Source organism: Mytilus californianus, unplaced genomic scaffold, assembly GCF_021869535.1.
Source record: "Mytilus californianus isolate M0D057914Y unplaced genomic scaffold, xbMytCali1.0.p SCAF_8, whole genome shotgun sequence".
NCBI classification, from domain to species: Eukaryota; Metazoa; Mollusca; class Bivalvia; order Mytilida; family Mytilidae; genus Mytilus; species Mytilus californianus.
This window is the reverse complement of record NW_026262734.1, coordinates 23,076,276-23,220,454: the sequence shown is the minus strand read 5'-3', so window position 1 is coordinate 23,220,454 and position 144,179 is coordinate 23,076,276. Positions and strand designations below refer to the sequence as shown.

The following is a 144,179-nucleotide window of genomic DNA, read 5'->3' as shown; positions in this document are numbered from 1 at the left end:
TATTGATATTTAATACATAAATTAAAAATTTTATAGAAAAATAATCACAAATAAACGAGTAATTAAGCATTGTTTAGACACGTGCCTGTTTTTCTTTGATATGCCGAAAATCAGTGAACCGATTGACACGTGCCATATAACATAACAACTGATTAAACAATCATGAGCTTTTTATTCTAAGTAATTAACAATTGTATCGAAAAGATTAATACTTCATATTTTATAATTAAATGTGTTGTTATTATATACAATGAAAATAATTTTGCTTTTGTTTTATTTCTTTTCCGACAAAGTTATTTGCCATAGTAGCACGACTATGATGTGCGCCAACTAATAAGTTAGAGTTTGGTCAGCTTGTTAAATGTTTATGTAAGAGATACCAAGACAAAAGGAATAGATATATTTATAAACTTTTTGTTTTTATTTTAATTCCAACAAAGATGCGTGTAAATACAGATGGTTTCACTAAAAAATATGAGTAAATTCTGAAAAAAAACTATAAAACCCGGTGTTTGCTTTTAAACTTTCTATTACTGCTTCATACCATGGAAGTATTATATTGTCAATATAATACTTCCATGTTCATACTTAGTACGAATTACGATTGAATTGGAAAAAAAAATCATGTGGCGTCCTTGGGGTTTATCAAAACCACTAGTTTTCAACCAGTTTGATAGCTGTTTACAAAGGCTTCATACGGTACATATTTTTTTGTAATTGTTCACCATTTGTTTTTTTTTCTAAAAGTAAAAGAAGTTAAAAATCATTTATCGAACTTTGAAGTGTCATTTTCAAATATATAAAGGAGACAAACGTTTTTCAAAATGTTCCACAGTTATTTACGAAAATTATCCCGTATGTGTTAATTAAGAGCTTATATAAGATATAATTTTGACAGGAGAAGGTTATGCTTCCTACGAATGCCTTGAAAATATGCTTTTACCACATGATGTGAAAATAATGATTTTTGTAATACAAGATAATTTGAAAACTTTATACCTAAATCTACCACGTGTAAAAATGAAAAAAAAACAACAGAAATATTTTCAAATACCATTTCTTTAAATCTATTTTATCTTTAAGAAGAATAAGTATGTCAGAAGGAAATCCGATTTGTATTTTTTAACCAAATTTTCTGTTTAAGATATTGTATGGAATAATTTATGAAATAATGACTATGTGGTATGTGCTTTACTCATTGTTGGGGACCGTAGAGTGACTTATAGTTATTAGTTTCTGTGTCATTTTGTCTCTTGTGAAGAGTTGTCTAATCGCCAATCATACCACATCTTCTTTTTTTTATATTATGTAGTAAAAATTTATTATCATATTGAATTCGTTTTTGTCCAGAAATATATTGCTTAAACGTGTTCTTCATATGATAATAAATTTTGAAAATGAACCAAAGCAAACGCAAAAGATATAAACTCTGTCCAAACTATTCATGTTTTAAATACGCCTGTTTACATGTAGCTTGCATTAAATAAGTTTGGTATCATGTATATAGTAAATACTTTTTATCATATTGAATTCGTTGTTGTCCAGAAATATATTTCTCTGAAGCAATCTACTTCTACAATCTACAGGAACATGGTTTTAAACAATCCAGAGAGCGCTACACGCGACAGCCATCAAATTCGGAACTTAGCTTACAACAACAGAAAACAACAAAAATCAACACGACACATAATAGTATAGTGAGGTGACAAAATGTTGTATTAAGATGTCTTTATAGTATAAAATGTATCTTTATGATATAGCAATATCGCATAATAGTATAGTAAAATGACAGAATAGTATGAAAAGGTAGCTCCATGTTATATCAAATCGTCTTTATAGTATATAAATTAATCTTAGTGATACAGCAAATTGACAGCCGGAGTAGTAGAGTCAAATGTCGTAATGGTATAGAAAATTTGCTACATGTTATATCTCAACCCTTAATGATATGATTACCGTTATCATAAGGCCATATCCACGTCATTTGAACTCTGGATAATAGTTATCTTTGACAATCACACAACATCTCAATATTTTTTTATATATCAATTGTATAGACTGTTGAATAATAAACCTACTAGTAAAATATTATAAAATTCAGAAATGGCGTTTAAACTTGCATATGAATTTTCCCGACCTTGTGAAGAAAATGGATCAAAGATTGTGTTACACTAAAACGATTGTACGAACGGTAGTGAATTGTGTATAAATGATAGTGCATTTGAATGAGAGATAGTTAACACTTTGAAGTCCTTTTACAGTGAAAAGCTATAACCTTCATATTCACCGCAGATTTTATAGACAAACATTTGTGTCATTTTATCCGTATTTTGATGAATATATTTTAATGTGATGGGCGTAATATCAAACTGTTGAATATGAATCAATCCTTGGTATTTTATTGTTTGAATGTCAATATGTACATTCAATCAAAGGCACTGGACAATTACAAAATGTTTAAATAGATAGTTGAATATACATTGCGAAAATAAGAATTTGAGTAAAACATGATGCCTCTTATTCAGAGTGGGGAAACAATCAAACATAAAACAAAATCAACAAAAAAAATTGACAAAATATTTCAACCTATAATAGTATATCAATAAAATATTTCAACCTATAATAGTATATCAATAAACAGCTGCACCATGAGCGCATGATACGCCCGTCGTCTTGTGTGTGAATTTTTATGCAATAAGCATAAATAGTTTCTGACATACGGCGTGACATGCGAAAACCCCCCCTTTTTTTTTTTACAAAAAACTCAATATCTCTAAAATAAAATTTTGAATCAAAACCAAAAAGTATACAGATCTTAAGATTAATATAACTAAGAAGTGTGTAAAATTTTAAGCAATAATCATAAATCGTTTTTGAGATACGGCGCGACATGTGAAAAACCTCCCTTTTAAAAAAAAAATCAATATCTCAAAAATAAAATTTTGAATCAAAACCAAAAAGTATACAGATCTTTAGATTAATATAACTAAGAAGTGTGTAAAATTGTAAGCAATAATCATAAATGGTTTTTGAGATACGGCGCGACATGTGAAAAACCCCTCCCCCTTTTTTTACAAAATACTCAATAACTCAAAAATAAAATTTTGAATCATCACCAAAAAGTATACAGATCTTAAGGTTAATATAACTAAGAAGTGTGTAAAGTTTTAAGCAATAATCATAAACTGTTTTTGAGATACGGCGCGACATGTGAAAAACACCTCCCCCCTTTTTAACAAAATACTCAATATCTCTAAAATAAAATTTTGAATCATCACCAAAAAGTATACAGAGCTTAAGATTAATATAACTAAGAAGTGTGAGAAGTTTTAAGCAATAATCATAATTGTTTTTGAGATACGGCGCGACATGTGAAAAAAAAACACACACCTGTATTAGTTACTAAGTCCCGTAACTCAAAAAGTTTTAATCTTATTTTCTCCAAAAAGTATACAGATCGTTTGACCATCATAAGAAACAACTATGTTAAGTTTCATGAAATTTGGATAAGTCATTCTCAAGTTACGGTGCGACATGTTTACGCCGGACAGACAGACGGACGGACGGACGGACACCGGACATTTGTATACCATAATACGTCCCGTCAAAAATTGACGGGCGTATAAAAATGACATGTGAGAACAAAAAAAAAAACTTAAAACGTCGGAACTTAAACTTGACAGATTGTCAAATCCTTTTTAAAAAAATTCACATAAATTAACGAAAGGTGAGGTCTTGATATAAATGTAGTAAAGATTTTTTTTAAAATCAGATAATGTTCCATATTGTAACTATTTGAATACAAAATGAAATATAAGCAAGAGATTATGCCATTTACACTGCCAGGTCCAAATACCAGGTACTACAATCGCAAAAATATCTCCTTCAGAGATCACGAACAGATAAACCCCTAGAGATTGCAAACAGATATAGCCCTGGAGATCGCAAACAGATATTGCCATAGAGATCGCGAACAGATATAGTCCTAAAGATCGCGATGAGATAAAACCTAGAGATCGCGAACTGATATAGCCCTAGAGATGGCGAGCAGATGTAGCATTAGAGGTCCCGAACATGTATTTCCTCAGAGATCGCTAACAGATAAAGCCATAGAGATCGCGAACAGATCTAGATATTGCCCTAGAGATTGCTAACAGTTATAGTCATTGAGATCGCGAACAGGTATAGCCATAAAGGCCACGAACTTAAACACTGCCAAAAAAAACCCACTTTACAATTTGATGATGTGAATGTAATTGCAACTGAACCAGTAAAAAAAAAACAAATATTCCAGTATAATTTAGTCACTCTTACGCTAGTATGGTACCATGAGAGAAATAAATGTAAGCTACCTAATGCTTGAATTCTTATCATACTTTCATTTAAGCTCTTTTCAAAATTGATTAGATCATAAAATTTGTATATCATTTTGATAAAAAAAAAGTCTCAAACGAGATGATTAAAGGATTTAAGGAGAGTATGATTGGGTGTTTATAAAGCCAGATTGTTTCCTTTTTGAATTGTTCACGGTAAAATAAATATGATTAAAACCTAATGATATTCAATGTATTTTTGAAATATTACCTTTTTTTAACTGATCTTTTGCATTTGAAAGGGGTAAATTGAAAATGACACGATAAAATATCTAGATCCGCAATAAGGCAGATCTCATATACCGGTAATGATTTTTTTTAGATTAGGGAAATATGTAGGTGAGTCAAAAGAGCTTCCGTCTGAAATCTTATTGTCTTATTCAATAATTACTTCAAACTTCATAGTTTATTCTTGTCCATTTATCATATATATTAAATCAAGATGTACATGGGTAACTTAACCCTTTCATTTCACGTTCTGCTACATAAATGATGTCCTTTTGTTTTATAATTTAACCTTTGATTACAGTGCTATTGCACTGGACTTGGAATTAAGGATACCACACACAAAGTTTAAATCTGTGTCACTTACTTACATTTAGAAATCCACAGTGAGGGTCGTTTGAAAAATAGCTTTAAAACGGTAGAGATGACTTCAATATTCCAGTTTTGAACTTAGTATGAATCAATATTAAAACATGTCCAATATTCCAGAGCACGAGTTTCCTATCAGAATTTACTTGAAAGGTGGATGATGCTTACTATAATGCTACATAATCAAGGGAACTATATATAATAGCAAATTTGAATAAATTTCTTCGAAAGTTTTAGAACTCCATGATGACTTGTTTGAACTTTACGGGAAATCTATGTAACAAACAACCACGGATATCCAGTTTCCGTTACCATATTCCGTTCTAGTCTCCTCGTTTAAAACTATCATCGAATGCGATTTATCACTTACGCACGGTAAACTTGTCATGAACAACTCAAAGTGGAGTTGAGCAAATACTACGTATCCTTCTTGACTTCACACTAAGACTTTTAGCAGGGTATGTGTTGCTTTTGTCCTGGTCTTTTATGTTGTATTTGTTATATATTATTGTCATTGAACTGTCCGATTTTCTTCAACTGGTCGTAGTTTTGTCTTTTAATCTTATAACACTTCGTATTTTCTTTTATATTTGGTAAGAGGATAAAAATAACACGTAATAAATTGCATGTGTCCAAAACGCTTTTCTGAATTTACCTTAACCAAGAAGTCTCAACTCTAAACATAAAAGATTAACAAAAATACGGAACTCCAAGGAAAATTCAAAAGGAGAAGTCCATAAAAACGAAACGCTTGACTATATCAACGAACAGAACGAATGGAAAACAACTGTTATATTCCTGACATGATTCAGGCATTTATCGAAGAAAATGGTGGGTTAAACCTAGTTTTATAGCTATCTAATCCTTCTACTTTTATGGCAGTTGTTTAGAAACGATACACATATGAAAATGTTTAATATTAGACAATATAAATATACTAATTAGCTTGTATGAAACCTTATCTTTGACTTTATTACTTATCTGTTCATAACGTAAGTAAAAGTAAAATTACAAAAATACCGAACTTCGAGGAAAATTCTAAACGGAAAGTCCCCCAAGTAAATGGCAAATTCAAAAGCTCAAACACATCAAACGAATGGATAACAACTGTCATATTCCCGACTTGGTACAGACATTTTCTTATGTAGAAAATGGTGGATTAAACTTGGTTTTATAGCTAAACCTCTCACTTGTATGAAAGTCGCATAAAGTTCCATTATATTGACAACGATGTGTGAACAAAACAAACCGACATAATAGGTAAAAATGTCAAAAATTAGGGTACAGCAGTCAACATTGTGTTATAATCTTAATCACTACAAAACAAGCAAATATGTCAACAAAGACAAACAAAAAGGCATATAGACAAAGCACATTAGCAAAAACGAAAGACAAGAATACAAAAATTTACCATAGCACAACAACACAATGACGGGATGTACAAGTACCGAGCCACGTCAAATGAATCACTACAAAATCAAGCAAATATGCCAACAAAGAAAAACAAAAAGGCATATTGACAAAGCACATTGGCAAAAACGAAAGAGAAGAATACACAAATTTACCATAGCACAATAACACAATGACGGGATGTATAAGTACCGAGCCACGTCAAATGGATATTACCAAAACAAGACAAAACAGTAAAAGTAATAATTTACAAAGACAAATAAAAGAATAATATAACACGTTATTCAGATGATAAACAACGTCAGTACCTAGAATCTATACTTCAAGACCATCGTGTAATATTTGTGAAGTTGATTCGGAATATTTATCAACGAGGTCTTGGTATCTTCCGATGAACTTTTGACATACCCCTGGTTCATCAACTTTCTGTTAGACACTGGTGACGTTGAACAAAGTCTGAGTAGCAGCTGCAAACTCTTGAATATCGAATGAGTTTGGAAATGTATATCCGATATGCAGATGAAGTTGGTATATTGCTACTAAGGTGGGGGAAATTAATAATTTCAAAATTAAAATCGTCTCGTTTGTCATAGATTCTTGTACTGAGATGACCGCTTATGTCAAATTCGAGGTATACGTCTAAAAATTAGGCAGAGGAAGCCGTCTCTGTTGTTTCTTTAATTTCTAGTTCTGGAGGATATATAAATGGAACCAATCAGAAAAGTTTGGATTGTTAATGGAAAGAACATCATCAATATATCTGATGTGGCTTCTTTGATTTTCTTGTTTTTGACAAGTGTCTGAAGGAACTCTGACTCATATGAAAATAAAAAGAGGTCGGCAAGGAGAGGCGCGCAGTTCGTTCCCATAGTTACTAAACGGAAGTTCCTATAGTGCTGAAGCAACGACTAACATTTCCAGATGGCTTTGAGTACACTCCCAGACGTTAGTTGGGTTCTAGTAGATCGATCTTAATGTAGTGCTTTGCGGATTGTTGTTTGGCTTTCTGTCCATTAATTTTGTTGTCTTTCATCCGTTGAATTACAATTTTTATTTCCTCGTTGGTATATACTTGCGTGTTTCTTTTATTGTACCTCAGTATGTTTTTGTCCTTACGGAAAAACACTATTTGTGCTATTTCATTCCATAATTTTTTCACATACTTTTACCAGTCGATAGTCGTAAAGACTATTAACCACAAGACAATAGTTTCAATGACTATTCAAAATTAAACGCCAGTAACTAGTTTCAGAGACTATCAACCGTTGATTTTTTTTTGTAACCATATTTCAAGAACTTTTTCATATTTTTTTTCATTGGTCAAAAACGTCATTAAAATATTGGCGTTACTTGAACTTTTTCGCATGATAAAGTAAAACACTAAAATAACTGATAGTTGTCTTTTCTATTTCAATTTTTTGAGATAATAGACAAAAAGTTGAAAATTAGTTTAAAAAAAAAACGTCATTTAAGGGCAATAACTACTATAAGGACTAATCCAATGGTTTAAACATTGAACATTTTTGGTAGACAATGTACTGCTTATAATTTGTGCTGTTTGCAGTTTCTACCTATTATGTTATTCGCGATAAGAGAAAAACACATAAAAATAGTCTACCATCACTGCAGAATTAAAATCGTCTATTTTGCCACATATTTCTATTGATACAGTTATGTCAAAACGTACTATGTTGACTGTTTCCATAAGCTTTATTGAACTGAAGTTCTTTGGGATAATTTTTCAGCTTCTTTGACAACTTAATCTTTTCTTTTTCTTATTATGACTAAGAAGTAAAAAAGAGGTGCACACTTATTACCCAGAAGAATTGCGATAAGTTAACGATATTTTATCTTGCAAAATATAATATTGTCTATCAACAGTAGCATACCGGTAATTGGTTCAAACTAAAAAAAATAAAGCTTCATGGGGTCAATAATTCAGTACAAAATCAACAAAAACAAAGTAAAACATATGATCGTTCTGACGTATCGTGTCTGTCTCTTTGATTCATGTCTCGCATCTCCCTTCACTAGAATTAATATTAAAAAAACATAGATTATGTTAAGAGAATTGTCTTATATAATTTGTATGTTGACAGTTTGAAAAAATAGATTTTCAGACAGACTGTACAGCTGCAGTCTATTTTAACCAAATGCTATTTTTTAGATATAGCATTTGCACTAAGTAGTATTTTTTCAAATTAATTAATTGTGCCAGAAAGTAGAATTTATTTGCGCATGATTACCTGTTTATTCGACTTTAGTTTCCATAATAACGCAAATGTCATTAAGAGGATCAGTGTGATCATTTAAAGAAAAAAATGTATTCGTCTATATTAGGGATAGTCAGTTGATATAACACAATTGACGTGACGATATGTGATGCAGGAGCTAAACTCTTTAAAGATAACTCTTTGGAGTCTGTTTTTGTTGTTGGTAAGTACATACATTCTGAACGTTTTTGTTTGAAGGGAAAATTATTTGAACCTGTAAACATTCAAAATTCTCTGCTATATAGATTTTGATAAATAAAATCATTAAAATTGCATCATAAGAAAAAAAGTATCGCATCAAACTAGTCAATGTCTCTAAAAAAAAAAGAAGAGAAAACAATCAAGAACGAAACTAGTGACGGTTTAGTTACTAAGTATTCGAACGTATTATCGCTACAAGTAAAATATAAAATAACAAAAAATACCGAACTCCAAGGCAAATTCAATACGAAAGTCCCTTATCAAATGGATCAAAAGCTCACACACATCAAACGAATGGAAAATAACTGTCATATTCCTGACTTGGTACAGGCATTTCCTTATGTAGAAAATGGTGGATTAAACCTGATTTTATAGCTAGCTAAATCTCTCACTTGTATGACAGTCGCATATAATTCCATTATATTGACAAAAATGTGTTAACAAAACAAACATACAGTAATATCGACCTTCACTCACATGATATGAACCTGTCTGAATTAATAAACGCCATTCAAAATTCTCTGTTCTGTAATTTTTCATGAAATAATCATTAAAATTGCATCATAAGAATGAATTACTGTATAAGATTCATATATTAGATGTCATGTTGTAAACTACTTAAAAAATAATTGCGCTTCGCATGCATATGTTGCAGAGACATGCATCATGAATCTCAGATAAAAAAACAAATTTAAAAAATAATCCTTAAGCTTTTTTTGAGACAAATTTTTAAACTTTATAAGGTAGTCGTGTGGAATAAAAAAAAATCATAATCCTGGTATCTTTGTGAGTCTTTTTCAATACAACAAGTGTAAATTGCATTTTCTTAAAAGAGCAAAGACCATGGCATAGTGGTAAATTTAATACATTTGAAATTTGTAATAAGATACGCTGATGGAGATTATTAAGCGCACAAAGACATAAAATACTGTTCTGCATAAATTAGTGAGTTCGTTAATAAAAATAAGTATTTGATAGAAACATTTAAACTTGTACAGGATTGACTTTGAAAAATATTTATGGAAAAGTTACAATGTAACGAAATATCTTTTCCTTTTCACATTAAAGTACAATAACTTGCATTCATATATAAACACTGTTAATAAGGAGGCTTTTCTTACAGAATCGTCACTGTTTTAACTGTTTGGTAGTCAAATCTTGTTTGAACAAATGAAGTCCATTTTTATGCTACAATGATTCAGGTTTACTTGGTGAGCTTTTGTACTCTGGTGGTATATTTGTCAGCGTATATTTGTTTCACCTAACAGATGTTCCACTGGAAGCTTTGTTATGAACAATGTCATAATATCTGTCCTGATGGAACAAATATTCTATACCATTTATTCTGTTAGGAACATATACTGTAATATTTATTCCAGTGGAAATAATATTCCAGAATATTTATTCTATTTGGAACTTATATTATGAAGGAAATTCTATTTCGTGACATATTGCACCGCCGTATAATACTCAAAGTAATGCATCTTGTCCTTTTGCTTTTCCAGCTCCTTCAGTTTTTAGTTTGAACAACTCCATCTATGTACAGTAACTTTCTTAACGGAAGTACTTTGCTTTTTTTTCCCGTTTGGCCTGTTTTGCTACCGGATATAAAGTATTTTGTTTATTATTTCCGATTTATTTTGGAAAATGTTTTTATTCTCCGAAATATGTCCCCTAATTTGACGCCGTTTTTTGTACAACTTATTTTTCCTTAATTGATATTTGTTTTTTTCTCAAATCGAGCGATTACCCATTCGACCTCTTTTCTCGAATCGGTGAAATGACACGATTTTTTTGCCAATATTTCTCTTAACTTAAAAAAGAAAGAATTAAGTGTATCTTCTGTGTTTTCTTCCTGGTGAAATTGAATACCAGTAAAGATAGGGTTGGTTTTCAATGAGCGCCACTCTACTAATAGCTCAACAACAACATCTTCAATGTTACTCAATTTATATTCTATGTTTTAACTACGCTCTTTATGGTGCAATACTGCAGAATCCAAACTTGTATTGTTTGAAATGGTTTTTTAACATCAATCGTCCACTTTGTGCATTATATGCCCCATGTTTGCAACGTGGATTGTATAGCAGCAATCTTCTCAGCTTGCTTTTTAAACTTCTCAAATCGATGCTGAAGATCATGAAAAACTTCAAATGAACTGTTTCACAAAAGTACTTACGATTAAAATTGATCTTAAGTGATACTGAAATGTTCATGACTAAAGAGTATATTTTCTCGTAAGATTTTTTGTGACATGTGTCGCAGAATCATAGTAGTTTTTGTGTGAAAAGAGTTTTCAGACATTTTGTCACACAAAGTCTTTCACGTTCAGTTTTAAATCGACAAGTATATTGGTATTACGGCGCTGTTCTAATGCGTCATATTTCAAACAATCTTTGGAACAATAGGATGCTAAACTGGAGACAATGCTACGTCAAATAGAAAGTATCGCTCGGCTTAAAAAAATTTCACGTTTACCGCTGATAAACAAAAATCGACTTTTTAACGAATTATCTTATTACTGGATACTTCTCCAATAATTCAGAATCAGTTCCAAAATTTACCATTATATAATTTTTTCGGAAACTCGAATATCAATGCCTTCCCTTAGCCGTACATACGGAGTCTCCTTATGCCAATTTTCAATTAATATGTCATAATGACTTGACAGAGTGTTTTGTTTCAGTATTTAATGGATGATATGCAATAAGTCTATTTTTTACTAGGTACCCCCATAAGCCTGGAAATGTCATGGCTAGTAAAATATTTGAAAGCAAATGTATGCAATAGTAAAAAAAAGTAAAAATATAAATAATACAATCGGTTTGCTCTGCCATGAGGTGCGTTTGTTAAACTTTAAATAACAATTGAATTGGTACTCACTTAAAACATAACACAAATTATTGTTTTGTTTTTAAAAGATTCTAAAACAATGCCTTTAATCACAATTTACAAAAAGGGCCATACTAGTTTCATTGTTTAGGGAAGCATTGGTTTAAAGTATAATTTCAAAACTGGAAAAGGAGGCATATATAATTATGTATTCTATTATCCATTATATGTATCCGACATTCTTTGATTCAATAAAGATAATGGGAGAAATATAAGAAGTATATTTTACTACATGGTCAGTATTTGCAAACTTTCTATGAAGAAAAAAGAAAACAATATTTGTATTTCCAATGTCTGGAAAATTGGACACAATATTAAAAGGATCACTAAACAAAAGGTTCAATTGTTTTTTCTCATTAATATTTTTGTCTAAAAAAGACTTTTACCGAGGAAGACTATTTAAAGTTTATACATACGATTTCCTTTTTATTCTTTTGATAATTAGATATGTCATAAATTTGGTACCGTATTTCTTTACGAACAAAAGTCACGGAAGTGGCGATTAAAGGATTTAAGTAGTATCATTAGATGTTGATAATATCAGATTGATACCTTCTCATAATTATAAATATATGGTAAAATATCAACTAATATCTAATAACTTATATTAATATACTACGAATTTATTTTAGTACCTTTAATTATTTTATGATTTACGACCTCCATCATAGATAGTACTGGCATTGCCTCCATACAAAGGCGAAATTAAAAATCCCATTATAAAACATCTATTTCAGTTATATGTCAGATCCTTTAATACGATAATACTTTTCCTGTAATGAGTTTGCCAAAATAAGTTCCTTCTAAAATCTTATTGGTCTTAAGAAATAATTAATTTGGATTTTTTAAAAACATATTGAAACTACATTGAAAATATGTGGAGAAAAGGCTACTTTCGAATCCACAATTTCAAAATTCAGTCCAGCTTCCTAATAGGATTTATGTTATCTTACACTGCCAAATTTGCTGGTTTTCTGTTTTATCTCAATTTTTGTATCTCCATCTGTGGTATTCATTCTTTGATAATGTTTAATAAATGACAAAAAATAATAGATTTTGTTCCTTTATTGACAACATCGTATCTATTGTTTCCGATAGTTGACGTATAAAACAAGTCTTATACTATATATGTGCATACTTTATATAAACAAAAGTAAAATAACAGAAATACCGAACTCCGAGCAAAATTCAAAACGAAAAGTCCCTTATCAAATGGCAAAATCAAAAGCTCAAATACATCAAACGAATATAAAAACAAGTGGCATATTCTTGACCTAGTACGCTACAGGCATTTCCTTATGTAGAAAATGGTGGATTAAACCTGGTTGTATAGCTAGTTTTACCTCTTACTTGCACGACAGTTGCATAGAGTTTCATTATATTGACAACAATGTGTAAGCAAAACAATCAGACATAAAAGGTAAAAATGTCAAAATTTAGGGAACAGCAATCAACATTGTGTGATGATCTTAATCACTATAAAAACAAAAAACTTATATATTAAATATATAACTGTATATGAGGTTTAAAGTAAACTTCTTATTCAGTTTAGGTCTGCTTTTGAGCTTTACTTACATCTAGACATGTAGTGAGGGTCGGTTGAATAATTTTACAGGGATGACTTCAATTTTCCCAGTTTGAACAATCTAGTATATATGTATAGCAACATTTAAGTAGTTCGTGCGTATGCATTATTCATCTGCCAGTGAATATAATACTTCACTGCGTCAGTTACCTACATGTATCAGGATTTCTTTGTCAGAGGGTTATTACTAACAACAAAGCTACATAATCAAGAGATCATTATCAGCAAAGTTGAAGCCCTCTCTCCGACTGTTTTATGAGCGCCATCATTACTAGGTAATCTGTGTTACAGATGACAATTGATATCTGTTTGTTGAACTTACAATCTTGTTCTTTTTTTCTCATTTCAGAATTATCTGAATGCTACTATCTCTAAAATAGTCATAAACAACATATGAGGTGTCAAAAGTAACAGTAACTGCTTAATCAGTGATGTACTGAAGCTCATCATTAAGATCGTTAGGTTGGTCATGTCGCTTGCTACATGTAGTCTTGAAAACTTCTTTTTCTTTTCATTTAATACTTTAACATTTGGTCATATCTTAGTTCTATAGAATTTTCCATGATTTCTAAAAGTTCTACAGTATACGTTAAACAGTGCGCTTTAATCCACGTTTACTTATTGAATTTTACCATTTGTTAGACATCGTGTGTCATTAGTGCAGTAGCAACTGCTCTTCTTTTTGGAATACATGAGTTCACTCTCAGTTCTTGGTGGGGTTCTTCTTTATCAATCATGATTATCCTGGTAAATTGTTTGTGGACCGTTGTTTATCTATCGGTCTTTATTTTTTATTTGGGGTATATAACATTGTCTTTCTTCTTTGCCTACTATTTTTTTTTAATCCCGTTTGTATCGTCTTATATTTACAATAGGATAAATTTACGCCAGCATTTCTTAAACTATTATTAATTACTTCACTTTTTCCAACCTGTTCTTTATCTGGAATATTTTATGACCTCGAGATGTCTTTAGGGTTTAGAATCGTTTGGTTGGGGTCATACTGACATTTACCCCATATTTAATTTTGGTCGTAAATATAGAATATTTATTCCAATGCAAAATGACATCAATTTCTAGTGAAACATGTCAGTACGTCACTCTGTCAAGGAATTACATTAGAGTGTTATAAAATCAGTCATTATCGATGGTCAATATGTATATAGTAGACTTGTCCCTGTACTGGTATGAATCACAATTTATGGCCAAACTCAGTATATTTGATAAATTCAACAACACTTATCGTTAACTTGATGATATTTTTTCGTTAAATTATCAAACATATACTGCCAAAATTTACCCAAAGAAATTTGTTTTAAATCAATTAATATTAACAGCAATAGCTGTCCTTTCCTAGGTTGAGATTTTAGTTTTACACGAGAATCTCTTCACAAAAAATTACGACAAAAGGGACGATTTTTCTTTTCCTATTGTTAATTTTCCTTTTTGGACGATGATGTACCTTTGTCACTGTCTTACAGTGTTCACAAGTCTCAACTCGTTAGCTACGCCCGTGTCTGTAATGAAGTTTTGGATTTCATCGAGCGTAATCTATGTATTACTTGTAAATTATTAAGTCAGGGATTTCGTTACCACAAATTATTTAAAACTTTTACTAAATTCTTTTATAGATACAAAGATTTGGTTTGGACGTTTGGCTGTTCATTTGGAAAACTTAATTCAAACACAATAGTGGTGATGTTGTAACCGAGACCGGAAATTTAGTTACGATCCGAGTAAATTTATCAATTCTTTTAAATAAACTTATTCTAAAAGTTTGTCAATTCAACATTATAATTAGATCTTTGAATATTGTTGTTATTGGTATAAATATTGATTTTGGTATCAGTAAGTTAACACCTAGTCTTTGATAGAACCATGCAAAAGGCTTATAAGTGGGTCCACATGACATGTCAACCAAATGTAATGAAATTTTGCACATATGTTATGATAGTCAAGAGAAAAAAAATTCTAGCTTTAAAATTTGTTTGAGGCTTATTTTAGATTTTGCAAAAAGGCTTAATTTCCCAAAATTTCCACAAAAATTTCACAATTTTGTTACTCTGAATATGCTAGATATGGTTATGTTTAGCTGATATTTGAGTTGATTTTTATAACAAACATCATTCGTCCTTCGAAACTTGCCAAATGTTTTTGCTTGAGTATAGCTATATTTTGGGGCTGACCGGTCTAAAAAGGGCATTTTTGAATTTTTTTTAGATACTTCCTAAAAAGGTCAACAAAAAGATAGGAAATCTTGTAAAGTACAATGCATTTTTTAATGTTTTAAATATTTCGATAAAGGTTTACATGTGTGCTACAAGTTTAATGATTGTGCAGCTTGGGTCTCCTACACCGTTACCATGGCAACGGAATAAAAATGAGTAATTTTCACATATTTTTCACAATAATTCGTGTATTTAATCATGAAAACTTATTTATCTTTTGACACTGGCTTATGATATTTTTGGCATGAAGGTGTATTACAATAAGACAGTGTATCTCATAAAAATTAAAACCGTCAAATGACCTTGACCTTTGACCTGAAGGTCAAAATACTTGATTTTTTTTACATTTTCTTATCTGGAGCACACCTTTACCTCTCCCTTGACAAAGTCTTTTCATACTTGACACACAAGTGCAGCACCTCAATATCACGTGTCACGTACCATGGATGATGACCTTGATCTTTGACCTTCAAGGTCAAATAAAAAGTCAAGGTCAAATATAATTTCACCCTAAAACCAAACATATTCTTTCTTGCCATGTCAATATGAAAATGAAGAGATGTGGACTGATTGCTTATGAGACAACTATCCACGTCAGCTAAAATGAAGTGGTAGTAAACAATTCATAGGCCACAGAACGTGCAAGACCTTTTTTAGTGCAGCTTATGGTTTGTCCCTGGGGGTCATGCCCCGTCCCTCATATCTGTTCAGATACCCACCCATAAACTATGCACTCAAATAAATATATCATGACTAGACCAATTAAGTGTAACATATATTGTGTCCCTCATGCCCTCTGTGAATTCAGAACGTAATGTGTGTAATATTATTATTGCATATTCATGGTGACTGTCAAAAATGTGAGATTAATTAAAGCAAATTTAAATTATATTGAATATTGTACAAAAAATGAAATGTAACTTAGGTCATGTCACAGTCTGGGCCTTATAGGGGTAACTACGTGTTGTGGGTTTTCCTGTTTGTTGCAGATCGTGTGGCGATCTCTGGGTGTACATTTTCCGTTAGTTAACTTCTGAGATGAAATATTGTCTCCTTGACATATACCCTATATCTGTTCTTGTTGTCCCCCTCAGCATTACATTGCGACTGGGAATATATGAATGCTGTTCGTTCGTCTGTCCGTCTGAGCATCGGTCCGGATTGTAAACTTTCTAGCATAATTAATCGTTATCTAATTTGGATAAAATTTATGCAGTAGCTTTCTACAGACAACAGGTCAAGTTTGAAAATGAGCCTTGTACAAAAATTTAGTAGACGGATAACATTGAAAATCTGTTGTGTTATTCATATTGCAATAATTTTTAATCAGAAAGTTTCGACATACATTGTACATGTAAACGTCAACTTGTTAGATTTCCCAAGTAAACTAAGAAAACCATGAAGATTTTGATAAATAAAGGCTAGGTTTTGAAAAGGTCCAAGAAAGTTGTAAAATTTCCCCAAAATTGTAACAGAAAATTGAATGTATCAACCAGACTCAAGCTGGCGAACAATAAGATGCATCAAGCTAGCGAACAATAAGAAAACGCGCCAACCTGATCATGCCTGACACGAGGGATGTCAACGATTACTCGAGTACTCGAGTATCGCTCGGTAGTACCGAGTATCGAATACGAAAATGATACTCGACTAATCGGTTTCCTGTTAGAATGTTGTTGCTTTCTTAAAGAAAAAATGTTTTTATTCAGAGCACCTCCCGGTAAATTAAATATTAATCAAAATTAATCAAATTAAAATACGTTTCGAATGTTGCGTTTCATTGTCATTTAAAATTCTCTCGAACAGAGGTAGGCTTAGTCCAAATAATTATGACGTCTTGAAAGGCTATTTTAATTTTTTTCTGTGACGCCTTACTCAGAAAAAAATTAAAATAGTCTTTCAAAACATCATAATTATTTGGACTAAGGTAGGCTATGATCAAGAGCATCTTTCCAAGACAACAAACCCATCTCTAATCAGAGAACACTAAAAAGAGAAATGATTAGCTAAAAGAAATTTTAGATGCTCGGCTTAAAATTAATTAAATACACGAATAACTAATTAACTGTGTCTGTGTTACAATGGAATTGCATTTCGTCTTCCTACTGGAAATGATTGTCATCAGATTTCAAAGGACGTTTCGTGTTATTGCAAGTCTTCGGTTTTTAGGCATGATCAAGTTGGCGCGTTTTCTTATTGCTCGCTGGCTTATTGTTCGCTAGCTTGATGCATCTTACTGTTCGCTGACTAATGGTTCGCTAGCTTGAGTCTGGTAATATATCATGACATGCATCTGTTGCATCACAATTTGGTAGTAAAATGATTTTCTTGAGTGTTTAGTCCTTGGATCCAGCATGAACTGTACATTCAAGTCTGGCAGTTGAATTCTCAAGTTTGACTACATTTTGACAGTCTAAGAATCATGTCTATATAAAAATAAGGAGATGTGGTAAGATATGAAACAATTCAATTGAAAAAACTTACGGCCTAATTTATAACAAAACAGTTTACGAAAAACAAATATGACAGACATCAACCAACGACAACCACTGAACTACAGGTTACTGCCGTGGGACAGGCACACTATTACAGTAGTTGTCGTTTGTTTATGTAGTTCATACGTGTTTCTCGTTTCTCGTTTTAATATAGATTAGACCGTTGGTTTTTCCGTTTGAATGGTTTTACACTAGTAATTTTTTGGAGCCCTTTATAGCCTGCTGTTCGGTGTGAGCCAATGCTCCGTGTTGAAGGACGTACCTTGACCTATAATGGTTTACTTTTATAAATTGTAACTTGGATTAAGGGTTGTCTCATTGGCACTCATACCACATCTTCCTATTTCTACATAAAGAATGTGGCGGCTTTAAACATGTTTGTGAGTGCTCAACCCTCCCCTAATCTGTGACAGTGGGGTAACAGTACAACAGAAGATCAATAAAAACCATATTCAAAGTTTTAATTACAGTGTTGAATAGGTAACCTTTTTGAATAGGTTTATTTAAAGGATTGATAAGTTTACCTTAGTTATTTTTGTAAACATCAGCTTTTTACCTAATGGAACAGATTGCCCGGCTATAAAAATACAGTCTCTGAAATTATTTTTAAAGTACAATTTATGAACAGAGGGCTAGTTCGAGTTTTTCCCATCAATTGGCGTCAGTCGTCCGTTGTGGTCGTCCGTTAAATTTTACAAAAATCTTCTCCTCTGAAAGTATTGGGCTAAATTTAATCAGACTTGGCCACAATCACCATTGGGTATAGTGTTTTAGAAATTTTGTGCAGTGACCACCCTCTTTTTCTAACCAATATGTCCGACAAGGCTAAAAATAGAACTTACGGGGTAAAATGCAAGTTTTTTCTATTATCTTGAAAACTGCTAAAGATAGAGAAAATCTGACAGGGGCAGGCATTTTCAAAATGTTGAGATTTCCCTACCATCTATTTACGTCAAAACTGTCAGACGAGCTTGTGTTGGAGTTTTTGCCCTTAAAACATAATTTTTGCCTATTATTTTAATCTCTGCAATAGATAGATACTTTACAATACAAAATTCATAAGAGGTTCCTCGGAATCTTGTGTCTCGCCCTTGATTACAGCTGTCAGTGTTAAAGTATAATGTTGACCTAAAAAGTCCATTTATCAGTAAATACTAACTTGAAACACATTTTTTAGATGCTATTTCTTGATCTTGAAGATTAGCGTCTGTCCAAGTTTAATAACAATCCATGAAGGTTTACAAATTTATCATGTCAAAAAAATTGAATCCCAGATTGTCTGTAAATGTAAACTGTAAAAAACTAGGTCCATCTTTCAGAAAAATACTGAATTGAAAAAAATTTGCTTCAGACATTATCTCTTAATCATAAAAAGGCTGTCAAAGTTTTATAAATTGTATGAAGGTTTGCCAAAGTAATTGATGTGTAACAAATTTTAACCCAGACTGTAACTACTTGTTAACTGTAAAAAGATCTATATCCATTTATCAGTAAAATACGTAAAATGGAAATAAATATTTAATTAATGAAGATTTTTTACAATTTTTTGCATTTTTGACAAGTATCTAGAAAACTACAATCTATAGATAGAAACTTTAAAAAGCAAGAAAAAATAGATTTACAATTATTTCGTAGAAAGAAACAGTTAAATACATGAGATGAGTTTAATTTTGACGAGTTAACTCTAGTAAAAATATGACAGCACAAGTTATTTTAGAGGCCTGTTTTTATAGTTAGATTTCTTTGTAATATCCCCTTGGATATATAAAAATCAATGTTATGGTGACTATAATTTGTTAGCTATCTACACCTTGTTAGATTATTGCTCTTTAAAAAAAAAAAACCCTTAAAAACAACATGGATATACAGATTGATTTTTTATTTTTTTTCAGAAATTGCAAATTTTGACATTTTCAACAGAATCATAGAAAAAAATCACAATCAGTTTTTTTGGTCTAAACATTCACTTATTACACCTTGGTATGCTTTGTTTTATATTTTACTTTATGAAAACAAAAGAAATATCGAAACACTTATAATGTATCAAGAGCAGAATGCTTAATTTGAAGAAAAAATAGTTATTTTTTAAAGATTTTTTACTGAATTATCTCCTTTTGTACAATAGAAAATCAATATTTATGGCTTCATTTATTGTATTAGTATTATCTTCATTGTTAGTTTAACTTACATTGATAAGTATAATAATGGTTTTCACGGAAGCGTAATAGGGTCTTCCTTTTTATTTTTTTTTTTTCAAATTGTCGACATTAATCTTGGAATTATCAACTTTAATCTTAAAAATGACTGATATATTACTTCTAGTCCATAGTTTATTGTGTTTCTCCGTATACTTATTCTAATTATAATTATTTTCTCAGCTACTTTTTTTGTAAAATGTTACAGAAAAATAGACGTGTATCTAAAGTTTTGTATAGTTTCACGTAGCCTAATATCCATGAAAAAAGGGAGGGGGGTGGCTGTAACTTCCCAATAATGGGTATACGTGGATATGCCCAAAATATTGGCCATAATTTTGCGAGATTTTATATTTATGACGCTACTTTTTAATGACATTCTATATTGATATGCATAGTTCTTTCATAATTTTATATTGATTTGGGGCATGTTCTACATATCTTTTATAAATATGTTATGGAAATTTTATATTAATGGCCAATTGTGGTATTTGAATCAATCAGGGACTTTATATATACATTAAAATATTGTACACAAGTAAAGGTCATTCTTTGTACATATTTTATTACATATATGTGACTAACCATGACATATCCAGACTTATGGAGGTAGAACATCATTGTGAGAAAAACGTGGTTAACTATATGTGACTAGCCACTTCCAGGCTAAAGAGGGTGCATTGTCTGAAATTTGCTTTTTGTTTATTTATCTAGAATATTCGAAACAAAACTCTCTGTCATGTTATTATGACATATTTGTTGTAATAGCAATGAAACGAGTCATTTCGAATACCGGTATGAAAATGACTGTTTTATGACGACTTTTTTTTTTATTTATTGATGGCACTAATTTATAAAATACAAAATCATTGTATTTATTGGCGCTTAGTAATGTTTAATAGCGTATTTGAGTAAAATTCAAAGAATTAAATTCACTACAATACAAACAATTCTTAGCTCTATTATAGAACATGTAATTTAAACTTGTTGAAATGAAGTTAGTTTAAAATTTGTCAAAGTAAGCTTTAAGAATTCCTTTCTTTAAATTTGTCTTTTAATTTAGATTTATTACGCATGTCTCTATACATAGTATGCGACGCGTAACAGTTTATAAGTAGGTGTTCTCTTATATGCATTTGATACGGTGCATTTATTATGGATAAATTTCAGACTCCATCTATGAAAGAAAATCTATAGAGCAGAGATTTTTTTTTTTGTATCAATTTAAAATGTAGATTCAAATATTTTTCACTTCAAACGATAACGTAAAACTTCTTCGAAACTTATATATGATTTATAGTTCGGCGTCCGCAAAAAAGAAGTTAAGGTAAAGTGTTTATCTCTTCTTCACAAATACGTATTCCATTGAATCTCGATATTTATCATGTTTATAATTTTTCTAACAATGTCGTGCTACCTCCATAAGCCTGGAAATGTCATGGCGGGTCACATTTTTTATAATAGATAAAGGTACCAAATATTAGTTAATATTATATGAAAATAGGTATATTATTTTAGGTCCTAAATGCTCTTCAACTTTGTACTTGTTTGGCACAAACTATTTTGATCTGAGCGTCACTGATGAGTCTTATGTAGACGAAACGCGCGTCTGGCGTATTAAATTATAAGCATGGTACCTTTAATGACTATTTAGACAAACATAGCACATCACTACCGAAAAAATTCAACTTTAATCTTGGAATTTCCAACTTTAATCTTGAAATTATCAACTTTAATCTTGGAATTATCAACACTAAAGTTGGAATTTCCAAGTTTAATGTTGATAATTCCAAGATTTAAGTTGATAATTCCGATTAAAGTTGGAAATTTCAAGATTAAAGTTGATAGTTCCAAGATTAAAATTGATAATTCCAAGATTAAAGCTGGAAATTCCAAGATTAAAGTTGATAATTCCAAGATTAAAGTCGACAATTTGAAAAAAAATAATAAAAAAATGACGGCCCTAATACGCTTCCGCAGGTTTTAAAAAGGTAAAATTTATATATTTCCAAAATTATCTACAGATTGATATTTAAAATTCATTGATTCTGTAAGAGAAATTGTAAATTTTGACATTATTAAAGGAAAATTCTAAAAAGTACTAAAACAAGAGTCAACCAATCGTATATGCTAAAATGCGTTCTTAACTCTGTCACTTAAAATATATTTTAATGGACAGAGAGCTGGTAAGTTTACAAAAATGTGATTTTAAGATTTTTAAAAATGCATTTTTACTGGATTATCTCCCTTTGTATCATAGAAATTGACGTATTTTGTTAAATGTTATAGTGCTTTTGAAAAAAAAAGCACTTACATTTCCAAAATTATCTACAGAATACCTTTCTTAAATTCATTGATTTATTGAGAGAAAATGTAAATTTAGGCATATTTAGATTAGAATTTTAGAATGTACTACAATGAGACCCCAGCAAGTTTATGAGCTAAAATGAATTATTAAGTATTCCAATTGATAAAACATAGGGAGTTATCTTTATATTTTTAATGGACCAAAGGCTAGACAATTTTAAAACTACGTACTTTTTATGCTTTTCTGAAAATATTTTTTTATTGGATTATCTCCCTGGGAATAATCCACAATCTGTTTCTCGTGAATTCAAGTACTGATGAGTTAATAAAGCCTCAACACTTTATTTTAACCCCAGACTGTAACTACTTGTTAACTGTAAAAAGATCTATATCCATTTATCAGTAAAATACGTAAAAGGGAAATAAATATTTAATTAATGAAGATTTTTTACAATTTTTTGCATTTTTGACAAGTATCTTGAAAACTACAATCTATAGATAGAAACTTTAAAAAGCAAGAAAAAATAGATTTACAATTATTTCGTAGAAAGAAACAGTTAAATACATGAGATGAGTTTAATTTTGACGAGTTAACTCTAGTAAAATATTGACAGCACAAGTTATTTTAGAGGCCTGTTTTTATAATTAGATTTCTTTGTAATATCCCCTTGGTTATATAAAAATCAATGTTATGGTGACTATAATTTGTTAGCTATCTACACCTTGTTAGATTATTGCTCTTTAAAAAAAAAAACCTTAAAAACAACATGGATATACAGATTGATTTTTTATTTTTTTTTTCAGAAATTGCAAATTTTGACATTTTTCAACAGAATCATAGAAAAAAATCACAATCAGTTTTTTTGGTCTAAACATTCACTTATTACACCTTGGTATGCTTTGTTTTATATTTTACTTTATGAAAACAAAAGAAATATCGAAACACTTATAATGTATCAAGAGCAGAATGCTTAATTTGAAGAAAAAATAGTTATTTTTTAAAGATTTTTTACTGAATTATCTCCTTTTGTACAATAGAAAATCAATATTTATGGCTTCATTTATTGTATTAGTATTATCTTCATTGTTAGTTTAACTTACATTGATAAGTATAATAATGGTTTTCACGGAAGCGTAATAGGGTCTTCCTTTTTATTTATTTTTTTTCAAATTGTCGACATTAATCTTGGAATTATCAACTTTAATCTTAAAAATGACTGATATATTACTTCTAGTCCATAGTTTATTGTGTTTCTCCGTATATTTATTCTAATTATAATTATTTTCTCAGCTACTTTTTTTGTAAAATGTTACAGAAAAATAGACGTGTATCTAAAGTTTTGTATAGTTTCACGTAGCCTAATATCCATGAAAAAAGGGAGGGGGGTGGCTGTAACTTCCCAATAATGGGTATACGTGGATATGCCCAAAATATTGGCCATAATTTTGCGAGATTTTATATTTATGACGCTACTTTTTAATGACATTCTATATTGATATGCATAGTTCTTTCATAATTTTATATTGATTTGGGGCATGTTCTACATATCTTTTATAAATATGTTATGGAAATTTTATATTAATGGCCAATTGTGGTATTTGAATCAATCAGGGACTTTATATATACATTAAAATATTGTACACAAGTAAAGGTCATTCTTTGTACATATTTTATTACATATATGTGACTAGCCATGACATATCCAGACTTATGGAGGTAGAACATCATTGTGAGAAAAACGTGGTTAACTATATGTGACTAGCCACTTCCAGGCTAAAGAGGGTGCATTGTCTGAAATTTGCTTTTTGTTTATTTATCTAGAATATTCGAAACAAAACTCTCTGTCATGTTATTATGACATATTTGTTGTAATAGCAATGAAACGAGTCATTTCGAATACCGGTATGAAAATGACTGTTTTATGACGACTTTTTTTTTTATTTATTGATGGCACTAATTTATAAAATACAAAATCATTGTATTTATTGGCGCTTAGTAATGTTTAATAGCGTATTTGAGTAAAATTCAAAGAATTAAATTCACTACAATACAAACAATTCTTAGCTCTATTATAGAACATGTAATTTAAACTTGTTGAAATGAAGTTAGTTTAAAATTTGTCAAAGTAAGCTTTAAGAATTCCTTTCTTTAAATTTGTCTTTTAATTTAGATTTATTACGCATGTCTCTATACATAGTATGCGACGCGTAACAGTTTATAAGTAGGTGTTCTCTTATATGCATTTGATACGGTGCATTTATTATGGATAAATTTCAGACTCCATCTATGAAAGAAAATCTATAGAGCAGAGATTTTTTTTTTTGTATCAATTTAAAATGTAGATTCAAATATTTTTCACTTCAAACGATAACGTAAAACTTCTTCAAAACTTATATAAGATTTATAGTTCGGCGTCCGCAAAAAAGAAGTTAAGGTAAAGTGTTTATCTCTTCTTCACAAATACGTATTCCATTGAATCTCGATATTTATCATGTTTATAATTTTTCTAACAATGTCGTGCTACCTCAATAAGCCTGGAAATGTCAAGGCGGGTCACAATTTTTATAATAAATAAAGGTACCAAATATTAGTTAATATTATATGAAAATAGGTATATTATTTTAGGTCCTAAATGCTCTTCAACTTTGTACTTGTTTGGCACAAACTATTTTGATCTGAGCGTCACTGATGAGTCTTATGTAGACGAAACGCGCGTCTGGCGTATTAAATTATAAGCATGGTACCTTTAATGACTATTTAGACAAACATAGCACATCACTACCGAAAAAATTCAACTTTAATCTTGGAATTTCCAATTTTAATCTTGAAATTATCAACTTTAATCTTGGAATTATCAACATTAAAGTTGGAATTTCCAAGTTTAATGTTGATAATTCCAAGATTTAAGTTGATAATTCCGATTAAAGTTGGAAATTTCAAGATTAAAGTTGATAGTTCCAAGATTAAAATTGATAATTCCAAGATTAAAGCTGGAAATTCCAAGATTAAAGTTGATAATTCCAAGATTAAAGTCGACAATTTGAAAAAAAATAATAAAAAAATGACGGCCCTAATACGCTTCCGCAGGTTTTAAAAAAGTAAAATTTATATATTTCCAAAATTATCTACAGATTGATATTTAAAATTCATTGATTCTGTAAGAGAAATTGTAAATTTTGACATTATTAAAGGAAAATTCTAAAAAGTACTAAAACAAGAGTCAACCAATCGTATATGCTAAAATGCGTTCTTAACTCTGTCACTTAAAATATATTTTAATGGACAGAGAGCTGGTAAGTTTACAAAAATGTGATTTTAAGATTTTTAAAAATGCATTTTTACTGGATTATCTCCCTTTGTATCATAGAAATTGACGTATTTTGTTAAATGTTATAGTGCTTTTGAAAAGAAAACACTTACATTTCCAAAATTATCTACAGAATACCTTTCTTAAGTTCATTGATTTATTGAGAGAAAATGTAAATTTAGGCATATTTAGATTAGAATTTTAGAATGTACTACAATGAGACCCCAGCAAGTTTATGAGCTAAAATGAATTATTAAGTATTCCAATTGATAAAACATAGGGAGTTATCTTTATATTTTTAATGGACCAAAGGCTAGACAATTTTAAAACTACGTACTTTTTATGCTTTTCTGAAAATATTTTTTTATTGGATTATCTCCCTGGGAATAATCCACAAACTGTTTCTCGTGAATTCAAGTACTGATGAGTTAATAAAGCCTCAACACTTTATTTTAACCCCAGACTGTAACTACTTGTTAACTGTAAAAAGATCTATATCCATTTATCAGTAAAATACGTAAAAGGGAAATAAATATTTAATTAATGAAGATTTTTTACAATTTTTTGCATTTTTGACAAGTATCTTGAAAACTACAATCTATAGATAGAAACTTTAAAAAGCAAGAACAAATAGATTTACAATTATTTCGTAGAAAGAAACAGTTAAATACATGAGATGAGTTTAATTTTGACGAGTTAACTCTAGTAAAAATATGACAGCACAAGTTATTTTAGAGGCCTGTTTTTATAATTAGATTTCTTTGTAATATCCCCTTGGTTATATAAAAATCAATGTTATGGTGACTATAATTTGTTAGCTATCTACACCTTGTTAGATTATTGCTCTTTAAAAAAAACCCTTAAAAACAACATGGATATACAGATTGATTTTTTATTTTTTTTTCAGAAATTGCAAATTTTGACATTTTTCAACAGAATCATAGAAAAAAATCACAATCAGTTTTTTTGGTCTAAACATTCACTTATTACACCTTGGTATGCTTTGTTTTATATTTTACTTTATGAAAACAAAAGAAATATCGAAACACTTATAATGTATCAAGAGCAGAATGCTTAATTTGAAGAAAAAATAGTTATTTTTTAAAGATTTTTTACTGAATTATCTCCTTTTGTACAATAGAAAATCAATATTTATGGCTTCATTTATTGTATTAGTATTATCTTCATTGTTAGTTTAACTTACATTGATAAGTATAATAATGGTTTTCACGGAAGCGTAATAGGGTCTTCCTTTTTATTTTTTTTTTTTCAAATTGTCGACATTAATCTTGGAATTATCAACTTTAATCTTAAAAATGACTGATATATTACTTCTAGTCCATAGTTTATTGTGTTTCTCCGTATACTTATTCTAATTATAATTATTTTCTCAGCTACTTTTTTTGTAAAATGTTACAGAAAAATAGACGTGTATCTAAAGTTTTGTATAGTTTCACGTAGCCTAATATCCATGAAAAAAGGGAGGGGGGTGGCTGTAACTTCCCAATAATGGGTATACGTGGATATGCCCAAAATATTGGCCATAATTTTGCGAGATTTATATTTATGACGCTACTTTTTAATGACATTCTATATTGATATGCATAGTTCTTTCATAATTTTATATTGATTTAGGGCATGTTCTACATATCTTTTATAAATATGTTATGAAATTTTATATTAATGGCCAATTGTGGTATTTGAATCAATCAGGGACTTTATATATACATTAAAATATTGTACACAAGTAAAGGTCATTCTTTGTACATATTTTATTACATATATGTGACTAGCCATGACATATCCAGACTTATGGAGGTAGAACATCATTGTGAGAAAAACGTGGTTAACTATATGTGACTAGCCACTTCCAGGCTAAAGAGGGTGCATTGTCTGAAATTTGCTTTTTGTTTATTTATCTAGAATATTCGAAACAAAACTCTCTGTCATGTTATTATGACATATTTGTTGTAATAGCAATGAAACGAGTCATTTCGAATACCGGTATGAAAATGACTGTTTTATGACGACTTTTATTTATTGATGGCACTAATTTATAAAATACAAAATCATTGTATTTATTGGCGCTTAGTAATGTTTAATAGAGTATTTGAGTAAAATTCAAAGAATTAAATTCACTACAATACAAACAATTCTTAGCTCTATTATAGAACATGTAATTTAAACTTGTTGAAATGAAGTTAGTTTAAAATTTGTCAAAGTAAGCTTTAAGAATTCCTTTCTTTAAATTTGTCTTTTAATTTAGATTTATTACGCATGTCTCTATACATAGTATGCGACGCGTAACAGTTTATAAGTAGGTGTTCTCTTATATGCATTTGATACGGTGCATTTATTATGGATAAATTTCAGACTCCATCTATGAAAGAAAATCTATAGAGCAGAGATTTTTTTTTTGTATCAATTTAAAATGTAGATTCAAATATTTTTCACTTCAAACGATAACGTAAAACTTCTTCGAAACTTATATATGATTTATAGTTCGGCGTCCGCAAAAAAGAAGTTAAGGTAAAGTGTTTATCTCTTCTTCACAAATACGTATTCCATTGAATCTCGATATTTATCATGTTTATAATTTTTCTAACAATGTCGTGCTACCTCCATAAGCCTGGAAATGTCATGGCGGGTCACAATTTTTATAATAAATAAAGGTACCAAATATTAGTTAATATTATATAAAAATAGGTATATTATTTTAGGTCCTAAATGCTCTTCAACTTTGTACTTGTTTGGCACAAACTATTTTGATCTGAGCGTCACTGATGAGTCTTATGTAGACGAAACGCGCGTCTGGCGTATTAAATTATAAGCATGGTACCTTTAATGACTATTTAGACAAACATAGCACATCACTACCGAAAAAATTCAACTTTAATCTTGGAATTTCCAACTTTAATCTTGAAATTATCAACTTTAATCTTGGAATTATCAACATTAAAGTTGGAATTTCCAAGTTTAATGTTGATAATTCCAAGATTTAAGTTGATAATTCCGATTAAAGTTGGAAATTTCAAGATTAAAGTTGATAGTTCCAAGATTAAAATTGATAATTCCAAGATTAAAGCTGGAAATTCCAAGATTAAAGTTGATAATTCCAAGATTAAAGTCGACAATTTGAAAAAAAATAATAAAAAAATGACGGCCCTAATACGCTTCCGCAGGTTTTAAAAAAGTAAAATTTATATATTTCCAAAATTATCTACAGATTGATATTTAAAATTCATTGATTCTGTAAGAGAAATTGTAAATTTTGACATTATTAAAGGAAAATTCTAAAAAGTACTAAAACAAGAGTCAACCAATCGTATATGCTAAAATGCGTTCTTAACTCTGTCACTTAAAATATATTTTAATGGACAGAGAGCTGGTAAGTTTACAAAAATGTGATTTTAAGATTTTTAAAAATGCATTTTTACTGGATTATCTCCCTTTGTATCATAGAAATTGACGTATTTTGCTAAATGTTATAGTGCTTTTGAAAAAAAAACACTTACATTTCCAAAATTATCTACAGAATACCTTTCTTAAATTCATTGATTTATTGAGAGAAAATGTAAATTTAGGCATATTTAGATTAGAATTTTAGAATGTACTACAATGAGACCCCAGCAAGTTTATGAGCTAAAATGAATTATTAAGTATTCCAATTGATAAAACATAGGGAGTTATCTTTATATTTTTAATGGACCAAAGGCTAGACAATTTTAAAACTACGTACTTTTTATGCTTTTCTGAAAATATTTTTTTATTGGATTATCTCCCTGGGAATAATCCACAAACTGTTTCTCGTGAATTCAAGTACTGATGAGTTAATAAAGCCTCAACACTTTATTTTAACCCCAGACTGTAACTACTTGTTAACTGTAAAAAGATCTATATCCATTTATCAGTAAAATACGTAAAAGGGAAATAAATATTTAATTAATGAAGATTTTTTACAATTTTTTGCATTTTTTACAAGTATCTTGAAAACTACAATCTATAGATAGAAACTTTAAAAAGCAAGAAAAAATAGATTTACAATTATTTCGTAGAAAGAAACAGTTAAATACATGAGATGAGTTTAATTTTGACGAGTTAACTCTAGTAAAAATATGACAGCACAAGTTATTTTAGAGGCCTGTTTTTATAATTAGATTTCTTTGTAATATCCCCTTGGTTATATAAAAATCAATGTTATGGTGACTATAATTTGTTAGCTATCTACACCTTGCTAGATTATTGCTCTTTAAAAAAAAACCCTTAAAAACAACATGGATATACAGATTGATTTTTTATTTTTTTTTCAGAAATTGCAAATTTTGACATTTTTAAACAGAATCATAGAAAAAAATCACAATCAGTTTTTTTGGTCTAAACATTCACTTATTACACCTTGGTATGCTTTGTTTTATATTTTACTTTATGAAAACAAAAGAAATATCGAAACACTTATAATGTATCAAGAGCAGAATGCTTAATTTGAAGAAAAAATAGTTATTTTTTAAAGATTTTTTACTGAATTATCCCCTTTTGTACAATAGAAAATCAATATTTATGGCTTCATTTATTGTATTAGTATTATCTTCATTGTTAGTTTAACTTACATTGATAAGTATAATAATGGTTTTCACGGAAGCGTAATAGGGTCTTCCTTTTTATTTTTTTTTTTTCAAATTGTCGACATTAATCTTGGAATTATCAACTTTAATCTTAAAAATGACTGATATATTACTTCTAGTCCATAGTTTATTGTGTTTCTCCGTATACTTATTCTAATTATAATTATTTTCTCAGCTACTTTTTTTGTAAAATGTTACAGAAAAATAGACGTGTATCTAAAGTTTTGTATAGTTTCACGTAGCCTAATATCCATGAAAAAAGGGAGGGGGGTGGCTGTAACTTCCCAATAATGGGTATACGTGGATATGCCCAAAATATTGGCCATAATTTTTCGAGATTTTATATTTATGACGCTACTTTTTAATGACATTCTATATTGATGTGTATAGTTCTTTCATAATTTTATATTGATTTGGGGCATGTTCTACATATCTTTTATAAATATGTTATGGAAATTTTATATTAATGGCCAATTGTGGTATTTGAATCAATCAGGGACTTTATATATACATTAAAATATTGTACACAAGTAAAGGTCATTCTTTGTACATATTTTATTACATATATGTGACTAGCCATGACATATCCAGACTTATGGAGGTAGAACATCATTGTGAGAAAAACGTGGTTAACTATATGTGACTAGCCACTTCCAGGCTAAAGAGGGTGCATTGTCTGAAATTTGCTTTTTGTTTATTTATCTAGAATATTCGAAACAAAACTCTCTGTCATGTTATTATGACATATTTGTTGTAATAGCAATGAAACGAGTCATTTCGAATACCGGTATGAAAATGACTGTTTTATGACGACTTTAATTTATTGATGGCACTAATTTATAAAGTACAAAATCATTGTATTTATTGGCGCTTAGTAATGTTTAATAGAGTATTTGAGTAAAATTCAAAGAATTAAATTCACTACAATACAAACAATTCTTAGCTCTATTATAGAACATGTAATTTAAACTTGTTGAAATGAAGTTAGTTTAAAATTTGTCAAAGTAAGCTTTAAGAATTCCTTTCTTTAAATTTGTCTTTTAATTTAGATTTATTACGCATGTCTCTATACATAGTATGCGACGCGTAACAGTTTATAAGTAGGTGTTCTCTTATATGCATTTGATACGGTGCATTTATTATGGATAAATTTCAGACTCCATCTATGAAAGAAAATCTATAGAGCAGAGATTTTTTTTTTTGTATCAATTTAAAATGTAGATTCAAATATTTTTCACTTCAAACGATAACGTAAAACTTCTTCGAAACTTATATATGATTTATAGTTCGGCGTCCGCAAAAAAGAAGTTAAGGTAAAGTGTTTATCTCTTCTTCACAAATACGTATTCCATTGAATCTCGATATTTATCATGTTTATAATTTTTCTAACAATGTCGTGCTACCTCCATAAGCCTGGAAATGTCATGGCGGGTCACAATTTTTATAATAAATAAAGGTACCAAATATTAGTTAATATTATATAAAAATAGGTATATTATTTTAGGTCCTAAATGTTCTTCAACTTTGTACTTGTTTGGCACAAACTATTTTGATCTGAGCGTCACTGATGAGTCTTATGTAGACGAAACGCGCGTCTGGCGTATTAAATTATAAGCATGGTACCTTTAATGACTATTTAGACAAACATAGCACATCACTACCGAAAAAATTCAACTTTAATCTTGGAATTTCCAACTTTAATCTTGAAATTATCAACTTTAATCTTGGAATTATCAACATTAAAGTTGGAATTTCCAAGTTTAATGTTGATAATTCCAAGATTTAAGTTGATAATTCCGATTAAAGTTGGAAATTTCAAGATTAAAGTTGATAGTTCCAAGATTAAAATTGATAATTCCAAGATTAAAGCTGGAAATTCCAAGATTAAAGTTGATAATTCCAAGATTAAAGTCGACAATTTGAAAAAAAATAATAAAAAAATGACGGCCCTAATACGCTTCCGCAGGTTTTAAAAAAGTAAAATTTATATATTTCCAAAATTATCTACAGATTGATATTTAAAATTCATTGATTCTGTAAGAGAAATTGTAAATTTTGACATTATTAAAGGAAAATTCTAAAAAGTACTAAAACAAGAGTCAACCAATCGTATATGCTAAAATGCGTTCTTAACTCTGTCACTTAAAATATATTTTAATGGACAGAGAGCTGGTAAGTTTACAAAAATGTGATTTTAAGATTTTTAAAAATGTATTTTTACTGGATTATCTCCCTTTGTATCATAGAAATTGACGTATTTTGTTAAATGTTATAGTGCTTTTGAAAAAAAACACTTACATTTCCAAAATTATCTACAGAATACCTTTCTTAAATTCATTGATTTATTGAGAGAAAATGTAAATTTAGGCATATTTAGATTAGAATTTTAGAATGTACTACAATGAGACCCCAGCAAGTTTATGAGCTAAAATGAATTATTAAGTATTCCAATTGATAAAACATAGGGAGTTATCTTTATATTTTTAATGGACCAAAGGCTAGACAATTTTAAAACTACGTACTTTTTATGCTTTTCTGAAAATATTTTTTTATTTGATTATCTCCCTGGGAATAATCCACAAACTGTTTCTCGTGAATTCAAGTACTGATGAGTTAATAAAGCCTCAACACTTCATTATTCAATAAATCATCGTTCTTCATCTCGTTATTTTCTGCATTCATAAGTTTCAGGGTGTTGAAATTGGTCATTTGCATAGAAAAATACTGCCTCCAACTGGGGAAACTGGTTCCCGGTACATTACAGCATCTCCTTACTGAAAGGCATAGGAATCAGCTGAAATATTTGATTTATGGACTTCTTTCATAACGTTGTTGAAGCACACAAATTTTCAATTAAATCTGATGCCCCCCCCCCCCCCCCCCCCCCCCCCCTTGTGGACTGTTTTGCATGGTTTTATGGTAGACTGGGTGTTAAAACCATACTAAATATTATTGTTATATACATATGCATATTCACGGTTCTACAATCTATCGATTATCATATTTTGTTATATGTTTCTCTGCTATGAATCGATCTGGTGAGTTAAGCCCTTTTCAACTGATTTTTATAGTTTGTTCTTATTTTGTACTATTGTACCAGTGTCCGAGGTTAGAGGGAGGGTTGGCGCCTTTAAACATGTTTAACCCCGACACATTCTTTATGCGTTTGTCCCTATGTCAGGAGCCTGGTTGTCGTTGGTTCATGTCTGTCAAATTTGTTTTTCGTAAATTGTTTTGTTATAAATTAGGCCGTTAGTTTTCTAAATTGAATTGTTCCATATTTTTCATGTCGGGGCCTTTTATAGCCGACTTTACGGTATGGGTTTTTCTCATTGTTGAGGCCGTACAGTTGTTTATAGTTGCTAACATCCACTTCATTTGAACTTTGGTAGATAGTTGTCTCATTGTCAATCAAACCACATCTCCATATTTTTAAATATGTACATGAGGCAGAGGCGGATTTAAGGGGAGGGGGCAGGGGGCACGGGCCCCCCTTTTGTGGGACAAATTTGGTTGATTATATAGGGAATCACTGAAGCATGACTGGAGCGGGCCCCCTCTTATGAAAATTTCTGGATCCGCCACTGTGAGGGTTACAAATTCCATCTATTTACTTAGCGGTGAGGGGTTCAAACTGAACACTGATACGACGCACAACAAAACACTCTATTAGATTCAAAAAGGAAAATAACATACAACCTCATATTACTATAGATTGTCACTTTACCTCGTAGTTACACGTTGTATAGACAAACTGTGAAAGAAAAGAACTATCATATGGTTTTAAGAAATTTTATTGCAGAAAATATACCACTAGAAGCAGAAAAGAATAGTCTACTAAAAAGACAAAGTTACTTAAAAATTCAAATCAAAATCAAACGTTCAGATACTGCACCATTTACATATAAAACTGTATTTCTTGGTTCCGTACAGGTATTCAATATTATTGTAATTATACTCTCATCAATGTTGTTTGATAGTTATACTGACTAATGGGATAAGACACAAAACCATTACAAATATCCCCTGCAGGAACTCAATTTTGTTTTTATATAATTTTGATGACTGCTATATTTTACATATTGACTAGTAAGCAGGAGGAAATTTACAGATTAAGACACAGGCCTTTAATCATCTGTAAAAATGAAATTATAGTTTTGTTTGTTATATTTCATTTTTAAAGTATACAAGGAAGCAGGTTAACTATTATGTTTTGTCTCTTCAATAAATAGAAAAAAAACATTATTGAAAATTATAAAATCACATATATTTGCATTTTAAAAAGTATTGCACTAATATTTATTACATCAAATTGCAAGGCTATTAGTATTGATGCGTACTTGAATATTACATGAAACAAAATAATCAATTCTTGATTGTATACACATGATACATATTATAATGAGGATTAAATCTTAAAAGGAATGATTGGGGAGGGATGTATACGTAGGAGACGAAAATCTGATGAAATACATGAAAATAACTAATGGATTAAAGGAATTTGGTTTTAACTTATATTCTTCATTTTGAGAAAGGTTAAAGGTCTTTCACGAGTGACACTATTAAAAATGACAATTTTATGCATTTGTCTGATGACGATTTCATATTTCATTCACTGATGAAAATATGTACTTTTTTACCGCCAAATTCTTCAATGACATTTTAATGCATATACGATGTATTTCACATTGCAATTTAAAATTTTGTAGATAATACATTATATAAAGTTTGCAGATAGTCTGCCGTAACAGTTATTCGAATGAATTTTGGATTTTTATTTATGTATATGTTATATTCTATATAAACTGTTTGTATGTTTTAAAATTTAAGAGTTGAGATTTAAATAAAGTATTGTCTTGTCGTGTTTTGTCTCCACCTTAACGAAAGGTAAATGTCAATATAGTTCTTAAATTAATTTAATGTAATCAAAATAACATGATTTTGAAGCCCTGTTCCATTTGTTTATTGATGAAAGTTGCAATGAATTGATTGCTACTAATGTATATTAAAAGAATAACCATATGCGTAATGCAATTCTAAAATTGGAATGTGAATAAACATGAAATTTTTTAACGCAAGCGTTATTTAAGGTTATAATATAAATATATATATACATATAGATTATACCATCAAATTATTTACGAAATATATCCACTCGAAATAGTTTCAGAATTTGAAAAGTTATTTTGGAGAGTGGCTAAATATCCGAATATCCTTGTCAACAAGGTAAAGTGGTAGAACCTTTTTCTCTAATTATTCAATGGAAAATACCTAAAACTTGTGGATATGGCGGGAAATAGTATTAAAAAAATTTCAAGTCAACGTGCAGTTTATCAAACTGATCAGAACCGGATTAAATGCATACAGAACTAGAAAAACTATTTTTAGACGTATACCTTTAAAGCAGGTATGATAAATACACTATATATTGAAAAATAACACAAATACTACGCTTTAGTACTTTACCTCATTTTGTGGAAACATTATAGTTACACCTCAACAATTAAATCACAAAATTAAAAAATCTATTAAATGTATGCCTATTGCAGAGGATTTCATTAAAGATCTCCAAAGAAAATAATCATATGCTTTTCTTTTGATATTATTTATATTTTGATTGATGAGGGCAGTAGAAGGCTATAGCAGAGGTCTGATTAGGGGCAGTGGTAAGCTATAGCAGATGTCTGATGAGGGCAGTGGTAGGCTATAACAGAGATCAGAGATGATACTTTTAAAGTTTCCAGAAATTAAGTGAACATATATAGTAGATTAAGTTATCAATGAGCAGAACTTGAGCAAACCTTCCCATATATGATTTGCTTTAATTTTAGTCGATGTACAACATGCATAACAAAAAAAAAACGATTTGTATGATATTTCCATTGACTTGAATATCGATAAAATATTTGTAAAAAGTCTTGTGTAAACAGTTAAATTGTAAAAATGGTTCAAATGTACCTCGCAGAGATTTTTTAGAGTAAGTTAACTTGTATTGTCTTCTATCCATTATTTTTCACTTCCAATTTCCCGTACTTTCTTTTTTTCAGTTTATTTGTTATTTCCTTGTCTGCATAATACAGGGCATTTTTTTCTGTAATTTTGCATATCTTCATTTTATCAAATACAATTCAAAGTAAACTTCTAATGCATTATGTCTTATGGAATCATCTGATGATTGCCTCAATGTACAAATGTTTTGAGTAATAAAAGAGGGTCTGGATGGGGCGTGGGGGTCCTTCCTTATTCTTTATTTTTTATGCCATTTTTCTCTATTCATTATACTTTTTGCCCATTATTCTCTATTCTTTATATTGCAGCATCTCATTATTCTCTATTTTTTTTTTTGGTCCATTTTTCTCTATTCTTTATTTTTTAGCCCTTTATTCTGCACATTTTGCCCATTATTCTCTATTCTGTAAACCCCCATCTAGACCCTCATAAAAATACCAATAACAATCAATATACAACAGATAACATGATTAATACTAATGGCAATGTAAAAAAATCAACAACATGTAAAAGTTTTAACAGGAGCAACAAAGTTAATTTTCTGGAATGGTCCACATATCATCTTCAGAGTCTACACTAATCACTTTAGTTCTCACTTTCATTGGAGGTTTAGGATTTCCACGTGGTAAGCGTTTCTCCTGTGAACAAAAAAGATGATCTGTTGTAAACAGTATGTTTAAGAAAAATGTATATTTGGCTGCATATTATTGAACGCTATAAATGTGATATTGCTATAAATTTTGAAATTACTGAATGCAGTAGCAACAATTGTATTAAATTCTCCAAAAATCGTTCAAAAAGCAATATGATATAAAATAATATAATTCATTGCATACAAAGTACATAATGTTTCTTGAAATCTGAAATAATAGACAGCATCGAAATTATTTATCTTACAAATACAATGATCTGAATTGTACAAATATCTTTCTGGTATTCTGTTATTTGCTGCTGATATATGTTTGTTGTAAAGCTATATTCTAAATTCATGTTTAATACCAATGTTATCGAAATATGACAGCAATTGTGAATGGTATAATGAAATTATAATACATTTGAAATAAATATTACACGTGTCATGCTGTATATCAATTAGCGAGTCAGAAACAGGATATTTTCATAGTAACATGTAATATATTATCGACAAAACCTTACCAAAAATTTTTAAGAGTTATATTACCCTAGTTATAAATGATTTTTCAAGTCATTTATTTATAATAAACACGCGACTTCAGGATGGTAAATAGATTTACTCAATCTCACAAACCATATAAAAGAATATAGGAAAATGCATCACAAGCCAATAAATAAAAAACCAAAAAAAAAGATACCAAATGCGTGGACAAAATTAAACGCAATCAAAACAAAATGTAATAATCATTTCAATACTTATTTTATAATTTTTACTATTTGATTTTTATTTTATCAGGGCCGTGTGTTTTTTTATAAATGGACGTAGCACCACTACTAACCGTGTATTAAAACAAACCACGCCTAATAACCCCATATGAAATATACACGTTCTCCACGCGGTCGTTATTAACCGATCATATTCCTAGAAATGCATGCGAGATAAGATAAGAAAAAAATACGCTGCCCCACACTATTAGGGCAATACACTACTTATCTTCTACAACTTTAACAGTGTTCGAAAGTATTGCTGAATTATTTTTCTTTACTGGTAATGAATCGATGGGAAAAAAGTTATTTTTATTGTAAAGTACTTAATGTTATATACGATGAGCATCATGGCAAGACTGGGAAAATTCGTTTTTATTTATGAGAATTCGCATATTCAACATTTCACTTAACAGTAGGCCTTTATAGTGGTGTACATCCTTAAGTATATTGAAGTAAGTAAGTTCGATCATCTCCCTTTTAACACGTTGACCTGAGATCGTTCGCCTTCCTCTACATCATCAGGTAGTATTCTACAACTGTGGAAAAGTGAGGCGAAATATACCTAAGGGATATTCACTTACAACGCGGCGACAAAAAACAAAAAACGACCAAAAGACAAACAACATTATACAAATACAACATCAACATGTGGCACCCGTCGTGTAGCACCTTTCAAACAGATGTTCCATAACGTTCAACCAACTCGTGTTGGTGTCCGTAAAACTTTCGATGGGATTATTTCAACTTCACCACTTGGAAATCTAGGTTCAAAAACTTCCTTGTAAGCAGTAACCCTCTATCAAGGAAATAATGATAGGAAATACAAGCTCTGGAATACCGTATCAACTGGGATATATAGTATTTTACAATTGTGTAAATATTGTGAATATGAGTAAAATGAACCAACACAAATTCAGGGATTAGATATTACGGATTAATGAAAATTTAAAATAGCATTGTATATGCTACATTTATCAAACATCAAAATAAAACCTATTCATCGGTAAAAAGCAGATACTTCAAATCTTTGTTCCGTGTATTATTCCCTCAAGCAAGCAAAGCTATTATCAGCCCAAAATGAAACTTACAAAATAAAAGTAACAGTTTATTTGAAACGATTGTTAAACACAAGAGAAAAGTTATAAACATTTTCTTAAAAAATATGGTATACTAGTATTTCTTCATTCTTAATAAATATTAGGTGATTATAAATAGTAACATGTTAGTAAATATAACTGTTTGTACAAGACTTTTTGTTTTATGCTTAAATCTATTACTTTTTTAGGGCTTAAACTATCTGCATCACACAGAATTTCTTACAAAAATCTTAGCCGACTAATTTTTGCCATTGTGATTTCAAACATAAGGTTTATATTAAAGATTCTGTGCAAAGGATCAAGCATTTAACACAGTAATAATAAAATAAACTGCGTATCAGGTGCAAAACAATTGGTACCGTTAATGTTATTAAAAGAAACCTTTTTGATAACTAAAAACGATATAAAAAATAAATATGCAAAAATACACAACCACTGGAGATTAAAATGTAGTTAATATATGCAAGCAAATGTGCTACAATCCTTTAAACGATGACCATATTTGATATTAAGGGACTAAATTCGATTGTATCTATACCAACTGATAATCATGCATTAATACAACGTAATAAAAACTTCGTATGAAACGTATCGTATAATTAAATGATATTGTGAAGATACATTGGAAACCAACAGAAAAACACTAAGGAAACAATATAATGAGGATGTTCTTTACAACAAAAATATCCATTAAATGAAAGCAAAATAAAATACAGTGCATGCATCTTTACCATTCATGATGTGCAGTTAAGCTACCTTTATTTGAAATAGATAAACCAACATTTATTATTATTGTTAAATTTTAAACACGAAATACAATGTAGTGGGAGGATAGCATGTTGGCAGTCGTTGCTTGGAATTTGATTTACACATTCTATATCAGTCTTTTTATTTTTCTTAAAAGAGATAAAAAAAATTCTATTATCAGTTTAACCATATACTTAATTGGAACTTATTATTAACCTGTTGGTAAGAAGTCATCGGATACGGATCATGTGTTCTTAAAATTTGCTGTTAAAATATTTTGAAAATTATTTTGAATTCAGGAATATATCTCCCTCATGCAAAGATCTGATTCCTTGTCCGGCTTTGGCTCTACCTTTTGTCCTTTTTTTGTTTATAAGAGGAGTTATATTGACAATAAAGCTCAAGGCTGAAACTGATTATGTGGAATATTAATTCAAATTTTTAATTGATAGAGTGATTCATCAGTTAAACACTTCGGTTTGTTAAGTTACATGCGTATAATAGTATTTATCTGAGGTCACATCATTGGTAAAAGAAAGTAATAATTATAGTGACGGTTTGGGAATTTATGATTTAAATAACCTTTTATGACCATGCAGAGGGTTTCTGAAATTAAAATTGTGTATGAAAAAATATCAAGCACTCGTTATTTACCTGTTAACATAAGTTGCATAGAGTTAACAAAAGCTAGACATACAATACAGATCAGTTCTGAAGCGACTCAATCAAGAACCATACATTGAAGAAGTTGCAATGCAAGAAAAATATAGCATTCGATGTTTTGTTCTACATTGATTAGCTAAGGTAGTAAAAAGTCGGCAAATTTGACTGTGATCAGCTAATCAAAGTTGTCGTTTGATTTGAATAAGATACAAAATCTTATCTCTAGATGTTTTTCATTTTTGCTGGCTTGCTGTTCCATTGACTACTAGTATTGTCCACATTTTTTTCTATTTTCTTTTTAGTAATTTGTTTTCCGTACAAAGAGGAACAATTCAAAATATAAAGGTAGAAAAATTTTTCATGGCGAAAATTATATCTTACCGGTGGCGGAATTGGCATAGCGACTTCCTTATTATTGTTAACAGGTTTGGTAGCATTAATATATTTCCATGCACGTTTTGCCTGATCTCTGACTTTGTCTGTGAATTCCTGTTTTGCAGAGACACCAAATATGTCTTCGTGGAATCTGTTTGCCTCCTATCACAAAAGTAATACATTCACTACATAAAATCATAAAAGTATATCTTTGTCAGTTTGATACACAGATAAAATATTCTAAAACGTTTTATCACGTAAAATTAACTTCTGTTGTCATGTACGGAAATAAATTCAAACGTTAACACATAAAATCTGTTTCATTAAATCTACGATTATGACAGACTTTAAGGCTACAGACACGTCTAAAGAATGTTTCAAACGGAAGATGTGTGGCTAAAAACAAAAACAAAAACAATAACAATTAAATATTTGTTAAACAAGTGTTCAGTTTTCCTTAAAAGAGACGTTGCTTTTGCCGTCCTGTTACTTTGACACAAATTACCCGTCTTATTTAAATATAGAAATTGGAAGGATGATCAATTAATAAAAACTGAATGCCAGCAAAACATGCGATGATGATCAACACTTTTGTAATTTTCGAAAAGTTTATTTAAGTCTTTTTTCAGTCTTTCTTCGTTGATAGTAAATAAAAACAAGATGCAATAAATCATCACCCTTTCAGATTGCTTCATATCTAAATCTACTTATTTGGAGGTACGTATTGCAGCATCTTTTGATTTCAATATTGCTTATTGCTCGCTTGTGGGCATATCCTTTTACTCGTTCAGTAGTACTTTCCCTCTTTTTGGACAGCATGAATGCTTGTTTTAGTCCTTAACTCTCAGTAAGATGATTTTTAACAAATAATACAGTTACTTTGGTATATTAGCAATATGTTTTACATGCTTACATGTTAATGGTTAGTTTTATAAAAACCTTGTGTTCCCGAATTTCTCTAAAGTCGTAACAATTGAATTATAGATCTTCATCTTTCAAATAAGCTTCGGATTTTCAAATATTTTTGGCCTCGAGCACGACTGAAGAGACATGTATTGTCGAAATACGCATCTGGTGCAGAGGAAAATCGTACCGTTAAGGTGATTGTTTGTACAATCAATCGAATGAAACATATTAACAATTACCTTTAATTTCAGCATATAAGATTGAGCTTGTTCTTTCGACATTTTGCCTTTGTCTTGAATAATTTTGCATAGCGTTTCAGTAACATCAGATGCCATTTGTACATCACCACAGACATAAAAATGGCCACCATTTTTAACCACAGCATCGAATACTTCTTGACCATTTTTCTTTATCATATCTTGTACATATGTCTATAATGATAGTTTTAATCGTCAATAAAATGACATGTTAATGAGATATGAATATTACATGCATATTAAGGACGGTAACATGATAAAGAGATATTAATATAGCCTGTTTTGTTATAATCCGAATTGCATTAGTTGTAGCTAGACATTGTTTGTCTTTCCGGTGCTTTTTATTTTATCATTGCAGTGTTGTATGAGCTGCGTCGGATAGAAATCGACCTTATGCAAATGAATATCAATACATCCGTTTACTTATTTCGGGTTGAAAAAATCTTTATGATAAGTATGAAACTGTTTGAAACTGGTATTGATATAAGAACTCTACAAAACAGACCGAAATTCATCTTTAATTTCGTATTTGAATGTTCCAAAATCAATCAAAGTCTGATTCATGTACATTTATACGTGCACTTGCATAAGGTCGATTTCTATCCGACGCAGCTCGTATGTAAAATCTTTGATAGCCTTCTTGCAGTTTCCAAACAATTTCATTTTGAGAGTTCAAAATCATTTAAAGTATCCCTCCTACTTAAAACTTAAAGATAACTTAATACCAATAAGCGTCGAAAACATTCGTATTATGAAATTTGGGTAAACATAAATTCAAAGTAGATGTCAAAAAGGAAGACTTCGTTCTTGATTTGGCCTTTTAACTTTTTTTATTCGAGCATCACTGATGAGTCTTTTGTAGTTGAAACGCGTTTATGTCCTTTTATGTCTGTTTGTTTTATTCACGCATCGTTGTCAATATAATGGAATTTGATGCGACTGTCATACAAGTGAGAGGTTTAGCGCTATAAAACCAGGTTCAATCCACCATTTTCTACATACAAAAATGCCTGTACCAAGTCAGGAATCACAATTGTTGTCCATTCGTTTGATGTGTTTGTGCTTTTGATTTTGCCATTTGATAAGGGACTTTCCGTTTTGAATTTTCCTCGGAGTTCAGTCTTTTTGTGATTTAACTTTTAACTGGTACGTACACAATGATAAACCTGGTATCTTTGATGGTTTTGATTGTCGTCAATATAATGGAATTCTATATTACTGTCATACAAGTGAGAGGTTTAGCTAGCTATAAAATCTGGTTTAATCCACCGTTTTTTACATAAGGAAATGCCTGTACCAAGTCAGGAATATGACAGTTGTTTTCCATTCGTTTGATGTGTTTGAGCTTATGTTTTTGCCATTTGATAAAGGACTTTTCGTTTTGATTTTTCCTTGGAGTTCGGTATTTTTGTTATTTACTTTTTATGTTCTTTTTGTTGGTTGTGTTTAACAATTTAGTGGGGAAACTTGAAACGAAGTAAGTTTATGAAATATTACACAACATTTATAGTTCACGTTACCTTTGGTTGTCCTGGCTCACGTGAAAACGCAGTGTAGACTTTTGTTAAAACGTCATCTTGTAAACAGTTGTCTAATTCTTCCTTATATATATAGTCAACGGCCGATTTTCTACATCCAAAGTACAGGTACATTTCTCCCCAACCAGTCTTGTCGCCATCTTAAATAATAGGCAAATAAATAAAAGAAGGTTTGTTACTTCAATCTAAGGCGGCAAAATAGTTCTTGATAAGTACTAAAATTTCATATGAATAATACTACAAATGGCTGACTTGGCTACATATATGCAAACTTTTCTATAGGACAATGTTTAGGTGCATTTTGTTTAAAACTGGTGTTCTTATATACACATATGACATTTGTTTTCCATTCGTTTGATTTGTTTTAGCTTTTGATTTTGCCATTTGATAAAGACTTCCCGTTTTAAATTTTCCTTTGAGTTCGGTGTTTTTGTTATTTTACTTTATACATGTATTACGCATTGCTTATTACGCATTAAGAAAATATCATTACATTAATGCAGTAATATACATCTGAATGGATTAATTTCTTGATTTAAACGATATCGAATGTACTACAGAGAAAATAAAATCTGCAAACATTTTGAGCTGATGTAGTTAATTCCAGTAACACGTGCCATGCCAGCTGAAACTTTGTATTATATAATATAGCAAACACTGAATCAACCGTAAAAAATAAAAAGGTATTTTATTCGGTATAATTTCAACTTTATTGATTGCGCATCACTGTAAATGAATCAGAATAAGTAGATATATAATCACAGCATGATAATTATGTGATTAGACTTATGAAATAGAAAATCGAAGGATATGGGGCATCCATCCATGACACAAAATCAGTACATGCACAGCAAAAAACACACAAAAAAGCAAAGGAATAGCGCTTTTATTGCTGTTCGTTATCTAAAAGTCACAGTGAGGCCTTCAAAACGGAGCAAAAAACTCTCACCTCACTGCAAGTTTAAGACGGCCCCTAGCACCGGCTTGAGCGGAATTCTTTACAAAAATGATTTGAAGTTTATTATGTTTTGGTTTCCTGAAATAGTTGTAAACATAAATGTATACTTCCATTGTGCCAATGAGAATTTTTTTCAAATACAATAGTAACGTTTACTTTTACGTTTAAAATCTTCAAAATGTACATTCTGAATAATTCTGTAATAGCTCAATAATAAGCCACAAACCGTAAAACTTTTAGATAACATTTCCAATAAAACAATTATTAAATAAGTTTTTCTTTAATACGGTTTCATAAGATGACACAAGCTGTAAAACGTATCCATTTGTATCTGTTCTTCACCTAGAATATTGCTTCAACGACAAACTGAAGATCCTATACTTTCCATGTACTATGAGTCCGTCTAAACTATCGATTTGGGCACATCGTAAAAGTAGTTGCAATTTGCTGCTATTTATTTTTGAGTTTTTGTGACAATTGTCGTTACTTCAAATGCTAAATTGTTATCAATATATGATAAATATAGTCTAGATTTGTTTTTGTTTTTTTGTGCTGTTGGCCTGACGTCTCATTGTCGAATACCCCATATCTCTCTTTATTCGTATTAAAAACACGCGCATGGTTGAACTTTCAAATACAACATGCGCCACAATAATTATTTTGTCGTCTCCTCAACGTAAGTTTTATGCTTGAAATTATCCTCGTTGTTTAAAAAAAAAACATTTCAGTACAGGACAACAACATAAGTTTGCAAAGGAACCAGTATTATTGATCAGCTCTTTTACAAACTGGATGGAACATGTCAAAGTTCGAAAAAAAATAAAGATGCTATTAAACTTACGCTTCGGCACGGGTAACATATTTTTGTCTATTTTACGCTGATGCCAGAAACTTCTAAATGGAGCAATTCCAGTTCCAGGTCCTACCATTATAATAGGAAGTGTTGCATCGTCTGGTAAATGGAATAATGGCGCCCTTCAATGTTTTAACAAGAAAGCATTTTAAAGGGTCATTTTAAATTTGGTTGTAGTATTGCGTATACATTTAAGACATATAGTGGCACAACTATTCATATAAAACATATTAATAAAATTTAGTAATTATTTTTCATGGTAAAATGAAGATTATGTCTTTGATTACTTTGGGAAATCATTTTGCTGAAGAATCAGAAGTATTGGTTTACATAAATTCTACCTCGAAATTACAAAGTCTAGTACATTCATTCCAGCTTTTTTACTGGTGAAAGTAAAAAAAATCGTTATAAAAACAACTGAACTTAAGTCTACTATCGAACACAACTTTGTTCCCCTTTGTATTGGCTTCCTGAATTACACAGGAAAACATAGCAGTTTCGTTATAAATATGTATATAATATAAATATTCAGATACGATGTATAATGATAATTAGCTGCCTGCTCATCAAAAGTATAAGTTGTACGACTAAACTGGATGTCCATATTATGTATTAATATAATACATCACAGTATTTATTTTCATCAAAACAAACAAATTGAAAACCAATGATTAGAATATGTTAGGTTCACTAGTATATTAAGTTCACGTACATTCTCATTGCACATGGTATTTCTTCACCAATATCACAGCTGTTCAGCCAATTTGAGCAAACCCCATAATGAAGTGCACCAGCACCATCTGTAAAATAAGATAAAACAATATTTTATAAACTTTTTTATTGACAAAACTCATTTATGTACTAATTATTTTAGTAACCTCAATTCTTTACTTATTTTTACAGCTAATCCTGGAGGATATCATCAGGTAAATCAAGAAAAGGGCTTCAACGGCATACTTATTTAATCTTTTGATATGTCGAACAAGATAACGACCGTATGTCTATTTTGCTGCGTTTCTATTTGATAGGTGAATCGGTTAGAATTAAGAAGTAATCTTACAAGATATTTAAACGACATTAGAAACGTTTATTGTGCAATTTATCATTTTACTATACAAATAGAGGTGTACAGATAACAAGAAGCGAACGGTTACATTCAAAATCATGTTTACGTCACAGTTCAATTTGGATCCTAATCGCGGTCCGTGTTTAGTCACGTCAATTTCATTAAAAAAACAATGTTAATTGTAGGGATAAAGCAATATTTGGATATATTTGGATATTGTAGGAAAATATTAAATTTATTTGTACTTATTACGAATAAGGTAAAAAGTTCGACGAACCTTCCGATATCTGAAAAGTCGTACAATAAATTTTATATATTTCTACACTGTATGAATATGTATCCTTATGCATTGTATCATATAAAATATGTTACCACGACATTCTGCAGGGCATGAGTTCTGCAAGACGCCAGTTTTAAACATCATATCACATACAGGTATTCTTACCCATTGTATTATATTTTAAAACACCTATGGTAGCGTGAACTTCTCCTGGGGATGATTTTTGCGATGAGCTTATACTATAAAATCTTTGCTGTAATAATGGAAGCTGAGATATCAAAAGTGAGGGATTGATTTTTAGGGAAGGAAACTCTTCTAAAACTTCCAACATGTTCGGCATCTTTTCATATCTCCAATCTTCATACTCATGAATGTCCTAGAAAAATAAGATATGAATATAAACATCTAATGTATATACATTTGGCTTTCTCATTTTTGGCAATGAGCGTACCCGATTAATTATATTATACAAATCATGTCTGCATTCGGTTATGGAATGCGTTGTAGTTTGAAATCTATGCAAATGAGTTAAGGTGGTACATAACACTACAGGGAGATAACTCTGTAAAAATCAGACGAACGCTTTAATCACGTTCTATTGTTAGTAAATTATTAAGCTTCTCAATGATCAAAATTAGTCTTCTTCAAACTGCTATACATCAATGAAATTTTTCCGATAAGGTGTCTAATTCAAGTTTTTTGAAATTTTTATATTTTTGTCAAAGGGTCAAAGTAAATATTTTGTCAAAATTTTATGAAAATTAAACGAGCCAAATTAATTTTAGTCAAGGTGTTTGGTACCACCTTAAAAAAAACATATCATTAATATTTAATCATTGAATACTATACATGTAGGTAGGAACCGACTAATAAGCAAATAGCCTCGAATCCTTTGTAAATATTGAATCAATTAGACGTGGACAATGTAAAACACTTAAACACATTCGGTTTTAGTTGTTTTTGTGTTTGGAAAACAACAATAATCACTACTTAAAAAAACCAGAAATAGTACAGAATAGTACAGATTCTCTATTTTTATACATATGAGCATAAAACAATTACTACTAATAAATATATATACTACGTACGTTAGCTAAGTTTTCAATTTTAATTTTGTCATTATCTCGTGTTGCTTGAGATACCAGTTGTTTCAAAAACTCTTGTGATGGGGGTGTTGTAATATCTAGGAATCTTGAGAACATTGTCTTCATGGTGGCTGTAGGGATTTTCTCAAACTGTTTCCACGACTTTTGTGTGCCTGAAACGTAAGATAAATATGCTGTCTTCTAACCAAAATTTGTATCATATCTCACTGTCACTAAATAACGTACAACACATTCTAAAATGACTACTGTGAAATTCATTTATTTTCGTGGATACTTATTTCGTTGATTGAGCAAAAAATTTATTTTCGTGAACACTTGATTTCTAAGTTTTGTGTAATTATGCGTCGTCCAATCCTATAGGATTTATTTTTACTTCGTTGAACATTTAAATTCGTGGTTCTCCATTACCCACGAAATCCACGAATATTGGTACACAACGTATATTAATGAATCAACAGTATGGTCATATATAATTGCTTACATTCAGGAAAATTGGACTCTGGTGGATAGTTGTCTCATGAGCAATCATACCACATCTCTTTATGTTTACTTAAAAATGCTATGTTTAATAAAGATACTCTTTACAGTGTATTTGCTCTACAGACTCGTATTGTAGTGTTTTGTACTTTTTTTTTAAATACAGTGATAATGGACTAGTTGTGAAATAGAACATGAAACTATTAGGTTTAAGCAATGATCAAAATAATAACCATTGTCTTTATTGACATTAAAAAGGCTTTTCGTTTTTTTTGGGGAATTATTCCAATTTTGTCATGCCGGGGCCTTTTATGGCTAGCTCATATATTGTCTCTAATTAGCTGGTACTGTTGTGTTTTGAAGTATATTTTTCCAATTAAATACACAATCAACATATGTATTGCAGTTTCGAACTGTGTATTGATATCAATATGCTTCACTTACCCATTGGTGTTGTAAGTTCCTGAATAACTTCCAATTTTACTAGTTGATCAGGCGGTGGTGCATTGTGTAGACGAGTAATAATACCATCTACTAACTCCGAGGAGTTTAGAGGGAAAATAGCCACGTGGTCACCGGGACTGTAGTTCATATCTGCTGAGTTTCCCTCTAAATCAATATTTGCCAGATAAGTCTGTCGTCTGTGTATAATAGAAAAAAAATGAACTTAGTCTGTTTCGTCATTACAAGAGAATCCACTGTTCAGCGTTAAAAACATGTGGATTACAATATAGCAAGCACGAATATTAAAAAATTCATTTGTACAGGGGGGAGGGGGGGGGTGGTTCATTGCCTTAATGATGCATAAAAAGGTTGTTGCTATAGCCGATATTTAGATACTCTTAAGAAGGATATAATCGTCGTCTTAGCAAAAATAAATATCAACAGGCCCGTCTAACATAGAACATTAAGTGAATATTCGCCCCTGGTTTGTTGAATTTACTTTATGTTGACCATTAAAAAAGTATATGACACATTTGAATAAAAAAGTAAACATTTGTAAATAAAGGAGACAACACAAGTGTAAAAGCCATGTCATCATATTATTTTATCATGTTACCTAGTATACCTGTCTGGTATGATAAATGTTGTGAAGGTCGATCCTATTTAGTTACAATGTAGTGTGTAATATTGTAAAAAAAAACTGCTCCTTTTGGAATACGTGTGATTTCCTCAGTTTCTGTTCATTGATTCATCGGTAAACTACAGTCGCCTTAATTTATTATTTTCCGATATTCAAAATGTCCGATGTTGACAAAACATCCTGAATCAAAATCACAGTAAATGTATAAAGAAATCGTCATAGTGATATCATGATTCAGCTCCTATCTAGCTGTTGCCTGTGCTTAAACTAATAACTACTTACTCTGAATCTGGATCTTGTAGTTGGATACGGTTTGATAAGCTACAGGATAACACATTTTTACTGTGCATTTTGCTTAAAGCTGGAAAAGATTTCAATAGATTATCGTTCAGGTGTATTTGCTATGAGTTGTTTACCTGGTGGAAATTTGGAGCACTGGCAATTATACCACATATTCTTATTTTTTACCTCTCCCAAAAATGTTCGATATGTTTCCCTAAGTTTATATTATATCTATATCATATTGAAGATATGTGTGACTGCATTTAATTTGTATTCATAACCATGAAAAACTAGAGAATAAGAATAAAGAAGTTGAATGCGGCTTAGATGATTTAATATTTGATAACTGGATTTCACTTTAGCTATAACATTCGTTTAGTTTAAACCACCATAGTATCAATAAAATTATTACTTGAAACCAAACATCATTCTATCTGTAATACAGTAACTGATATTCACAAAATCAAGCATCGCACGACTATTATCCAATTTGTTCTTTGCATTGCATGACTCGAAGTTAAATCTGTCTAGATGACTTGGTTTCCGTTAATTTGAGATATTTTATCATCTTTTCTGAATTCATATTATCTTGGCTTGGGGATTGGTATCTAACAATTAGGTGCAGGCGTTTAATGCTGTGCGTTTTACGTCACATTGTTTTATACAAATCAACAATTTTGAATTCAGAAAAAGAAATTGTACTAAAATACGATACCTTCACACAAAGATAATGGCGTTTCGTTTGTTGATGGTGTTAACCTAAACTTTTCTGGTGACCATGTGAAGTCTGTCTTCGACAGCGCACCAGTTGCCTCTTGGATACTATTTTCATCCCCAACACAGAAAGTGTCACAAGCAGCCTGTAAAATCATTAATAAGCTATTTTTATGAATACTGTTTATAATTAATGAATATTACAAACATGACAAATTTACACCGTAATAGAAAGATCCAGAAATTGAAAACAGAGGAACAATACATGGTCAATGGAAATTGAAAACAAGCACGTATATGATACCCACGTTGCTGGCGAAAATAAAACCTACATAATTACAGTTTTTTCTGTTATTATTGCTATCTGTTTTAAAAGCCTTTAGTATGGTTAATTTTGTTCTTAGTTAAAACAACGAAACGGTACTATATTTATCAAAGATTGGAGCATGAATGTCAAATAATTACTACATAAAATGATAACATCCAAGTATCATGTTTCTACAAAATTCCAGCAGTCACAACCTTTGAGCCATTCTCTTCTAAAATGGCAGCTTTGTTCATATTTTCTCGTCATTACATAACTGAATATCGTTCTCTATATAAAAAGACAAATCTTATAATAAGTTACCTTAAAAACGGATTTTGCCCACTGTCGGAAGGTTTCTTCTTGACCACATAGTTCGTCTCCTTCTCCCATTTGATATATTCTCTCGCTGCCAAGTGCATTCATCATGTTATCGATGTAGTGAGCAAAGGCACAGAAATTAGGGTATGCACGAGATCCCAATCCAAAAACAGAGAACCGAACGTTGCTGAGAGGACCCACTTCTTCAAGTATTTTGTCCTCGACTTGTTGATTATCTTCTGATTCACTTTTTGTGCTCATTCTGAAGTACTGAGTTGATAATCCTTCTCCACTGAAATAAAATCAGATGGTCGACCAAATCTTTAAACAATTTCAATCGTCTACGATTGAATTGCCGTAAACTATTAGCTGTAATGACACTGTACTGTAATAGACTTAGTTTTACTTAACTTGCAAATGTTTGTCCTTCCAAGGAAATAAAAAATAAACAGTACAAAACATCTAATGTGTGACATTGACATTAACCTTGAAATGGTTCTTCAATATTCGGGTTCGATTTTTTTCAATCATTAATTAATTACTTACTGTTTTTATAATTAGAACTTTATTATATATTTATATGTTGTATGTCAAGATTCTAACAGAAATACTAACTTTTTTGTACTCTTAACGTCGTTCAAGTCATGAAGGTTCTTAGCAAATGCCTACAAATATAAACGTTTTGTTTAAAGCAGTGATCTTTCAACAGATTGGCTCAACTAAAACAAAATACCTGGACTTCAAATCTAAAAACATACCATTCATTATATTATTACAATCGTGATAGAGCAATTACTTTGGCATACTCTGTATCGGTTGCAGATAAGAAATTGCTTATTATAATACCACTACACATGTTAATTCTTCAAAACTTTGCAGTAAGAAATATTCATTTGTAAACATCATAAGACCAATCATATGGCAAAACATATCTGTTGGTTTGTTGTCTCATTGGCAATCAAATCTCCTTATTTTATATATTAAAGTTATTAATTTGAGAAAATTCCGGGAAAATGTCTTCTTAAATTATATAGGTTACTTGATGTCTATCATATTTGTATGCAGTATGAGAGTTAAAAAAGTATAACAAAAATACCGAACTCCAAGGTAAATACAAAAAGGGGGAAGTCCATAAAAACTGACAAAATCAAACGCTATCAATCAACGTTAAAAAAGTGGAAGTGCACTTTCAAATGAAATCGATAAACGTTGTCATAGTTTTGTTAAAGGTTTATAGTAAGTTTGTGTGCTTTATATAATAACTATGTACCTCTCCGTTTTCAGGTGGATCGCCATTTCCGAATGTGCTAGTAACAAATAGAACTAAAGCTTCGTGTTCTAGATGTATAGCGTCATACTCCGCCATATCAACTACCTAAATAGAAGGTAAGTGAGTTATTATTTTCATACTCTTATTCATCCTAGGTAAGAAATGCAAACACCACAATGGTTTACAGGAGAACAACGAACCAAACATTAAACATTCACCAACTGGCGTGATGTTGTTTTCATTTAAGTGTAAAAACAACGAAATTAGCAATAAATTGTTACATTCTGAAACTGAAAGCACGTTTACTGTATATAGACAAATCCAAGTATAGATACCACAATTATCGCCCTTTAGTTAACAAATATAGTTCCTCTTATTTTGAGTCTTCAATTTTTTTTCTCTTTTATGAATAATTTTCGTTTGTTTTTCTTTTGCATGTACATGACAGAAATTAGCTTATATAACATTTTGATAGAGAGATTACAATGAAAAGCTTCGTTGAAAGATTGAGGCTTCTGGAATTATTCGTTATAGTCTAGCTTGTAAAAAATGAAAACAACAAGTTATAAATTTCATGCGTCCGAGGTGCTTTTTCTGGATTTATCTTCATCAGGAACGCTCAAAGCTGAAAGTTTGAAAGCCAAGGATGTATAAGAACCGAAATAATTGAAAAGATATAAGATCAAAAAGGACCTTGAAAAATAGCCAAACCAATCTAAGGTCAGCCGTGTCTGAGGTAATTGAAATCTTAGTTTCTTTATAATTTCAAAAAAATTATAAACTGGACCAATGTTAGAAAGATTTATTGTAAGTGGTTCTTAAAAGAGCCGTGCCAAGTAATATTTCATGAAATTAAAAATAAGTTAAGATAAAACCCTTATTTAGCACAGATTATGAGATTTAACAATAAGAAACTGTGCACTTCGAAAAGGATGCTATTGTAATATACAGCTAATGTAAAATAAATTGTTTAAAACAAATTTATTTTATTATTATTTACATCTTATGTTTTATCTTATAACTCAGTATCCATTTTGTGACGTCATTGAATGAAAGTTTTACTTACCTTTGCGTCAAATGCATGCTTAAATATTTCACAAAGTGTCTTTGCAAATCTCTCTGATTTCCCTGTCTCTGTTGCATACAAAATTGTGCATTTCACACGATTAGACAGTGCTTTTACCATCAGCTTAGCACTAAACTTTACAGCTCTAAATATGTAGAAGAACAAAAAAGAATAAGATTTCTTAAAGTAACATCTTTCCTTTCGCAAATATATGGTCATGGTACTGATTTCAACGCGCATGTAATACAAAACAAACAAAGTTTGAAAGCCAAAAGTTAAAATTATTTGGAGATTAATTCCAAAAAGGCCAATATAAAATAGTAAAATAAAAATCTTCTTTAGTTGCAAATTTCATTTCAACTAAACCAAGTGATAATTCTTTACATGTAACTTTTCTACCATTGTTATAACTTAAAACATTCAAATCTACATAAACGTTTTTTTTTTTTTTAATTAAAACATACACAATGACTCACAGATTAGACAAACACGCAATAGTACAAAGATGCGAGAAAGTACTGATCGTAAAAACTACAACTCACAAAAGGTAATGATGTCAAAATAACAATCTCTATGTACATGTATATTAATAAATAAAATAAACTTTTTAAAATCATTTGATATATTTCTAAATTTTTACATACCTAGCCAATTCCTTAAATCCGAACTTTCTTCGTCTCTTTTCTACAGTTTTCCCTTTTTCTCTGTCTTTTTTCCATACGTAGGTTCTAAAAACTTCATCCTGATATACAATGTAATGCAAAAAAAAGTTAAAGGCAGTTTAAAATAAGAATGTTATCTTCAGTAAATGGTATAATACAAATCAACGAAAACGAATTAAACTAATAACCTTTAAAGAGGTCCAAACATTTCCAAAAATTTAACGGTAGAAAATAACAAAACTCCGTGTATCCTACTTCAATTTCTTATCAATTTTATAGAAAGTGGATATCTGTCCAATGTGCACATGTTGTACATTGTACTCTTCATAAATATACACATTATCAAAGACTTTTTAACTTCATGTTTTATGGAACTTAAGACAGTTTATTATTATACTGACATATTTTCGTTTTTGTCATCTACTTAAAAACGATAATTAGAAAAAAGGAGATGTGGTATGAATGCCAATGACACAACTCTCCATCCAAGTCACAATGTGTAAAAAGTTAACAATTATAGGTAAAAGTACGGCCTTCAACACGGAGCCTTGGCTCACACCGAACAGCAATTGAGCTATAAAGGGTCCCAAAATGACAAGTGTAAAACAATTCAAACAGGAAAACCAACGGTCTAATCTATATAAAAAACGAGAAACGAGAAACACTTAAGAACCACAGTCAACAAACGCCAACCACTGAACAACAGGTTCACGTATTCTTTTCATGAAATTACCTGATATTCATAAGACGGTTTCAATTTATACAGTAACATTTCTTGATGGAAAACCGGAGTGATGCTGCTACTGAGAGGAGGCACTACCCAAACCCAATCAGCAGGACAACCACCTCTCTGTTTCATTTCATTCTCCATAAACTTCATGAAGGATTCTGAAGCCGCGTGGTGGTCCATTATTGTAGCTCCTGCAGCCTGAAAGTTATTTCAAAGTAAGTGTTGTGTAAGTGACATCAATAAGGCTCAATCGGCTAAACTCGGGTGTATGGAATCGGCCGAGTTTTGACGAATGCGATAAGGCATGAATCAAACGTCGCATAAAATTCAAAAGATATCTAGAGATCTGTTGCTAATTTAAGGCTTGGAATTCAGAGAAAATAAATTCAGTTAAATAGCTCAGTAGCAAATCCTAAAATGTTCTTGTGATCCATTTGTGATCTACCTGAGGAATCCAACAATATATTAATAGAAGACAAAGTCCTCTAAAAAGTCCTCATAACAATAAGGAAATAAATATCAATATCAATATACTAGTGAATCCAAAATTAATTAGGTTAATATGTTTGGAAAAAATCTATTAGTACATCCTGTGGCCAGACACAAAATCATGGAAACTCTTAAATATATAACGAAAAAATATAAAGTTATATAATAATGTTTAAGAATTGTCACGTTCTTTATTTATAGTATCTTTTCTAAAAAAAATTAACAAAAATCACATGTATTTTATGTTCAATTCATAATGGTAAAATAAATATTGTATGTTGTGATACCTGAAAGCTATGAAGGACTGCAATATTTGTTTCCACAGCAACTCTGTCACGCCATAATGAAGAATTCTTCCTCGTGTCAAGTCCTAATTTTTCTGCAATTTTCTGTAAAGTACAGTAATACTATGGTCAATAGTAGGTTGACATTTTGGCAATAGATTGGATCGATCCTGATGTGTACAAGATTTTCAAATTAAATAAATGAATAGGTTTGAGTGGTCATCAATGGGAACGTATTGCAACGGCAAATCAATATAAGGATGTCTTGTGCCTAGAGAAGAATCTTCTCAATAAATATAACATCAAAGTCAGATTTGGAGTTATTGTTTAAGATACAATTCGACACCGTTTGTCGTTGTGGCGTTTAGTTTTATTCACGTACACAGTATGAATTGTTTTATTGCTTGACACATGCTTAAAGAACTAACCACTTCGACGGTAGCTTGTTTGTCAAGATGAATAATAATGCCTTTGCGTCGCTTCCGCACAAATCGTGTTATTCATATAACAAAGCAAAGTTCAAATGCAGATGTGATCCGTTTGGAGTCCACACTGTTCCGCCTTTTGTTTATTTTTAAATGATGTATGTCATTTAAACAACTCAATACCTGGACGATGTTCATGAATTGATATTTGAATAAACGTTATTATTATCATTTACATATGTCTCCGAGAAAATTCTTCTTTGAAACTTCATAAAAATCCATGTTGATTTACCTCTATAAGATTATATCTCTGTGCATCTAGAAAGTCTCTAGAAGCAATTTCAGTCCCCATATACCATCCATTAAAAGGGCAAGCTGTAAATTCCAGTCCACCACAATCAAACAACATAGCAGACACTGCTGGTAAGGCAAACCACTTAAGTCCTAACTCAGCAAAACTTGGAAATCTGAAAATTTCAAAGGTAACTTTTCTCAGGTCTCGAAAGTCAACTTCATTCACAGCTTTGACTGTTTTAATTTAATCAGTTGTGTTAGGGCTATATATAATTTCATGGTACTTTCACGTTGAATATAAGACGGTTACACAATCGTACGTTAATTTGCAACTCAATTTTGGCATAATTCAATATTAGCATTTGATAACCATATATATATAGACGTCTAAACAAGTGACAACTCTACGACAGATCCATCTATTGGATCACCAGTGAAGGTGATACACGGCTGAAAACACATATTATATTCATAATTACTCTAAATATCAGCACAACAATGTTAAATCTGCAAATTTGCGGAAGCAAATTTTTGTTCTTCCCTTGCCGGGATTCGAACTCATGCAATTGGGATATCGAGACATCACTGCCTGCACCGTGTCCAACACTCTAGACCACTCGGCCACCTAGACTGAACTTAAAACTCAGCTTACGGTGGCCTATTGTTACTTTTCCTCGTCAGTAGAATCTAGAGTTGTAACACAGTACATGATATATTAGGCATGAAGATGGAATTGATTGTAGATTAGCTAAATCATCTATCGTAAAGGATCGTGATGTACAGTCACAGAAATAATTATTTGATAAGTACGTCTAAACAAGTGACAACTCTATATGGCATATGTCTGATATAGGATATGATATTGCTGCTCTTCAGAACATTATGATGTCACCAAACTAATATTTTCCCAAGCTATAAAGTGTTTTCTTATATCCTTTTATTTCTTTCAACCCTTTTTATACATTGGACCTTTATAGCTGTTCTTGATTTTGGTTATCTAGTTTCGGTCTCTCTTTTCCCATATCTTTACTGCGGTCAATATATATTGCATTTTACGCATTTTCTCAAGCAAAACTTTTTTTAGTCTTTTGATAGAAATCATTATTATGCGCAGTAAATACGTATATGTATCCATATATAATTCTAACATATAAGAATAAGAAGATGTTGTATAATTACCAGTGAGACAACTATCCATAGAAGATCAAAGACATAATATAAACAAATACAAATCACTCGCTGTACGTTAAGTTACCTTTACTTTTCTCAAAAATCATTTTTTTAAATAACAACTACTTGTACAGAACGAACAAAATGTTATAATTCAAATAATTTACTTTGGATGCTTTATTTGAACTTCAAAAATTAACTCCGCTGGAATCTCAAACATTTCTGGATCCATTCCATTGGCTTGTAGAATAAGCGGCAAGACATCGAACATTCCAAATTTAGGTTTCCAACCCATCTTCACGACAACCTATGGTAAAACATAAGAATAGCATATGAATGATATGAAGTCAATATATTTATTAACAAAAATTGTGTCATATCAGTAAGTTCTTCTTCTAGTAACAACACCGTGCGGAACGTCATGTAACGCTCAATGGTAACAACACCGTGCGGATCGTTATGTAACGCTCACAGGTACAAACACCGTGAGAAATGTAGTGTAACGCTCACTGGTTACAACAATCGTTCGGCTAAACATATATTACGTACTGTACCATTAAAAGCTATCCTGCATCCGTCCGGTTAAATTGCTTAGAATAACGAGCGATGCAGCAGCGCAATAAACGATTACGTTTGTCTATACTTACATTAGTAAAATCGATAGCTGCTGGATCACCAATTACCGATCCGTCCGGCTGTTTGTAGCCAGCATACATAACAAGCTGTTGGTTCCATACCCTGAAGTCATGCTTATTATCAGTTCGAGGAGGGAAAACAGTTATTGCTGATCTGAAAAAAAAATAATTGAAGAGTGACTTGCTAAGTACACGAAGTTTAATTTAAGGAATAAGATTTTAATGCTCAACAGTAATTTGTTTACATTTCAAAAAATTGCATTTACGTTAAAAGTTCGATTGAAGTTGAAGAATAAACGGCGGAGAAGATATAGAAGGGCAGACAAAAGCGAGAGAAGATAACGAGGGGCAGACAAAAACCATCCAGTCAAAGAAACGTAGACAACGCATTAAATCACAACTTGTGTAAACATTTGGATATCGTTGCTTTTTAAGATTTTTCTTTATACCATTGAGGACGACTGAGTGAACTTGACTTATTCTTAAAAATAGCTCTAGTTAGTTTATTATTTTTTTTAAATCGTTTTTGTAAGCAACCTGATATTTTTCCCCTACATAATATTTCGTATTTATCTTAACAGTTAGGCGTGATAAAAGGCAACATATTAATATTCTATAAATTATCATTTCAGTACAACTAGTAACTATCTATTTGACTTTATAAAGGATAACATTAAAAAAAAAAGAATAAAGAAATAAGGTTTCTTTTAACATTTTCTTATTTCTATAGTATATGGTAATGTTTGTAGATAGCTGCACATTAGCTCATCATTAATCATCATCAATCATCAAGTTAATACGTGCTAATGTATTACGACAGTCGTACTAATCAAACATGGGGGCGTGTACACTTTGAAGGGCATGTCGTGATTTAAAAAATAGTTAGTAGGTATATATATGAGTTTTCTTTTTTGATATTGACAAGTTTTCCTGAATATTTTACTCACAGATTGAAACTGAGAAATGCTAGTCCAATTTGAAGTCCGAATAATATAATTTTAAATATTACGTTATCCATCCAATCAAAATGTTTTCAGCTCCGAGAGGGTGGACAGGGGGTCCCTGATTCCCACTTCCCTCCCCTTACTCCTAATTCTTATATCCTACTCCCACTTCCCTCCCCTTACTCCCAGACAAAAATCTGTCAAAATTTTGTTTTCAGCATATCCCTAAGGCTATCTCTACTCCTCCTCTACTCTCGGTTCCCACCCCTGACTCCCGCTTCCACCCCCCTGACTCCCGCTTCCACCCGCTCATCCCAATATTCCCTTACCCCTGTCCAGTCATTAGCTCTAGTGTGTAAAACATCAGTCATAAATTGTATCACACAGTACTAAACCTTTACTCAAAATTAGGTTTTATTTTTCCTCAAAAGTTAAGGGCCAAACGGATCTCTTCGTGATTCCCCTCCTTTTCCCAAAGCATATAAATAAATAAAGCGGTTTAATCTGCATATGAAAGACAATTTATAGCTTTGAATTGAAAAAAAATTCGTTGGGAAATATTTAAGATCTGATGTGCATGCTGTGTCAGGCAAGGAGTCGGATACACAGTTAAATTATGAAGGGAAATCCTGCCAATTCAAGAGTTAACGCCCACTTTAGAAACATGAATCTGCAAATTAATATACAGATAAACTCCCATGCATTGGAATTAATGTCTGAAAGAAAAGATGGACGTAGATACTAAAGGCGGAAATAAAAAAAAATAATAAGTCGATGCAAAACATACACAACATTATGGGCAAAATAAAAACGAAGAAAAAAACTCAAACAACACAAATCTGTACATATACAATTAAAGATTGAGCAACACGAATACCACCGAAAAATCGTGGTGAACTCATCATGTGCTCAGGAAAGGTCAGCTGTTTCAGCTCCACAAATGTCACTCGTCATGATACTCCTGTTAAAATCCGTTGATAAAATATACCGGTGAAAAGACATCACACAATATGCCATGGCAAAAAACCAAAACGATTAAAGGCAAATAATAGTATACTAAACACAACTTAGAAACCCAAAGACTTAGCAACACGTATCCCACTAAAACCAAGGGTGGTCTCAGGTCTTCCGGGAGGGTAATCAGATCCCGCTCCACATGTGGCACCCTTTGTGTTGCTCATGCCAGTACTAACCGGATGATAAGTCTAATTCAGTATCCCACATTCAAGGAAAAGAGGACGTGATTATAGTTACGACAAGTGGATCATATCCATAGAACCTAACCGAATGCGGAATTTAAGATATGGCTTTTTATGAAACGGGATAGACACGCCTACTATTGGTATGAGAAACATGGACATATAAAAAATATTTAGTTCTAAATGCAACACTGCAAACTTATGCAAAACAACATGAACCCCTTAAAACAAAACAAGGATTGAGCTCAGTAGCCCCTGAATTTAAGCAATTTCTGTCTTATCGTGAAACCCGTCGTGTTGCTTGTGTCAAGTAAAAAATCAATGACAAATCGCGTTTAGTGATTTCTAAATCAGCGAAAAGATGACGTGAAAGTGGCTACGACAAGTGGACCATATCAGTGGTCATATTTGACACAATTGTTCCATATAAACAACCAAATCATAATGGCGTCCGTAAAACTTGTAAAACGTCCGATGATTTTATTACTAGAAACCTAGAAACCTTTTGTTCTTTAGCTTCCTTCCCTGTACGCAGCAATCCTCTATGGAAGAAATTATGATAAGAAAAACAGCTCCTAGAGTATCGTATCAACTTGGAGATACATACCCTTTAAACAGGCGCGCTGCTTGAATGTTCATACACAGAAATGGACAAGATTCATATTTGAGATTAATAGAAAAATCAATTATTTCTCAATATTTACCGGGAAACGCTTGCAGTAAGAAAGAGCATAACGAGAGTCATCACTGCAGTGTTGTGCGTTATATTTTTATCTTAAGGGTAATAATTAAAATGTTAACTGGGAATTAATACCTGATATTGCCTTTGTTTGTTGCATACTTTATGTGGTTACATATAGCCTCGAACATTCCTCGTGCAGTCGTTATATGTCTAGCATCAAACACCTGAATTTACATTTGAAATACATTTATACTGATTAAAAACTCGAAACAGCTACAGCCTTTTTATAATCACAAATTAATACAATAAGATACATTGAAATATGAAAATATAGTTAACAAGTTTGACTCTTAGGGTGGTTTATCGACTCCGTTAGAAAACCTTTAGACATTTGTTTCTTTCCTATGCGATCAGCAGTTCTATTGTTGGATTTCTAAATCCCAAAGGATACTTATATTGTACGATCCAATGTTAACCAGAATCGTTTATATTTATGCGTTGGAGTGAAATGCAGTTGAAAAATATAGATCTGTCAACTAGCAGATAATAATGGTCGTAATTTTAATAACAAACTGAATGTAAATCAGACAAGACGGGAGGTTTTTATTATAACAATATGAACTTCTATCCAGAGTTCAAATTCGCTGCAAAAGACTGGGAATTCGATTGTTTTTATTTCATTTATCAATAGAATATATGTAGTTCGTTTGTAAAATAATTGTAAAAAGGTAAAAACAGGGGATAACATTACATTTTTAAATGGATATTAACCGGGTTTTTTTAGGTAATGACATTACATTTTTTAAACGGGTATAAACTGGTTTTTTTCAGGATATGATATTACAATGTTTTAACGGGTATAAACTATTTTTTTTTAGGGAATGACATAACATTTTTTTAAAACGGGAATTAACCTGTTTTTTTCTGGAGATGACATAACAGTTTTCAAACTTTTTTTGTCAGTCTAAACGGGTATAAACAGTTTTTTTCTTTCTTTTGAATATTTCATAATTAAATCATTTTTGCTAATAACAAGTTACGTCAAGCACAATTAGACATTATGAGATTGTTTTAAAATTTAGAAATGCATTAATAATAAACATAAGTTTTTTAATGAGTTGGTTATCTCGCTTGGATAACTGGTTACCTGCAGTTTGGACCACTGTATTCTACCTATACACCTTGTTTACCTGTAGTTTAGACCACTGTATTCTACCTATACACCTTGATTACCTGCAGTTTGGACCACTGTATGCTACCTATACACAGTGTTTACCTGCAGTTTGGACCACTGCATTCTACCTATACACCTTGTTAACCTGAAGTTTAGACCACTGTATTCTGCCTAAACACCTTGCTTACCTGCAGTTTGGACCACTGTATTCTACCTATACATCTTGATTACCTGAAGTTTGGACCACTGTATTCTACCTATACACATTGCTTACCTGCAGTTTGGACCACTGTATTCTACCTATACACCTTGATTACCTGCAGATTGGACTACTATATTCAGCCTATATACCTTGCTTACCTGAAGTTTAGACCACTGTATTCTACCTATACACCTTGCTGCATTTCTCCATGCCAGTTTTGCACCATACGTTAGTTCACTCGTTGTCAGTTCGTATTTTCCAGTCTTCTCAATTGCGCTGTAAACTTCACTCAGCCTCGTTTGATGAGCAGGGGTATTTTGCCTGAAGAAAGCAACATATTGTACTGATCCTGAATACACATGACAATTTTGCCACATATTGTACCGATCCTGAATACACATGACAATTTTGCCACATATTGTACCGAACCTGAATACACATGACAATTTTGCCACATATTGTACCGATCCTGAATACAAATGACAATTTTGACACATATTGTACCGATCCTGAATACACATGACAATTTTGCCACATATTGTACCGATCCTGAATACACATGACAATTTTGACACATATTGTACCGATCCTGAATACACATGACAATTTTGCCACATATTGTAACGATCCTGAATACACATGACAATTTTGCCACATATTGTACCGATCCTGAATACACATGACAATTTTGCCACATATTGTACCGATCCCGAATACAAATGACAATTTTGCCACTGGACGTAAAGCTAATAACAATCAATCAACAAATCTTTCTGAATCATTTTTTGGTCGAGATCCGTACATTTAAATTCTATCTTAAATGAAGAAAGAAAGCGAAGATTTGGTTATCTTCTAACATTTTTTTATATTTTTGTAAGAGAAATTTTACGGCGTTTTTGAAATAATTGTGTTGACCGTAAATCGGCAGCCTCGTTTTTTATTTCTAGTGGGGAAATTTAATTTTTATTTAATCCGTGAAGTTATGATAACTATTATGAAATTTTATTCCCAAAACGGCAAGATACAATCGGTGCATAATTAGAATGCATGAATATACATTTCAATACTTTTATTTGTATCTGTTCATCTGTGTATAACATTACTATTTTATATCAGCAACGGTCATTAGTATGCTATTATAGTGTGTCATACTTTATTATTTATAAACCTTCAATTTGTTTTAAAATCTGCTACACCTAAATAGTTTCGCATTGCGTCTAAAAATTACGAAAGATTGACAAGTACATTCTATTAAATAAAACAATCTTTTCCATTTTGACATTTCCTGCTTCCAAGTTGACATTTTTCAAGGTTCCAAATTGATATTTCTCAGGGTCGAAATAGTTCCAAGTTGACATTTATCAGTTCCAAGTTGACGTTTCCCACTTCCGAGTTGACACACCCGACTTTGGCATTTTTACATCCGACTTGAAATTTCTTATGTCCAACTTAGAAAGCGAAATGAGAAATGTCAACTTGGAAATGAGAAATGAAAAGTTTGAAATGAGAAAATTCAATAGAAGACTTTCCCTACCGGTATTTCTTTAAGAAAAAAATCTGTTTGTACGTGTTTTATGAAAAAAAAGAAGACACAGTTTCAAACTATACTCACAAAGCTGTTGTTACTGGACTACAAATTACTACTTATATACATACCGTTTGATGCTCGTAAAATATTGGTCAAAGAAGTCCTTTGCATGAACCAACATCTCTTCTTTTGGTCTAACTGTTCCTTGGGATCTACCGGGCACGCTTGTACCCATGAGTGACCCCAAACACCTATTGTGAGCACATGGAACATTCTAAAAAGATAAAACATTTGACTAAACGTTTTGCTTGTGAACATTAGGAGATCTCATACCATCACATGTAGTTTTTACTAAAATACGGGAAATATTCACGGTAGATTTAGTAGAACATTTTACCCTAGAATGTGAAAACGTAACATCAAGACAGCGCACGTACGAAACTTTTGAAAAAAATGCTAAGTCATTTAGTCAAGTTTACTGCTTCTAGGTTGAAGACGCAGCAAGGCTAACAGTCTTAAAAGTCAAATCCGGGGCTCTTTTCACAAAAAAATCTTGCGACAAAAATTGATCGCGAGTTATACTGAAATGTTCATGACTTACGAGTATTTTTTCTCGCAAGAGTTTTTGTGAAATGAGTCACCGGATAAAAGACAAACAGAAACAGAGAACGAAAAGCTAAAAAAAAGAAAGAAAAAAATCACAACACAACAGGTTTGCTGGCTATATTTAGTTGTTAGGTATGTAAAAAAAAAACTATATTATTTTTTTTAACTCATTGATCATTGCAATTTTTTTCGAGTTTATAATACGTATCCACATACATGTAATACTTCGTTTTATGGAAAAAAGTTTTGAAATGCGTACACATATCTACCTCATTAAAGTATTAAAAAAATAATATGTTTTTGCTTTTTTTTTTTTACTAATTTGTATATATTGCATACTAGTATAAATTCAAGCAACATTTACTTATATCCGTATTTTAAATCGCCTACGTCAAATAAACCTTTGAAAATCACATTTTGATATATCAATTAACATGTTTCATCATTTTAATGTATCATCTAAATTTATTTTTCGCTAATTATACTTCATGTATTAATTCATGAAGTATGAAGAAGATTAAAAAAACTTTGATCAAGGAAATATAATAAATGACTCATGTACGATTAAATTTACTTACCTCAATAGATTTTGAATGGAGAGTATCTGTAAATACAAGTTTGCTATCAGCAATATTTTTCAGTTTAACATATCGCTTTTGTTGAGCTGGAGAATTATGCGCCATGCCTTCTTTTCTCTGCATCGACGGACTAACTATAATTCCTTTTGAGTCTCGTCTCTCCTCGAGATTCTCTGCTCCATTAACCCTGCCATTCGTTATTACATTTAACTGACTATCAGTAGAATGGTTTTTAACTGTATTATTATCAATGGTGTCAACTTCATTATTTATTTGTGAATTATTTATGGTTTTTAACGAGTTGTTGTTCACTGTCTTCTTTGATTCACGTACAATGACAAGTGGGCCACCATTGGCAGTTACAGAAGTTACATGCTTTGCATTTTCTCCGTCTGTTTGAGATTCTGCATCGTTCTGAACTTTCAAGCTACTACTATGATCTACCGGACATACGAAACAAGTTTGATCCATTTGATCATTATCTATCTTTTCTTTTTCTTGTTTTTGTTTATTCCGTTTTGGACTTATATTGCCGCTGCGACTTTGTCTTAAGGGTGTTCGTCCTGAAGGGGACTGAGATCTTCCGAACGTTCGTCTCAGACGAGAGACAAATGATTCATTATTTGCAACAGGTTTTGTAATTCTTGTTGTGTGTGGAGTGCCGTTTTCTAGAAAAGTAGTGTGTAGGTATGATGTGTATCCTTCAGGTCCCTTTAGTAATAAGGATACGGGTGTTTCTTGTGGTAAAGATTTCAGTAAATCTACACATTTTTCATACACCATATCACTTAAGTCCATATCATTTACACGTACTATGACGTCACCTATACGTATCAAACCACATTTTTCAGCCATTCCTCCAGAAACGATTGCCGAAATAACCACATGTGGTTTTTCGGACCTAGGCTGGATCAAAAACCCAAGACCTGTGTCACTTTTCTTGACGATTTTTACACGAATCATGTTAGAATTGTCAGTTTCCATTCTCGTTTTATCGACTCTTAAACTGAGAAACATATGTATAATGAACAATAAACTCTCTCTCTCCTTCACTATCCTGTCGTTTGAGTTCTAAATTCTGAAAATTAAGATGATAATAAAGCTGTAAATTACTCAGTAATTGAGATACATCCATGATTCGAATCTAGAAAGAAACATCTAGGCATTTCATTGTCAAGATAAATAAAAGAAGATCTTTGGTATTTTCGTGAATTGGACATACAGAATTCAAAATATATAAAACAAACTTAGAGATCACCATCAATACGATCAACTACTATAAACAAATGCCCCCATCAGTATGACAGGCGGCAAAATACATTTACAAATAAAACAACGCAAATTAATACCTTCAAAAGTATCGAACCAATTACTGAAAGCAAGTCCAATGGCCTGTGCAATTATTTTTTAGCGTTATACTTTTAAGTATAAATGGTCTATAATAGCAGAGGGGGATTTTTGTGTGCAAGTTGTTTTAAGCCACCACAGGTTGTGCCGGTACCAAGTCACACCATGTGGACCATATGTTGTACGTTGTTGTTTGTCTTTGTTTGTACGTCGGGGAAGTTGGGTGTTGGTAGTTGGTGTGATCTCTTGTACTGTCAGATACTTTTGATAATTCCTGTTATCCTTCTGGTGTATTATCAAAAAACTAAATCAGCTGATATGCCTGAAGTATTTATAAATGTTATTAACAAAAAGGTCGTTTTGACATATACACAATAATATAGAAATAAAGAGATGTTGTATGATTGCCAATGAGACTACTTTCCACTAGAGTTCCAATGACGAAGATTCAATCAATTAAAGGTCAACATACGGCCTTCAACAATGAGAAAAACTCATACCGTATAGTCAGTTACTGTAATTCTGTCCGTCTTTCCAGATAACATATGAAATTGAACTAAAACTTAATTAGTACCATCATCAAGCAAATATAAACTCAGGCGGTTTTGATGTTCTGTTTCGACCCTTCAGGCTTTTATCTTCTAAAATGTTATAATATTTCGATTTTTTAAACTTTTGGTCATGAACACTGGTATACCTGATGAATTTTGTTCCACGAACATGTGTCTTGTGAATGGAAATCTGTGTTTTATTGTTTTTTGTAACAGGTTTCATGAAAAAATTCATTTTTGAAAATCTGATACTTTACTTTAAATACATGCATGCTATTAGAAACGTTCATTCAATTAGAAGAAGCTATAGCAGATCATCACTATCTTGGAATGGAATTTAACAAGAGTTAAGGAAAAGTTCTCTCGTCTGTAATGAATTTTTCTATATAAAAATTACCGTGAAATGTTCTTATAGTGGGAGATCGTCTCGTCGGTCAGCGTGTCGATCTAGTACAAAGCAGGGTTCCTATTAATATCGCATTAACATGTTGTCGTCCTGAATATATGAATTTCATTTGCCATTTGACGTTAAAAAGCCATCCATTATCATTTTATATCAAGGTCGCGGACAACGATCACTTTATAAACGTTAATCTTGTCAGGGTAAATTTAGGTGGATATCTATCATTAGATTATCAAAAAAAATCTTAATTGTTTAGAGAGAATTTGTCGTCTAAATATATAAGGGTGTTTTATTAAAATATTTCTGCGATAACAGGTGCACAGTTGAAACCTACAGGAAAACCATCACGTGACAGTCTATATCAAATCAATATAGAATAAGAGGATGTGGTATGATAGCCAATGAGGCAACTCTCCACAAGAGACCAAATGATATAGAAGATAACAACTATAGGTCACCATACGGCCTTCAACAATGAGTAAAACCCATACGGCAAAGTCAGCTATATAAGGCCCCGAAATGACAAATGTAAAACAATTCAAACGAGAAAAATAACGGCCTGGTTTATGAACAATACAATGAACGAAAAACAAATATGATATACAGCAACAAACGCCAACCATTGTTTTACAGGCTTCTGACTTGAGATAGGCACATACATAATGTGGCGGGGTTAAACATGTTTGAAGATGCAAAACCCTCACCCTAACCTGGGACAATGGTGAAACGTTACAACACAAGAACAAACTATGCAAAACATTAAACGAAAAACAAATATGAGAAACAGCAAAAAACGACAACCCTTCAATTAAAGGCTCATGACTTGGGACATGCCCATTTAGAATGTTGCGGGGTTAAACTAGTTTGCCGGCGCCAAACCCTCTCCCTAACCTGGGACAGTGGTGTAACAGTACAACATAAGAACCAACTATACAAATCAATTGAAAATGGCTGAACTCATCAGATCGATAGAAAGCAGAAAAACAAATAGCAAAGCATCCCCAACATATGTGAGAACTTCAAAACATTTAGAGACGATCGAACATATGTGAGAACTTCAAAACATTTAGAGACGATCGTACATAACATGAACTTCAAAAGATTTATAAATTATCGTACATTTGAGATACTGACAACATTTAAAGACGGTCGTACTGATATGATTATTATTAAACATTCATAGACGATCGCATATATTTTATGACTTTCAAGACTCAATGGAGGTTGTGTACATGAACAGATAATCGTGAATGCGTCGTCTCATCATATATTAACAGTGTTCTAGTCTAGTGCTAATCTAATTAAATAGATAATATTTTTTTTTGAATAGTTCAGATGTATATGTAACAGTAAATTTGGTCCGGTAGTAAAATTTGTCCGCCAGACATTTTTTCCTAGTTAATCGAGTCCATGACCATTATTTTACTAGGAATGTAAGTCCCAGGACAAATGTTCCTAGGAAAATAAGTCCATAGCTAGTAAAATATGTCTGGCACTTATTTTCCTAGGAAAAATTGACTTAAGACTTGTTTTTCTAGTAATTTTTATTATATTATAAAAATTATTGAAAATAAAAAAAAAGCATATTTTCTTAGTTAAGATTGGAAAGTTTCATTAATTTTTCCCTACTAAAATAAAGGACATGGACGTTATAACCTAGGCATGTTAATGACATGGACATGATCTCCTAGGAAAATTATTCCGGTGACAAAAATTTTATTAAAATATTAATACACAACTCTAAAACAATATTAAAACATAACATTTAAATTTACCTTTTAAAATAAAGCGCATGGACGTTTTTACCTAGGAATATTAATGACATGGACATGATTTCCTAGGAAAATTAGTCTGGGGACATGAGTTTCATTGAAATACTAATGCACAACTCTTTAACACTATTGAAACATAAAAATTGAATTTTCACTGTTTACATGTAAAATAATTTGTTTCATTAAAATTTTCTTTTTAAAAAAAAGGACATGGACTTTTTTAACTAGGATTATAATGACATGGACATGCTTTCCTAGGAAAATTAGTCTGGGGACATAAATTTTATTAAAAAAATTGATACACAACTCTTAAACAATATCAAAACATAACATTTATATTTACCTTTTAAAATAAAGGGCATGGACGTTTTTACCTAGGAATATTAATGACATGGACATGATTTCCTAGGAAAATTAGTCTGGGGACATGAGTTTCATTGAAATACTAATGCACAACTCTTTAACACTATTGAAACATAAAAATTGAATTTTCACTGTTTACATGTAAAATAATTTGTTTCATTAAAATTTTCCTTTTAAAAAAAAGGACATGGACTTTTTTAACTAGGAATAATAATGACATGGACATGATTTCCTAGGAAAATTAGTCTGGGGACATAAATTTTATTAAAAAAATTGATACACAACTCTTAAACAATATCAAAACATAACATTTATATTTACCTTTTAAAATAAAGCGCATGGACATGATTTCCTAGGAATATTAATGACATGGACATGATTTCCTAGGAAAATTAGTCTGGGGACATGAATTTCATTCAAATATTAATTCACAACTCTTTAACAATATTAAAACATAAAAATTGAATTTCCATTGTTTACATGTAAATAATTTGTTTCATTAAAATGTTCCTTTTAAAATAAAGGACATGGACGTTTTTACCTAGGAATATTAATGACACGGACATGATTTCCTAGTAAATTAGTCTGGGGCATACATTTTATTAAAAATATAAATACACAACTCTTAAACAATATTAAAACTTATCATTTAAATTTCCATTGTTTAAATGTGAATGATTTGATTCATTAATATTTTTTCCTATAAAAAAAGGAAATGGACGTTTTTACCTAGGAATATTAATGACATGGACTTGAATTCCTAGGAAAATTAGTCTGGAGACATAAATTACTAACATCGGACAAAAATTACTAGTAAATTCTGTAACCATGGACTTTTTATACTAGTAATATGTGTCCGCCCGGACATATTTTACCAGGACAAATTTATCTCTTACATATATACATGTAATAATTGCTATAGCAAGTGACGTTTGAAAATATTATTCTTTTATGTGTATGATATAATATTAAAACTAAAACATAAAGAAAGTTATCTTAATAGCTTTGCTATCAAAATGCTGTGTAATTAAAGTAATTAAAATGCTATACTTTTGATACTCATAAATACGCCTATTTTTGAAAACAAGCAAGCAAAGCATCAATAACTCTTTGATACTGTATTATTACATATCATTTCACTTTTCCTGAGTCATGTGTGTTGTTAAGTTATTTCTTATCTTTTCAAATCTAATTCGTTTCATGAGAGACCAACTCAACGACACAAAACCAAAAACACTTTGAGAGGTAAACATTTGTTTCACAAAACACTTTGAGAGGTAAACATTTGTTTCACAAAACACTTTGAGAGGTAAACATTTGTTTCACAAAACACTTTGAGAGGTAAACATTTGGTCCTAAAAACACTTTGAGGGGTAAACATTTGGTCCTCAAAACACTGGTGTGTCTACAATATTTTAGGTCCTAAATCGCCAGAGTATAAACTAAATCAAACAGAAACCTACAAAAATCTGCCCAAACATCAAACTCTTCAAATAGTGTCCCTTTTCAAATCATTTTATACGTTATCGTGCCTATTAAGATTAGCATCCTCATGACTGGAACACTAAATACATGCGGCGACGCTTTCACGATTGTCCGACGTGATTAGGTGGGGAAAGTGAGAGGGGCGGGGTCAGAAAGTTTCAGATCTGAAACTAATTATTTGACTGTTTGAAAGTGTACTTTGATAACATTGATAAGATAACTCAGGCCATTTTTACTAGGAAGTCTGAAAGGGATACATTTACACATGAAATTGACATATTCTTTTGGGCACAGTGTGCTAAATTTCGACTCTTTTAAAATTTGCTTATATGTTTATGGTGTATTATTCGATTTTCAGTAGACAAGAATATAGCATTTACTGATGTCAAATATGCAATGACAGTTTTGCAGTGGTGCACGTATTCGTTATTATAGTTGTTACATAAACAAGTATCAAGTGTTTTGAAATAACTTTCAATCCACAATAAAGCTTAACTCTAAACATAATTGGATGAAACAAGCACATCTTTGTATTAATATATAAATAGGGAGTTGTGGTATGATTGCCAATGAGCCAACTATCCTCCAGGGTTCACATGACGTAGAAGTAAGCATTTATATGTCACTATACGGCCTTCAAAATGAGAAAACCAATAAAGCCAGCAAGAAAGAAAAACCACACAGAAATCAGCAATTCAAACGAAAAAAAACTAACGGCTTAATTTAAAACAAAATCAATTTACGAAAACACAAGTAAGCTCATCACTGTCTTATTTGCATAACTAATTTCTAAAGCTTTATGCACAACACTGCAACCAAACTTTACAGAAGGTCGTACTTACATGTTTATTTTAAACAATCAAAGAGGATCGCATATCTTTCAGGACTTTACAGAATTAATTGGGGATTTTGCAGATGAACAAACAATCGTCTCATGTATGGTTTTACTGTTATAGTCAGTTGTGTGCTAATCTAAAATAGGTCACATTTGGTTTCACTGTCATAGTCAGTAGTGTGCTAATCTAAAATAGGTCACATTTGGTTTCACTGTTATAGTCAGTTGTGTGCTAATCTAAAATAGGTCACATTTGGTTTCACTGTCATAGTCAGTAGTGTGCTAATCTAAAATAGGTCACATTTGGTTTCACTGTTAAAGTCACTTGTGTGCTAATTTCTAAAATAGGTTACATTTGGTTTCACTGTTATAGTCAGTAGTGTGCTAATCTAAAATAGGTGGTTTTCACTGTTATAGTCAGTATTGTGCTAATCTAAAATAGGTCACATTTGGTTTGATTTATTATAATATGGAAATCAGAACATACAGACAGTTTTCTAAATATCTTTACTATGTATGCCAATGCTTTTAAACTAATTTGATGAAAAAAAATATATAAATTATGTTACATAGGTGCATTTTTTATATAAGTATTAACATCTGACACCAATATCAATATTTATCTTACCTCCTTTAAATTTCTCGGAATATGATTGGTTAAATGCAACCGCGTGGAGACCGTGTATATTTCATATGGGATTAGTAGGCGTGGTTTATTTTAATACACGGTTAGTGGTGGTGTTACGTCCCTTTGTAAAAACAACACGGTGTTGAGGAAAAATCTGAAAGGTTTCAACAGACGAAGAAATTGATGATAAACGATTGAAATAAATGCAGAAAACACATTAAAAGCTAACAAGTTGTTATTGTTGGCATTTGTTTTTGTATAGACCGATGGAAGTAGGTTCTTAATATTGAAGAATTGATCACTTTGATAGGCCACTAGTCCAAATGCCACATGTAAAGATAGTCGGTAAGATAAATTTGTTACACAATATGCTAGTGACCTAATACGATATATATGGGGTCAGTAAATTCCATATGGGGTTCGAGCTTTGTTCGCTCTCACCCCATATGGAATCTACTGACCCCATATATATCGTATTAAGTCACTAGCACACTATGTAACTTATAATACAAACAAATGAAATCAAATTATTTGTCCTTTTTAACATTTTTTATTCGAGCGTCACTGATGAGTCTTTGGTAGACGAAACAAGCGTCTGGCGTACACGATTTTAGTCCTGGAATCTATGATGAGTTTATTGTACATGAAAATACATGCATATAAAGGAATATTGATGAAAAAAACAAATTAATCTATATATACTCTCAATACTAATAAAAATGCCCAGCAAAACATAAAAGATACATAAATTGATACATTCTTTCGGGCATCTCGTTGGATTTTCAGTAGACAAGAAAATAGCATTTACTGATGTGCAATATGCAATGATATTAATCAGTGGGACACGTGTTCGATACAGCAGTTGTTACATATACATGTATCGTGTGTTTCAAAATAACTTTCAATGATCTTCAATCACCAATAGTTTACATAATTTAAAGTTTAGTATGATCATGGGTGGTATCATATATATTACAAAAAAGTAGCGTAATTAACATGTTAGCTGCCGACTGTATAGAAAATTCAATCTGATACTACAGATTATGTAAATATATCTATGTTTCTCAATGCTTGAAGATTTTCAGATAATATATTTATTACAAAAAAAAAAACTATAAATTACATCTCGATAAATTATTACAGTATATGTTATTTACAAGTTGATATCTTTATAATGTGTTAAAACTACTGCTTACATCATCAGAAACATAATTGGATGAAACAAGCTCATTACTTTCCTATGACTTATTTCTAAAGCTTCATGCACAACACTGCAAACAAATTTTCTAATATAAAACTAAGGAGATGTGGTATGATTGCAAATGAGACAACTATCCACCAAAGTTCAAATGAAGTGGATGTAAGCAATTATAGGCAACCGTATGGCCTTCAACAATGAGAAAAATCCTTACCATATAGACGGCTGTAAAAGGCCCCGACATTGAACATATGAAACAACTAAATTGAGAAAACTAAAGGCCTAATTTATCACAAAACAATTTACGAAAAACAAATATGACAGACATGAACCAACGACAGCCACTGAACTACAAGCTCCTGACTTTGGACAGGCACATACATAATGTGGCGGGGCTAAACATGTTTGAAGGTCATCATAGAATTTTTTTTGGAATTTGTTATAGATTACAAATATAAATAGAACATTACTCAGTTTGGTGTCCTTATTCGTAGCTTTATGTCAAAGAGTACAGTGTTTAATGTGAGCTAGAAGTCTATAGATTTGGTAGTAAAACATCAAACTTGTTACTAGTAATTTAAAGAAATAAACTAGAATCACTTGGTTAAGAAGACAGACACGGTGTAAAAATAAAGATAACAAAATTAAACTTGTACACAACATGTTTATTTTTGTATTTGCACACCTGTTATTTCGATTTTATTTTCAGTAAGCTGAATTCGCGGTCGTTTTATTCTGACATATAGTATAATAACATTAATAAACAGTACAATAGATCTTGGATTCAAGTTATAGGAATTTGAATAAATCCATTTACCTTACGTTGACCTTATGCAGAAAAGTAAAGCTCCTTCTAACTGGTTTAAATCAAATATCATTTAGAAGATAAATTATCAGGTATGTTTCAAAATATTATTGTTTTGTAAGCCCAAATCATCAGACCTGTGCAGCAAACAAACGTCAAAACAACATGTACAACGAAAATGACCAATTATCGGAATTATCGAGTGGCATTTAATGGTATTACTAAATATGTGTTAATTTTACCTGTTTAATTATTAATAAGCTCATTATAATAACCTATTTTAGAATAGTTTTGTAAATGTTTGTTTGTTTTCAAACTAATCCAATGGTCAACTGTGTTTCTGAAAATAATAATGCAAGAAATTGACGTCATATATTAATGGTAAAACTATTTGTTGTCCATATAGATATAAATAACTAACTATAACTGATACGTTTCTGTGAAATAGATAAAGCATCAAATCTCCCTCAGTTATGACAAGAAATTTAAGATTCAATCAAAGATCTACTACCCCTCCCCCCCCCCCCCCCCCAAAAAAATTATTTAAAAAACGAAAGAACACTAAGATATTACTTAAGACAAGAACTGACGAGGTGTCTGACTTTAGACGGGTACGTGACACTGTGGAGAGGTTTAAGTAGTTATGCATTAATCCAAATCATTGAATAATAATAATTGGTGAATAGAAAAACGTTCAATAAAAATCTTTATAAGGTTACATAGGAAGCGGAATAAGATTTAAAAAAAAACAGAGGAGAAAAGGACTGTCCGGTTATTATAAAACTAAGAAGTGTATGATTGCCAATGAAACAACTATTCACTAGAGATAAAATGGCGTGACTGTAAACAACGAGACAGTATTTTATCAGAAGAAATATGGTTTTTATTTTGACCCGGTCAATTTTCTATTTGTTTAACAAAAATGTTACAATTGTGTTATCGTTAGATTTAATTTGTTTTTGTAGTCATTGACCTATTGAGATACCAGAATTTTTTCGGGTCGGAAAGAAAGTTTTAGCAGTACAGCAATACTTTTTTGTTGTCAATTTCTAAAATTTCAAAGAAAATAACAGTAATATGACTTACCGCGAACATATTATCGCTAAACACAAGCTTGTGGTTTTTTTTTTACATCAATTGTACACAGTCGATTTTAATATATTTTACTTGGTGGGCACAGACACGTTTTCAACTGACTAATGCACGTAAATCCGTCAGAGGAGCATGTATAGAAGAGGATACAGTCTTTCTTCAACATATGCAACGTAATAAGCATTTAAGTACAGAAGAAAAAACAAACCAGGACATTTATTAAAACAAATGATCTTAAAATAAGATTAAAGGTTGTTGGTTCTTGTTCATGGACTTTGCAAGAAAGAACTAATATGTCAAGCGCTAATTTAACTATGATCAATGCAATAATATTGTTACTGAAACGTGTTAAGACAAACGTTAACCTGATCTAAACAAGATCGATCCAAAACTTTGATTTAATTGGATATCTATTATTTCGAATTTCCTTTAGATAAATGTTTATTTTTTAAGCAAATGAATACTAATATTAGGACACCGCATTTTCTAACCTTCGTTGCGGAAGAACATTTTATTTATTAAAGCATGTCACGACATGAAACTATTGAAAATTGAAACAATGATGTTTTTGGAAACGCCCAAGATAAAGAATCTTCGTACTGTTGCCATTTTTATTTTTGTGTCAATAACAGTTTCGTTTATTTTAAGATGAAACTTATTGGTTACCTTTTTGAAATTTCCCTTCATCAAATAAAATTGACCTTCAATCTAATCACTCATCGCAACAAACAAGTCTAACTAAGCAGAGTGAAAGATCTGTATTGAACTTAAAACCGGTTTTGGCAGTTTTATTTTAACCTATTTGATGCTTATTGGATTTCATTATGAATAAATGAAATAGGGCATGTGTCAATGAGACAGCAATCCAAAGACAATGCGGTATAGGTTTTACTCATTGTTGAAGGCCGTACGGTGACCTATAGTTGTTAATTTCTGTGTCTTTTGGTCTCTTGTGGAGAGTTGTCTCATTGGCAATCATACCACATCTTCTTATTTTTTATCTATACAAACACAAAATACAAAAGATATCTGGAAGTGATCATAATTCATTAAACTATTCAAGTTAGTGTATCATTTTGGTTTTGTAAGCTTCTACCTTTGAGTAAACATACATCTATTGTGTGTCCCATATTCACAAGAAAGTATTTTTCACGAATAGTTCTGTACTAACAAGAACCATGATCATTAAATTGTACCTAATTCTGAATACATTGCTGTTTCAAACTATCAGCAATCATTTCAAAGCAATACTTTTTGTCTTTTCAACCGTTGCTGCTATGTTTTAAACAAACGGTATATCAGCACAAATGTAGATGACTTCAATATATACACAGCATTTTTTTCGAAATTGTAAAAGTTTGTGCTTATATTTTTTAAATTGTTTTCACAATGTCTATACTTCCTGCAGCTGTTTAAATAAATGTATCTACACTCATTGATTGATAGTTTATTTGTAATTAACACCACTTTCAGAACACTTGGCTATATCAGGGCGGCTAGTTTTAATGTTTGGAAAGCTCGAATGCCCGAAGGGAACCATCAACCTTCGGCAGGAAAACTGGTAGTGAGTCCTAGTCAAATAATATCGGAGTCGAACACACCTTACCACTAGCGGGGTTCGAACTCACAACCTCAGTGTTGATGTCATGGAATAGAAGTTCCTTAATTATACCAGTTCCAAAATGGAAGAAATATTCTGGATTATTATTTCTATTGTAAGAAATATTTTGGAATATTATTTCTACTGTAACAAATACAGTGGCGGATCCAGAGGGGGGCGTAGAGGGCGTACGCCCCCCCCCCCTTTTTTGCTTGCACTTTTGTTTTTGTAAAATGATTAATCAGACTAGACTTCGTGAACTTTGCCATTTCCCGTGTATTTAATTTTTATGCGACAATTCTTTACTTATAAAGATATTGTTCGCTCGTATTTACTGTAATATATTATTGATTATGTCAAAGTCATGTGATTCTCTACGGTGGAGTCAGAGACATATAATACATTATTATATGTCTCTGGTGGAGTTGACCAGTTCGTCGAAAAAAACCTCACTCAGTCATTTTGAAATTCAAATTACAGTAACAAATTGCTTAGGCTGAGGATGACAAGCATGACGCCTTCAAAGCGACAAAGTATTGAGCAAGAACGTATTGACTTCTATTTCACAATTCAACCCAACAGAAAGTAATACTCTATTACACTCTCATGAAAAAAAAAGTTCCACAGCAATATTATTTACCTACGAAAACACGTTTAACCCCACACGCCCCAGCCCATTAATAACATTGCTGAATAGTGATCCCCAGTCAGTAAGCTCTAGATATAGATTTAAAGTCTAAGGTACGGACCATTTGATCTGAGGGGGCAGTCTGAGATATTTTAGAGAAAAAATTCTGACCCTGATTTTTGCCTTAAACAAAAATTCTGGCCGTATCTGGATTTAAAACAATAATCTTGTCCACTTTTTTGCTATTAGAAAAAAATATTTTCAACAAAATTATTTAGCATTAAATGAACATGATGAATAAAAAACGGGCGTAATTTTTTTTTGGGGGGTTGCATGTGAATCCCATATCTGACCGGAATGTCTGTTTCGCCGAACTGATATACTGAATACTTTTTTCAAGGCCCGACTGCAACCTGCCTGCTGGGTGTGGCCTATATGTCTCCATGTGTCGACCGTCATTCACAAATTCATTGTCATTTCCGACTCATTCGTAGCCTTTGGTTTATTTGGAACCCTTCACTTCCCTTGTTGGGTGAAACATTTCAACCAAACATTTGGATGAAAATTGCTTGTTTGTCTTTCTTCGTGTCGGTCGTATTGAAAATTTCATTGAATAGCCGTATATCTTGTTTACAACAAGAAATCTGTGAGGTTATCCTAACTAACCATACAACAAACGAGAATTTTCCATGTCCATTTTTTACTGACAGATCCCACATCAAATATATTAATTAGTACATAGCTTTGGATTCATCCAATCATTTCATAATAGACAATTGATGGAGAGAATACGGCACAAAAAATATCTAACCCTACACTTTAACTATAAAATGCATTTTACACTTATTTTATGTTTTTTAGCCAAAAAAAGGTCCAAAAAAATTTTTATTACTACGCCCCCTCTTTCCAAAATCCTGGATCCGCCCCTGAAATATTCTGGAATATTATTTCTACTGGAAAAAAATATTATAGTATTTGTTTCTAACGAAATAAAAGATAAAGAGTATTTGTTCCGACAGAATCAAATATCATAGCATTATTGATAAAGATAGGTTTCCGAAGAGGAACTCTTCTGTTTAGAGGAACATTTATACATTGACATTGACACCAGATGAACTCAATAGAACACTCGGCCATCAAGGCTCCTGTTCACTTACTGTTCTTTGTGCACATATTTGAAGGACATGTACAGGTATTATGGTTTTATATACATAATTATTTGTAAATAAAGCATCGTTGGACTGAAAAAAATTCTTAATGAATTGAAATTAAGTTCATTTATACCCAGTATAGATCTAAGAGGGATCAGTTCAATTTAATAAAATTGAGAATGGAAATGGGGAATATGTTAAAGAGACAACAACCCGACCAAAGAGCAGAAAACAGCCGAAAGCCACATATGGGTCTTCAACACAGCGAGAAAATCCCGCACCCGGAGGCGGGCCTCTGGTGGCCACTAAATAAAAATGTGTACTAGTTCAGTGAAAATGGACGTCATACTAAACTCCAAAACATATAAATGAACTAAAATAAAAAAAACATACAAGACTAACAAAGGACAGAGGCTCCTGACTTGGGACAGGCGCAAACATGCGGCGGGGTTAAACATGTTTTGTGAGATCTCAACCCTCCCCTATACCTCTAGCAAATGCAGAATAAACAAACACACAGCAAAACGCACAGTAAAACCCAGTGTAAAAGAAGTCCGAGTCCGATGTCAGAATAGGTAACAAAAGAAACTAAGCAAAATGACAATGATACATACATTAACAAAGGACTACTAGCAGTTACTGACATGCCAGTTCCAGACTTCAATTAAACTGATTGAGGGAGTATGTCTTCATCAAATGAACATCAAGCTCAATCCCTCCCGTTAGGGGTTTCGTATCATACCATCATAAAATATATGAGAAGAACATAACCCGTATCATGCCAACAACTGGATTTAGAACAAATGTGTTTATTTCCGATGCAAAGACCCTATGAGTGAATCAATATTAATACCAAAATATGCCATTTTCAATAACCTGACAACAGTATCGTAACTATATCCCTTCTGAATAAGTCTGTTTAAAGGTTTGATTAGCTTTTGAGGTGAATGCCGACATTTTTGTGCTTTGTAAAGAATATTACCATAAAAGATGGGATGTGAAATACCTGAACGTATAAGATGTCTGCATGTTGATTTATATTTACGAATAATGTCCTTGTACCGATGATAAAATTTAGTAAATGTTTTGACTAGTTTGTGATATCGAAAGACTACATAGAGTATCTATTTGGTCTTTCTCTATAACTTAATGGCCTAAACTCAGAACTTCGGTTTTATTCATATTTTCACTACAGACAGTTTCAAGTTATTAAACCAGGTATGTATCAACTTACATAATACTATTATCAATGTAACTACTCAATTAAACAAATTAAAAATAACGTTAAAAATGATCTTTCGAAATTTATAATTTCATATCTTTTAAATTTGCATTTTACAACTGAAGTAATATATCCTAGTATAAGGAAATTAAATATAGATTATAGATGAAAGAAAATTTTTTCTCACGAAATCGAATTAAAACGTCATATGCTTTTAGATAGACATCGAAATTCCATACCATTATACCTCTTGGCAATCAAATTTGTTCATTTTCACATTTCCTAAGCTTTAAATTGTATAAATTGATGCATAACGAAGAGTCTAAACCTAATAATCATTTTATAATGAAATAACACTGAACATTAAACATGTTTTAAAACACAACTTGTAACATAAATATCGGACGTTTTTCATATGTATCTTTTGGCAATACATGTATGTGTGCAATATCCTTTGCCAAGTAATTCCCGACCAAAGGACAGTATTAAATCACTATACTTCAAAGTCACACATAAAGATGTAACACATGATAATTACAAATTTTTACATTAAAATGGTGAATGCTAATTTGCATATATTCAATATAATTCAGCATATATTAATGTATAAGACCAACTGAAAGGTTGAGGTGAAATTTACAGTAAGTAAGTACAGTATGCACTCACAAGGTCAAAATCTAAAAGTTTACAAATCCTACTAAACAACGAATATTACAGAGTCTAAATCCTATTGAAATAATTCTTTATAAATAAGAAGATATGATATGAGTGCCAATGAGACAACTCTCCATCCAAGTCACAATGTATAAAAAGTTAACAGTTATAGGTCAAAGTACGGCCTTCAACGCGGAGCATTGGCTCACACCGAACAGCAAGCTATAAATCCATTCTTTATATACAATTTTACATTTTTTCTATAAAATTCAAATGTTAGTGCTATCGTCTGGTGTTTATAATTTGGTGATCGGTTTAGAAATAAGCCATTATATTGTTAAAGCACATTGACCTGTGATACTATGAATTAAAAAGAAAAAAAATGAAGACTTTTTGAATTTTGCCCTGGTATGTAATGATTCAGGGGGAAATTGTCCATTCCTCTTTGTGTCTTCGAAAAGTGTTCAAATGCCTAACCCCGAACTCTTTTCTTAACCAATATACGTATTGTACTATGTGATGTTTACTTTATTTAATATAATATTTATCGTATTTGATATACCTATAAGCTGTATTGCTTTTGGAATAAATAATATATATTCAACGACTCAATTGTTATCTAAACTGGTCATTTGATAATTGATCTATAATAATTTATATTGTGTTTGCCTCAAATGGTTTCATTGCACACTAACACGAAACTCACTTTATATCTCTGTACTGATTTAATGCATTGGTTGTTTGAAAAGAAAATATGATAATATTAAGAATAAATATAATAATATCAAGAATAATTATAATGAATATTAAGAATAATTATGATAGTATTAAGAATAAATATAATAATTAATATTATCAGCAAATATAAACCGTTGACTCATCAGCAAAGGAGGGACTTCTCAGAAGTGTGAGTTTTTGTATTTGATTGGAAATTATGACTGGCGTAACATACAATTAATTTATGCCTTGTTTATGTACTTCATTGACTAAATTAAAATATGAATACGGTTATAAATTCAAAAATTCTAAACATGTACAAAAAATTACCTGTTAGTTTGTTTCTGTCAATCACCCATTATATGTTATGTACTATATATAGCCAGTTACATTCAGTAGTCAACACATTACATGTCAATATATGTATGTCTAATAAAATGTTCAATATTAATTTGTTATGATTTATAAATCAAGACCCGAGAGAGCATTCCTGATAATTATTATATTATACAGAACTGAACATATTTTTTTTTTACAGCAATAATTTGTTTATAGCTAAAGAACAATTCGGACTGTTAATCATAAAGCGAAACTTCATTGTGTGAAATATTATCGGCTTTGATATGGAATGTGAACGATTTGAGACAAAACAATTGTGAAATGCGTGTAACTGATCCATGACATTACTTAAAAAAACGTAATTTTGTGTTTATAAATCATGTAATTCAAATAGCACTATTGTTACAATTCACTTTGCTATGTTTCGACTGTCCCTTTTAGCCTCTTGGTTTACATGCGCTTAATGTTTATATATTTGACCTCTTGAACTTATGGAGTTGATAGAATTAGATGAAGATGATTCCGGAAATCACTTATCACACTCACTTGAATAGACCTCAAGGGTCAATATTACATCTTACTCACTTGAATAGACCCCAAGGGTCAATATTACATCTTACTCACTTGAATAGACCTCAAAGGTCAATATTACATCTTACTCACTTGAATAGACCACAAGGGTCAATATAACATCTTACTCATTTGAATAGACCTCAAGGGTGTCAATATTACATCTTACTCACTTGAATATACCTCAATGGTACATATTGTATCTTACTTACTCGAATAGACCTCAAGGGTCAATATTAAATCTTACTCACTTGAATAGACCTCAACTTGAATTGACCACAAGGGTCAAATTTACATCTTACTCACTTGAAAAGACCCCAATGATCAACATTACAATTACTCACTTGAATAGACTCCAAGGTTTAATATTATATCTTACTCACTTGAATACACCTCAAGGGTCAATATAACATCTACCTCACTTGAATAGACCCCAAGGGACAATATTACATCTTACTTTTACTCACTTGAATAGATTTCAAGGGTCAATATTACATCTTACTCGCTTGAATAGACCTCCGGGGTCAATATTACATCTAACTCATTTGAATAGACCTCAAGGGTCAATATAACATCTTATTCACTTTAAAAGACCCCAAGGGTCAATATTACATCTTACTCTTACTCACTTAAATAGACCTAAAGGGTCAATAATACATCTTACTCACTTGAATAGACCTCAAGGGTCGTTATTACATCTTACTCACTTGAATAGACCTCAAGGGTCAATATGACATCTTACTCACTTGAATAGACCCCAAGGGTCAATATTACATCTTACTCACTTGAATAGACCTCAAGGGTCAATATAACATTTTACTCACGTAAATAGACCACAAGAGTCAATATTACATCTTACTTACTTGAAAAGACCTCAAGTGTGTCAATATTACATCTTACTCACTTGAAAAGACCTCAAGGGTGTCAATATTACATCTTACTTACTTGAATAGACCTCAAGGGTCAATATTACATCTTACTCACCTGAATAATCCTCAAGGGTCAATATCAAATCTTACTCACTTGAATAGACCTTAACTCGAATTGACCCCAAGGGTCAAATTTACATCTTACTCACTTCAAAAGACCCCAATGGTCAACATTACAATTACTCACTTGAATAGACCCCAAGGGTTAATATTACATCTTACTCACTTGAATAGACCTAAACGGCCAATATTATATCTTACTCACTTGAATAGACATCAAGGGTCAATATTACATCTTACTCACTTGAATAAACCCCAAGAGACAATATTGCATCTTACTCTTACTCACTGGAATATACCTCAAGGGTCAATATTACATCTTACTCACTTGAATAGACCTCAAGGGTCAATGTTACATCTTACTCACTTGAATAGACCTCAAGGGTGTCAATATTACATCTTACTTACTTGAATAGACCTCAAGGGTCAATATTACATCTTACTCACCTGAATAATCCTCAAGGGTCAATATCAAATCTTACTCACTTGAATAGACCTCAACTTGAATTTACCCCAAGTGTCAAATTTACATCTTACTCACTTCAAAAGACACCAATTGTCAACATTACAATTACTCACTTGAATAGACCACAAGGGTTAATATTACATCTTACTCACTTGAATAGACCTAAACGGCCAATATTATATCTTACCTACTTGAATAGACATCAAGGGTCAATATTACATCTTACTCACTTGAATAGACCCCAAGAGACAATATTACATCTTACTCTTACTCACTGGAATATATCTCAAGGGTCAATATTACATCTTACTCACTTGAATAGACCTCAAGGGTCAATATTACATCTTACTCACTTGAATAGGCCTCAAGGGTCAAAATTACATCTTACAAACACTATTATTTATAAAGTACATTTCTATCTATCTATGGTCTATTAGTTCATAATTTTTTAAAGGCTTACTTGATTTCAAGGCGTACTTTGCAAGACCGAATTATTGGTATTTATTATTGTCGTGGAAAATATACTAAATATTACATAAACATATTATTGATATATTTTATAACATCTCGATTTGTATACTTAATTTAATAAGTATACATCAGGGATATGATTACAAATTTCTCTATGTACCCATTATTTTGTTAAGAGGACGACAGTGAGGGATATCCGAACTTTGCAATTCCCAAGATTTCACCACTTTCACATCATAAACCCATTTCGGTAATTAAAAATTCTAATGGTATAATTTGTTATTCAAGGTATACAGTCATGTTTTTACGCAGATTTTTAATTGTCCTCTGTTTATTTACTAAAGCTCCCGGTCGATTTCCATCCTCACGTGTTGTTCATAAATGGTCTTATTATTGAAGACCATGTGTTTTTCTCTGGTACCTATTATTGTTGTGTTGTCGGGTTGCTGTTTCATTAACAATTCCCCTATATATCTTTTCACTCTTATGCAAGGTGTCATATTACTGTTTTCCAAGTACACTGGTTAAAACGTATTATTTCATTGATATTTGTGTTAGAACTGTACAACACTTGGAGCCTCCGTTAAAAGAAACCAAGCGTTAATAGTGAAAGATTTGAACGTGTCGCAATCAGAAGAATTGTTGATTGACTATTAAATAAAAATTATAAATTTCAATGTAAACTAATGACTTAAGAGATATTTGCGTTGAATGTCCGATAGTACAGTCAGTAGAGAAGCGGAACGACCTAGGTACAAATGTATCACGTAAAATCTATATATGGACTCATCCATAAAATAAATGGAGCATTGAACTAATTATTAATAATGATATTTTACGTTTCAAATGGCCAACTATTTATAGTGAAACATTGGACTTTTTAAAATGTATTGCTACAGCTATACCTGAATGCTTGATTGTTTATGTAAACCTAGTCGTTCTTTATATATCATGCGTTAAGTGCACACAGACATGAGAAAGGACTGATGTCACGTGATTAGTAATGATGTATATTACCCACGGTAACTACTAATAGTAATACGGAGAAGTTTAACGACTTTGACTACCCCTTATGGTCTCGCAAAGGTCGGGTTCCGGTTACTGAATGGTGGGTATATAGTCATACTGGTTCCCGTTCGTTTATCCGCACTATGTATCCGCTCCTCCTATACTCGTGACTGGATTTCAGTGGAACGTTCAGAGAATCTTTAGTACTAGTATATAGTGGTATTGTGTATTTCTATTTTGATCTAGATTGTAGCTGTAGTTTCCAAAGTCAATATATGGATTTTTTCATATTTATAAAATTAGTTATTAATCCTGAATGTGGAACTTCTCCTGACCACTGACTGGATTTCATACGAGACTTTCACTGAGACTTTACTACATTATGTCATGTACAACGTGTGTTTTATTCTAATACCTTTGTGTTTTCACTTACATAGACTATATATATTCATATAAGTTATTGTTGTCTGTTTTACTTTTATTTTATAATGTTTATTGCACTCTCTCTCTCTCTCTCTCTCTCTCTCTCTCTCTCTCTCTCTCTCTGTTAGATGATCATACCATTAGTAATCATATCACATCTCTAACATTTTTATGATAATCATTATAATGCTTATCAAATCAAGTCAAACAAAATTAAAAATGTAAATGTCCTTCCATTTCGACTGAGGAATAAAACGTTGAAGACTAATGCGTATATAAATAGACAGTAGTTAATGATAAACAATATTATAAACGATATATAGTGCAATAAAGTAAGCTGATGGACATCTGAATTTGTACATCTCACGTATGTCTTTAATGCAAAGTTATACTGTTGTTTAATTCATTTTCCAGTTCAGATTTACATAGGGTCATAATTGGTCATTTACTTCTATATGTAACACAGTATAAACATACCAAAACATGCTACTTGTGCATAAAGTGACACTAATAACAGTTATGGTAGTCTAGGTGATCGTTGATATATGCACTAGGCCATGCACACAACATAATCATCAAATTCCGCGGACTAATAACAGTTATGGTAGTCTAGATGACCGTTGCTGTGTGCACTAGGCCATGTACACAACAGAATGATCAAATTCCGCGGACGTGTAGTCGTCATATTCATCTACTCGATAACTGCTGTTTGAAATGAACACTTTAAAAATGCGTATGTCTTTGTCACTTTATTTTCTATTTTCACAAAATGACGATGGACATTACTGAAAGTTATGGTTTTCTCTCCAGAACTATTCACATTTCTATATAACGTAGTTATTTGTCAATGCTTTACCCAAAATTTATCAGGTTTTAAGCCCTTCAGTAAGTAGGTAAAGCTAAATTAAATTTAAAAATATAAATTCTGACATCTCACAGAATAATGTCTTCTGATGGTTGTTAGTTTGATAGACTTACAATACTGATTAATTTTCGAATTCAACTTTCTTCTTTATACTGATTTAACGTGTTAAGTTTTATTTCTCTTTTACATGGTGTTGCTCGCCTCAGCGGTATGATATTATATATCAGATTTTAAGAGTTGAAATTGTTTTTTTACACATGTAAAATGCGATTAAGTGAAATACTGTAAATATCTTGATTGTTCCTAAGCAAGATAAACATGATTCTAAAGCCAAAACTCCCAGGGATTGAGTGAGGTATAGAAATATGATCACTCCTTGGTCTATTTCCAACCAGCATTAAATCCATGCCAAAGTGGGAGTCCGATTGGCTATGCGGGATGTATAAATACGCAGCCACGTCCGGTCAAAATGGGGACGTTCAATCCGATGTCTCGTGTAGACAGAGTACTGCACGTTCAGAACACATGCAACAATTGTTTGGTATGTCTTTAGGTGGCCTGCTGCATGGCTGAATTACTAGACGTAAAGCAAACAACAGTCAATCAATCTGAAGACAACGCTACTCGAAATTATGTTTAAAGCAGTCAAAATAACTTTTCCTTATGATGAAATTTGAATTAAAAATTTGAATTAACTAACAAATTGTAGCTATTGCATAAACATTTCACTGATGCTGAGTCTACGCATGTGTAACTGTTTTACATATAAAGATATGAAGATGTTGTATGATTGCCTATGCGACAACTCTTAACCAGAGACCAAAAGAAGTAGACGATAAATAAAAGAAGAACGTGTCTGAGGACACTAATGCCCCCGTTGAAATTTGCTTTTCAAACGAAATGGGACGGACGGAAAGACGGAAGGACGGACGGTCAAGTGTAACACTTAATGTCCCCTTCGCCCTGCGGCGGGGGCATACAAATATAGGTTTCCGTACGGTCTTCAACAATGAGCAAAACCCTCATTTACGTGTTTCTTAATGTACCTTTTTGGTATAAAGCCAATGTTTTAATGCATTGCCATGGTCATCGTACTGGTCAACAGAAATTAATTAACAACACAAATTTCATATTTCCCAAATTAAATTACCGTGTCTTTCTGATTCCACGTTCACAGAGATGATACATATAATATGTAATATGTCAAACTAGTTTGTGAATTAAAAAGCATAACGACATTTCTTTAAGATCTATCGATATCTTCAATTCGGTTGTAAAAAGGGAAGTAATGAATTCATAAAGAGTAATGGATTTTATTATCAAATCGTAAAGATAAGACCTAATCGGTTGCTGTAGCTATTATTACAACGATAAAGTATTTTTTATATTTCTTTTATTATTATAAACAAATAAACAGAACCCCTTCGGGTACCACCTAAATACTCATATTAGATGTTAAATTGAACATTTACAAAAAGGTTGTCATATATACTAAATGTACATGTTGCTGTTAACTAATGATTCATACATTAAACAAGTTGGAATAAATAGTTATATACTACTATATGGCATATCTTAATCTAGTACCAATTGTGTTTACCCTGACATAATTAAAGGAACAAATATAATAATTGCTCATATCAGTTAAGTTATGAAACAAATAGAAATATAGATTAATGTATGAATTATGAAATTAACCTATGAAGAAAGTTGTTTGAATCGCACCTGTTGTCAATACATCTATTTGCTGACCACAAATATTACCAATACCAGTCCGTTGATGAGTTCATTAACACAGGAAGATTTATTGAATTTTATAAAATATTCCTAATTTCTTGACACAGATGAAGCAAGATCTCACAGCAAAATTTAATTCGTGATTAGTATTGATGTGTAGTGTTTGTTTTATTAGATCAACAGGCCCACGAACAAGTTATTGATATTATAAGACGGACCTTCAGAAGACACACATAATGTCTACAGCGCTTTAAGTTATAATGACAACAAAGAACAAGTTCTTGATATTATAAGACGGACCTTCAGAAGACACACATAATGTCTACAGTGCTTTAAATTATAATGACAACAAAGAACAAAGTTATTGATATTATAAGACGGACCTTCAGAAGACACACATAATGTCTACAGCGCTTTAAATTATAATGACAACAAAAAACGTACAAACACAATGTCTACACTACAGCGCTTTAAATAATGACATAGAGTGCATTTCTTTCTAACCTAAATTTTGTAAACGTTGTGTGGCGTTTGTTATCGTTTGCTAAACGCTACAAAAGTAGAAACAAATACATCGTTTAATCCGTGTTTACTGACCCTGTTTTGAACTTCCAATAATGCATGCACATGTTGTTGGTAAACTTATTACGCGGCTATAATTAAATGCGGTTCCTTCAACCAACATAGTAATAAATCTCAAGACTTTACACCGTTTTTTCTATTTCATATGTATGAAAGTTTGTTGCCTATAATTAAGATTATTACTAACAGTGTTTCGGGATTTTTTGCTTAGACTTTTAAAGCATTGGTCCCTTTTCAAAAGTCTCCCAACTATTGCCTTGATTTAGCAAGTTATTCTTTTATATTTTTGTTACGTTTATACTATATAATAGGCACTAGGACGAAGATTTCACTGCATTGTTTGTCTTTTTGCAGATTGTTCCAATGTTTTCTTATAATTTTACTTAAATTCAAGGTTGAAGTTAGAAACAAATGTAGCATTCGTACTAACAAACGATGAACGACAAACTGTAGACGCACTTTTAGCGAGTGCATAGTTTGTCAAAGTTTATGTAAACTTTGCAAACGTATGTTAGAAACAAACGATCAAAACATGTGCGCGCTTAGCCGTTTGCATCGTTTGTGTTAGAAAGAAACCCAATGTCGACAGCGCTTTAAATAATGAAAAAAATATTATGTATTAAACATTGGATTATCAAGAAATAGAATGTATATATTTATATTATCTTCTGGAGAGAAAATTCGGAGTATATTTAAGTTTGAAATAATTATAATACAAACCTTTATTTAAAGTGACATGCTTATATCATATTTTTTAAAATTGACTCACTTCTTATTCCCGTTCATAAACAATCCTATAAAAAGATTCCAATAAAATGCCTTAAATATATCTGTATCGAGTTTTTCTCCGTACTCATCATTTCTGCTTAACACATTGAGAAAGGAAAATGTGGCGGTTGAGTTAGAAAACCTGTACTGCCGACTGCGCCTATCCATACCATTGATTGATTGGTGTTTGCTTTACGCCGCCTCAGTACAATTTAGGAACCAGACTTAAAGCGGTTGCCTTTGCTAAGTGTGTTGTGTCTCCATTGTTATTACTGTTTTGCAATCAAACGATATTTCTTCCCTTGATTTTTGACTTGGTGGGAATTTCTCGAGCTCTCCGTATGATATTACTTTAAGGCCTTGATTTTGACTCGGTGAGAATTTCTCGAGCTCTCCGTGTGCTATTACTTTTACGGTTAGTTGTTTGGGTCAATGGACGCAAAGGCAACTCGATTATGAACCACAAAGCAAAGTTTGAATTGTTCATTTAAACGGATTAATCACAATTCTTCAAATAAATTTTTCTGCAAAGTTCTATTCATAGTAGTACTGCTAATTTTAGTGGTTTTTATGGTCAGTGAATATGTATGCTTAATAATGATGTAGTAATAAAGTTCTGAAGACAATGGATATATCTCAGCAAACCAAACACCTTGGATCAATCTTAGCAATCTATGAGTTTCAGAAATCATTATTAAACTAAAAGTGAAAAAAAACCAGGAAGAGTGTTAATGTTTGACTGCTAATGAAGTAGCAGGGCTACAACAAAGATAATTCATGAAGTTAAAAAAACCAATAATAATTGTAAGTAGGAGAGAGTTTAGTTAACATAATACATTTTTATTAACTGGTAGATTTGCGGAGTACATTTATTTTTCAGTAACTGCCCATAAAAATTCGCTGGTCTTAAACTAGAACTCATTTTACAGATAGTTGCTGTACTTATGAAAAGATTTATAAATAAAAGCTATATAATGGCCATAAGGTTGTGTACACTTAATGTACTAAAAGTCCTTTGATGAACTGCATTTTTTCTCCAACCGGTTTCACAATTTTGTGATACTCATTCATGTATTTTTCTCCAACCGGTTTCACAATTTTGTGATACTCATTCATGTATTTTTTTCCAACCGGTTTCACAACTTTGTGATATGAATGATTACCACAAAGTTGTGAAACCGGTTGGAGAAATATGCACCTAATTTAAGGACTTTTAGTGCATTTAAAACTTTTATTTTTGTATATTTCCACTTGTGTGGATGCAGATTTAATTGTTGATATATATTGGTCTATTTTATAAACTTGTATATTAATTTGCCCAAGGCATATGAATAATAGGGATGCCCAAGGCATATGAATAACAGGAATGCCCAAGGCATATGCATAATAGGTAATATGAGGTATTTAACAATGAGACAGCAACCAAACGACACAAAACCAAACGACATATACAAATCAAGATATGGTCCTGTCAAATTCTAAATCGCCTTCAATCTAGAATAAAAGTGAAATTATTTAACAGAGACTATCAACGATATACCAGCAACATAACTGTCCGTAACACGCTATTTAAAGATATACCAGCTACATGACAGTCCCTAACAAGCTATTCAAAGATATCCCAGCAACATGACAGTCCCCTAACACGCTATTCAAAGATATACCAGCAACATGACAGTCCCTAACACGCTATTCAAAGATATACCAGCAACATGACAGTCCCTAACACGCTATTCAAAGATATACCAGCAACATGACAGTCCCTAACAAGCTATTCAAAGATATCCCAGCAACATGACAGTCCCCTAACAAGCTATTCAAAGATATCCCAGCAACATGACAGTCCCCTAACAAGCTATTCAAAGATATCCCAGCAACATGACAGTCCCCTAACACGCTATTGATTCAAAGATATACCAGCAACATAACTGTCCGTAACACGCTATTTAAAGATATACCAGCAACATGACAGTCCCTAACACGCTATTCAAAGATATACCAGCAACATGACAGTCCCTAACACGCTATTCAAAGATATACCAGCAACCTGACAGTCCCTAACAAGCTATTCAAAGATATCCCAGCAACATGACAGTCCCCTAACATGATATTCTAAGATATACCAGCAACATGACAGTCCCTAACACGCTATTCAAAGATATACCAGCAACATGACAGTTCCTAACACGCTATTCAAAGATATACCAGCAACATGACAGTCCCTAACACGCTATTCAAAGATATACCAGCAACATGACAGTCCCTAACAAGCTATTCAAAGATATCCCAGCAACATGACCGTCCCTAACACGCTATTGATTCAAAGATATACCAGCAACATAACTGTCCGTAACACGCTATTTAAAGATATACCAGCAACATGACTGTCCCTAACACGCTATTGATTCAAAGATATACAAGCAACATAACTGTCCGTAACACGTTATTTAAAGATATACCAGCAACATGACAGTCCCTAACAAGCTATTCAAAGATATCCCAGCAACATGACAGTCCCCTAACACGCTATTCAAAGATATACAAGCAACATGACTGTCCCTAATACGCTATCCAAAGATATACCAGCAACATAACAGTCCCTAACACGCTATTTATTCAAAGGTTTACTATCAATCACGCTATCGGAATTCGGATTGATGTTGGAATGCGTGGATGTTAGGTGTCACTTTTATACAAAATCAACATGACAGTCCCTAACACGCTATTTATTCAAAGATATACCATCAACATGACGGTCCCTAACACGCTATTTATTCAAAAATATACTCTCAACATGACAGTCCCTTACACGCTATATAAAGATATACTAGCAATATGACAGTCCCTAACACGATATTTAAAGATATACTAGCAACATAACAGTCCCTGACACGCTATTCAAAGATATACCAGCAACATGACAGTCCCTAACACGATATTTAAAGATATACTAGCAACATGACAGTCCCTTACACGCTATTCAAAGATATACAAGCAACATGACTGTCCCTAATACGCTATTCAAAGATATACCAGCAACATGACGGTCCCTAACACGCTATTTATTCAAAGGTTTACTATCAATCACGCTATCGGAATTCGGATTGATGTTGGAATGCGTGGATGTTAGGTGTCACTTTTATACAAAATCAACATGACAGTCCCTAACACGCTATTTATTCAAAGATATACCATCAACATGACGGTCCCTAACACGCTATTTATTCAAAAATATACTCTCAACATGACAGTCCCTTACACGCTATATAAAGATATACTAGCAATATGACAGTCCCTAACACGATATTTAAAGATATACTAGCAACATAACAGTCCCTGACACGCTATTCAAAGATATACCAGCAACATGACAGTCCCTAACACGATATTTAAAGATATACCAGCAACATGACAGTCCCTAACACGCTATTCAAAGATATACCAGCAACATGACAGTCCCTAACACGCTATTCAAAGATATACCAGCAACCTGACAGTCCCTAACAAGCTATTCAAAGATATCCCAGCAACATGACAGTCCCCTAACATGATATTCTAAGATATACCAGCAACATGACAGTCCCTAACACGCTATTCAAAGATATACCAGCAACATGACAGTTCCTAACACGCTATTCAAAGATATACCAGCAACATGACAGTCCCTAACACGCTATTCAAAGATATACCAGCAACATGACAGTCCCTAACAAGCTATTCAAAGATATCCCAGCAACATGACCGTCCCTAACACGCTATTGATTCAAAGATATACCAGCAACATAACTGTCCGTAACACGCTATTTAAAGATATACCAGCAACATGACTGTCCCTAACACGCTATTGATTCAAAGATATACAAGCAACATAACTGTCCGTAACACGTTATTTAAAGATATACCAGCAACATGACAGTCCCTAACAAGCTATTCAAAGATATCCCAGCAACATGACAGTCCCCTAACACGCTATTCAAAGATATACAAGCAACATGACTGTCCCTAATACGCTATCCAAAGATATACCAGCAACATAACAGTCCCTAACACGCTATTTATTCAAAGGTTTACTATCAATCACGCTATCGGAATTCGGATTGATGTTGGAATGCGTGGATGTTAGGTGTCACTTTTATACAAAATCAACATGACAGTCCCTAACACGCTATTTATTCAAAGATATACCATCAACATGACGGTCCCTAACACGCTATTTATTCAAAAATATACTCTCAACATGACAGTCCCTTACACGCTATATAAAGATATACTAGCAATATGACAGTCCCTAACACGATATTTAAAGATATACTAGCAACATAACAGTCCCTGACACGCTATTCAAAGATATACCAGCAACATGACAGTCCCTAACACGATATTTAAAGATATACTAGCAACATGACAGTCCCTTACACGCTATTCAAAGATATACAAGCAACATGACTGTCCCTAATACGCTATTCAAAGATATACCAGCAACATGACGGTCCCTAACACGCTATTTATTCAAAGGTTTACTATCAATCACGCTATCGGAATTCGGATTGATGTTGGAATGCGTGGATGTTAGGTGTCACTTTTATACAAAATCAACATGACAGTCCCTAACATGTTATTTATGCAAAGATATACCATCAACATGACAGTCCCTGACACGCTATTCAAAGATATACTCTCAACATGACAGTCCCTAACACGCTATTTAAAGATATACCAGCAACATGACAAACCCTTACATGCTATTCAAAGATATACCAGCAACATGACAGTCCCTGACACGCTATTTAAAGATATACCAGCAACATGACAGTCTCTTACACGCTATTCAAAGATATACCAGCAAAATGACAGTACTTAACACGCTATTCAAAAATATACCATCAACATGACCGTCCCTAACACGCTATTCAAAGATAAACCATCAACATGACAGTCCCTAACACGCTATTCAAAGATATACCATAAACATGAAGTCCTTAACACGCTTTCTATTCAAAAGGTGTCTAGTCCCTTTACAATTAAGAAATGAAAATAAATCTTTATAATGTTCGTGCGTCCGAAGCGATTTTCTTTATTCATCTTCAACAGGAACGCTTAAACCCAAAATAAGAGCTTGAGATATGGTTGAGACAATTGTCTTGCGTTTTAATCTTCCTTTTGCTGTGTGGACGTTAAGCAACAAACAATCAATCAATCAATCTTGTGTTGTGTTTTAAGGTTGCGTTACACTTTTATAGTTTAATATTAAATCTTCTTTCACTTTATATTTCAGAGATTTTAGTTATGCCAGTTTGCTGACAACAGTCAGTTAACCAATATCATTAAACCTGTTGATATTTACTGCACTGTAGCATGTTGAAAAATCCTAAAATTAAAACAATTGTAGTGATTTATTACTTTTGAATTCAATTAAGGTATTAATAAGTCCTCTCGACATTTTCTTTACCAGATTGGCCATGTTAATAGGTTTTCCCTCGCAATAGAATAAAAATGTCATTGTTAAAATTACGGTTCAAACCAGAACTATATTAAGAGCACATCTATAATTCAAAATTTATTTATTTAGTTATAATTATATAATTAAATACTAATACAATAAATAACATGAAATGTCGATTACTTTTGTATAGTCTGCGATGTGTCGCTCTCCAAACGTCTCTCAAATTGAGAAAAAATATATACAAGTCCTATATATTATAATATGTTATATAATTTTTAACTATCCAAATGTTGTAGCAGATATTTCTTGGAAAAAAAAATTAAGCAGGTGTAATTAAATTTTATTAACCCTTTTGTAAAACATTAGAACAAAACTACTTACAAGTATATTTATCAATCGGACAGATTGTCTTTTAAATAGTGTGATTTCTTAGTGGCTACCTGATCAAATCTATGAATTTTAATATGTCAGAATAAGCATCACATGAATTTTATAATAAAGCGAATACTTTGAAAATAAAAATATAAACCCGAAATGCCCTGCCGGCAAAACAACCTTGCGAAACTTTTGATGTACTGTTTTTAAATTTATATTTTTTTTATTTATATCATGTTTACTTAGTGGACATCGCGAGGTTTTTTATTTATATCATGTTTACTTAGTGGACATGGCTAGTTTTTTTTTTTATTTATATCATGTTTACTTAGTGGACATGGCTAGTTTTTTTTTTTATTTATATCATGTTTACTTAATGGACATGGCTAGTTTTTTTTTATTTATATCATGTTTACTTAGTGGACATGGCTAGTTTTTTTTTATTTATATCATGTTTACTTAGTGGACATGGCTAGTTTTTTTTTATTTATATCATGTTTACTTAGTGGACATGGCTAGTTTTTTTTTTATTTATATCATGTTTACTTAGTGGACATGGCTAGTTTTTTTTTTTTATATGATGTTTACTTAGTGGACATGGTTAGTTTTTTTTTATTTATATCATGTTTACTTAGTGGACATGGCTAGTTTTTTTTTTTATTTATATCATGTTTACTTAGTGGACATGGCTAGTTTTTTTTTTATTTATATCATGTTTACTTAGTGGACATGGCTAGTTTTTTTATTTATATCATGTTTACTTAGTGGACATGGCTAGTTTTTTTATTTATATCATGTTTACTTAGTGGACATGGCTAGTTTTTTTTTATTTATATCATGTTTACTTAGTGGACATGGCTAGTTTTTTTATTTATATCATGTTTACTTAGTGGACATGGCTAGTTTTTTTTTTATTTATATCATGTTTACTTAGTGGACATGGCTAGTTTTTTTTTTATTTATATCATGTTTACTTAGTGGACATGGCTAGTTTTTTTATTTATATCATGTTTATTTAGTGGACATGGCTAGTTTTTTTATTTATATCATGTTTACTTAGTGGACATGGCTAGTTTTTTTTATTTATATCATGTTTACTTAGTGGACATGGCTAGTTTTTTTTTATGTATATCATGTTTACTTAGTGGACATGGCTAGTTTTTTTATTTATATCATGTTTACTTAGTGGACATGGCTAGTTTTTTTTTATTTATATCATGTTTACTTAGTGGACATGACGAGTTTTTTTTTATTTATATCATGTTTACTTAGTGGACATGGCTAGTTTTTTTTTTTATTTATATCACGTTTACTTAGTGGACATGGCTAGTTTTTTATTTATATCATGTTTACTTAGTGGACATGGCTAGTTGTTGTTTATTTATATCACGTTTACTTAGTGGACATGGCTAGTTTTTTTTATTTATATCACGTTTACTTAGTGGACATGACGAGTTTTTTTTATTTATATCATGTTTACTTAGTGAACATGGCTTGTTTTTTTTTTATTTATATCACGTTTACTTAGTGGACATGGCTAGTTTTTTATTTATATCATGTTTACTTAGTGGACATGGCTAGTTTTTTTTATTTATATCATGTTTATTTAGTGGACATGGCTAGTTTTTTAAAGTAAAATGCTGCTTCATTTGCCCACGATAAATTATTAGATCACTTAGGAAACCCAATAGATCTCAGAGAAAAAGTGAAACTTTATACACATTATAAGAACCTGACACTTGGTGATGCTAACTATGTGAATACCTTACGAGTAGTTAAACGGGTTGGGACAACACGCCAAATGGTTAATAGATCCCCAAATGAGCAAATATCCCTCAAATCTGTTAAGAAACTATTTTACCTTAATGCAAATTTAATACTTGAAATGTAAAAATAAGATGTGGTATGATTGCCAATGAGACAACTCTTCACCACAACCAAATGACGTAGAAGTTGATCAACAACTGTAGGTCACAGGACGGCCTTCAACAATGAGCAAAACCCATACCGCATAGTAAGCTTTAAAACGCCCCAGAAATGACACATATTCATGAAAATATAGCATATTTCCAAAAGATAAATAGACCTAACCTGATTTACTACGAAGTTAATAGCCAATGAAAACTTGAAGGAATTGACAATTTTCAAAGCAACTGCCTTTTTAAAAACCCCAAATAAAAATATGGTCCTTTGGAGGAAGTTGTTCTATTTTCTACAAATTTGTACCATTTTAAGCAAGAAGACTCGGCTAGGAAATTTTTGTTTTAGCACGATCAAATGATTACTCAATTGGGGATTGTTACTCATTCAGGGAATAATTCCCCATTTGATGGGTTGACCTGACTTATCTCTAACAATAAAGTGTCTACCTAATGGTGGCAGTATTATGTCATCATCTCTTATTCAACTACACGGTTTCTGCATACTTCGTCGATGATGATTCTCCAAATAAATTAGTCAAACATTACCTACTTGATCTTGTTAATATATTATTGCTACATTAATGATACACTTTGCACATACATTTTGTACACAACTTTTTAATTGAATTTAAAGAGTCCGTGACAATCGAGAATAAGGAAAGTTTGTTTTTGTAAAATTAATGCATAATGAAAAAGTTTGTTTAAGTAGCTTGCTACATATAGATGTTTTATTCTGCTTTGTATCGATCTGATGAGTTAAGCCCCTTTTCAACTGATTTTTATAGTTTGTTCTTATGTTGTGATGGAACACCACTGTCCCAGGTTAGGGGAGGGTTGAGCACTCACAAACATTTTAACTCGCCACATTCTTTATGGGCCTGTCCCTAGTCCGGAACCTGTAGTTCGGTGTTTGTCGTTTGTTCATATCCGTCATATTTGTTTTTCGTAAATTGATTTGTTATAAATTAGGCCGTTAGTTTTCTCAATTGAATTGTTTCATATTTTTAATGTCGGGCCTTTTATATCCGTATACGGAATGGGTTTTTCTCATTATTGAAGACCTTACGGTTGCCTATAATTGCTTACATCCACTTCATTTGAACTTTGGTGTATAGTTGTCTCATTGGCAATCATACCACATCTCCTTATTTTTATATTATGCCACTGGTATCTCCAAAAGACAACAGCATAGTTTGGCATGACCTTGGCTATATGAGTAGACAATAGATCTATATCTATGGTGTATAACACAAAATGAGGAGAGAATATCCAACACAACTGTAATTCCATGATATTGGAGTCTAATACATGAAACATATTGTTTCCTCACGTTCTTAACGTTAGACTAGTTGAGCTTTTTAAACTGATATAAGCACCTCTCTGTAACATTTGACATGTGACTTTATTGCTTTTTCAGATAGGATTGACGAAACATGTCACCGAAACTTGTTATAATGTTGTAATTAGTTTTTTAATGGCAAAAGACCTCAAATTCAGACATTCTCTTTCTCTTAATATATTTTAAAGAAAACCAAAAAGTACTAAACAATCGATTGAATGTAATAAATTCTAGCACGAGACTAAATGATATTCCTTAACATTTATCGACAAGATATTATTGTCAAAATATAAATAACAATTAGCATAAGACACCGAACCAATTGTATCAATACAAAAAAAGTTCTCCTTGGGACAGTTCGCGCACGAGGTTAATAAAAAATGACAAGTTAAGGACGAACGAGGTAAGAAGTCACTCGATCTGAAAGCTATTGGTAAAACTTAACCCCTGCAAATATATCATTCGCTCCGGGAAGGTATCTCGTACCGTAATTACTTATTGTTAAAATAGAATGATTTTTTTTTCAGATCTGAGGATTTTATCCACTTAACAATCTTTTTTATATGCTGCAATCAAATATTACTGATTATTTAGAATACGACATCAACCTTTAACACCACTGGAACAGCTTTTTGCACATTCGAGTCACTTCAAATTTCAACAAACCAGAAGTATAGATTTTGTACCACGACAAAATAATGACAAATTTTAATTCATTTGTATGATTATCAAAGTACCAATCATTTAAACCTGTACATTAAAACTCAGAACTTTTACATCCAAACTGCATTCGAAAATAAATTAATAAAAGAAAAATATACTGTTTAATATTCTTTCTTAAGAAGCTAAAAAGGCTTAAAAGAAGTATAGCAAAAAAAGGAACTCACCAGGTGCCAGTCATCTTCTCTCTCTCTGTAAAAAGAAGTACAAAGTTATTACTATTATCGCTTAATATTAATTTATTGATATAATTGCCCGGTTTCATGACGCTTGAAAATGTATTACATATATACAAAACCTAACATGTACGTATTATACGCCCCCAAAGTGGCGACGATATTCCACATTATTATTACTTATTTTTATTTGAATTTAGTGCTTTTTTCATACTTATTTGTTGTCTTTTTCGTTTAGTTTAGTTTTATTATTGCAACATATCGGACGTTTCGAGTCTATATAAGAGCTATCAATTAGTCAAATCGACCAGAGCATTTAAATGAGTCGTTAATTCTTCGGATTCGACATGGATATATTTCGTTATTTCTTTCAAAATGCAATAAAAAATGATGCATAGATAAATTATTTATAAATAAACCAATAAATAAATGATTTTGGGAACATAAAAAGTACGCTTTATAGCGCAAGTGTGAACGATCAATTATAAATCAAAATGAACTGAAAAACTATAATCGTCTTTTTATTTAATTTTTTTTTATTATTAACCCTTTTCACGTTTTCAAAAATATCAAATTAATATCTCGATTTTTTTAGCTCAAAATCCGGGCATTTTGCTTTACATTTTGCGTTGATATGAACAAACGGTTCCGTTATGATCCGATTGAAGTTGGTGCGACAATGACTATATAAATATTCTTTTTATTAAAAAAAATATAATCTCTTGCTCGGCTCATTAAAGGGAAATTAATATTTCTTAATGATTTTTAACACAGGGAATACGGATAGAATGATCATATGATGACTTTGACGGACGAACATCCAACACATCAGCTGGTTTCGTCTTGTTAATGATACCGGATTGCTCTCAGGATATGCATTGTGTCTGACACATAATTTTCGTGAAACTATTGTTTACGAAGACACGTGCAGGAACAACGTTATCATAATCATAAGAATCAGCGATTACTACCCTGTTCTGTTGAGAATCATATAAAACGAAAACAGCGGCATGTAATTTAATTACATAAAGGAATGGAAATCAACATTGAATATTCATATAAACGGTCATAATTGTAAATAAATTAAGGTTTTTTTTTAATATTTTTAAAAATATGACGATAGAATATAAATAAATTGTAAATTAATGCTTTACGCTCTCTCTAGTCAAAGTACTTAAACTCATATTATCTGTCTGCAGTTTGTAAATTAGTTAAGCAAAATTATAGCAAACATTAGAACCCTACAAGATTATAAATCAAGAAAGAGTATTCGATATTTTCTGTTAGAGAAGAAAAGAATTATCTACCACTTACCATGGTTGTTCTGACAAGTTTCCATTAAATTATTTGTCAAATGATAATCTCCTAGATTTCTAACCTTTATAACTTTAATATGGAAATTATTGTACAATTCCGAGTGACAAATTTCATAAGTGTTCACTAGGGTGAAAAAGGCATCTTATCTTCTTTTTCCGGAAAAATGAACATATTGCTCCCAATGCGATCAAAAATTAGAATAGTCAGAAATTAGCAGTGAAATCAATGCCAATTGGTAAGGGAGATTTGATGGTTGTTTTATTGATATATTACCGTTATTAACCTCTCGTAAGCAGTGTACAAGATTAGAAAGGAAACCAATTTGTAATAAATTAATGTATAAATCTTATGATTATTGTTTTGTAGACTTAGTTTGATGATACCCATGTAATACAGTGGTTGGTACATTGTGTATGCTAGATTGTTTACTCAGTTTAGTTTTTTGCACTGGTATATGACTAGAAAAGGAATGATTGTACTTAACATAAACATGACAAAGGTCGAGAAGTCTTTTTTTTTCAAATACAATTTTTAAGACGAGGAACAGCAATGATAACGCCCTTTCTTTGATATATTTGTTTCTTTTTTTTTGTTTGTCATGGGCTTGGTACGTCATGTATGTACACCGCATAACCATTCTTACGCCGGATAAATTATAGTATTAATGTATGAGTTTTTTTAACACATTCTTAAAGGTAGTTTATATTTGGAACATTTTAAAAGTATTTTGATAGTTGAACCAAATTAAGGTACTCCTACACGACAGAAATTATTTGTTATAGTTGAATAAGTCAATACAATTCCTTTGATATTGTACTTTTAAGATAAACACATGCCCACTATAAAAAAATTTTTTTATGTAATTATTATAATAATAGCAATAGGAAATTCATCAACTTTGTGGTGTATTGACGAAAAAAAAAGCAATGGGAAATGTCGTCAAGAAAAAAACCAGTATTCATAAAATTTGAAATACGCTAAAATAAAATTACAAATAAACAAACTGTAAAATTCAGTTAAAAATGGCCTAACTTATCAGGTCGGCACGAAGCAAAACAAAAAAAAGTCCAACTAACATAAAGGCAAAAAAGAACACAGTACTGATCTAAGCGTGTTCACAGTTACTGAAAGCTATACGAATAAGGAGATTTGGTATGATTTCCAATGAGACAACTCCCCACCAGAGACCAAATGACGTAGAAGTTAGCAATTATATGTCACCGTACGGCATTCAGCAATGATCAAAACCCATACCGCATATCCAGCCAAAAAACGCCCCTAAATGACAGATAAAATTAATGGCCTGATTTATGTACAAAACAATAAACGAAAAGAAAATGTAATATACTACAACAAACGACAACCACTGATTTACAGGCTCAAGACTTGGGACAGGCATGTGGTGGGGTTAAACTAGTTCAACTAATGATCAGTACACATCCAACGGATTTAGTGTACAGACACCATAAACAGAGTGAGAAAAGCATGATCTTGTGCAATATCAAAATAAATGTACATTGTATCAACGGGATGTAGGATCATATTTCATAACTTTATCACAAGTTGTTTTATTTTATCAAAAACAAAATCAATGTTAGTACATATATAAACAATATTCAAAGATCTTACTACGAACGTGTTAAGTTGATATACCTTGAGGGTTTATTCAAAGGATTATCAAAGTTATATGAATTATTTCTAAATTTTTGGGTTTTATAAACAAAGTTACCATAAAATTTAAGAAGTGCTATACCGTTTGTTATAAGAATTTTGAAGATACAGTCAAACTTCCAAACATAATCTTTGTATCTATGAAAAAAATGTTAAAAGTTTTCACTTATTTTGGTAACGGAATCCCTGACTCACTAATTGTTTTACCACTTATAAACAGATTACGTTCATTGAAATATTAAACGTCATTAGACGGGCATATGGAAAGAACAGGCTTATTATTGACAAAAATATGGTGGTTGGGCCTCAATGCCAAGTGGTCTTCAAGCTTTGTCCAAAACATCTGAATCTTCAGACTTTCACCACTGAAATAGTGGTTTGAAAATTGTTCCCTTTATTCGAAAACAATGATATGGTGGACCCAATCTGTAAGTTCTTGTATATAATAAAATTGTTGGATACTCGATGAAGGTCGATGATGTACATAGCTAGGGCATACCGATTTCCGCCACAGATAAAACTGAATGCTTGGGTAGATAGTTATTGTTCTAGTACTAGCAGTATAAGACGAAAAACAGTAGTACTAGTAGGGAAAGTAACAGTTAACATGGCGGGATAATAGGAGTAGCGGCAGTAACAGCAGAAATAATAGTAGTAGGGAAAGTAACAGTTAACATGGCGGGGATAATAGTGATGGCAGTAACAGCAGAAATAATAGTAGTAGGGAAAGTAACAGTTAACATGGCGGGATAATAGGAGTAGTGGCAGTAACAGCAGAAATAATAGTAGTAGGGAAAGTAACAGTTAACATGGCGGGATAATAGGAGTAGTGGCAGTAACAGCAGAAATAATAGTAGTAGGGAAAGTAACAGTTAACATGGCGGGATAATATGAGTAGTGGCAGTAACAGCAGAAATAATAGTAGTAGGGAAAGTAACAGTTAACATGGCGGGATAATAGGAGTAGTGGCAGTAACAGCAGAAATAATAGTAGTAGGGAAAGTAACAGTTAACATGGCGGGGATAATAGGAGTAGCGGCAGTAACAGCAGAAATAGTAGTAGTAGGAAAAGTAACAATTAACATGGCGGGATAATAGGAGTAGTGGCAGTAACAGCAGAAATAATAGTAGTAGGGAAAGTAACAGTTAACATGGCGGGATAATAGGAGTAGCGGCAATAACAGCAGAAATAGTAGTAGTAGGGAAAGTAACAGTTAACATGGCGGGATAATAGGAGTAGCGGCAGTAACAGCAGAAATAGTAGTAGTAGGAAAAGTAACAATTAACATGGCGGGGATAATAATAGTAGTGGCAGTAACAGCAGAAATAGTACTAGTAGTAAAGACAGCAATAAAAGTAGAAGTTGTTGTTCGTAATAGTAGTAGATGTTGTTGTCAGTAATAGTAGTAGAAGTTTTTGTTGTTGCTAGTTATAGAAGTATAAGTTGTTGTTGTCAGTAATAGTAGTAGATGCTGTTGTCAGTAATAGTAGTAAAAGTTGTTGTTGTCGTTAGTAATAGTAGTAGAAGTTGTTGTTGTAAGTAAGTCTTAGAAGTTGCTGTTGTTGTTAGTAAAAATAGTAGGAGTTGCTGTTGTCGTTAGTAACAGTAGTAGAAGTTGCTGTTAGTAATAGTAGTAGAAGTTGCTGTTGCTGTTAGTAATAGTAGTAGAAGTTGATGGTGTCGTTAGTAATAGTAGAAGTTGTTGTTGTAAGTAAAAGTGTTAGAAGTTGCTGTTGATGTTAGTAATAGTAGTAGAAGTTGCTGTTGTTGTTGTTAGTAATAGTAGTAGAAGTTGCTCGTGTTGTTACATTTAGTTATAGTAGTAGAAGTTGCTGTTGTTGTTAGTAATAGTAGTAGAAGTTGCTGTTTTCGTTAGTAATAGTAGCCGAAGTTGTGTTTGTTGTCAGAAATAGCAGTCCCAGTTGCTCGTATTGTTAGTAATAGTAGTAGAAGTTGCTGATGTTGTAAGTAAAAGTAATTGTTATTTTTGCTGATGTTGTTGCAGTAGTATTGGTAGACGTAATAGTAATGTTAATGGTAGTAAATATGGTGTTTTGACTGTAATAGTTATAGTTGTAGTAGTAGTGGTAGTATTGGTAATTGTTGTTACAAAAAAGTAGTATTTGAAGAAGTAGCAGTGATAGCGGTAGTAGTATTGAGAACATCTCGTAATGTAGTAGTAGCTGTTTTAATAGTAATAGTAGTTGAAGAAATAGTGGTAGTTGCAGTTTTTATTCCATCTTTTTATTCCATTTTTGCGTTGCGTGAATTGAATGAAGTCTTTTGGTTCTTTTTTTTCAATTAGCTTTGTACGTAAAACTGAGTATGCAAGTTTTAAATTTCTTCTATTCTGATTTGTTTCAATTCAAAACCAAGGCGAATTTATGTAAATTATTGATGTATACTATATTATTTTGCAAAACAATTCATTAATGTATCATATATTTCATTTGTCATTAAAATTTAAATTTTAGTATCAATTATTGTTGTTCATTTTTCCATTATCAATTTGGATATCTTCCGGTTTATCATTAAAAAGGTGCTGAGCAAAACGATATTCAATTGAAGAAGTCGCAATAACACGAGGCGACTCGAAAACTCCAAACGTAACTATCAATAACGGTTTGAAACTTCTATTACCGGTTTGCTAACTCATTTGAGCTGTGTTGGACTTAAGACTGAACACCTTTTCATTTTCAATGGCGTACAATTCTGCATAAAAGCCGTATAAAATCTCAGTATTTTATTACAAGAAATCGATACGTTATTTGCAAAATGATACAGAAACTATGAATTTTTAATGCAAATATATCTGATAGATGTATGCAACATAACAACTTAAGTCAGAATAACACAATCATCATATTAAAGTAAAAATATTTTCCTAATTTTTCACATCTTTTGGTCAGGGATTGTGACTTCTTCCATCATACAGGAGTTGATGCATGGTCTTTAAGCATATACATTCATTTTTCTTAAAACATGATTGATTGATAGTTGTTTTGCTTAACATCCAGTGGCAAATATTTCATTCATGTTCAAGACGAAAACAAATTAATGATTTATACATTAGGTAGGTCTTGTAAAAGGGGTCGACCGGAATGGAGGGTGTGAAATTTGGAATGCCAGTGGAAAATGCAGGTTTATTGGAAGATGGTAGGCATTTGAGATATTTCAAGAAAGCATCATATATAGGATTTGCAAAAAAGAGTGTTGAAAATCATAAAAAATATGATTGAACATCGGTCATTGAAAATATTATTACAAAATTGTAAACTTGAGATGCCAGTTTTTATCTTTGCTGCGGCTGTACAGAACAGATAATGGCCAACTTCATTATGTACCAAGACCACGAGGGTCAGATGGGGTATAGAACTATTGTCATGCCTGGATTTAAACTCTTGTTAAAGCTGGGTGTCCTTTTGGCTTGGGTTTATTTCAACCTACACAAACACAACTTTTAAATTGTTATATTCACGAGAAGACAATATTTCTATATTGAAAGTTCACGTTACAAGAGCAGACCGGCGTACGCGTTCGGAAACTTAGATATGAAAAATCAGTTTATTTTTGGAAAGTGTAACATGCTAAGGACTATGTGGAACATTCCGAAAATTGGTGACTTGAAAGAGCTTTAGATTTTGTATGTACATGATGTTTTCCAAATCGTTTTTATCAACATGCAGCAAAGATTTACGTTTTCTAAATTTTCCAGTTTCACAAGCTTCTATTGAAATCATCTGGATAAATAATGAAAATAAAACATTCATGTATATTTCTAATACCACAGCTTAACAAATACTTTCTTTGAGAAGTACGATTGTTGTTTAGAAATAACCTTTAATCCGTTTCGTCATCAGCATTGGTTTGTTATTGATTTTGTCGACTTTTTCATCAGAAGAGTAACTATACTAATGTTCTAACATTATCTTTAAGCCAGTGTTTGCACTGAATAATATTGAAAAAGAGACGGGTATAAAATAGGGGCAATACAAATTCATAAGTCATTTCGCCAAACCAAGGCAAAAAAACCAAAACAATCAAAAACAAGAAAGAGAGACGAAAGATACCAAAAGGGACATTCAAACCCATAAATCATAAATAAACTGACAACGCCATGGCTAAAAATCAATAGGACAAACAGACAAACAATAGTACACAAAACACAACATAGAAAACTAAAGACTGAGCAACTAGAACCACACCAAAAGCTGGAGGTAATCTCAGGTGCTTCGGAAGGGTGAGCAGATCCTGCTCCACATGTGGCACCCGTCGTGTTGTTCATGTAAGTACAAACCCAGTGATAAGTCTTACTCGGTAGGTCCGTAAAATTTACTAATTCAACATCACCACTTGGAACTCTTGGTTTAAAGAGACAAACACGTCTACAAAACACTAAATAGAAAACTTAAGACTTAGCAACACCGACCTTACAAAAAAATTGCAGGTGATTTCAGATGCTCCAGAAGGATAAGCAGATACTGATCAACAAGTAGCACACTTTGTGATGCTCATAATCATGAACATTCAAACACCAACAGTTCGCCAACTAAAACACGAACCATTACCTGTTTTCAAAGTATTGTTTGTTTGTTTGGAAAAAACTACTATATATCAATACATAGGGTGCAATATATTAAACGATGTCTGAAATAATAGCCGAAAACAAATCGGGGTCATTTTATTGCTTACCCTACAAAATTGGTTTTGCTCAACATTGAAGGCCCAACGATGACCTGTATTTGTGTACATAAACTCACCATAGATACCAGGATTAAAATTGTGTACGCCAGACGCGTACTGTTTCGTCTACAAAATATACATCCTCGTTCTTTCTTTTATTGCGAAGGTTGTCTCGTTTGCAATCATATACCACATTTCCAAAATGAAAATTCATCAAAATATATCTAATCAAAAATAAGTACATTAGAGAATCACTGGGATGATAAAATCTCTAACAAAAAAATGGCGTCAAGTCAAAATAACAACGCTAGATAACCGCGTGTGACGATCATTGAATTACGGAAAATACTACAATAACGATAAAATTGTCTATTTTGGAGAACGAACAATAGTTGGTAGATAATTTCGCACACTTAACTGTAAAGTAATTTAGTCGTCTATATAAAAGTTCTCACTGTGGTGAAAGCAATAGAGAAGTATGCTCAATATAATATCATGATTTACGTTTATCCTTTCCAATTGTATTTTTCTTCGGAAAATGCCTGTACCAAGTCACAAATATGACAGTTATTTTCCATTCGTTCCGTTGGTTGATAGAGTCTAACGTTTAATTTTGTCAGTTTAATTTTGTACACTTGCCCTTTTTGAATTTACCTTGGAGTTCTTTTTTTTTTTATACTTTTTCCATTCCTGTATTCTATTTGCCAATGAATTTGATATGAAGAATATTAAATATTCAACATCACTTCGTTTGCAAAATCAGCACATGTTTCCGAAATTCACAGGTGCGTTATTGGACAATTTAGTTTAAGATGTAGGCGCTAAAAGGTTTGCAACATACATAACTAGGCAGGAAAATGTCATATTTCATTTTTTTTATAATAAAAACAAGGTTTTTCACAGTTTGTTGCAAAATGTTGGGACAAACACCCGTTCAAGTCTCCTCTTAACCTGCCCCTCCCTATATGTATGTCATCAGTATTTATAAATAAATAAATAAAACAGACAATTTACTCACTTTTGGAAATCCAATTATTTTGGTTCTAAGTATTCCAAGTGTACTATAAAAGTATTTCAAGAGTCAAATATGAAACCTGTTAAATGCCAGCTATGCCAGTACGTATACAAACATTATTGACATTTGTCTTATCACCTGATATTTTTAAAAATTTCAATAAAATTAGACAGCCATGCCCTTATGTAATACAGTCCTTCTATTTGTTCAATTATATGTACTTTACATCAAAAGTACCAATCAACTATTAATGGTGCAGTCTGTTTTCAAGAACAATTAAATACTTGTCCCCTTGTTCATTTCACTACAAATAGAATTTAATTAGAAATTATTATATATTGGACAATAAATTTATTGCTCTCTAAATGATTTTACGATTTTGATGTTGATTCAACAGATGGGTATGTTTATCAGGAATTATAAAAATTGAGTGTGTTAGGAACGGTTACGATAATAAACCGGAGTATATATGGTCCAGGGAATGAAAGGGAAGGTCCCATTCATAATGAAATATTCATATCTTTCACTATTTCCTGCAACGATAACTGAATAGGATATTGGTAATCGTATCCTTTTCATTGCAGGAAACCATGCTGCGATCTTCGTTATTGTTTAAAACAATAAAACTATAGAGCCAATTAGAATTAGTTTTGATTGTGATAATCTTGACATTTTCACTAAATTAATCTAAACACTTTCAATTAGCGAGTGCAATCAGCGACGAAGTTATCATTTTCATTATCGCATAATTATTTGATGTATTTGTATATTATGAGATATTTTGTTTCAACAGGTGGCAGCAATACAATAACAAAGGCATCCGCAAAGCAAGTATCATGATATGTCCAATAACAAATAAGGGGAAACAAAACAGAACCACAATCACATGCTGTAGAGGGTAAAACAACACCACGACCAAAAGACAAACAACAATCTACAAAAAAAGCATACAGAAAAATAAATATTGAGCAACATAAACAAAAACAAAAAAAGTTCAAGGTCCATTGTGTGAGGTTAACATCCGGTGCATTGGGTAATAGTCATAAATATGGAAGATGAACAGGAATAATAACGGATCATATTTATGTCATCTGATACAGATTGTCTGTTTCGGTCAACCTAGTCATGATGATATACGTAAATATAAGCAACTTTAGACAAGCGATGTTCAAGTCTTCTTAATCGATTAAAAAGATACAAAATAAGGTAACAAACAAAAACTGAGGGAATAGCATAAGCTCTAAAAGGGGCGAGAGCAGGTGCTACGAAGAACAAAACTTCCGAAGAGATTACTTCACTTATATGCATTACTAGTACACATTTTTGTTTAGGGGCCACCTGAAGCCCGCCTCCGGGTGCGGGATTTTCTCGCTGTGTGGAAGACCAATTGGTGGCCTTGTGTTTTTTTCTGGTTTTGTTGTTTCTTTTACACATTCCTCATTTCCATTCTCAATTTTATTAAGAACCACAATATTCCATTAACACTTTATGTCATGTGTATAATTTTTATTGTAAACTCTGTGATAATGTATAAAAAAAAGTTCTCTAACAATTTCATGAGGACTTAATTTATTTTCCTTATTCATTATTTGAGGGCTTGCCTAATTCTCACAAATCGCTCGTTTCGATGTCTGAGATATTATGCAACACTCAAATTACTGACGACATACTACAATCACTACTGTATTTGCAACCAACTTTAAAAGGGACGTCTTCGACATCCGGTTAGAGTGGGATGAGCAACAGTTCATCCATGGCAGGTTGTAACTTCTGGTCAAAAGAACAATACAATATTTCTAACAATGTTATTTCAGTTTTGTTAGAATAGAGAATGAAAACGAGGAATATGTCAAAGAGATTACTAATTACTGAAATAATTCTTTACTTTACAGAACCTACCTATACTTGTTACTATATTGGTAACTTGATTCTTATTTTTCATTTACAGTCTTCACCCTAATGATGTGCGTATATGTTTTTAAAGTTGAAAAATACAACAAAATTCAATGTTATTTCGGTTTCATGCATTCAAATCGTTTAACTTCCTTTGAAGACTAGGCTACAAAATTGGTGTTAAAACGATTAATGTTCTTTAATATCCACTCCCTTATATAACTCGTTCAATTTCTTTATTCGACCATTCAACATCTAACGTAATTGTCTATATTGTAATATAGCAAGTTATTCTTATAAACATGAGTGTTATAAATGGCTGGACTATAGACATAGGTGTCGTCCAATAATAAAATTGTAACCATCTCTCATCCTCTTGTCATTTATATAAAATATATTGACAAGCGACAATTACCATTGTCTTAGAAAATCCAAAATTGAGCCCAATATTGCGAACAAATAGATTTTAGTGTAATAAACGACACCTCAAACACGGCGCTGTCAGTTGTAATCAATGTATTCGACAGATAGACAGTATGAATATAACGACACTAACACATCAATTATGTCTCCGTCAACATATAGCGGATTTCTCTTGTATTTCTCCCAAAGATATGTATATCATAGAATTGAATTAAAACGTGCGTTAGTGTGCCTGTTTTGAAAAAGTTCTAAAATTAAACCAAAACAAAATTGAAATTTTGACGGCTATTATTGTCCTTAAATCTAGTAATTTTTTTTCTATTATTTAACATTAACTCGTCAAATAATGAGATCAGTTGAAATAACAAGAGACATGGGTTTACATCCATGAGACAGAAACTCAACAACTTCAAATACAACCAATAGTTTCTTTAAATATCATACACTATTGGAACTAAATTAATCAGCACTTTTGTGTTGCCGTGACATATCATTGATCTGGGTTTTTTTTTTCTGTAAATGTACTGTTTATAAAATATTACTCGAAACAGTAAGGTTTTTTTTTACCCCAGGTATAGTTTGCCTAAGCCTTATTTGGCACAACTTTTATTGGAATTTTCGGATTTGTATGCTCTTCAACTTTGTATTTGATATGGCATTTCAACTGGTTTTATTTAGGTTTCACTTTTGGGTCTGATGTAGACGAAACACGAGTCTGGCCTACAAAATTATATTATTATTTCAACAGTGTTTAGTGGCAAATATATATTTATCCTGCAAAGTTAATGCTGAATTTCTGAAAACTGTTCAGATTAGTATTGACTGCAAGGAAAGTATCCGAAGAGTATACTAAAATCTTAACAAGGCTTGAAGTTTAAAACCATGCGATGCTTGACCAGATGGATTTGTGGACAGACATTTTAATGGTTTTTGTTTACCTTTATTTGTATATTTGTGCCAAAATTATGGGTTAGTGAACTATCTCATTTGAACATCGGTCACTGGTGTTGCCCTTAAAATAATAGTAGAAAATTAATTTCCTAGTTTTGTTTTCTTTTTTTGCCTTTTTTCATTTTAGAAGGTGAAGGAGTATGCTATTTTTTGTTCTTTGATTTATAGTTTCTGATTGCCCCCTTGTTATATATCTTCCAACTCTTCATAGACAAAAATGTTTTGCAAATCCAATCGTTTAACACACTAATATTGTATCTCATTATATGAAAAGAAAGAATACTGCACAGAGTTAATCATAGAAACAATACTGATGCAGTTTAATCAATCTACAGAAGTTAATTGGTCTATTATAGATCAGTTCAGAAGTGCCAACTAGATGATTTCGAGAAATGTCGACAGTAAATAGCATCAGTTGATTCCTATATAGACTACATTGTGTACATACATACATTGACGTGACACAGAATTATTCGATCAATACATATATACCCGAACATATGTTACTTAAAATTTGGTACTTATCATAAAAAATAGTATCGTTTTTATTATTTGAACAGAGCAATGTAATATTGTAAAAAGAGAGAAAGTAAAATAAGTGTTTCCTCTGATATCTCATCTTCCATCAACAAAAGCACACAAACAACGAATAAAACTACCAAAAATTAATCGTTTTTTTTTAATATTATGCTACAATTTGCAATAGTTGGTGCCATGTTGGTACGCCTAACAGGTCAGTTCGTTATAAGACACAACTGATTCCACAGAATGTAGTTACAGTTTTGTGTTTTAAAAAAGATGAAATGCTTAAGTCTGTAAATATAAATAAAACTAAATTCTGGGAATTGCAGTTTTATGTTTACCCAATAGTTGATTCAGTTCGAAGTTTAAGATTTATCAAATGTATTTATTCTACGTTGACAGCTAACTAAAAATTGCTAAGAACTCTTATGGAATACATGATATACATTAAGGATAACACGAATGACCAAATATACCGAACATTCAAACCTATCACACCAACAACCTCCACCACTGACACATGTCTATCCAGCTTTAATAAGTGTTTGGTATTACTATAAATGTTCACTTCTTCGAACTATGAACATCAAAATTATTTATTTTGTAGTCCATAATTAATGAAAGTTTAATTAGAAAGAGATGTGACCATACGTAAACAAGTAAAAAGTTGAATAACAAAAATACTGAACTGTAAGGAAAGTTCAAAACGGAAAGACCCTTAACGAATGGAAAACAAATGTTATATTCCTGACTTGGTACATGCATTTCCTTATGTAGAAAATGGTGGATTAAAGCTGGTTTTATAGCTAGCTAAGCAACACTTACACAAAAGGAATTCAAAAATCTACAGGGCAACAAAACGGCTTCAACAATCGACAAATTTATGTAAAAAATACTTCAAGCTAGCTCAACAATCGTATTGAAAATATTAAATTTCTAAAAAATTGAAGAAAGATTTACAAATATCTGCCATCAGCATATAATCCTTAAAAGGACAAAAACAGTGATTAACTTTATATATTTTGAGCATACGGTCGCACCATGTTTATTAAATGTTATCTTTTCGAAAAAATCCCTGTTTAAAGTCAGAAATATGACAGTTGTTTTTCACTTGTTCCATTAATTGATAGCGTTTGATTTTGTCAGTTTTTATGAATGTTTTGAAATTGCCTTGAAGTTCAATATTTTTGTTATACTGTAGTTCAGTATTTTTGTTGTACTTTTTTCATACAACTTTTAAAAGCATTTTAACAATAGGAGTTTTCTATCCCCAGGCATAGATCTACATTGCATTTCAGGCCCAACCTTTTGACATTTTTTATTTCCTAAGCTCTTCAGCTTTGTAATTGACTTTGCATTTCAACTGTATTCATTTAATCACTACTTTTAAGTTCTGAGTGGACGAAACGCGATAAAGTACGTATTAATTATAAACCTAAATTGTCCCGACAAGTTAGGAGAAGATTGAGCGCTCACAAATATGTTTAACCCATCCACATTCTTTATGTGATTGTCGCAAGTCTGGAGCCTGTAATTCAGTGGTTGTTGTTGGTTGTGTCTGTTATATTTGTTTGTCACAAATTGTTTTGTCATAAATTATGCTTCTGTTTATTTTTCGTTTGAATGGTTTCTCATTTGTATTATGTCTGAGCCTTTTATAGCTGACTGTACAGTATGGCCTTTTTTGATTATTGAAAGCCGTATTTTACTCTTTAACTGCTTAAATTCACGTTAGTTTAACTGATATCTTTGGTGAAATTTTAGGACCATTTAATCGATGTCACATCTGATGAACGTTTAGTCCGAGGTGATATAACCATGCAGTCAGGTAGCTAACATGAAATATGATTGACATGGTAATGTTCTATAAATTTTCTGTCCATAAAACTGTAAAATCATTTCAGACTTCAGTTTTTCTGTTGTTCCGTTGTTTTCCTCTTATAGTTGATGTGTTTCACTCGGTTTTAGTTTGTAACCCGGATTTGTTTTCTCTCAATCGATTTATGACTTTTGAACAGCGGTATACAATTGTTGCCTTTATTAAGGTTTTTCTACGCCTATATATATGCATAAATGGTCTATGCCAGATTTGACACAACTCTTTCGAATTTTTAGTTTTTATTGCTTTTCAACTGTGGTATTGACTTGCCTTTCCAAATAGTTTGATTCGATTGACATTAATGGGGTTGAACTAGTATTTTTATATATACGAACCTCCCCTTTTTGTACGAAACTTGCACAATAATACATCCATAGAGAAAGAATGGTAAAACCGGTTCAGTTTCTTATTTTTCTTTGTTTTCCTTTTTTGAATGATAGTTATTGATAAAAGTCATAATTACAATAAATAAGGAATCGTTGCGCATTTTAATTTTCGGAAATTTTACAATTCGAAACGCTGAAAATATTTTTAATTTAAATTTGTAACAAAAGACAAGTAGGATTTATTGCCTGCCAGTCACTGTTTTTTTTATAGTATGCAGATATGTTGGTAAGTTCATTTACTCATAATCCGATGTTATGGTTCGAGTTAATTTTTATTTACAAAATGTACATACAGGCAAACCTCTTCGAAATAAAGCTATTCTATATTCCTCGATTTATAAAGAACATGCACATTAATAGATATATGTCTTTTAAATACGGAAATTAGTTCTTTTTCTCCTTTGCAATATTTGACAAATTACAGCAATTCCTTTTTGACATTTGGACGGAAATTTATTATTATTTGCTTTGATGTTGAGAAAAATAATCATGTGAAATAAAATTAACTATAATCGATCAATTGATTCTTGTTTAAATAACGTCAAAAGTTTAACCGTTTGAACAATACTTTCTCTGTTTTAAAAACCAAGTAATGAGTAGACAATTTGTTTCTACCTAATTTGTGTGATAGACTTTTCATATTGCCAATAAAATCAATTTAAAATTAATTTATTTTTCTTGATTATCAGGTCATTTTCCTATTGCATCCCACTAATATAAACATGTACGTGTATAAAATACATTTAGAAGTATTCGAACGTGTCGATAATGGTGTCTGACCTTAATTCAATCAATAGAATAAATATTTCAGCTAATTAAAGATTCTTAAACTACTCTCATGCTGTCTTCCAAGAGTATTTGAACGTTGTGCATTTAATTAAAATGAATATTGAAAAATACAATGTTCCTTTTGGGTCAATTATATAAATAAAGAATACGTGTTTAATATGCATTAAGAGACATGTATCATGCCAGAGACATTTAATACAAAGTGATTGCTAACTTCTTAAACGGTAATCATAATTACATACGGTTTGTGTTTTAAATTTGGGATAATTCTAAACATGCAAATGTACGTGTTTTTTTCACATTTAATTCAGTCATAGTGTAGTACATTTGATACATGCTGGTCTTTCAGAGATAATCAATGTTTTATAACATTCCCAGTGCATAAAGACTGTAAGATTGCATGAGAATAGAAAAAGCAAAAAATTCCAATTAAGGGAGAATTCATATGCCGAATAATAGATAGTAGCATAAAAGAAAAATCACGAATAAGGACATACAACAGCACTGCCAAACGATCAAAGAAAAGAATACACAAAAAAGACATAAAAAACTCAACATTATAAGCAAAACAAAATCCAATTACAACCTGAAGTCAGGGTACTAAGGAAAAGGACAGGAGATAGAAATTAATGTAGACCAAAACATTTACTATACCCAAGTAACAATACAAATGGCCTGACCATGTGTATGTTTCACTCGAGTAAATTTAATTTTAAATTGTAACTTACTTTCCTGTTAACACACAAAAAATCTCAAAGTGTTAACACATGAATTTGGTAAATTGATAGAATTTTATGACAAGAAGTAATTTCCGAGTAATCGACTTACCCTGAAAGTTACTCAAGTTTCCATAATCTGCTCCTAACGAAACATGGACAGTTACTAACCTTCTTTATAGAACGGTATGCTTAAAACATAGACAACTAAGGAAATACAATAGAACAAGCAAAACTATCATGACCATACATAGCTTATATTAATAATATATATAATATTGTGATAGTACATAAATTAAAGAAAATCCTAAATAGAATAACACTTCAAGAGCATAGACATACCAAAGTGTTTTTGTGGAATAATTGCATCAGAGCGTGGACATAAATAACCGTCTTCGAGCATAGAGATACAAATAGTATATATAGAAAAATCGACTAGGATCGTGGACATGCAAAAGTTGTATATAGAAAAACTGCACTTTAGTATGGACATATAAAGGGTGGTAAAAAGCAATATTTTAGAACATAAACATAACAAGTCTATCTAAAGACCTATAGTCTTTAGGTCTTTAGAGAAAAGACATGGACATATATATACCATTGCTATGCATAGAAGTTTAGCCTTATCACATAAACATACGGATGCTTAAAAGGAATATAAACTCATGAAAGTTATCCCGCATATAACTTTGAAACACCAAACGCGCGTTTCGGCTACATAAAACTCGTCAGTGGCGCTCGAATCAAAACAGTTGAAAGCCAAATCAAATAACAAAGGTAAGATCTTTAATAACCGAACATTCCGAAAAGTTGTATAGGAGCAAGAACATACCAAACATTGTATAGAGAAATCGTCTAAGAGCATACACGTATATCTTGGTTCTATACCTACTACGTGTTATACGTGCTAATAATTCTTTTAAATGATTTTGTGTACAAAAATCAAATCAATCATAATATAGTGTAATGAACTAAAGTTAAAAACCAATAAAAATGACAACTTAATTATAGTAAATTATTTCCATTCAACATGCAATGACAGAAAATAAGGCATAGAAACTTTTACAAATGAATGAAACGATGAATGATTTGGGGTTTTTTTTACAAATAAAAGTTATATGAATCTTTCTAAAACAGTCGTCATTTTTATTATTTGCAAACACTGAGGAAATGGTAAATTGTAAGATTGACGACAAATTATATAGAGGCAAATTAATATCTAATGATGTACTTTAAAATCAAATAAACATTTTACGAAAAAACACAATACTCCATTGATGCGGAGAGTGAATGGATAAGTAGTTATGTTCATTGCAGAAAGTATTGTTACGCAATGAAAAGATTAGAAGCCAACACAAATAGAAACAGAAACAAAAGGAGGCAACAAAAAGACCTGTGATCCCCCCACTCCCCCTCGGTTTTGATGGGTTTCGTTTTCCTAGTTTGTAGTTTTCTATGTAATGTTTTTTTTTTCCGATTGGTGTTTGTCTTATCGTCGTTTTTGTCATGATAATGTCGGTTTTTCATCTACATTGTACATGTACTTATATTTTTTATTGTCCTTTTGATATTTCCTGCTTCTTCTTTCTAAACATAAAGGAATGGCCATTACTAATGAAAGCGAAACTCCACAATGAAATAATTTAAATGATCGTGTAAGGCAAACAAAGCACCTGCACAGATTACATTCAGGTAAAGTCGAACTGATTCCACTGGTGATCAGCTATGTATTTGTTTGGATGTACAACGTCGGAATGGTTATGACGTAACGATAGAAAAGCTTTTAAGATACGACGTATATTTAAAGTTTATAAATCATCCATTTATAGTAGTGAATTATTTGTAAAACGTCAAGCACGTGTTGACCAACATTTCTGTTTTTCTGATAGGATATAACTGTGAAGGGCAGCTGTAAATATATAAGTTTGGAACGCCCTAAATTACTCGTGTGAACTTACAAATAAAGAATTGAGAGAATATAATCATAAAAGTTCAATGATTTGTGTTTATAGAGTATTATTGTTTTACTAACTAACATGCCTTAACTGATACATGATATCACCTTTCGTACAAATGGTACATTAATTATAGTAAGGAGTGTATCTCAATTATAATTGATCAGGAAATACCACACACATGCATCCTATTTAGAAGAACATTGGGTAAAAATCTAAATACTAAGATATTAAAAGTGCTTCTAGTATTGTTGTTTTAAAAACGTTTGATTTTTGTTTTTGTTGAGTGGAAAATTTAAAATACAGGGGCCGGTTTCATGAAGCTATCATAAGACCTGGCATAAGATGTATCTTAGGACATGTCTAATGATCCTCTTATGACTATCTTAGGACATATCTCAGACCTCACCTCGAAGCTGTCTTAGAATGATCTTAGCAAAGATATCCTAAACCTGAACGCAAGTTCTTTAAATTTTCAAATATTGACATGGATTTGTGGAAAAAATCATGTATATGTAGCATGTGTTTCCCAAAGATTACTAAAAGTATTGATTAATATTCCATAATTAAATAATTTGCAAAATTAATATAAAAATAAGTGTAATTTATAAAAATAATCTAAAAATGATAACAATTTGTTTTGTACAAATAAGTTGAATTAAATTTGTCACTGTATCGGTTATAATAAGGTTAAAGGATAAAATCGTGCATTCTTGCTATAAATACATCGAATGTTCATTGTTGATAAATCATTTTGATAATCCGTCAACCTATAAGGATTTAGTTATGAGCAGGAATAGGAGTCCCTATTTCACCGTATCAGAGTTATTTCAGCGTATATTTTGTTGTCGTCTGAGGTGCATTAAAACTACAAAAGCCATATTTGTTTACAACTCATGTTAGGACATCATAACAATGCCTTAACTTATGACTATTCTAAGACCATCATGGGACACCTCTCGTGTAGTCCTAACTTTATGACCAACTTACAGAGATGTTTTTAGTTGCGACCACTGTGTGAAACCCAATTAGGACTAAGGTATGTATCTAAGACCACTCTAAGACATATTGAGCGTCGTATTTTGAAGATGATATGCGACGATTGCCAAATGAGGAAATGAATATTAAGTTTTCAAAATGAAACATCTTGGATAGGAAGTATGAGGGGTTCTTAGTTAAGACTATGATATATATTAATTATTACTTGTGATCTTTTAAGGGAGGAACAAGAGATAGTTAGAACTATCACTTAGGAATGACGTAACAATGGTACCAAAGAAAAGCGATCATGAATGCAAACATTTTGATCCCTTTTTAACATTTATGTAACAATATTTAGATAAATAAATAAAAGGTTTTTAAATACTTTGTAATTTTTCAATGTCAAAAATTAAAAATCTACAAATCTTCTATCCATGTAATATGCCTTATGACAAAACAAAACTATCACTGGATTTCAATATAAGTGCAAATCATTAATTTTCTTCGTAGTGATTTGTAGATTATTGTTAGCTTGTTTTGTTGTTGTCTTTTACCAATGTATATTGATACTTTTGTCCATTTTCATTCAAGATTTCTTTCTTTTGAAGTTACTGAAATACATTCACTTCAACGTTTACACTACGCTTCGTATTTTGAAGATTGTATGCGACGATTAATCATTACCAAATGAATGTGTCAATATTAACGTACATATCTTCAAAGCAACAACAATTTCAGAAAAGAGTTTCAATTGACAAGGCCTTCTAGTTCTATGGGCGCAAGTTTATGACATGGACCATCTATAAATCAGTCCTTGTCTGGTACTTGTACCCTAGCGGTTTCAGATAACATTGGCGGGAAATTTCCCCAGTTTGAAATGAAATTTCAAAATAAGGTAAACAGTAGACTATTTTTTTTTCTTTATTTGTCTCAGAGATAGTCAAGAAGGCCGATAAAACCGTTCAAGTCAATTTCATTTTTTCTTAATTAAAAGTAAATTTGTTGAATTTCGGAAATCATAATTTGTTTATAAAAATTCAAGTATTTCTTTTTTTGTAATTTCTTTTTAATAAATCCGCGCAAACGTAGTGACTTTTCAATAGGTAAATTTCGCGCAAACGTAATGCGTTTTGTCGCGCAAATGTGGATTTTAATCGTGCAAACGTAGGACAAATTCGCGCAAACGTAACGCACCGGTTTATATAAATATAGTTTGTAGTAGTTTAATATTTACTCTGGTCTTTAATTCTCCTTCGTACCAGTACATGCCAAATTTGTGCAAAAATTTATCGGCTCCAAAAATACTGGAATAAAATCCAAGAAAAGTTACAAAGCTTTATCATTCGATATTTACAATTGATACAACTGAAGAAAAATAGAAACTAATTTCATTTGTAAAAGGTTAAGGTTTCGACCCCTACTAAACTGATATTCCAAGTTTCCTTTATGTTAGTAAGAAATCAATTGTTTCAGTCAGTGTAGCAACACAGTCTGTTTTCCTTTGCTTTATTATGTATAGATATAGAATTAAAAACCGACAAAGGAATATTTGAAACTCCAACACATAATTTTCTAGTTTGGTTTTCTGTTTTATACTAACATTATTAACAGCATTGTTACAGTTCAGTCATATTCAATTAAAGTAGTAAAATTTTATCATTTTTACCTGAGACTACTATGGTTAAAGTAATCTCAGTTTGTACTCAAGTTCACGCTTTAACTGACGTTTACTATTTTATTTTACATTTATCGCTGGGCCAAGCATGGTACTGAATTATTTTATGTGTAATAAAATATTTGTCATATTTCCTGTTTTGTAAATTGGACATCTATTATTTACATTTTTTTTCCAATTAACAATAATAAAAATATATAACGTTTTCGAAGCATTCATGCTCTTTATATCTTGAGTTGTGAATCAACCAGTGGTTACATGGTATCTATCAAGAAATACGTGCATCATGTGTGCTCTTAAACACAAGAGGACACACATGAACAAAATAAAACAAATAAAACCACAATAATAGATAGGGTTTTATCGACTTTACAGTTCCACTGTTATTTTCTTTTTTTAAGCATACAATTCAAACTATTTACAGCTAAAATACTAGAATTAACTAACAAAGTAATAAAAGTAATTTAGATACTGACTTCGTTAAGACATATATTTAATTCAATTAAAGCGTAATTTAACACAACTGTCAAGTCATTCCTTCAATTTTTTATGAATTGCCAATCTAATTTAAATTTTTTGTAATGAAAATTTGCCAAAAATTGAAATTAAATCTGTTTATAGAAGAAAACCACATACCTGTAAACTTATCATGCGGTCATCGAGTCATTATTTGGTAATTAAAACCCAAATCATAAATGGTCATAATTCCAGTGCGTTTATTTCTCATATTAATCGTCTTACTTGACGTGTACAGTCTATTTTTCGCTAATTAAAATATTTCAATCACTATTTAACCATAACATCAATATTTTGTTTGTAGAATTGATCTATTGTTTTTTCCGTCATCTTGAAGATTGTTTCATTCCTGTCTACAGTGACAGGAACTTTATAATCACAGCCTAATACATAACGATCAAATATTGAGATTTTCTTCCTAAATTCACTCCATACACTTTTTACAGATTTCAGGAACAGTTATTTGCATGTCAGTCAAGTTTCCTTTCAATGATTATAGTGTTTATTAATAATCACATCTTACGTCAAATTGATGCACAGTATATGAAATTTTGTCTCGGAAGTAGTTCCACAAATAAAACTGTTCCATTATTATTTCTTTTTTACTTTATTTTCAAACGAACTTTATATTTTTTTTATTCCCTATTTATTGTAGATTCAAAAGAAATTATAAATACAAAAATCCATACAGAGACAAATATCTATATTTTTCTTTAATTCTAAACTTTGACTTTATACTAATATGCCATTTCTCGTTTATGAACTGCCAGTGGCAAATCTTTTCGCTTAAAGGCATAGTTTAAATGGAATAGAAATCTTATTTCAAATATTCATAATGTAGATGCACAGGAAACACAGAAAAGTTGAACGATATTTGAGAAGAAAGTTTTCCAAAGGCTATACAACATATTTATCTATCACAGTACATACAATACATGCATCTCATCTTGATAATTGACCTTTAACCTTTGCATGCAGTGTTACCATCGGCTCATTTATTTAAGTAATCCGATCTTTTTAATGACTTTTGCGTGACATTTATTTTTATTTAATAGTATCAATTTTTATTCTTACACACAACAAAAAGATAATACCTGCACATTTGTAAGTCAATATGTATGTGTGTTTTAAAAATGAAAATCTCAACTGATATCAAAAGACTCAAACGTTTGTATATTTGTATTCTAGAAAAAAATCATTGCATGTTTGGGTTGCCTTCTCATTGTTACAGATATTCATTTCTTAAAACAGAAACAAAAAACCAATAGTACATAATCATAAACCAATAAACATGCTTGTTCCTTAAAGTGAGCTATAAAGTTTTAATCGTCACTTCAAAAAAACCCAACATTTTAATAGCGGTACATTCTACAACAGAAGGAGAACAAATAGGCAAGAACAAGTTGTTATGAAAATCTATTTTGTTTTCTTTAAAGTCATAAATTCTCGCAATGAATAAACAGAATAGATAATAAAGTTCGTAATTTATTAAAATTTGAAATTGTAAAGATTTGTAATTATAACCGTACCATACATGCCATAGGAGGATTTTCTATCTATAACGTAAACATGAATTTGGACGGACAAACGATCTGAAAACGTGTTATGCGCGTAAAAACCTACCAGATTAAAGTTCGGCACCGAATACCAAGAATGATGCACCATTACATCTATGTAAAATCCCAAAGTATATAAAGAGAATAACCGGAATCACCAATAATACATGACAGTGCAATACACCATACCAACCACTAACACCCTGCTTCTCCGAAAAAAAAACCAGACGTGCAAACAAAGGCAAAAAACAACGTCACAACATGTGTTTTGCAAACTAAATATAGACCAGTACGGAATCTAAAATAGCATCATAGGATAGTTTTACTTTTTGTTGACTGTTTACGTTCTTTCAGACAACTATATATAGTGTTGCACAATAGATTACAAGGTCTGCATCATCAGTTTAAAATAACATTGGTTCTCAGTGACGTCAAATCACCCGCAGACAATAAAGCAACGCAAACAGTGTAAATTTTAATTCTCAGTCTAGTCATATTTCACGTTGGGCCAATACCAAACTTGAAAACTCATTATTTAGCATTCACACAAATAGCGAAACATACTCTGAATTATTCATTCAAATATCGTGTACAAAATTAACCACGTGACCTTGTGATAGACTACTGTATTCTGAAAACAATTAAGAATCGGATAATAAATAACAAATAGCACTGTGAGATATTGAAAGCTATTAACAGTAACAGAAAGTACTATAAACCATATAGTCAGGATGTTTTACATTGATGAGATTAAATCGTACAACATATTAGGATACCACGTAAAACCATGTTGATTTGCTTTTCTTTTGTGAATGGAAACATTATCTTCAATGATGAAATAAATAAAATAAAGAAACGAATCGAATCGAAAGGTGTCGAAGTTTTTAAAAACTAATTTAGTTTTTTTCAAGATTCAAAGATCTTTGACATACGAATACAATTTAGAAAAAGGTGAGAAAATACAGAGTTGAAAAAGAAAGAATCATCAGTTTCCAAAAACGACAGACAAGTATACCATTTCCAATGGAAAAGAGAAACCAAACCACGCTCCACATAAATCTATCAGTAACTATTTCGAAGATTATTTCTCTGACTATGTTATCAATCGGAGATTCTATCTTACCACGATATACTTATTTCTATTCTGATTTCAAAGTAATAACAGTTGAAAAAGTGGCAGCATCATCTTGAAAACTCAAAATATTCGATTCAACAGTCGGAGATTTTATTAACAACGATATAGTCTATTCTGATTTTGATTTCAAAGCAAGAAAAGTTAAACCTTGAAAACGTCATGGTCGGTTCTTATGAATAACCTGGATATTGACTCGGGGTCCAAAATTACAACAAAAAGCTAACAAAACATACAAAATGGAAAATTAAAAACTAAAACCGGTATCGTAAGCAATGAATATAACCTTATTAATAATATCCCTTTAAGACTATGCCAGCTCTAGACGCGTTGGTCGATTACCTAAGATTTGCAACAAACCTTGGATAATTTTTTATAGTTATTAAACTGTTTCTAGATATTAAAATATGTAACCTCCAATTTGGGGACATTTTCGTGAAAAAGTTTGCATTTACCGAACAGAAGTTAACTCTGCTCGCATGCTCCCAAGTTAGCGCGAATTAAAGTATCATTGTTACAAATACTTAAAAGATAACTGTATTTTATTCAAAGATTTATGAAAAATTATGTATGCAAATTTTTAAATACAATACTGCTATCCCAATACTAATGCAACAAATATATCTTGGTCGTGTGTATTAATTGAGAACTACATTTTGAACAGGATTACGGATAAATTGTATACGCGTTCAGCCTTTTACTTGATTTCTACATGTCAACAGATTACAACATCAAAACTTTAACGAGGAAGTAGAACTCAATGCTCTTTTAGGGACATGCATGAGGCCTCGGTTGTCCAATCATGTTCGTGTTTTTAATCCTTTGTTAATTTAAATTTATGCTTTCTGTTTGTTATCAATAGGCTTGTTTGTCCTTGTGAAATTTACGGCTCCTGATTGACCCTTATTTGCTGTATCAAACGGGAAGCAATTTATGTTATTTATTCAATGGTATTTTTTAGTAATACCTTAGCTTAACAAAATGCTTAACTCAGTTCCAATATTGAAAGTTGTATAGAAGAAGAATTCCTCTACTGCAACTATGTTACGTTTCCCTTTAGCGCGCAATGTTGCATATGAAGAATAAATTCACAACTTCACAGTAATAAAATTCAATTAAGCTAATAATCTTGATTTTCTTCTTTCATTTCTTTTTCGTAATCATGTCATTGATTTAAAAATTTCCATTGAATCATTTCTTGACTGCTAGTGTAAAGAATTGTTTGTTTTCATATCACTAATTGATTGTCAATTGTTGCAGCTTCAGTGTATAAGAGTAAGGAATTATATTGTATTGAGACAATAAATTGTAGTATCAATATCAGCAGATATGAAGTATTATCTGTGAGTAATTAAACCATCAAATTAGATTAATTCAAGAAGGAAATCTTGTGTTAAACGATAGCGGATGTGAGTACATGAATATTGTGAGTAAACGAGTGGCAATATAGGGCTAACAAACATAGAAAACTCTTCAAAAGGCTTAAAAACAGAAATGAATTGATTGCAAGACCTTTGTTCCATCCACATAGGAAGGTACAAGTTTGCGACATCAAAGGTGAAAAATTGAGTAGGACCACTACGCACACCATATGCATAGATCAGTCCTGAAAATCAAATTTGCTGTATTGCACAAATTAAGCATTTATTGCATTTTAACACACATTTTTCGCTGAAATTAACATTTCTGTTTATTTTATAAAGAGATATGAAATATATTCAAAGCAGTTAAGCTTCAAAACTGAATAATTTTCAAGATTTTATGAAACGTTTTCTCTCTTACGAATTTTTGTACACTATATCCTTTTGGAAAACACGTAACGCATTTCCTGACAAAAACTGAATTCCTGTAAGATCAAAAAGATATATACCCTTGGGATTTTCATAATATTCATTTTGGTCTGATTTATGATAATGGCGATTCCGATATCAAACACTTTTCAGATATGACCCCAAAATTCCAAAGTTAATTTTATGTCGCTTTGGTGTATTAAATTATTTTTGCTGTAGAAAATGCTTGTTTAAATCCAATTTTAAATTTAAAGCCCATTATAATCCTTCAGACACCTTGTTCAAAAAGACTTGAGGTCTTGCATTTAAGAAAAAAAGGTTCATTGACGTATATTCAACATTTCTTTTTATTCATGATATGTAAATCGAAGAAATAAAGAATATATCATAAAAAAAAAAAAACATTTCTTTTGTTTCCTCAGACTATGGTATTGTCTCTCCGTTCTTAATTTGATATTATCAAATACTTCCTTTCTCCTTCCCCCTTTTGTCGTTTTATCTTTTTTTTTATCATTTCTCGGTGTCTATTCATATCAAACAATCTCAACAAACAAGTAAACCAATGGAACATTTTGATATATACTTTATATAAAAAGAAGATGTGGTATGATTGTCAATCTCCACCAGATACCACATGACGTAGAATTTAACAACTTTAGGTCACCGTTCGGCATTCAGTTTATATTATGCATTTTTGTTCAATAGAAAGACATCGGATGGTCTTATGACTCTTGGAACTCAGGTTGTACATTTGTTCTTAAACAAAATACTAGTTATACTTAATGAAACTGTCATCACTTTTCTTTAATCTAAAATGATGAGAACAATGTCAGTTCTCCGGTCACATGGTTTGGTTATAATCACTGATTGCTTTGGTCTCTCAAGATTTTAACGAATTTAATCAAGAAAGTGTTTTCTTGCAATTGTATGAAACAATAAAATCTGCAAAATAATCGAATTTAGAACATCAGCAGTGATAAACCCTAATGATAATGGCATGAAAACGTCAGACTTCCTCAAGTACCAGTTTAATTGGTTGTTTAGTACAGATTTTTTACACTGGTTGTAGGGTATAATAACTATATTGTTATATTTATTTTACTATCGTATTTAGCTATGTAGACTTCTCTACTGATATCTGCAACGAAGGGAATTTTTGGTTTGTCTCGTATTAAAAAAGGGAATAACAAATGCCCTCAACTTCAATGCATATAAGCGCATATTTTTATATATACACCGTTTGATAATACAAGCAACAATGTCCATGGCACGTACTCTTTATTTATCAAAATGAATCACGACCTTATCTTGAAAGAATTACTATATCTCGATTAGAGGTATTATTTGCCATTTCCGTTTAAACAGATAATTTGATATTTGTATTTTTAACTTCTGTGAAAAAGTCGCAATATTTAGAAGAAATAGTATTCAGATAAAACCACAGGCCATTGAAATCTCGTATATTTTTTTTCTGCAATCATCGAAAAGCTTACACTTTTTTACATAAACAATATGACTTCATTATAGAAAAGGTCCTAGTGCCTCTATCTGAAGGGTATGACACGCCGGAAGGGGTGTCTCCTTGTCTGTGCGAGATGAATAAATATGCAGCCACGTCCGAATGTGGCCATACAAAACAGTTCCTCGTATACCGAAAGTGTCATCGCTCTCTGCACAATAAAAACATTTACAACAAATTTTTAAGTGGATCTATTACAGTAGATGGCCTGTTGCAAACAAAATTCTATCCCTATCAAACATGTCATCATTTTCATTGGCTGTCGACATTTCCTGTCTTTTAATCATGGCTACCTTTCCGGAACTTTTAATCATGGCTACCTTTCCGGAACTTTTAATCATGGCTACCTTTCCGGAACTTAGATATTTTATGTTTGTTATTCCTAAATATACATGAAATATTTGCTAAAGAACGTTAATAAATATCAATAATCAATCAAAGAATTTGTTGTAAAGTTGAGCTCCATAAGATAACCAAAGGATTTATCGTAGATGTCGACACTGTTAAGATTAAAAAGCAAACTGTAATAAATTTTCTACCAATCCATAAAAAGCTACCCACTTCTTTGTCGAAAATAACTTGCACAACAAAATCAAGGATCGCACGATTATAGGTAAAAAGAATTAGTATTCTAAATGGGTGTATCAAAGGTACATTCTACCTTTGAATAATTTGTCAAGTAAAACAATTTATTAAGATTTATTGGAGTAAAACTGTCGATAGTTAAACATTGGGTTATCTATCATATATGCAATTTAAAATTACGTACTAGGAGATACACATTTATTATATATTTTATCAATTTACTGGATAACTAGCGAATTGTGAGGCAATTCTGGTGGGTGCCAATAAAAACAAAAGAACTCTTCAACTGCAGAGTTTTATTATATTCAATGACATGATTACATGAAAACTTCATCATAAAGACGTCAACACATGCACTTAATGTTCAAGAATATGAAGTAACCTTACTCGGTTAGATTTTGAAATTTTACTGATCAGCGCATAAAGTTGTAATCAAATAGATAGCGCTTGAATCATATGGTTATATACATATCCATTAAGTCAATTTCAAAAGCCCTTTGACTCAAGAATTATAAGCCTTCCTTAATTTTCGTGTTATTACCATGATTACCGTCAACGTCTTCTTTGTTTTGTTGAACAGAAGAGCTATATAGTGATTATTTTGGTTGTTTAACGTCCAGCGAAAAATATTACAAGTCTATTCAGACCGAGAGCACGATATCATGATATAAACTCGTAAACAGATTTGTGCTAGATCTACTATTTGTTTTGATATTATCAAAATAAATGATAATTTTCAAATATGAACTTTATATGACGTACCGATCTACTTGTAGACAAGGCGTGTGAACGTCTACGTACAAAACTACATATAACAAGGAATGTGAACATCTACGTTCAAAACTACACCTAGACAAGCAATATAAATGTCTACGAACAAATTAAATTTCATGTAAAAAGGAAATGTGAACGTCTACGTACAAACCTACATATAGGCAAGGATGTGAACGTCTACGTATTAACCTGTATGTAGAATGGAATGTGTACGTCTACGTACAAACCTACATGTAGACAAGAAATGTGAACGTCTACGTACAAACCTACATGTAGACAAGGAATGTGAACGTCTACGTACAAACCTACATGTAGACAAGAAATGTGAACGTCTCCGTACAAACCTGCATGTAGACAAGGAATAGGAACGTCTACGTACTAACCTGCATGTAGGCAATGAATGTGAACGTCTACGTACTAACCTACATGTAGACAAGGATTGTGAACGTCTTCGTACAAACCTACATGTAGACAAGGAATGTGAACGTCTACGTACAAACCTGCATGTAGACAAGGAATGTTAACATATACGTTCAAAACTACACATAGACAAGCAATATGAATGTCTACGAACAAAACTTCATGTAAAAAGGGAATGTGAACGTCTACGTACAAACCTACATATAGGCAAGGAATGTGAACGACTACGTATTAACCTGTATGTAGAATGGAATGTGAACGTCTACGTACAAACCTACATGAAGACAAGGAATGTGAACGGCTACGTACAAACCTACATGTAAACAAGGAATGTGAACGTCTACGTACAAACCTACATGTAGACAAGGAATGTGAATGGCTACGTACAAACCTGCATGTAGACAAGGAATAGGAACGTCTACGTACTAACCTGCATGTAGACAAGGAATGTGAATGTTTACGTACACACCTATATGTAGACAAGGAATGTGAACGTCTACGTACAAACCTACATTTAGACAAGGAATGTGATTGGCTACGTACAAACCTACATTTAGACAATGAATGTGAGCAGCTACGTACAAACCTGCATGTAGGCAAGGAATGTTTCTAGTGTCCATAAAACAATGCATCAAATATTACTTACTGACCTACATCTAGACAATAAATGTGTCTATTGTCAACAAAAACAAAGCATCAAACCTTATTTACTAACCTACGTCTAATGTCCAAAAACAATTCATTACAATGAAATAAACCAATACTTTTAGAGGATATATAGTCCGGATACAAAATTGAACTATTTATTGATGGAAATGTATTTAATTACAAAAATAAAATACAGAAATCCGAATCTAACCCAATAAGATTTTTAATTAAATGCACACATGCTAATTCCCCAAAAATATGAAAATATCACGTAGTCTGACATTATACATTTATAGATATATAGATGATATTTTATGAAAATATGATATGTCATATCAAATATGCAAGTTATGAAAACAATTCTATAGAAATATCAATAAACGAATAAAAAATTTCAAGAAAATTTAATTGATAATGTGTAAAGTATAAGAGCCATCTGCTTATCACAATGGTTTAATATCTATCCATCTGAATTACGATACAATTCCAATGCATTTTTGATGATTTATTTCTATGAAACTTGATGCATAAGTGCTGTGGGACTTTATTTTGATAATGTAATGGTAATGCGCGCAAATGTAATGCACCCATTATAATACATTTTCGGTAGACTTTTTATTTTTAGATTTGTACTTAACTTATATCAATATTCAACGACGGGTCCTCAGTTTGGAAATGATAATTACGTCCGATCTGATACATGGGGATTTTAGTACGTGTTCAGAGAAAACTATTTTCCGTGCACGTTGCAGAGTTATGTACGTAGGTGCCTTCCTGGTTACCGAGTCTGGTCAATATGCTTTTTTCTTGTGTTTTTTTCTATGGTATTCGGTATTTTCCATCACTTCTGTCGATTAATTTACATTTAGGTTCCTACGGGTTGAAATAGTATCGTCTGCATGAAACATTTTTTGCCGTTAAGCTACATGTATCAACAATGAATCGGTCTATTTACGGTACAACGCTATGTTTTCTGAACATTGTGTGTTAGTTTTCCGCTCTTGCAACAACATGAATAAGAACATGTAAATCTTCGAAATAAATCAATAATATTCAAACTGTTACATAATCATTCACTTAAATTATATACGTTCTTCAACAGTCTTAGTAAGCCCAGTCATTTCTTTGTTGATTGAACTAAAAGAAAACATCACTGTATGCTATATTTTTATTTGCGGATTTAGTCTAAGACAGCATGATTTCTATATCAGTATATGAAGTACTTTCAGCTAGCCATCAACAGCTTTGTGCATTCGAATATTTTAATACAGTTTTGTTTATTCTATTTTTTTTTTCTACTTATGTTTGATATATAAAAGGGAAGTATTGAGTGCTAAAATATTAGTCTAACCCAGACACAGTCATGTTAATGTACCTGATGTGTTTATGCGTGTGTATTCTTGTTGTTATTGGTTGCTGTTGGTTCGCCTTAAAAACTCACATTTGTATAATTAATAAAAGAATAAAAACCTTATATAAGGGTCACTTTTGTTCTAAGGATTTGAAACCTCCATTGTTAAATGATTTATGAACTAAAAACCCATAAGATTCCGCAGATCTCTTTAAAATTAGAAATTATTTGAAATGTATGCATACTTACAAATTCAACAGTGGAATACTTTTTAGAATGGAAATACACACAGCATATGACAAATCAAAATTCTGGCACTGCTAACGAAAATTCCTTTCGTACTCTTTTAACTCTGCACACACGGGTTATCTAATTATCCTTACTCTTCATTAAAAGTGAATGTCTTGTTTGCGATTAAGTGCAATTCAGGGATGTTTAATTCCTATCCACAACTTCTATAGTTTAGTAGTACCTCCATAAAGATACCAGTTGCACAATGATAAATCTACTTATGCTCATCTACAATTTATTGTTATACTGAAAAATAAAACTTCTACCCACGTGTACGTTGTACGTCCACCCGTATATAAATCCTAAACAGGCATTCATTCTATAGATGTGTATGCTCTTTATTTCATTCCGAGGATTGTTTCCTAACTTTTATGATTATTTATGAATATACTATCAATAATCTTATTTACACAACAATCTTAATGTCTCTGTCTTGATTATTTTTAGATGACCCATGTCACGTTAGTATTTTTTTTCCCGATTGAAACAGTTTCAAGCGTGATTTTTTAATCACTTTTATTCAATTACTTTATTTCGCCATAATATTGCTCCACACTATTAGTTTTATGAAGTGCATTTAAAAACCTTAAATGTCAATTCAAATATAAGCTAATTTAGCAATTTAAAATTTTGTTTCATTTAGAATTTTAAAGGACATATTTTCCTTAAGAAGACTTTTGATAACTCTCAGGAGACGACTTTTATCTTTCAATTGTGTTTACTTAGAAGTTCAATGATTATGCTAATCTTTTAGTATTTTTAAAAGATGGACAAGTTTAAGGTTCTTAGGTGCCTATCAAATTTCCTAAGCGCACATAATCTAACATAATATACCCTTCTTTTCTTGATGTGATCGATATTGAGCTTTAACTTGAATGGTGAAGTTGTGGGAAGGTCAACATCGTTTTATTGTTATTTATTGTCCAGACCACCTGAGTTCATCTCGGGCTTTGGTTTGTGTTGCTTAATCTTTAGTTTCTATGAAGTGTTTCTTTAATTGATTAACTAATTGACTGGTTGCGTTATTTTTGTTCTTTTCTATCTTTTTTACCATTGTAAAACATTGTTTGTAACGAGTGTTAAATAAAGTTCTCTAAGTTAATTGTAGTTTATCTTTTCTATCTTTTTTACCATTGTAAAACATTGTTTGTAACGAGTGTTAAATAAAGTTCTTTAAGTTAATTGTAGTTTATCTTTTCTATCTTTTTTACCATTGTAAAACATTGTTTGTAACGAGTGTTAAATAAAGTTCTTTAAGTTAATTGTAGTTTATCTTTTCTATCTTTTTTACCATTGTAAAACATTGTTTGTAACGAGTGTTAAATAAAGTTCTTTAAGTTAATTGTAGTTTATCTTTTCTATCTTTTTTACCATTGTAAAACATTGTTTGTAACGAGTGTTAAATAAAGTTCTTTAAGTTAATTGTAGTTTATCTTTTCATCGTTTTACTTTTGACCAATGTGTTTGTTTTTTTCTTTTGACCAATGTGTTTGTTTTTTTCTTTTGACCAATGTGTTTGTTTTTTTCTTTTGACCAATGTGTTTGTTTTTTTCTTTTGACCAATGTGTTTGTTTTTTCTTTTGACCAATGTGTTTGTTTTTTTCTTTTGACCAATGTGTTTGTTTTTTTCTTTTGACCAATGTGTTTGTTTTTTTCTTTTGACCAATGTGTTTGTTTTTTTCTTTTGACCAATGTGTTTGTTTTTTTCTTTTGACCAATGTGTTTGTTTTTTCTTTTGACCAATGTGTTTGTTTTTTTCTTTTGACCAATGTGTTTGTTTTTTTCTTTTGACCAATGTGTTTGTTTTTTTCTTTTGACCAATGTGTTTGTTTTTTTCTTTTGACCAATGTGTTTGTTTTTTTCTTTTGACCAATGTGTTTGTTTTTTCTTTTGACCAATGTGTTTGTTTTTTTCTTTTGACCAATGTGTTTGTTTTTTTCTTTTGACCAATGTGTTTGTTTTTTTCTTTTGACCAATGTGTTTGTTTTTTTCTTTTGACCAATGTGTTTGTTTTTTTCTTTTGACCAATGTGTTTGTTTTTTCTTTTGACCAATGTGTTTGTTTTTTTCTTTTGACCAATGTGTTTGTTTTTTTCTTTTGACCAATGTGTTTGTTTTTTTCTTTTGACCAATGTGTTTGTTTTTTTCTTTTGACCAATGTGTTTGTTTTTTTCTTTTGACCAATGTGTTTGTTTTTTCTTTTGACCAATGTGTTTGTTTTTTTCTTTTGACCAATGTGTTTGTTTTTTTCTTTTGACCAATGTGTTTGTTTTTTTCTTTTGACCAATGTGTTTGTTTTTTTCTTTTGACCAATGTGTTTGTTTTTTTCTTTTGACCAATGTGTTTGTTTTTTCTTTTGACCAATGTGTTTGTTTTTTTCTTTTGACCAATGTGTTTGTTTTTTTCTTTTGACCAATGTGTTTGTTTTTTTCTTTTGACCAATGTGTTTGTTTTTTTCTTTTGACCAATGTGTTTGTTTTTTTCTTTTGACCAATGTGTTTGTTTTTTCTTTTGACCAATGTGTTTGTTTTTTTCTTTTGACCAATGTGTTTGTTTTTTTCTTTTGACCAATGTGTTTGTTTTTTTCTTTTGACCAATGTGTTTGTTTTTTTCTTTTGACCAATGTGTTTGTTTTTTCTTTTGACCAATGTGTTTGTTTTTTTCTTTTGACCAATGTGTTTGTTTTTTTCTTTTGACCAATGTGTTTGTTTTTTTCTTTTGACCAATGTGTTTTGACCAATGTGTTTGTTTTTTTCTTTTGACCAATGTGTTTGTTTTTTCTTTTGACCAATGTGTTTGTTTTTTTCTTTTGACCAATGTGTTTGTTTTTTTCTTTTGACCAATGTGTTTGTTTTTTTCTTTTGACCAATGTGTTTGTTTTTTTCTTTTGACCAATGTGTTTGTTTTTTTCTTTTGACCAATGTGTTTGTTTTTTCTTTTGACCAATGTGTTTGTTTTTTTCTTTTGACCAATGTGTTTGTTTTTTTCTTTTGACCAATGTGTTTGTTTTTTTCTTTTGACCAATGTGTTTGTTTTTTTCTTTTGACCAATGTGTTTGTTTTTTTCTTTTGACCAATGTGTTTGTTTTTTTCTTTTGACCAATGTGTTTGTTTTTTCTTTTGACCAATGTGTTTGTTTTTTTCTTTTGACCAATGTGTTTGTTTTTTTCTTTTGACCAATGTGTTTGTTTTTTTCTTTTGACCAATGTGTTTGTTTTTTTCTTTTGACCAATGTGTTTGTTTTTTTCTTTTGACCAATGTGTTTGTTTTTTCTTTTGACCAATGTGTTTGTTTTTTTCTTTTGACCAATGTGTTTGTTTTTTTCTTTTGACCAATGTGTTTGTTTTTTTCTTTTGACCAATGTGTTTGTTTTTTTCTTTTGACCAATGTGTTTGTTTTTTTCTTTTGACCAATGTGTTTGTTTTTTTCTTTTGACCAATGTGTTTGTTTTTTTCTTTTGACCAATGTGTTTGTTTTTTCTTTTGACCAATGTGTTTGTTTTTTTCTTTTGACCAATGTGTTTGTTTTTTTCTTTTGACCAATGTGTTTGTTTTTTTCTTTTGACCAATGTGTTTGTTTTTTCTTTTGACCAATGTGTTTGTTTTTTTCTTTTGACCAATGTGTTTGTTTTTTTCTTTTGACCAATGTGTTTGTTTTTTTCTTTTGACCAATGTGTTTGTTTTTTTCTTTTGACCAATGTGTTTGTTTTTTTTCTTTTGACCAATGTGTTTGTTTTTTCTTTTGACCAATGTGTTTGTTTTTTTCTTTTGACCAATGTGTTTGTTTTTTCTTTTGACCAATGTGTTTGTTTTTTTCTTTTGACCAATGTGTTTGTTTTTTTCTTTTGACCAATGTGTTTGTTTTTTCTTTTGACCAATGTGTTTGTTTTTTCTTTTGACCAATGTGTTTGTTTTTTTCTTTTGACCAATGTGTTTGTTTTTTTCTTTTGACCAATGTGTTTGTTTTTTTCTTTTGACCAATGTGTTTGTTTTTTTCTTTTGACCAATGTGTTTGTTTTTTTCTTTTGACCAATGTGTTTGTTTTTTTCTTAGACTTATACACATTGTCTCTTCTCTAAGAACAATATATAAACACAATAAATTATCAAAACATCAGATAATGTCTTGCGAAAGAGAGAAATAACCCAACATTTTACCAGACTCAACATTCTTGCTGGTCCCTCAAAACTGCAAATTAGATAACATTTGGCGGAGTATTTATGAAAAGGGAGAGGTAAAATATTCCAAACTTAAATAGTTAAGCTATGTATTATCTTTTAGATCATAATATATTCTGTTCTTTTTGTCCTTGAATCGCAAAACGAAAACATTCAAAAATTTAAGAGGGAATCTATAGATTTTTTTTAACTAAATACCGAACTCCATGGTAAATTTAAAAAGAGGAAAGTCCATAAAACCTGACAAAAACAAACGCTCGACTATATCAACCAACGGGACGAATGGAAAACACCTGCCATATTCCCTGACTTGGTACAGGCATTTTCCAAAGAAGTAAGATGTGAATCAACCATTAAAATTTAAAATTAGCATGATGACCTTTTGGATACTTATATATGTGACTTCTCCGTGGCTGATAAAGTTTTTTTTTTAGTGGGAGGGCGAAGGACAATGAAAATTTTGGAATCTTAATTCTGCAATAAAATTCAATATGCCAAAGTTGTCTATGGTTTTTGATGAAAACTTTGATCTCGTAAACAGGCCTCAAGAGATTTAAATTGCTCACTTATAGTCTGTCAAGATGGCTTAAACTTTTTAATAAAACCTGTCACTTTATTGATACGTTTTTGAATATCATTATTTGTATATATTCCCTGTAATCATATTTTATAGAGTAGATAGTAAAGATCAGTCATTCATACTTTTATAATTTTACACGATTAGTTTTATTTGTTTCTGTTTGACATCTACATATGTCCAGATTCGGACTTATTTCTACTTAATCACTGGAATGAATCAAATTAAAAAACCATGATATGATTTCACGTATGAGTACTCACAGAATCACATTTTTACACCGCAACAGGAAAATGTAAAAATTATTCAAAACTGAAACCAAGGTGAAATCGAGTGGTTTATTGAATTGGAGATTACAATTTACTGCTCAGTATTCTATACATACAAATTATTCATTAAATCAGGGGTAAATATATTTCAGTAATACTTCGCAATGGGGAGCAGTTAATATTCACGAATGTTTGTATGGCCCATTTAACAAATTCTGCTACATTGGCACATTTTATTCAGTATTTAAGGTCTATGATATCATATTAGGAGTCAACAAAAACACCTCTTCAATTCAAAAATAAAAGTATGAAATATTTGGTCTAATAAACTATCACTTAATATCAAAATCGTCAATTTATTATCATTAAGATTATAATTAGTGTTATTATTATTATTAGTTTTAGTAAAGAAACAGAATGAACAAACTTTCGCTCTACATTAAGTTTGAATAGAATACCCAATAACTGTACAGTCACGACCCGTCAATTATCAAATAAGATGATGTGGTTTGAAAACAACCTACTAAGCTGCTCTACTGAGCATATGGTTATATATGATTGGTGATATTTTGTGGAAGCTGATGTTTTGTGTACCTTAATTAAAAGTCATAGATATAGGAAGATGTGGTATGAGTGCCAATGAGACAACTCTCCATCCAAGTTACAATTTATAAAAGTAAACCATTATATGTCAAGGTACGGCCTTCAACACGGAGCATTGGCTCACACCGATCAGCAAGCTATAAAAGGCCCCAAAAAATTACTAGTGTAAAACCATTCAAACGGAAAAACCAATAAAAACGAGAAACGAGAAACACGTATGAACTACATAAACAGACGACAACTACTGTAATCAGATTCCTGACTTAGGACAGGTGCAAACATACACATTTTAGTGAACACCCTGCAAACATCAATGTTATGAATTGCCAAATGTAAAATGTATGTAGACGGATGATACGCTACTTTTTGTCCGGGGTTTGTTTTTTTTGTCCGGCGTCGCTTTTGTCCGATAATTTTGCTTTTCGTCCGATACATTTGCTTTTTGTCCGTTGCTTTCGGTCCGTTTTGATTTTTGTTCGATACTTTTGTTTTTCGTCCGACACTTTTGCTTTTTGACAGTTGCTTTTGGCCCGATTTGCTGTTTGTCCGATGATTTCGCTTTATATCCGATTTAAACTATGCATATTTTTGTGAAGGTTTCATTTGAACTTCGAAACAACATGACATCTTAGAAAATAAATACAGACCCTATTTCTCTCTATAAATGAGTGGTACATGCAGTATCTGGTAGTTTTTGCTAGTCTGATCAATATGTTCTGAATTTACCGCTGGTAAAGTCAAGCTTGCTTTTAATCAATTGTACGCTTCGGTTTAAAATAATTCATTTGAAATATTTAGACGATCGTTATTATGAGCATTGTAATTCTACTATCTATAAATTTGAAAGTTTCGCCTGCGAAGAAAACCACAGAATGCGAAACATAGGGATGCAAATCCGGCGTCTCTATCTTTCGGTATAGTTATTTCATATCAGATGCGAAGAAGATCTGAATGCTTCAAATTTTGTATACTAATGCAATTAATTCAATAGCAGTATATGTATGAAGATTTTGATAATATAAAGAATGTTCTTTTACAAGAAAGTTCACGTACACTTATTTGATAGTAAAACTAGCCATTCAAGTATATTAAACATATTCAACTTTCATATGACTATAATTATATCTTCTTTTCGTTCTGAACATGCATGACACTTTTGACACTGGACGTTAAGCAACCAACAATCAATCTTCATCTAAATTGGCCTGGCTTTAGTCTGGAATTTTTCATGCCAATACTCTTAACTCGGCAATATTTTATGAAAGAAAAGTACGTTGCAGTGAAAGGGACAAAGGAGGTAGCTGCGATGCTTTCAATTGTGTCTCCTTTCTTTTCAAAAAGAAACATTGTGTCTTGTAATTAGAGAAACTGCTTACATCATATATTTAAATATATAGACATAAAATAATGACACTTCAAACTGACAGTCGTGTTGGCAGGATATTTTTGCAAGACATGTAGAAATACAACAAACTGTGTTGTTGTTTTTTTCAGATTATACCTTGATCTGAATTAGTCTAACAAATTTAGCTGTAGTTTTACTTTTTATGTCGTTACTTTTATCCCGAAAATATCGCATAAAGAGAAAAGTGTTGTAGGGAAAGGAGTAGTAGCTGCCATGCTGTCAGTTGTCGCTCGTGTTGTAGGGAAAGGAGTAGTAGCTGAGATGCTGTCAGTTGTCGCTCGTGTTGTAGGGTAAGGAGTAGTAGCTGAGATGCTGTCAGTTGTCGCTCGTGTTGTAGGGAAAGGAGTAGTAGCTGAGATGCTGTCAGTTGTCGCTCGTGTTGTAGGGAAAGGAGTATTAGCTGAGATACTGTCAGTTGTCGCTCGTGTTGTAGGGAAAGGAGTAGTAGCTGAGATGCTGTCAGTTGTCGCTCGTGTTGTAGGGAAAGGAGTAGTAGCTGAGATGCTGTCAGTTGTCGCTCCTTTCTGTCCAAGTAAGACACAATATTGTTTCTTATATTCTTTACAATGGCTCACATCATAATTTTTGAATACTCAAGAGCTCTAAACGGACAGTTGTGTTGACAGGTTGATTCCTATATTCCTATATACCCTCAAATGTGTTTGCCGGGCGTATACAAATACGACACAATACACAAAAATAACGATGAAACAGTGCAATATTTTTTGGATACTGCTTTCATCCGAAAAAATCTGAAATTGTTTTCCTGCAATTATTGTTTATATGTCATCACCCTGGAAATATGTCATAACGGGACAGTTTTGGTGTCAGGGAAAGGGGTTAGTAGCTGCGAGGCTTTTAGTTGTCTCTTTTTTTCTTTCCAAACTGACACATTTTTTACTTTCTGTGAAAACTGCTCACGTCTGACAAAAGCTGGCAAATCATCTTTATATACATGTACGCCGTTACTCTTACATCGGAAACTTGATATGAAGGGATAACATTTGTGGTGCAGGGAAAACTGGTATTCAGTTGTCTCCCATTTTGTTCTAAAACGACACAGTGTTACTCATATTCTGAGGAAACTATTCCTTTCTAGACTGCCATAATACTTGTGTTATAGAAGTCCCAGTTCCTATATCTCCAAACTGTGTTTGTAAAACATATAAATACCACATAATTAGCAGAAATAACGATTACACAAATTGTGAATGTTATACTTATTTACAGTTTTATTGTATATGCCGGTACTCTTTTCCCGGAGATATGTTACGAAGATAAGTATTTGTTGCAGAGAAAGTGGTTAGTAGCTTTGCTGCTTTCAGTTATCCCCCCCCCCTTTTTTTTCAAAATGACACAATATTGTTTCTTATATTCTGTGCAAACTGCTCAAATCATACCTTTTTAAATACTGTATATACATAGTTAGATATAAGTTCAATAACGTTTAACCATGTAACGAATCTGAGGACTTAAACTTATCACATTTTTTTTGTAGTGCGATGCCATGAATTAAATTTCTTATCATATTTTTTTTCGGAATAATTGTAGGATAACTGATTCTCAAATTTGTCATAATGATTTCTGAAATTCATGAAAAAGAATCTGTTATAATGAATTTAATCCATAATCATGAATAACAAAAACTAGTAAAAACTAATTTTTGTTAGCACGAATTTAATCCGTGTTTAAAAATAGGAATTTGTGATAAAGGATTATACAATAGTTGATAAGGATTTTAAACAGTGATTACGATTTTTCGAGTTCAACAATTTTTTTTTGGTTACGCTAAAAAACGCATATAGTTAAACATCGTTAAAACTCTTATATATCACATTAAATCTATTATGCTTTGCATGGGCAGCAGCACGTTTGTCTGGTTTAGAGTCGGTCTACAATTATTGGCATATGGAAATATCACCTGAACGTTAAAATTGTGTATTAATAGAATCAAATCGGTATTTTGCACATAGACTTTTGTTACCTTAGGTCTAAAGGATAAACATAAATGTCACGTGTGTAATACTTTTTGCACGCTCTTAAAATTTACAATATTAATAATAAATCTTTTTTTGTGTATATTATTGAAAACAGAACCGGAATATAATATAATGTAATTACATCATCTTGGTGCTCAATTAAGAACATATCATTTAGACTAGTGACATTAACTATAAAATTTTCTTTTTAATGCATCGATCAAACATATGGCTAAATCATATATCATTTCGAAAGCATATCATCTACACTCTCTTTTTGTATGGAAATATGACAAACCTTTAGAGCAAGGGTTAATCATCACTTACCGGGCAAACGCATTTTAAAATACCAATGACGTATTTTTAATAGATATTGCATTTTCCCAGAAATTTCAATGAAATTAATAAAAATAAGTGAAAAAAAAATAGTTGTTTGTTATTCAATTGTTTATCACCATAAATTTCATTTAGTGCTAAGGAAGTTTTTGACGTCATCAAATTACTGCAATCACGCTTCTCGCTAATCAAACAGCCACAGATAACACCATGACCAAAGTGAAAAAGTCGGACAGGCAAACAACAGTCCTCAAAACACTACATCGAAATGTACGAACACTGGTTTGTCTACACAAAACCGGTGGTGATCGCAATTACTCAGGAAGGGTTTTCAATCTTCCACAATATTAATTTTCGTCATATATGATAAAACAAATAATACAGTATGTAGTAATGTGCTAACATAAAAAATAGCCGGATTTATGATTGAAAAGCGCATGGTTCTAACAGTATTCATTCATTTGAGTAACCACTTTTCAAATATGATAAAATATTTATTTTCTGATATTGACAACAATCGATGTGTTATCTAAACAAAGAAAAGCAAAATGATTCCTATTCGCAGATGGTAATATTATGTCAATTGCAAAGCTTCGTTAGACCAATATTATATTTTTTGCAGTTTAAAATGATGAAAAAAAAATCCCTTAACCTATAAACGATAAATTTTTTTTTTTTTTGAAATAAAAATATTGACACCTGAAGAAGTATTTTGCTTTCATCGCAATTTTATCATTAATAGAGGTTTTTTTTAAGAATTGTAATTTTCTGTAAATATTGCGTAATCAAAAATTTTAATTTGCATTTGATTTGGAATAATGGTATTTTGTTTTATCAGGTTTGTATGATTTTTAGAACAAAAATATCAAAAAAGAACCAGAAAAGGGCATTTTGATTAATTCTTGCAAAATTTAGGAATGTTCTTTCGTGACCTTTGACCTTGACTTAACGAAAATTGCACCTTAAGAATAATTGACGATCGGGCAAAACAGAAGGTACAGTTAATAAGCATTCGAATAATATATAATATAGCTGTATGTTAGTTGGGTGAATTAAAGTCGTTAACAAAATGTCATTTTGAAAAAATGTCACTCGCCTAGATGTAAACCCCTGTTAATCTGGTTTTTAAAGTTTTGTTCAGTGATTGTTCTGTTGTAACACTGTATATGATATGCGGAAAGATTGAACAGATAGAAATGAAAGTTACGGCGTCATCTTTGTGATTCAGCTGATATCAGTGACGAACTTCACTGTATTATGTCAAGGAGTGCTCTCACTCCAGATTGGAAAAAGCTTTTTCCAAATCATTGTACGTTGACTTCCAATATTTACAAGTTAAAGCAATACACTAGCTCAAATAACCGTATAACTCTTGAAAAACATTGTTGATTTATAAAAATTATAAAAGTGAGTGTCAGTCCTGTTGGTTAGTCTACACAACTACTTTTGCATGTGTACTTTTTGTAGTTCTACGCATCTGAAATACTGAAATTGCGCCATAATAATGCTGATGTGCTCGACTTCAATTCTAATTTACTAGGGTTGCCAGTTTTGCTGCAGAAGGTCGTTGGTTCTATCACTACAACACATATACATATTTTTTAATCGGACATAAATCAAAATCATCGAGCAAAAATCAAAACAGACCAAAAGCAACGGACAAAAGGCAAAAGTGTCCGACGAAAAAGCAAAATTGTCGGACAAAAATCAAAACGAACCGAAAACAACGGACAAAAAGGCAAAAGTGTCGGACGAAAAGCAAAATTATTGGACAAAAAGCAAAACGGACCGAAAGCAACGGACAAAAGCAACAATGGACAAAAAGCAAAACGGACCGAAAGCAACGGACAAAAGCAACAATGGACAAAAAGCAAATGACGGAAAAAAAGCCCCGTATCAGACGGACTACAAACAAACTAGAATGAATTGTAAATATATAACTATAACATGAATGAGACAAAACAAACTATACGTATATAGAATAGGAACATGGGTTAACTCTGCAACACATAAAACTAACGTTTGGTACGATACCAATTCCCATCCAAATACCAGGAGAAATATCATATGGTCAAGAGGGGTAAGCATATCCTGCTCCCCAGGAAACATCTGTCGTATTGGTCAGTGGTCAACGTTCATTTCTTATGATTCAAATTCAGTTAAGGTAGATCACGGTGAGATGACTAGGAGCACACATGGAATTATTTTTCATGTTATTTTTATCAACTATTATCAGCGGATTCGGAATTTTAAGAAGCGAGACCTCCGAATACTAAGTGTTAGTTGGAAGTTAGAGGTTCAGTCTTTTTTTGCCATTCTTTACGAGACTTTTGAATTATTTTGAACTATTTTACAAAGATATGTAAGTTTACCAAACGGAAACCCTTTTACTAGAATCTGCTACTGATTTTACATCGAACGTGTTAGTTAAAAAATAAAGATAATGAAAATTTTATAAGTTTGACCTCTGTGAATATTATAGCCTTTGCCAAGTTAGTTAAAAAATAAAGATAATGAAAATCTTATAAGTTTGACCTCTGTGAATATTATAGCCTTTGCCAAATTTGTAGAGAAAAAAGAAACAAGACAAGATAATCGTGTAGTTTATAAGTACTTTATCTTATATATTAATAAAAATGGTGTTTATGGGGGATCATCGGATGTCAATACTGGGATAAACGTATCAAAAATATATGAAAAAAGAAATACTACAGATAAAACATACCGGGCAGCTATGTTATATATGAAGGAATGTCGTTTATATCGTGTTAAAAGATTAAAATTATATAGATAACTGTAAATAGTATAATAATCCAATGTTTACAATATGTGTAAATTGTTTTATTACTACTATAACGGGGTGTGTTTGTCTCTTACCGAGATTTACATCGAATCCTTAACCTAATTGTATAATGATATGAACGGATTTAGACAAGCTTTTTCTATACTTAAAGAATATTGTTCCATTAGATTGTGATAGCAATTTAATTTTTATGACATACTGTTGAAGGTGATTTATGGCACCTTGGATTCTTAACTATATAAGCTAATGTTAAGTGTAACATGTTAGAGGGTACCTACGGAAGTGATTATAAATTTTTACTTTAAACACAAGGGCACGGTCAGGAGGATACGTGGAGTATTTTTTTCTTTCTCTTTTTATCTGTTAAACAAGAATATCTAATACTAACTTTAGATATTATCTGACGAAACAACTATATTTTGATATACATTGATTTATATTTGATTCGTTTGGATGTGCGGGATGTATAAATACGCAGCAACGTCTAATGATAGTATGGACTTTAAGTCACTTTTAATGTTATATGAATTTTTTTGCAGAGACAAGTGCCTGTGTATTAAATACTGCTCTTCGTTGGGGAAGTCTGTCATGCTCCGCTCTATACATTTAAGAACATTTGAGGTGTCCGTGTATGGCCTGTTGCCAAAAAATAAAATCTGTCTCTATCCAATATACTTTTCTTATTAGCTAGAGTGTTTTATTCAAGTTCTCGATATACGTGCAGAACCTACCTATTGATTTATTTTTAGTTTTTACTCATCCTGAATATGTAAAAATGCTTGAAATACTGGTCACTGAACGTTTGAACAATCAACCAATCAACATCAATCAAGTTCTTTCAATATTAACTTATTCATTGTTTCACATTTTGTCATATCGGTGCCTTTTATAGCAAACTATATGGATTTGGTTTTGCTCTTTGTTGAAGGCCGTACAGAGACATATAGTTGCTTATTAACTCCGCTTCATTTTGACTCCGTCGGATAATTGTCTCATTGGTATCACACCATATCTCCTTATTTTATATTTTTTAACATTGTCGTGACCACTAGAGCCAAATATTTCGGCCAGATTAGTTTATCTACAATAAA

At 31.5% G+C, this 144,179-nt stretch overlaps 1 protein-coding gene across 3 annotated transcripts; it reads right to left on the bottom strand.

Moving 5' to 3' along the window:
- Positions 1-34,261: 34,261 nt before the first annotated feature.
- LOC127711441 (nitric oxide synthase-like protein) lies at positions 34,262-131,266 on the bottom strand. 3 transcript variants are annotated; one of them, XM_052217493.1, is made up of 28 exons: positions 120,996-121,728; positions 99,495-99,519; positions 64,860-65,937; positions 63,804-63,949; positions 62,306-62,468; positions 60,904-60,995; positions 57,959-58,100; positions 57,479-57,618; positions 56,140-56,314; positions 55,426-55,527; positions 54,653-54,847; positions 53,902-53,999; positions 53,258-53,402; positions 52,192-52,296; positions 51,537-51,586; positions 50,925-51,213; positions 50,298-50,442; positions 49,583-49,661; positions 48,661-48,857; positions 47,722-47,891; positions 46,799-47,009; positions 46,000-46,087; positions 45,276-45,409; positions 43,459-43,616; positions 41,921-42,112; positions 40,782-40,937; positions 39,722-39,746; positions 34,262-37,130 (listed from the first exon to the last, which is right to left on the bottom strand). In XM_052217493.1, the coding sequence occupies exons 3-27, from the start codon at positions 65,874-65,876 to the stop codon at positions 39,738-39,740; spliced, it is 4,398 nt and encodes a 1,465-aa protein (XP_052073453.1). In that variant the 5' UTR covers positions 65,877-65,937; positions 99,495-99,519; positions 120,996-121,728; the 3' UTR covers positions 34,262-37,130; positions 39,722-39,737. The 3 variants fall into 3 exon arrangements, with proteins under 3 accessions (XP_052073453.1, XP_052073452.1, XP_052073451.1); XM_052217492.1 differs by lacking the exons at positions 39,722-39,746; positions 120,996-121,728 and adding an exon at positions 130,900-131,266; XM_052217491.1 differs by lacking the exon at positions 39,722-39,746 and having other exon boundaries at positions 120,996-121,727.
- Between the last annotated feature and the right edge of the window lie 12,913 nt (positions 131,267-144,179).

Coding starts and splice junctions, on each gene's coding strand:
- LOC127711441 (XM_052217492.1), bottom strand. CDS start 65,876: ATGTTTCTCAGTTTAAGAGTCGATAAAACGAGAATGGAAACTGACAAT. Junction 45,410..45,999: donor ATACCATGTGCAATGAGAAT/GTACGTGAACTT, acceptor AAAACATTGAAG/GGCGCCATTATTCCATTTAC. Junction 42,113..43,458: donor GTGAGCCAGGACAACCAAAG/GTAACGTGAACT, acceptor CTATCATTATAG/ACATATGTACAAGATATGAT.